The 114,865-nt window shown below is 34.6% G+C and overlaps 6 protein-coding genes and 2 long non-coding RNA genes across 26 annotated transcripts; 4 read left to right on the forward strand and 4 right to left on the reverse strand.

The window, feature by feature from the left end:
• The first annotated feature begins 24,401 nt into the window (after positions 1-24,401).
• LOC140805972 (uncharacterized) lies at positions 24,402-27,790 on the forward strand. Of its 4 annotated transcripts, none has more exons than XM_073162365.1 (8): positions 24,402-24,517; positions 24,605-24,973; positions 25,210-25,695; positions 25,857-26,006; positions 26,103-26,252; positions 26,339-26,398; positions 26,484-26,920; positions 26,992-27,790. In XM_073162365.1, exons 1-8 carry the CDS (start codon positions 24,502-24,504, stop codon positions 27,637-27,639), a joined length of 2,316 nt encoding a protein of 771 aa, XP_073018466.1. In that variant the 5' UTR covers positions 24,402-24,501; the 3' UTR covers positions 27,640-27,790. The 4 variants fall into 4 exon arrangements, with proteins under 4 accessions (XP_073018466.1, XP_073018468.1, XP_073018467.1 ...); XM_073162367.1 differs by having other exon boundaries at positions 26,351-26,398; XM_073162366.1 differs by having other exon boundaries at positions 24,605-24,970.
• Positions 27,791-31,035: 3,245 nt separating this feature from the next.
• LOC140805973 (probable Histone-lysine N-methyltransferase ATXR5) lies at positions 31,036-34,208 on the forward strand. The gene is made up of 6 exons (XM_073162369.1): positions 31,036-31,637; positions 31,866-31,946; positions 32,554-32,777; positions 32,850-32,950; positions 33,035-33,247; positions 33,768-34,208. Exons 1-6 carry the CDS (start codon positions 31,298-31,300, stop codon positions 33,925-33,927), a joined length of 1,119 nt encoding a protein of 372 aa, XP_073018470.1. The 5' UTR covers positions 31,036-31,297; the 3' UTR covers positions 33,928-34,208.
• Positions 34,209-46,847: 12,639 nt separating this feature from the next.
• On the reverse strand, positions 46,848-48,662 carry LOC140805622 (uncharacterized). Its single transcript, XM_073161880.1, has one exon. It carries the CDS (start codon positions 48,660-48,662, stop codon positions 46,848-46,850), a length of 1,815 nt encoding a protein of 604 aa, XP_073017981.1.
• A 3,804-nt stretch (positions 48,663-52,466) lies between these two features.
• On the forward strand, positions 52,467-57,581 carry LOC140805974 (endo-1,4-beta-xylanase 1-like). 2 transcript variants are annotated; one of them, XM_073162370.1, is made up of 8 exons: positions 52,467-52,887; positions 53,024-53,086; positions 53,655-54,025; positions 54,267-54,426; positions 54,609-54,961; positions 55,363-55,540; positions 55,627-56,163; positions 56,248-57,581. In XM_073162370.1, exons 1-8 carry the CDS (start codon positions 52,825-52,827, stop codon positions 57,367-57,369), a joined length of 2,847 nt encoding a protein of 948 aa, XP_073018471.1. In that variant the 5' UTR covers positions 52,467-52,824; the 3' UTR covers positions 57,370-57,581. The 2 variants fall into 2 exon arrangements, with proteins under 2 accessions (XP_073018471.1, XP_073018472.1); XM_073162371.1 differs by having other exon boundaries at positions 53,658-54,025.
• A 227-nt stretch (positions 57,582-57,808) lies between these two features.
• LOC140805975 (probable pectinesterase/pectinesterase inhibitor 51) lies at positions 57,809-60,494 on the reverse strand. Its single transcript, XM_073162372.1, has 2 exons — positions 59,261-60,494; positions 57,809-58,573 (listed from the first exon to the last, which is right to left on the reverse strand). Exons 1-2 carry the CDS (start codon positions 60,321-60,323, stop codon positions 57,885-57,887), a joined length of 1,752 nt encoding a protein of 583 aa, XP_073018473.1. The 5' UTR covers positions 60,324-60,494; the 3' UTR covers positions 57,809-57,884.
• A 4,539-nt stretch (positions 60,495-65,033) lies between these two features.
• Positions 65,034-105,801, forward strand: LOC140805977 (zinc finger CCCH domain-containing protein 55-like). Of its 15 annotated transcripts, none has more exons than XR_012112414.1 (9): positions 90,951-91,077; positions 94,039-94,131; positions 94,755-94,891; positions 96,844-97,225; positions 99,820-99,843; positions 102,644-102,710; positions 102,850-103,142; positions 105,071-105,145; positions 105,276-105,801. XR_012112414.1 is itself a non-coding variant. In XM_073162374.1 (7 exons), the coding sequence occupies exons 3-6, from the start codon at positions 94,767-94,769 to the stop codon at positions 102,704-102,706; spliced, it is 594 nt and encodes a 197-aa protein (XP_073018475.1). In that variant the 5' UTR covers positions 90,951-91,077; positions 94,039-94,131; positions 94,755-94,766; the 3' UTR covers positions 102,707-102,710; positions 102,850-105,267. The 15 variants fall into 15 exon arrangements, 1 of the variants encoding a protein (XP_073018475.1); XR_012112413.1 differs by having other exon boundaries at positions 105,081-105,145; XR_012112418.1 differs by having other exon boundaries at positions 105,084-105,145.
• Positions 65,501-68,859, reverse strand: LOC140805979 (uncharacterized). The gene is made up of 2 exons (XR_012112425.1): positions 67,524-68,859; positions 65,501-65,848 (listed from the first exon to the last, which is right to left on the reverse strand). It is a non-coding gene; the product is annotated as an uncharacterized lncRNA (long non-coding RNA).
• On the reverse strand, positions 80,501-82,196 carry LOC140805978 (uncharacterized). Its single transcript, XR_012112424.1, has 3 exons — positions 81,441-82,196; positions 80,847-81,005; positions 80,501-80,622 (listed from the first exon to the last, which is right to left on the reverse strand). It is a non-coding gene; the product is annotated as an uncharacterized lncRNA (long non-coding RNA).
• Positions 105,802-114,865: the final 9,064 nt, after the last annotated feature.

Below are 114,865 nucleotides of genomic sequence, written 5' to 3' on the forward strand. Positions count from 1 at the left end.
TTGCGTTAAATTTATATATTTAATGCTTCATGCTCACTTAAAATATTAAATAAACCATAAACGTTTTATATAATATTACACTTTTCAACTTTTTAGTTGAAAAATGTCTTTGTATATTTTTGATATATTAACTGTTCATACATTGATATTTTTGTTATTTTTTTATTAGTATTATTCTTATTAATATTATTATTATTTAATTAGAACTTTAGTATAAATATTTTAAAAATGTTCAAAAATAATAAAAATTTTAAATCAAAATTTTTATCTAATAGATGATATTTTTTGTTTTTTGAAAAATATTTATTTCTTCTTCAAAATTTTGATATACAAATACTATATGATTCTTTAATATTTGTTTATTTTTATTAATAACAATCTCATTCAATTAATATATTGAATGCAACAGTAAATAATTCAATTTGACTGCAAATTATTATCCTTATTTGAATATGATATCAAATAATATAATTTTTATATAATAATTAAATATATTCATTAGATCAAAAATTTTAAATAATTATTTAAACGATCATACTTACTAATTTTAATATTTCAAGCTTGAATTATATATATATATATATATATATATATATATATATATATATATATATATATATATATATTATATAAAATACGGGGTTTTATATTCTTTAATCATTATTCCCATAGTATATATCTATACTTTTATATATTATTTCTAAAAACGAATTATTTTGGTAAACGATGCTCTGATACACCAGAACATCAGATAATTAGGCGTGAACATAAAAAAAATTGGCGGAGCTTTGAACATCCTTTTGATCCATAATTTTGGGTGAGTTTATGCTATATTTGGAATCTATTTTCTCTTACGATGTTATTAATTATTAGTCTTTAGATCATCAACATATATATCAACTTTGTAAAAAATTTAAGAAACTCACATGATTTAATGATATTTGAATAGGGGGCGAAACACTCTCAATGTAGCATAAACTAATCCATGGAAGAGCACAAAAATGATGAGATTATTCTATGCTATATTTAGAGTATTTCTTTTACCATGGGGTGGTCAAATATTAGTCATTAAATCATCAATATATATGTCAATTTTCATAAAAATATGATAGATTCACATTATCTTATGATATTGGAATAAGAGAGAAACATTTTCGATGTAACATAGACTAACATGTATATGTTGATGATACAAAGCTAATATTTTACCGATGATGCAAGAATAAACTTTCCAATATTGTCGTAATAAACACATTTACTCAATTATCAAATTAATTTATTAATAATTAAAATTTCTTGTAAAACACTTTTATCATAAATATTTAGAATATAATTGTTAATTATTGATTTTATCAAAAATATATATAATTTTATCAAAAATTTATTCCAATGGTAAATACGATTATATTTTCATAAAATATCAGTTTAGCCCAAAATCATGAAAGATTCATAAAATCACCCGTAGCCCGAAAAAATTAGAGTCCATAGAGAGCAGTGCTTCCAGAGACATTCTCGAATGCCATGTCTGTATGCCAGAACGCTGCCCGAACAATTTGGACCGCCTCATTTCTACATAGGCAGTATGCTGCCCTGAGCAAAAATATTATATTTTTATTTTAAAAAGTTGTGCATGCATCGTACTACCTTTGCTCGGTATCGTTGCCCAAGATTGTTTCGGTCAGCGTAGAAAAGTAATTTTTTTAGAAAATCCAATTTTCAAGAGCTGCAATTTCTAAGAGATTTTCTTAAGCTGTTAGAAATAAATTACTCAACATAATTCAGACAATAAACAATAGAAAATCATATTGTAACATACCGTAATTTTTACCATTCAAAATTTACGGAAAAATTAAAAATTTTCTTAAACATAAAATTCATACAGTCGTTACTTATCATTCAACATAATAATATTTAAAATCAACATCCCATACTAAAATTTTCCAACAAAGTACTTATTCCAAATTATCTCACAACCAACATAAAAACATAATATTTTAAAGTTTTCATAAAACATAAACATAGTGGTCCTCGGATTTAGCCTTCCGCTCAGTCCAAGCCTGCCCCTTGGTCGCCACCTCCTGTCTCCTCATCAACATACTCACATGCATCGATCAAGTCTAGTGAGTCTAAAGACTCAACACGTATAAACTGGGAATAACGAGTATTACATAATAAAACCACATACAACTTCAAAATATAACATATATACTTGAAACTTAAACTTTGCGTAATAAACTTGAACTCTTAATAAACTTAAACTTTCATAATAACTTTGAACTCTCATAAACTTCTTTGAACTTGAACATACATACTTTGAAACTTGAACTTGCATAATAACTTGAACTTTCATAAACTTGAGCTTTGCATAAACTTTGAACATACATGCATACATAATATGACGTGCCATCACATAAACTTTTCTTTAAACATACTTTCATACTTCAACATACTTAACTTCATCATTTTGCGTAGAGGATGTTTCAAAGCAAGTGACCCTTAACATAACAAATATATGATCAGACAAACCACAGTACTGGGCTGACAGGGACGTATCCACTGCCACATACATGAGATCCCTGTTCATAATTTAACAGGCCAGTTGATCCACGTTCATAATTTAACGCTTCACAACCACGATCTAACCCGTTCATAATTTAACGGGCGGATTGGTCCCCGTTCATAATTTAACGCTTTCCAATCCTAACTTCAAACCTGTTCATAATTTAACGGGGTGGAGAGGTCCTCGGCCACGTTCACCGACTTCCAAACCCATTCACATTTGGTCACAAGACATTTAGCATACCTCAAAAACTTCAAATATTTTCTTTGTACGTCATACATACTTACTTGGCGTTGAGGGATTCGTTGGACTTCGATCGGGGCCGTTGCTGCACATACTAACATGAATTTAAAATACTTAACTTGCATGTCTTAGACGTAGGTACTTGAGCTTACCACCAAAGTTAAAAAAAAATAGCTTATGACCTTCTAGTTCGCTCCGGACTTGACCTCGTATAATTATCGTACTAAACCATGACATAAAACCATAAAAACAAATCCTATATTTTTACATAAATAAATTTTAACCATGGTGCTAAACCATGATATAGAACCCCGAAGCAAATCCTAAAAAAATTTAAAAAAAAAATTTTTTTTTTTAAATTTTTTTTTTTTTAAAGGGGTACACGGACCCCGTGTAGGGGTCCGTGTACGGGTCCGGGTAGGCTCGAAAATTTCGTATTTTTGAAGGAAAACGGACACGGACTCCATGTAGGGGTCCAGGTACATACTGGACATGGAAATTCACGAAAATTCAATTCATTCTTTCAACCCAAGCCTAAGGAACATAAACCAACACCTCAAGACTCATCTTAGGATATTATTACATTGATTGAAATCCATACAAACACCCCAAGCATCGACAAATAACTTCAATACAACAATAAGCCGTAATTCGACATCGTTTCGCTTCCTACGACTTCTATTACATTCCAAGCCAATCCCGACCCAAACGAACCACCAAATAACATCTAAACACATCCCATAACATACCTAAATACAGTAGCACAAGCCCGGCGATGCCCAACGAAGCCTGCAACAAAGATCTTCAAGAACATAATCAACATTCATAACTTTCTTGAAACACGATTTGAGCAGTCATACGAAAAACATCATAACTCACTCGTTTTTAATCCAAATAACTCGAATTTTATATCAAATCGAACGTATCGAAAAGATCTACGTTTTTGTAGTTAAAAGTTTTCTCAAAATATATACCGAAAAATTTCAGTTTTCGAAAGAACATCAAAACATGAGTTTTCGGATCTAAAATTTGTTCAAAACATATTCAATACATTTCTTGCTCAAACTTCTACATCATATATACATTTTTATGCTTAAAAACAACTAAACACATAATATGACATGATCGATGCAGCAAGAACAGATTATACGTGCCTTTTGATATTTAAAAAATACCGTAACGACGATACCGAAGCGGAGACGGAGCGAAAGTTGCTTCCGGATGATCGTGGTTTGATTTTCTTTGAAGAAAACTCACTAAAAATGTGCTGGAAAAATTGCAAGGCTTGGACGTGCTATTTGAAGGGGAAAAAAAGAAAAGAATTAATGGAGATTGATTGAGAGGGAAGAGTTTTAAAAACACTTCCTTCTCTTAGTCAAAAGATGGATAGAAAATTTTGTTTTGTGTTTTGTGTATGTTACGTGTATTTGTGTGTGTAAAGTGTGAGTCAATGCGCAAGTTTAATTATTTAAAGGAATATAATATGCTAAATTAATAATTAAAAATACTATTAAAATTTAATCTTTTCTATTTTACAAAATCCTCAAATTTAACAAAATAAAATACACAAATACTAAATTCATAAAAGTTTTAAAATTATAAAATCACCTAATAATTAAATTAGGCTTTTAAAATATTAAACCCTCATAAATCCATTAAAATACTCAAATTTTAACTTAAATAAAATATATCGATTAAATCACTAATAATCATGTCGGTCTCCTTTCCTCGATCCCGCCTCGAATAATCATCTGAACATAAAACTCAAGAAAACATTTCAACGTACATTAAATAAACATAAATAATTAAAATAGTAAAATTTCATAAATTAAATAAATGCATGAATTTTACGTATACTGATTTTGGGCTTTACACATATGATTTAAAAAATTTTGTTTTGGGGTTCAAAACAATTTTGGGAGTCATATGATTTAAAAAATCATTCATATATTGTTAGATTTGATTTGCACCCAAGACACAACATGTTAGAACTAAGTGCTGTTTTGACTTGTATAAATAGTGGACTAGTTAGCCATTTTAACTAATTGATTCATTTTTTCTATTGTATTCCTCAATACAGAGCTTTAGCTCTGATTTTTCTCATTAATGGAATTCATATTCAGTTCTTCTAATATGGTATCAGAGCAAAAACAGAAAATTCCGATCGATGCTCTCCTGCTCGATCTCAATTGATTTTCAGTTCGATTTCGCAACACCTGCTCCACTTCTCAATTTGTTTGATTCTCTTTGAAGATGGTGAAATGCGGTGGTCAAGCGATTAACAACAATGCAAATCATACTTTCGTCAATCGCACTTTTGCTGAAGACTCGAGCAATCCATATTACTTACAAAGTGGTGATCATCCAGGTCTCGTTCTCGTTTCTCATCCTCTTTCAAGCTCGAATTACAACACTTGGAGCAGAGCTATTGTCATGGCGTTAACTGCTAAAAATAAGCTAGGTTTTGTGGATGATTCCATACCTCGTCCTTCGCCTGATGATCTGCTCTACGGTGCTTGGAATCGATGCAATAGTATGGTAACTTCTTGGATTTTAAATGCTGTTGTTCGTGAAATTGTTGATAGCTTGATGTATATGTCGACTTGCCATGAAGTTTGGCTCGATATGCGTGATTGCTTTCAACAGAGCAACGCTCCAAGGATTTATCAGATTAAGAAATTACTCAGTGGTCTTAATCAAGGATCGTTAAGTGTCAATTCCTACTACACAAAGTTACGGACACTTTGGGATGAATTGAAAGATTATCAACCTGCTTCAGTATGTCAATGTGGATCAATGAAAGATTGGGTGAATTATCATAATCAGGAATGTGTTACTAATGGGGCTAAATGAGTCTTACGCACAGATACGAGCACAAATATTGTTAGTTGATCCTCTTCCTGTCATCGCTAAGGTGTTTTCTCTTGTAGTTCTGGAAGAAAGACAAAGGTCTATTACAACTGGAAACATTGATGCTTCATTTGTGCCAAGTGCTTCTGCAGTTACGAATACTACCAAGAAATTTTTGAATCCCAAAAGCAAAGGTGATAAAGTTTGCTCTTATTGCAATTATACCAATCATACAGTTGATAAGTGCTACAAATTGCATGGCTTTCCCCCGGGTCACCCTAAGTTTGGGACAAAATTAGTTTTTGGGACGGCACCTGCACAATCATGTCAGACTTATGCTTCTCCAGAGATCACTTCCAATGTTTCTGTTGATTCCCTTACACATGGACAGTGTAACCAGCTTATTGAACTATTAAGTTCGAAGATTCAAACAATGAATAACTCCTCTTTGGATCGACAACAACAAGAGCCATTAGTGTCCTGTTTCAACGGTATTTTTTCTCTATTTGATTCTGTTCCTGCCATACAACGACAGGATTGGGTAATAGATACGGGAGCCACACACCACATATGTTGCTCCATGTCTCTATTTACTACGTTTAAGCAGATCAATTCCAAAGTAACTCTTCCAAATAATTTCTCAATCAGAGTTACTCATGTTGGTTCTGTCCAGTTGACTAGTGAGCTAATCCTTCATGATGTCTTATATGTGCCACAATTTAAGTTCAATTTGCTTTCCATCACCTCTCTTACTAGTTCTCTTTCATGCTCATTTTTTTTTCTTTCTAACGTTTGTCAAATTCAGGATATCAATCAGTCGAAGATGATTGGGATGGGTAGACGTGTTGGAAATCTATATGTGCTGAGCAAGTTTTGGAAACACTCATCTCCGGTCGTCTGTAACACTAGTACTTCTGTTAACCTTTCGAACTTATGGCATTTTCTCATGGGACATCCTTCATTTGTTAAGCTTTCTGTTTTAAATAAACACTTGGGTTCAAATTTTGTGCAACAAGATCATGTGCCTTGTTCCATTTGCCATTTATCAAAACAGAAACGTTTGCTCTTTGTTTCTCAACATAATATGTGTAATGCCTCTTTTGAACTGTTGCATATTGACATTTGCGGTCCCTTTAGCTCCATTTCAGTTGAAGGATATAAATATTTCTTGACCATAGTGGACGATCACACCCGTTTTACTTGGGCATACATGTTGAAAACTAAGAATGATGTTCAACAAATTTTTCCAACCTTCTATCAAATGGTGTATACTCAATTTAACACCAAGATTAAAGGAGTTCGAAGTGATAATGCTCTAGAACTCAACTTCACAAATTTTTTTCTCCAAAAGGGGATTATTCATTTCCATTCATGTGTTGAGAGACCGCAACAAAACTCTGTTGTTGAGCGAAAACATCAGCATATTCTAAATGTGGCTCGAGCTCTTCTTTTCCAATCTAACATTCCCCTGGTCTATTGGCTAGACTGTATCATTACCTCCATATACTTGATAAACTGCACTCCATCAGTCTCTCTTGCCAATAAATCACCTTTTGAGTTGCTGCATCACAAGCTGCCCTCTTATTCACATTTAAGAGTCTTTGGTTGCCTGTGTTTTGCTTCAACAATTGTTTCTACTCATGACAAATTTTCATCTCGAGCCATCAAATCTGTTTTCATGGGATATCCAGCAGGTTACAAATTGTTGAATATCGACACTAATGAAGTCTTCATTTCACGGGATGTTGTTTTTCATGAACATTCTTTTCCTTTCAAAGATCTCCTTTCTTTACATTCTTCTTTGGACATCTTCTCTGATAATTTCATACCACCCAATGCTTCCTCCTTAATCATTCCCAACAACTTACAGAAGCATACTAGATCCAACCATCTCATTCATACTCCATCTCATCTTCGCGACTACCATTGTTTCACAACTGTTTCCACTCATCCTTGTACAACAATGCACCCTTTGTCCACGTATATTACTTCTCACAGACTTTCCCCTACCTTTTCTGCCTTAGTCAGCAATATCTCTTCCATCATTGAACCAGAACACTACTCTCAAGCTGTAGTTATTCCTGAGTGGAGACAGGCCATGACTGATGAACTCACTGCTTTGGAAGCCAATGACACTTGGACAATTGTTCCTTTGCCACCCGGCAAGTCTCTGGTTGGTTGCCGTTGGGTTTACAAGGCCAAATTTTCTGCTGATGGCTCTTTACAGCGTTATAAAGCACGCCTAGTTGCCAAAGGTTACACACAACAGGAAGGGATTGACTACATTGAAACCTTCTCTCCGGTGGCTAAACTTGTGACTGTCAAGGTTTTATTGGCTTTGGCTGCTGCTCAAGATTGGTTTTTAATTCAACTTGATGTCAATAATGCTTTTCTTCATGGTGACCTCCAGGAAGAGGTTTATATGTCTCTGCCCCAAGGGTATTGCAGAGAGGGGGAGATTCTACCTCCAAATGCTGCTTGTAAACTCCATAAATCTATATATTGGTTTAAAACAAGCCTCTCGCCAATTGTTTGCAAAATTCTCTGCTGCATTACTGGACATAGGCTTTTCTCAATCTCATGCTGACAATTCCTTATTTCTACGGACAAGAGGAAGTGTTTTTGTTGCCTTGTTGGTTTACGTTGATGACATTGTGATTGCCACCAACTGCGAGAAAGAGGCCAATGATTTAAAGATGTATCTTGATAGCAAGTTTCGATTAAAGGACTTGGGAGAGTTAAATTGTGGGGCCCTTAGCGCCTAATCGTTATTACAATGCAATCTGATTAGGGTTAATTAATCACAGCGGAAAACGAGTTTAAAATTTCTTTACGATGAGCCCAAAATATCTCTTCTGATATTTAAATACTAAAAATAGTATCTAAATTCAAATCATAACACGCCCACACATAACTAAAACCAATCACATACAACCAACTCATATCCTCGGGACATGCCTCGGTATATAGATACATATACATATATACTGGGAACAAGACATAAACATAAACCTCAGCCCAAGCTGTGGCTCCAACCAGAAGTACCCTCTCCGGTCTCCTGATATCCTGGAGTACCTGCCATTGTCCACACACAAAGACAACAACAGCCCCCCTTGGGGGTGAGCAAAGCTCCGTATGGAACAACCAATCATATATACCACAGATATCTAAACAATGATATATGGTATGCAATGCATGTATGTCGTGGAGGTATCAGGTCAAATGCCCATCCACTGAGCACATGTCAGAATCAATCGAATCGCTATCAAATCAAATCAATGCTCGAGCTGGCACACCGGCCGATATGGGAATACACGTATGATAGCGTCGACGAAGCGCCAACAATCCCACATCTCATATCCAATCATATGGGGCCACAATTGTCTATGCTTTACGGGTCATATAATACCGGCATAGCGATTGTGTTCACAAACCCCGGAATCCAATCAAATCATATCAGGGTATCCAAGGATCATAGCTCAACGTGCATGTCATGTATCGATGTATGCATAAAATGATGTGTGTTAACAAAACATTTATTTTGTACATCGATATTCAAATCTCAATGTCATGTATGCCACATCAAATCATCAAATAGGCACATAGACACGTATTCCAATCCAATCAATCCAATCAAACCGAAATATATCATATAATACAGATACCTGTCGTATGTTACCCGGTCGCAACATACCTCAATTCTTCGTTTCCAGTTGATGTAGCTTTAGATTGCAGTATAATAATCTATCTACATCAATAACGTATTCATTTCAATCAATAACATACTCCAAAATCATTAATATGAGTTTCAAATATCATTTGAAACTTCAAAAATTCATATCAAATCATAATCATATCATAATTCAATTCCGACTTTGAATACAAGTTTCTTGTCGGTTATTCTACTACATATCAGAAATTCAATTTCAAATACATGCTATTCCAGAACTTTGATATTTAAAGCTGCTGAAACCAGAAGAAAATTACCTCAGTCTGAAGCCCTTAACACAACGATCACAAATATATAATTTGTTTCACGTTTAGACAGCGTTTTAAAGTCGAATCGGATGAAAGAATCGAATTCTCTAACTTTCCCTCGAAGTTATCGTATAAGAAATGGCGAAGGAAAGAGAAACGAAAGGATTCTTATCCTCACCGCTCTCGCGCTCGGGCGGTAGAATTCTCGCGCCCGAGCGCGAGACATTCTGTCCCCGAGAGTTGCTTGTACCGCGCTCGAGCGGTCAAACATTACCGCTCGGGCGCGGCATGTTCTGTCCCATGCCACTCGCTTCGCGCTCGGGCGGTCACAAACTACCGCTCGGGCGCGAAGTGTTCTGCCCGAACACTCACCTTGCATACCTTGGCGCTCGGGCGGTCATTTTCTACCGCCCGGGCGCCACATGTTCTGTACAATTATACATATTGTACTAAATTGGCGTCCGACCAATCCACTCAACTCATATAACGTCAATTCATATTCAATATTCATTTCTCAATTCGTTGTCACGATATACATCAAATACATAATCACATGACAATTTCATTAATTATCGATAATCACGTAGGATTTACGATAATACGATACACGGTCCTTACATTTCTCCTCCCCTTAAAAGATTTCGTCCTCGAAATCTTAAACATCTCTATATACATAACATGGGTAAACATACATATGTCACCAGTTATAGTACATATCAAAACTAAAATCAAAATAGGGATCCGAATACATAGAGTACAATGGAACAGATGGATCAATATCAAATAAATGCGGATATGTATCTCGCATTTTGCTTTCTAACTCCCACGTTGATTCTTCAACACCATGCCGTGTCCATTGCACTTGAACTAGCGGAATCGATTTGTTTCTCAATATCCTTTCCTTTCGATCCATAATGCGAACAGGTTGTTCAACATAGGAAAGAGAAGGATCTAGTTCAACCTCATCAGGTGCAAGTATATGTGATGGATCCGGTTCATATTTCCTCAACATGGAAACATGAAACACATCGTGAATGGCAGATAAAGCTGGTGGCAATGCCAATCGATACGCAAGATCACCAACTCGATCCAGAATCTCGTATAGACCAACATAACGAGGAGATAACTTCCCTCGCATGCCGAATCGAACAGTGCCTCTAAAGGGAGATATCTTCAAAAACACTCTGTCACCTTTCTGGAATTCCAAGGGTCGTCTTCGTTTATTCGCATAAATCGTTTGACGATCCTGAGCAGCTTTCATCCGCTGGCGAATTAACTGAACCTTATCGTTCATTTCCTGTATCATTTCAGGTCCAGTCAATTGTTTCTCACCAATCTCATCCCAGAATAACGGTGATCTACATCGTCTCCCATATAGAGCTTCAAACGGTGCCATACCGATACTCGTCTGAAAGCTATTATTATAAGAAAATTCAACCAATGGTAAGGCATCTTGCCATCCCATTCTGAAGTCCATCACCACAGCACGCAACATATCTTCTAACGTTTGAATCGTACGCTCGGTTTGGCCATCAGTTTGAGGATGATAAGCAGTACTCATAGCCAAACGCGTACCCATAGCTTATTGGAAACTACTCCAGAATTTAGAAGCAAACCTGGGATCCCGATCAGATACAATCGAGACTGGAACACCATGCAGTCTCACAACATTCTCAATGTATAAACGGGCCATTCTCTTATAAGGATAAGTCCGTTCATACGGAACAAAATGTGCAGATTTCGAAAGCCGATCAATAATAGCCCAAATAGCATCACAGCCCTTGGGCGAACGAGGTAAATGAGTCACGAAATCCATAGCAATATGTTCCCAATTCCATTTCGGGATTTCAAGACTATGGAGCAATCCTCCCGGTTTCATTCTCTCGGCTTTCACTTGCTGGCAGACAAGACATTTAGAAATAAACTCAGCAATGTCCTTCTTCATACGTCTCCACCAGAATTGAGGTCTCAATGTCAAATACATCTTCCGACCTCCAGGGTGAATACTGTATTTGCTACAATGTGCTTCTCGAAGAAGGGCAGATCTCAAATCAGAATCATCAGGAACTACCAGCCGACCATTAAGTCGTAAAGAACCATCAGAAGAAATCTGAAATCCAGACTGATGTCCTACAGATACAAGTTCTTTCGACTTTTGAATCTGAGCATCGCTTCGTTGGGCCTTTCGAATCTTCGATATCAAATTTGGCTCAATTTGCAATGCTGAAACAGTGACAGAATTCCAATTCGAGTGAAAAGTCCAACCAGAAGTACATATATCATCATGTACCTTGGCGACACTAACAGAAGCTAGAACAGAATCATAAACTTTCCGGCTCAGGGCATCCGCAGTAACATTCACCGATCCAGGGTGATATTAAATCTCACAATCAAAATCCTTCAGGAGATCCATCCACCCGCGTTGCCTCATATTCAGATCAGATTGAGAAAAGAGATATTTCAGACTTTTGTGGTCCGAATAGATAACAAACTTTTCTCCATACAAGTAATGGCGCCAAATCTTCAAAGCAAACACAATGGCAGCCAATTCAAGATCATGAACAGGATAACGAGTTTCATGAGATTTCAATTGACGAGACGCATAAGCAACCACTTTGCCATGTTGCATCAGAACACAGCCCAAACCTTTACCAGACGCATCTGTACAAACCACAAATCCTCCGGTACCTGAGGGAATAGTAAGCACAGGTGCTGTGGTCAATCTCGTCTTCAATTCAAGAAAACTAGCTTCACATTCATCTGACCAAATGAATCGCTGATTCTTCTGTGTCAGTTGAGTAATCGGTTTAGCTATTTTCGAAAATCCTTCAATAAAACGACGATAATATCCAGCTAAACCCATGAAGCTACGGATCTCAGGAACATTCGTAGGTCTCGGCCAATTCAATACAGCTTCGACCTTCCTAGGATCAACAGATATGCCATGTCTCGAAATGACGTGGCCCAGAAATACCACTTTGTCCATCCAGAATTCACATTTGGACAACTTGTCATATAAATGACTAGTACGAAGAGTTTGAAGTACCAGTCTCAGATGTTCAGCATGCTCCTTTCTCGATTTCGAATAATATCATCAATGAAACCAAAAACGAATCGGTCTAGATAATCACGGAAGACACGATTCATTAAATCCATAAAGATAGCAGGAGCATTCGTAAGACCAAAAGGCATAACCAGGAATTCATAGTGGCCATACCTCGTACGAAAAGCAGTTTTGGGCACATCTTCGTCTCGAACTCGTACTTGATGATACCCAGAACGAAGATCAATCTTCGAGTAAACAGAAGTACCCTTAAGCTGACCAAACAAATCATCAATACACGGAAGTGGGTACTTGTTTTTCACAGTAGCCCGATTCAGTTGTCTATAGTCGATACACATTTGCATCGTACCATCTTTCTTTCGAACAAATAAAACTGGAGCTCCCCAAGGTGATACACTCGGTCGAATATATCCCTTATCGAGAAGATCCTGTAATTGTTCTTTCAATTCTTTCAGTTCCAATGGTGCCATGCGATAGGGAGCTTTAGATATAGGTGCAGTCCCCGGCACAAGATCAATACTAAACTCAACTTCTCGATGAGGAGGAAAACCAGGAATCTCATCGGGAAATACATCTGGGAACTCTTTCGCAACAGGAATCTCAGATAAAGAAGACTCCTTCTTCGAAATATCAATAGCGTAGATAAGATAACCTCATCTTCGCTGGTCAACAATCGAGACATTTCCAAGGAGGATACCAATGGAATTTTGGCTTGAGAACCCTTGCCATAAAAATTCCACTTGGGTCCATCAATCGGTCGAAATCGAACCACTCCATGACAACAATCAACAGTAGCTCGATTCGTCATCAAGATATCCATGCCAACAATACAATCAAAGTCGTGCATAGGGAGGACAATCAAATTCAGAAATACCACATTATCCTCATATATTAATACATAATTCTGCACAACTTGCTCAGACAAAATAATCTTTCCTGCTTCTGAGTCGCAGGGCAGGCTGCTGAGTTGACACTTAAGGTGGAAGAACATACTGAGGACCTCCTCGCCTTAATCCAGCTTCAGCTGCCTTGGCTCATTCAACTACCTCTGCGTAGCTCGTAGACAAACCCGGAATGACAAAAGTATAAATAGCAGGATGTAAACCATTTACAAACCTGTTTTATTTTGCTTTTGCATTCGCAGCTACGTGAGGTGCATATTCCAACAAAGTAGAAAATTTCGAAGCATACTCTGCAACAGACATCGTTCCCTGATGCAGATTATTGAATTCATTCTCCTGGGCAGTATAATAGGAAGGAGGGGAATACTGCTCCAAAAACTGGGCTTTGAAGACATCTCAAGTGACTTCAATCCCGGCTTCTTTCAATCCAATCTCAGCGGCTTCCCACCAAGATTTAGCTCGGTCTTTCAGCTGATACAAAGCAAGTTTCAGTCTCCGAGCCTTGGAATACTCAACAATATTAAACAAGTGCTCGATATCCTTCAGCCAGGCCTCAGCTCTTTCAGCACTCTCAGTGCCAAAGAACCTCGGTGGTTTCAGATCCTGGAATCGAGCCATCACAACATCCATGGACAATCCTTCAAATTGCCCAACAATCCTCTCAGTACTGCTACTCGCAGTTTCATTTGTGTGATCCATCTACAAATCAAAAGATGAATATCACAATTTCATATCAATTTCATAATCTCATCGTCTCATATCATCATCTCATATCATTAATCTCATCAGATACTTACTCAAATCAAATCACATAAGAGCAAGTAATACAAATAAGTCAAACACATACGCACAATTCATTTGTGCCTATTCCAGTGTACACAAGACTCAATAGAGCATTCCCAGCTATGCTCTGATACCATCTAGTGTGGGGCCCTTAGCGCCTAATCGTTATTACAATGCAATCTGATTAGGGTTAATTAATCACAGCGAAAAACGAGTTTAAAATTTCTTTACGATGAGCCCAAAATATCTCTTCTGATATTTAAATACTAAAAATAGTATCTAAATTCAAATCATAACACGCCCACACATAACTAAAACCAATCACATACAACCAACTCATATCCTCGGGACATGCCCCGGTATATAGATACATATACATATATACTGGGAACAAGACATAAACATAAACCTCAGCCCAAGCTGTGGCTCCCACCAGAAGTACCCTCTCCGGTCTCCTGATATCCTGGAGTACCTGCCATTGTCCACACACAAAGACAACAACAGCCCCCCTTGGGGGTGAGCAAAGCTCCGTATAGAACAACCAATCATATATACCACAGATATCTAAACAATGATATATGGTATGCAATGCATGTATGTCGTGGAGGTATCAGGTCAAATGCCCATCCACTGAGCACATGTCAGAATCAATCGAATCGCTATCAAATCAAATCAATGCTCGAGCTGGCACACCGGCCGATATGGGAATACACGTATGATAGCGTCGACGAAGCGCCATCAATCCCACATCTCATATCCAATCATATGGGGCCACAATTGTCTATGCTTTACGGGTCATATAATACCGGCATAGCGATTGTGTTCACAAACCCCGGAATCCAATCAAATCATATCAGGGTATCCAATGATCATAGCTCAACGTGCATGTCATGTATCGATGTATGCATAAAATGATGTGTGTTAACAAAACATTTATTTTGTACATCGATATTCAAATCTCAATGTCATGTATGCCACATCAAATCATCAAATAGGCACATAGACACGTATTCCAATCCAATCAATCCAATCAAACCGACATATATCATATAATACAGATACCTGTCGTATGTTACCCGGTCGCAACATACCTCAATTCTTCGTTTCCAGTTGATGTAGCTTTAGATTGCAGTATAATAATCTATCTATATCAATAACGTATTCATTTCAATCAATAACATACTCCAAAATCATTAATATGAGTTTCAAATATCATTTGAAACTTCAAAAATTCATATCAAATCATAATCATATCATAATTCAATTCCGACTTTGAATACAAGTTTCTTGTCGGTTATTCTACTACATATCAGAAATTCAATTTCAAATACATGCTATTCCAGCACTTTGATATTTAAAGCTGCTGAAACCAGAAGAAAATTACCTCAGTCTGAAGCCCTTAACGCAACGATCACAAATATATAATTTGTTTCACGTTTAGACAGCGTTTTAAAGTCGAATCGGATGAAAGAATCGAATTCTCTAACTTTCCCTCGAAGTTATCGTATAAGAAATGGCGAATGAAAGAGAAAAGAAATGATTCTTATCCTCACCGCTCTCGCGCTCGGGCGGTAGAATTCTCGCGCCCGAGCGCGAGACATTCTGTCCCCGAGAGTTGCTTGTACCGCGCTCGAGCGGTCAAACATTACCGCTCGGGCGCGGCATGTTCTGTCCCATGCCACTCGCTTCGCGCTCGGGCGGTCACAAACTACCGCTCGGGCGCGAAGTGTTCTGCCCGAACACTCACCTTGCATACCTTGGCGCTCGGTCGAATATATCCCTTATCGAGAAGATCCTGTAATTGTTCTTTCAATTCTTTCAGTTCCAATGGTACCAGGATTGTGCCAAGTATCTATATATCCATGTGATCTTGGGTTCGATCCTGGGGAGGCACAAACTTAAGTTCATGGGCTTAAGAGTTCTATGAGTAACCCATACGACGCCTATGGAAAGCCCGTGAGTGACACCACAGGGTGGGCAAGCCCACTGGGCCTACGGGCCAAGTCACAAGATCGGGATAGCCTTGGGTCGATTGGGGCAGTGGGCCGTATGGGCGGTCCACTGGGCCTGTAATGGGTCGTTACATTTCTTCTTGGTTTTTTATAAAATTCTTCTTTCGGATTAAAATTATCTTTTTGATTTCTTCTAAAGTTTTTCTTATAGGGTTTTTTATGTATTTTTTGACAATTTTCTGAGCATTTTGTTAAGAGTGGTTTATTAGTATTTATATCGAATTGATTACAAAAAGTTCCCAAGTCTTGTTTTGTTCTTTTCATTTCCCATTTTAGATGTTTTTGTAACTTTAAATCTTGGCATATTTTTAGCCCTTCTTGTTGGGTTAGACTAATTAATTGACCATAAGTATATTCATTATATGCTATAATTTGTTTGCCGCTGTTTTCTCTAATTTTATTTCTTACCTTATCTCCTAGAAGAGTTGGTAAGCCTGCAAGGAATTTTTCTTTCCAAAATGGTTGATTAGAATCTTCTCTAAGCATTATTCTAGTTAAAAAAGTATTTTTATACCATTGAAAATTACTTAATTTTTTACATTTCAGATTTGATAAGAGTTCTGCATTTTTATCTTTTAGATGTGAAGGATCTCCAATAAAATGTAAAGAAATTGTTAATATTAAAGTTGCAACAGCATCTTGTTGCGGATTACCATTTTCATCTAGAATTGGTATTCCTTCCTCATCTGTTTTTATAGAGTTTAAAATATCTTCTTGTTGTTGGTTTGTGAGATAGTAATCCCACCAACTTTTTATTTGACCAGAGAATCCAGCAATGAGGAGCTCAGCAATGAGGAGCTCAGCAATAGTTTTATCTTGAGTTCCGATTTGGGTTTTATAGGCATTTGCAGCCATAGTCATTTGTTGTAATAAATTCAGAATGTTGTATTCTGTCATACCATCTATATTCCAATTATAGACTGAAGATGCCTTAAAATTTGGTTGGGTCAATGGTTTAACTAATCCTAAATCAGGAGCAGGAATAATTTGTAGGGATTGATCCCAACTTATTTTATTGATTTTTGTAGAATTTTGGAATTGTTCGATAGTTTCACTAATATCAGAATCTTGACTTAAAGTATTTATTCTAGGGACCGATGAAGGTGAATCTGGAACAGTTTGATTCATTGTTTCATTAGAACCGCTGGTTGTTGCCATTATTCTACTCAATTGATCTTGAATGTTTTTTATAAATTCAGACTTATTATCTTGAAAATTTTTTACACTAGGTTTAGATATTTGGTAAAGTTTAAAAATGGGATTTTTAAGTTTAATGTCAATGTTTTCAGGGTTTATTATCGGTTGCTTTTGTAAATATTTTTCTAATTTGTCTAGTTGTTTTCCTATAATATTTAAATTAACATTTGTGAAATTATTTTGTGTTATAATATTTTTTATGTTAACCTTATCATTTTCTCCTGGATTTTTTATTGGAATAGCTTCTATTTGTTGATTTTGTATATTTATTTTAATTCCTTGTAAAGGAGGATGATTAGATTGGATTGTCCTAGTATCAGTTATTGTTTGCCATTCTTGTGTTTTATTTCTTATTGTAACGGGATTTATACTTTTAGAAAAGGGATATTTTAATGAATTTTGAGAAGCATATATTTCAAACCAGTCGAAAAATGAAATATGTATTTTATTTATTTTTATAAATTCATAAAATTCTTCTTGAATAACTTTTCTAGAATTTATAAAGTGTTGGAAAAACCATATTCTTTTTTCCATATTATGTTTGGCATAAAAATCATCATGTAATATTTTTTTTATTTATTTTAAATTCTTTTTCTATAACATTTAATTCATTTGTAATGTTTTCTGTAATTGCAGAAAATGTTGGACTAGTTGGTTCTTGATATGATTCTGAATTATGAAATTGTTTTTGAGAGCTTTCTTCTTTTATTTTCGTATAGATTGGTCTAGGAATTTCAGAGGCATAATCTACATTTCTTAAAACTGAATTATGTAAATCTGAAGTAGAATATCTAGGTTGTGTTTTATAGGGAGAAATATTTATGACCGAAGGGATTTGTGATATTCTTCCTAGATCTATGGTATCTGTAATAGAAGATTCATCATATCTATTGCTACTACCAGATTTTCGATTAAATGAGAGTTTAACTTTTCCATCTGCGTATTGAGTTATTTCTTTTAGTTGAGTATTTGTTTCTATGTGTCCTATAGGTTCTGGATTAATAGCACCTTCTAAGATCCATTCTTCAGGTAGTGTTATATCTTTCCATTGAATTGGTTTTGGAATTACAGTATTGGATTTTCCTAAATCTGTTTGTAATAATAGGGTTTCTCCTTTCTTACTATGATATTTTACTTTTGTAGCAAAGACAGAATTCATAGCCTTGTATTGGATTCTAAAAATGACAGCAACCGGAATTGATCCTTTAAGCATATTATAATTATGAGTTTTTATTTGTAAGACTAAGGATTTTAAAATTTTTTTATCGTTTAGAGATAGAGAGAAGTTAGGATAACAATCAAAAGAAATTGGTCCGGTACACAGACTAGATTCACAGAACTTAATAATGAATCTTCGAAATTTGTGAATCTGGCATCTCTTAAAATAGTAAGGATGGAAGTATTTAATCCTTCCTTAGTTAAGGGTTTTATTCCTACTTGAACTAAACCTATATGAATATATTTATAATTTTTATCTTTGTTTTTTTGTAAGGAATTTTGAGATAATAAATTGATTGTTTCAAAAGGTTTAGTAAGTTGTATATCTCTTTCTTCTGTTTTAATCGTGAAATCAAAATTTAAATATTTGGAATCTGGAGTATTTGTAAATCTGATCTTTATTTATTCTAGGAATTTCCCAGTTATCAATAGATTTATAAAAATCTTCTATAATTATTTTTTCGGCATTAATTATTTTATTATTATCATAAAAAGATGTACCAGCAGAGTTTAGAGAGGTAGATCTAGAGAAAATTGAATCCATAATTAAAAATTTTATCTTGAAATAAAATTTCTCTCTACAATCCTAAGCAATTCTTAGGGTTAACGGCCTTAAAGGACTTACTACCCAGACTTTCTTAGGCAAAACACTCAAGAGATCTTAAATTTCAAGACTTAATTTTTTATTACAGATTTTATTTTCTATAAACACACACCCCTCGTGGCTCTGATACCATAGGCAGAGAATGAATGATACACCAGGAATATAATTCAGAAAGTAACAAAGAAAGTATTTCAGAATATAACAACGATGGTTCCCTATTAAAAGAAATCCACGAATATATGCAGAAAGTAATTCTGCCTTATATATATATATATATATATATATATATATATATATATATATATATATATATATACATGCAACTTCGAATTTCCTCAGAGGAACGAGCAAAAATCGAGAAAAGGGTTTCTGGTAAAGAGATAAAAATCCTTACGCCTTTTGTACGAAATCCGTCCGTCTGATTTTAAATCCGACTTCGGTACTGTGTTCCTATCAACGTAGGCTACAACTGTTTCTTACGGTACTGTGTTACGATCAACGTAGGCTAACATATGTCGTTAGATTTGATTTGTCTTTGTGTATTTAACGCTAGCTCCAACTATCATAGTGTTTAGGAGGTGATAAATCTTTTTGTAAATTTCTATGAATTTTTTCAACTTTCTAATCAGATTCACAATCATAAAATTTGTTTTTATCCTAGATTTCACTAGAAAACTAGGAGAAATTTGTGTGGAGATGATCATTGGAATTTTCAAAAAAACGAAGACAGTGGGCGGTGTCACGATGGCAGTACACAGTGGAGCTGTGGAGTCGCGGCCTTGCCTTGTCAAAAAGAGGGGGCAGGAATTTCTTGTGAAGTGAGAGAAAATCTTGACTTGATTTTCTTGTTGTGTTTATTGTGTGTTATCGACTCTTTGATAACATTTATTTAATCAACTTAATATTTTCTCCCACGAAGATTCTAACATTATGAGGATTTTATATTTTAATTATTTAAAATTCTCATATGACATTTTCTATTCTTGAAAAGATCATGCATAGTCAATTCTTGATAGTGTATTATATATATTATATATACTCCTCTAGAATATTCCATGAGAATCTTATACTTCGTAGTTGTTACTACTAATTTATAATTTAATTAGTGTATTCTAAATTTATTAAATAAATAATTGTGAACTCATTATAATCTCGATCGACGATCAAACAACGCTCATGTATCGATAATAAAAATCTCGTTCATATAATGAAAAATGAAGTCGAAATTTTTCATTGATCCATTTTTATGAGTTGCCAGTTTTGTGAACCCATTCACTAAAGTAGACAGTTTCACTCTTTTCACTTAATTAACTCTTAAGTTAATCCAAACATTCCAATAGGAAATTTAATTACAAACTCCTTTAATCGTCAAATTCAACTCATTAGAATTCGACTGTCTCAACGAAAACATGAAATATAATGATTGTGTGACCCTCAATAGTTCAAGGATATAGTTAATCGTTGGTTTACGACTTCACAAGATTTGTAGCAAGGTTTGTTTCTATTCGGGTTTACCTCAATTAGACTCATTATTTTAATCAACATCTTGAACAAGAACTTCAGAATTTAAGTATGATTGTACCCATCAGATCATGTTAAGATTGTATAGTAGCATTGCCCAATTATGCTCCAAGTATCATTGATAGTACTTGCAAAAGGCAATAAGTTATGATTAATGTACAATACGGTTCCTTCAACTCATATATCCCGATCGAATTTGCAATCATTGATACATCGAGAGTTGAAAATGAATTTGATAGCGATGTGATGCATCATTGATTAATAATATCGACATCATATATGCAACTAGAAACACATTTTTCTAAAGCACATGTCTCGTAATTGCTAAAGACTCCGTGCATTATTAACTCATCAGATCACATAAAATATCTTCACCCATTGACAAACGGTGAATTCCCGACTACAATGCATTGAGTCCTACGTATTTCAAAACTAAATCCAACCTCTCCACCTGATGGCCTTCAATGGAGTCGGTAAACGGATCAAAGTATCCTAGTTAATATGCACAACCCCCATGTTGTTCCGGTTAAAATGATTAATGATATACAACCATAACAACATATTATTCTAGTCCATAATTGATAACTACTTGGACAGTCGGAGAGATAGTCGTTCAATGTATCATCAAATTATCATCCATCTGTATGAATGAACATCATCATGCCCTTACTAATGAAACATGTTGTTCACATCACAGATGCTAATCTCAAGATAGATAGAACTTTATCTTTGTTTTAGACGGCTGAATCGACTATGAACATATTTGAAATATACAGTACACTTCCCAATGAATTTCATAATCTACTAAACTCATGATACTTATAATATATTCAAGGATTTTATCTATGCAGCTTGCATGAGAGTAAATCAAATAAAGGAAATGACATAAATTGATAAAATCATAAAATATTATTAAAATAAATATTGTTTTAGATAAGAGTCAATAAAATCAAGACACAAATTGGCTCGTTGGATACCTACTCTAACAAATATAAGTAGTAAAAGAACGAACATGATGAATGAAGAAACAAGAACACGGGAAAACCGATTGAGTGGATAAAGAAGTTTATGCGGAGAAAAGCTCGTTTTTCTATTAACAATGCATGTAATCATTTGTCTGGAAGAGCTTTAAAGGTAAAGTTGCCACCATCCTTTGATCAAGAAGGAAATGATCTAATTGAAACAATTGTATATCTCGGTATCAACAAGCATCTAATTTATACAAGCTCCAATTGCTGCTACTTTGCGTGAAACAAAAGCATAACCATATTTCTGGCTCCGCCACTGAGTCCAGCAATTGTTGGGGATGGAGTCCGCTGGTCGCTGCTGTGATACCTCTTGTCCCACATCTTAAAAATGAAATATTTAAAATGAATTTATAATGACTTACAATGGACTTCTATAGAAACTTGGATTAATCATTTTCGTAAATGGAGGACGAATACGAAGTAATTGCTATAGGGGCCCATTGTGCAGTTACGTAGCCACGGGCCCAAGCTCGGGGCGTGACATAATGATATCAAAGCCGGTCACCGACATGAACACCGGGAAATAAGTGCTATGCGGGGAAAAGTTGCGGGACAAAGTGCTACATGACAGGAGCCACCTCTTGAACCTATAGGAGCCACCTCTAGATTCTCGGCACTGGTGGATCGAGTGGTCAGGCCGCCACGAGGACATCGCGTTCTGAAGGAGGAGTGATTGTGATACCTCTCGTACCACATCTTAAAAATGAAATGAAGGGAAATATATTTTCTTTATTTAATTGATATGATTTCTTATCTTAAATAATTTCCTTAATACCATCTTTCCTTGTTGATTTGATTGTGTATAATATTTAATGAAAATTTGTCTTTCTAGATAATGAGATAATTATGCAAATATTATCATGATATGATATCAATGTTTAAAAGAGGAGTTTACATTCTAATTAAAATTTTACCTTCCTTATCTTATAGATTTCTTTGTTAAATGAGAAATATGATTAGTAAGAGAAGCAACGATAGTGAGGCAGTTCTTCTTCATCTCGATCAAATATACAGACACTCTCGCACATCATGGATTTTCAGAGAAAAGCATTATCAACCTTGTTGCTGTTTTGAAGTGTGTTGTTGCTTGTGCTGCCGTGATTGTTGGAGATATTTCAGATAATACGCGTGCTAGTGTTGGCTGAAGATCGTTTTTGTTGCTCCAAGCTTTTGGCATCACGTTTTGCTTTCATATTTATGTTTTAGTGTTCTTGGTTGTTTTAGAAAGCTATTTATTTTATCAACGTGTTGAGAAAATTGATTTTAGTCATAATTTCTAGTGATTAGTTTTTGTAAACATTTTGGTTTTCTAGTGATTAATTTTTGCCTTGAAGCACTGCGCAAGTATTTATACTTTTGTAAATTTAATCTTGTCCATCTATTTATTTAAAGTCGATTTGTGTTACGATCTTTAATATTCCGTTGCATGTTACCTCAAATGTTGTAACATTTAACACAACACTTAATTATGATTAAACACAAATTCACAATCTTACATTACTGATATCATATTAACTTTCATCTGTCAAGCATTACACCTTACATGAAAGATTTAAAATGAGTTTGTAATAGCTTACAATGGACTTCTATAAAAACTTTGATTAATCATTTTCGTAAAGCGATGACGAATACGAAGCAATTGCTATAGAGGCCCATTGTACAGTCACGCAGGCGCGGGTCCGAACTCGGGGTGTGACAACTGCTTACTTTTCTTATTACACTTGAAATCTATGAGATCAAGTGAATACTCATTCATTCATGATTTGGTTGATTTCTAAATATAGGTGTGCTTTAATGCTACATACCCGAGCTCCGACATGTTCAATGAACAGAAAGTCTTGGCACCTTCGAGTCAAAGTTGCCTCCAGACATTTTTTATGGCATCAAATTTTACCACGAATCTTCTCCATTAATATTACTATCATTCACTCGGAATGCTGGCCGGTGTGGAGGAATCGAAGAAGTGTGTTTTGTCCGACCAAAGTGTGTTTCACAATTGAACTTACGTGTTATTTAAGTTTGATCATCACAGATATGATTAGCAGTGTTGTCGGATTTCTATTGGCACATGCATGTGGAAAGCCATTAGCATGCGTCTACACATTTTGTGCTGCATAACACGGTCTTGAAGAAATTTACGTCATGTCATGTCCCTCACTTTTTTGAATCCGTTCGACCACGTAAAGTCATGGTCTTAAAATGATATTATAATATAAACGAAGCACTTATTTATAAGTGAAATTCTCCCATATGAACGAATGAAAGCGATTTTCCTTTTCTACCGCCACCCAAAAAATTTGACACGGTTTTGACAAAAAGCATCGTTTTCCCATTAAATAAAGTGGTCCATAAGAAATAAATACATGCACGAGGACTTAAAAAGTAAAAAATGTGAAAGACGACGTGGGTTTCGGAAAGCAACTTTGCCACAGAAAAATATCTATATATATGTATGTAACTGTGTAAATGAGAGCTGTAGATGGTGGATAAGTTCTTATATGTTTCTTTCAGAGTTCAACTAGGAACAACAAATTTCCAAAAATGACAAGGAATTCGAGTAAGAAGCCTTAATTTACATCACAAATTTTTGGCATCTTTTATTATTGCCCATTTCTATAGAACATTGCCGATCATTTTTGTGCAGGCAATGGTAAGTCAAGCGGAGCAGGTTTGGGGATTGTGCCAGAGGAACTCACAGAGGACAACTATGATCACTGGAAACTGTGCCTTAAAAATTATCTAGTTGGCCACGATCTCTGGGGTGTTGTTTCAGGAAAAGAGGCTGAACCAGATAAGTCACAAAAACACGAACATGAGGAATGGAAGAAGAAAAATGCACTTGCCCTGCATGCTATCAAAATGTCGTCCGGACCGGGAGTGTACTCGAAGTTCAAAGAAGCACGTATTTCTGCACGTTATGCATGGAATCACTTGGCTGAAAAGACACGGAAGCCACATGCAGTACCTTTTTCTGATCATGAAGATCATGAGAGTTCTATGGAAGATCATGGTGGTAGGCTTAAATCATTTAACACCGAAAACTGTCAACAGTTTGAGCCTAATTGTTTCACGGTTCTCCTTTTCGTTGATATGATTCCAATATTTGGTGGAATCTCCTGTTACTTTAATTTGAAAATGAACTGCAACAGAGGATCTGAGAATGCCTAGCATGCTTCTATTTTGTTCATTTTTTCCTCTTCAAATTCACATTTCATGCAACTCACTTTAGTAATGTTTTCTTTCCTTCAGGAAGATGTGAATACCTTGAATACGAGTCCTTGTACAAGATAATTGAAGCAGGTGATTTGAATGCAACATTAGATTTCCTTCAACAAAGGCCACATGGTGTGAGGGCAAGAGTTTCATCGCATAATGATACAGCTCTTCACATTGCTATTTTATCTGGGCACATGAGAATCGCAGAAGAGTTGGTGAAGTTGATGGAACCGAAGGACTTGGAATTGATCAATGATTACGGTGCCACAGCACTGTCTCTAACTGCTATATCTGGTGCAGAGAAACTAGCAAAGGCAATGGTAAGCAAAAATCAGCACTTGCTTAGAATGTCGAATGAACATGAAGATGGGCACCTTCCGGTAATTGTTGCTGCACAGTATGGACAGAAACATATCGTCCATTATTTCTACGAAGTTACGCCAAAGGATGAACTAAGTCCTGAAAAGGGAGAGAATGGAGCCACGCTGCTTAATTGTCTTATTACTGCTGAAATTTATGGTAAGAAAACTCTTTCTTACATGTCTTGTTCAATTAATACACCCCAACTTAGAAAACTTCAGGCAAATAGTAAATGTAAAAATAATATATAAACTGCAGACGAAGGCTTTGCATTGCATCTTTGATTTGCCTTTTTAATTTTGAGCCTCTACTTACTTTAGATGTCGCTTCGATGCTATTAAAACGGTATCCACGATTGGGTGTAACCCCTGACCATAATGGAAACCAAACACTCAGAATATTGGCTCATAAGCCTTCTGCGTTCCCTAGTGGAACTAAGCTTCTGATATGGGAGAAATGGATCTACTCCTGTAAGTGTGACATATATGTATGTTATAATTTTATTACTAGCTTCTTGTCTTTCAAAAGGCTTAAGATTTCTGATGAATGATTTATTGTAAAACAAGGTTTAAGGATACATTCACCATGGGAAGATGAACGTGTGTCGCAAATTAGAAGGTGGAGCACTTCCAAAGATTGCCGTATTGAAATTCGTGAATCAAGTGATGAAGAAATCACTGAAATAGCGCACAGTGGCCTGAAAATGAAATCTCAAGGTGATCCCACTTTTTAACGATGATAAATGATTAAAAAATGTAAATATTTGATGCTTCTCTAACAACTACAAATCCCATTTCACCAGTAAAAAGTGCAGTAGTGAGACTGTTGCACGGACTGGGGTGGAGTATTTTACGATGCATTGGTATGTATCGTCAAGAATGCTTTTTTTCTGTGTGTTTCATATAAGAAAAGGAAAGTTTGATTCTATCGATATTTTCTTGATTCAGTTCCAGATATCAGGCATATACATCACAGGAAATTAGTGCATGATGAAGCTGTCAAGCTCCTAACTTGCGTTTTCAGGGAAATGAAAAAATTGGACGTGTCACAGCTTGAAAAGATGGACATCGACAAAATAATCTACGATGCTATCAACTACGGAATCGTAGAGTTCATTACGGAAATGATAAGATACCAACCTGAAATCATATGGAGAAAAGATAAAAAAGGAAGAACGATATTTTCACATGCAATCATTCTGCGACAGGAGAAGATTTTTAGCCTCATTTATGATTTAGGGACAAAGAAGAGCATAATGGCTCGTAGACATGATATTTTTGGCAATAACTATCTACATTTAGCAGCAAAACTATCACCTGCATCTCAACTTGAACGTGTATCAGGGGCAGCTCTTCAGATGCAAAGGGAACTTCAATGGTTTAAGGTAATTTTCTTGATCATTCACATATGCATGAGAAACTCCCACTTCACACAGTTTCTACTTTGTTCGTACAGGAAGTGGAAAAGATTGTACAGCCAAAGCTGAAAGAAGAAATGAACGAGAACAATCGAACACCAGAAATGCTATTCAGTGATGAACACAAGAATCTGTTCAAAGACGCGGAAAGATGGATGAAGAACACAGCCGGATCAAGTTTGATTGTGGGCACGCTCATTGCTGCGGTTATGTTCACCACAGTTTTCACAGTACCAGGTAGCACAAATCCTAAGGGAGTACCAAATTTATTAATATCCGAAAGACGTACCTTTCTGTTCTTTATGGTTTCAAATGCAATATCAATGTTCAGTTCCTCAACTTCAGTGCTGATGTTCTTGGGAATTCTTACGGCAAGATATGCAGAAAAAGATTTTCTCAAGTCATTGCCAACAAAGCTGATTGCTGGGCTTATATGCTTGTTCTTCTCTTTAGTTACCATGATGGCATCGTTTGGATCTGCATTATACTTGATTTTGCACAAAGAATTGGCTTGGGTTACAGTTCCGATCATCGTGGTCTCCACCGTTCCGATAGCCCTTTTCTCGAGTCTACAATTCCCTCTCTTGATCGAGATGATATATAGAACTTATGGATCAGGGATTTTCGATAGACCGAAGAAACACTTGCTTCGTTATTCAAGCCTAGACGAGGAATATACAAGCTAACAAAAGACCCTTTGTTTGGTTCACAAATGACTTTTTACAAGAAAAATAATAAATTTGTCTGATTTTATTTTTTTAAAGATAATAATGAAAATATTTCCTTAAAAATCAAATCAGAGGTGTGTGTATATATATATATATATATATATATATATATATATATATATATATATATATATATATATATATATATATATATATATATATATATATATATATATATACCTATCGTGTCCACCTATTAGTATCTCCACTTCCAAGACATGTTTTTTTTACCGACGACAAAGAAAACACTTTGTTGTGAATGGAATGGACAAGATATTAAGAAATTGTGACACCAACTTTTTTTCTAATTTTATCTTTATATGATACTAATATTACAGTTTTTTTTGTTTTTTTTTAAATTTCAACAAACACTTTTATTTTTATTTTTTTATTTCAACCATTCAAATATCAATTTAGTCTCTCCATAATTTGTCAAAATTCACTTTAATCAGTCGATAATGATAAAAAAGATTGTACATACACGCATCGCGTGTGCAAAGCAACCAGAATGTATTAAAAATGTTTCAAAATATGGTGAATTATTAAAATATTTCATTAATCTCCATTGGCCATACATTATCTACTTGAATTGTCGACGGACGACCATCACAAACACACTTGTTTCCTAGGTAGGCTCTTTACGACTTGAGTCAGAATTTTTTTTTTATGGCAAATGGAAGATCTTATTAATCCCTGTTTGTTTCCAAATCTTCTAATTTAGAAAAAGCGTTCGGCTCATTTTTTTCGAAAGATCTTGAATATTGGCACAAATACCGTTTATAGGTTGTTTAATAAATTTATTTAAAATAGTTTATAAGCTCTTACATTTTATAAGTTATTTTTTTAAAACTTAAAAATGTTAATGTTATAAGATATTTTTTTTATTATCAAAAAGACAAGAAAAAATATAATAATATGAGTTGATGTAATTAGTTATATATATATGAAAATAGTTTTATAATTTTAATATTTAAAAAACAAATCTATTTTAAATTTATATTTAGAAAAATTTATGTTCTTTGGTGAAAAAAATTTGATATTATTTTTAATGTGTGTAAATAATTGAAAAAACTGTAGTTAATAATTTACTCAATAAATATTAAATTTTTGTTTATTATATCATAATACAAAAATAGAACAAAACCGTATTTTAAATTTGATAAAAAAAAGTGATAAAGTGATGATTTAAGAAGTGAAGAATAACTGAGGATTTAAGAAGATATGTAAGGATGTTTTGGAGAAATGAAATATAAAAATAAGATTTTTTTTGAAAACATATGGGGTATCTCAACTTTTTTCAAAAAACTTATAAGTTGATATGGTCAAATGAAGGATAATCGTTGATCTACAATTACTCAGTTTTTCAAATATTGAATACCGATGAATTAAATCAAGTGTGCTTTTCAAACTAAGTGGAAGACACTCAAAATAGTCTTTCGTATAAATCAAATAAATATTTTGGTAAAACATTTAAAATATATGCAAGTTGAATATATACAAATATTTTTGGTTGAAACATTTTATTGGTATGCAATATTTTGGTATTTGAAATACACATAAAATGATTCAACAATGCATCTTTAAAACGATATCAATAATAAGTACATGCGATAAATAAATAAACAAGAATTTGTTTATGGATATTCGGATATTAACAACTCTTATGTCCCCCCTACGAAGAATCCTCAAGAAGATTTTGATTTATACAACTTTTTGTACAACTCATTTCAACTTAAGATTTATCTCTTGCCTAATTGAAACTCTAATCACACTCTGGATTGTAGGTCACAACCTCACAATCTGCATAATGTTTAACGTCTCTTATGTCAAGACTACAAACACAATTTTTAATGTCTTTGTGTCAAGACTCGCTCATCTAAACTTTGAAATTCAACTCTTATTCATATATGTGAGTGATTTGTGTGAGGATTTTTACAATGTGTGTATAGATCAAATGTATTCTCTCACTTTGACTTGCTTTCATTCTAACTAATTTCTTCATATAGGCTGCTCATGCTTTGAATCATCTTCGAAAGCTTGTATTTGATTTTTAAGATGTTATATGTATAGGTTCAAAGAATGATATATACATTAGACACAAGAATATTATCGTTTGTAAAGTTTCTATATTATTTCTGATTTGAAACTGTCATTTCCATCTTGCTGGCCACTTTTCCCCGAGCCTAACTGATTTTGAAGTCCGCTACCAGTTGGGCTCATCAGCTAGATTGATCATCCAATTGGGCTCGTTAGCTAGATTGAACTAAACAAACGAGATCTTGCTGACTTCAGACTGCACAAAGTTTATATTTTCATCGTTATTTATCAGCATCTTAAACTTCGATTCAGACAATGACTTGTGAAGTTTATTTGTAGATCATCGTCTTATTTTCATAATGCATAATGAAACATTCCATTTGGATACACTAGCTGATCAGGCTAACCAAAATACTGCAACTGCTCGTACTCAATTGATCCTTGCTAATCAACCAAATTGATGAGCTTTGCTGCCATCTGTTTACCTAGATAACATTCGATTTAGCTCAACTGATGAAATATACGACTTGTCCCAAACTGAGTTTTTTGTTCAGTCATTTTGGCGGCTGGTCATTTGAATCACCGAACTGTGAGATATCAACGAAATAATGCAGCTCGCCAGATTTTCATTTCGACTAAATTCAAGTTTTAACTTCTATCTTAAATTAACAAAGTCATACTTTAGTAACTATGTTAAAAACACAATAACAAATTTTGTTGTAATCAAAATTAAAATTGTTAAAATTTCTAACTCAATATAAATTGCTAAACAACTTATTTTGATTGCTTAGAAGCTCTAAAAAACAATTTATAAGCTCTGCTAAACTCCTCATGAGAAAAACCAAAAATTTGTAATTTCCTATATGAAATTAATGATATTCAAAATCTTATGTTTATAAAAAAAAAAGCGTAAAACTTCATGTAAATCAGGCAATTGTGTCCAAATTATAACATACATAATATGGACGATAAATGTAATTTTTCTTTATAAATTATAAAAAAAATCTTATTAACTTTTATCATATTTCAAACAAACTCTTCCAACATTTTTACGCTCGCTACTTTATTTATTCAAATATCTTAACAACTTGTTTTTAAATAAAATCTATTAAAGTTTTATATCAACTTTTAAATCTACAGTTATTATATTATTAAAGTTGAGAGACTTATTGCTAAATTTGATGCAATGATATCCTAATAAAATATTTGCTTAAATTCATTTTTAATTTAACAAAAAAATTTAAAATGTATGAGAATAGGTCAACAGTGAAATTACCTAAATACCACCAAAACATGAAAAATGTTGCGTCGCCTCATCCAACTAAATTCTCCGAAGAACAAACGGCTAAATTGCCCAAAATTCGAACAAAGCGAGGCCACCTGGTCTACGCACAGCCCGAGCCCCTCCACTTACGTATGGCCACGTCAGTCAAACGCCACCACCCGCGACCCCCCTCTTCTTCTTACAGCCTCACCACTGTGAAATTCACCACAAAAGTTGACGAAGCAACAATTTTGGGATTCCTATTCCGAATTCGTCCCTGGACAATCGGGTTAATTCCATCCCTGTCCCTGGAAAATGGCGCCGTCCTCAATCCCCTCGGCTCCCGGGAGCCAGCCGCAGCTCGGAGCTGCCGGGCTGGCGAGGGGGAGAAAGTTCAGGTCGATCAAGGAGATCATGAAGGTGGCCAAGCGTGTGGTGTTGGAGGAGAATGGCGAGGAATGTGGCGGCGGTAATTGCTACGGCCGAGTGGCTTGCGAGCAATGCGGCTCCGGCGAGCGAGATGATGAGCTGATGCTGTGCGACAGATGTGACAGAGGGTATCACATGCTCTGCCTCCGCCCGATCGTCGCCCGAATTCCTATCGGACCGTGGTTCTGCCCCGCCTGCTCCGATGATAACAATCGCCCGCTTAAAAGTAAAGAGAATAAGATAAAATAATTGATCTTTACATACATGCACATGCAAATGTATACACATGGCTGTGTGTTTTGCGAGCTCATTTATAATTATAATGTAGAAACAAGAAATGAGTAATGTGTACACACACACACTCTATGTGTGTTTGTGTGTGAAAATGCGTGAAACGGGGTTTCTGAGTTGATTTATTCGGGATATTTCGTTTTGATGAAGAGCTAAAATGCAGGTTTTACGCAGAAGAAGATTGTTGAATTTTTTAGAATTCAGAAATGTGGGGAATCGACAGGGAAATGTGCCTCTCCTCAAGGTAGAGTTTTGTTTCGATTTATATAATAGAATCACGATGAAACAAATGTTTTGCCTGGATTTTTTGTAATACAGTGAAAATGCTTTTGATATAATGTTGATGAAGAGAGGTATTGGATAGGCAACTAAAACGATGATCAAGACGTTTATTTGCTGTACAGACAACTTCAACCAGTTATGAAGCAATTTATGGTTCAGTAAAGAAAAGATTCAATTTTCACTAGAGTTCTGTGTGCTGGTTGAGAATTTAATCTGGATTTTCACTAGTGGAAAGCCACGGTGACAGATGAAATACTGCTTAATAAAGTGGAGTAGGAGAAAAAGAAATCTGTATTGGTATGGTTTGAGTTCGATCTGATAAGGCGTTCGCTTCCCAGCTACTCTTATTTAGGAAGTAAACATGCTTCATTAGTTCTTTATCCACCGGATGAGAACCTATATTAGCCTAAATCAATCTGTAAAATCTGTTCATGTTGAGATTATGCTGCAAATTAGGTTTTGAATATATTTGTTCATAAGATTGGTTGGAAGAATGTTTTATGATTCAAATGTACATTTTGACGTTATAAATGAATTTTGTTTCTTATTAATATAATAGCTAATTTCAGATGCTAAAAAGCGCCGAAGACGTTCTATAGTGTTTCACAAGAAGCGTAGGAGATTGTTGCCACATATTTCATCAGAAGATCCTGTAAGAAGGCTTGTTCAGATGAGATCTCTTGCCTCAGCTTTGACAGCATCGAGCATGGAATTCAGCAATGAACTTACTTACGCCCCTGGCATGGCAACTAAACTAGCTAATCAAGCTATATTTGAAGATGGTGGCATGCAGGTTTTGTTGAAACTTAAGAAGAAATAACCATTTCTTTTTAGCAATAACTCATTTCCATGTCTTTTTGGTTAGGTGCTTGCCAAAGAAGACATTGAAACATTAGAGTTGTGTAGGGCTATGTATAGTAGAGGCGAATGCCCCCCTCTTATTGTGACCTTTGATTCGTGTGAAGGGTATCGATTTACTCTTTCTTGGTTGTGCGAATTGTAACCCTTAGACTATGTATTAATAGAATGCTACCTTGTCTAATGTTGCAGTTATACGGTAGAAGCCGATGGTCCCATAAAAGATATGACATTTATTGCAGAGTATACAGGGGACGTGGATTACATCAAGAATCGGGAGCAAGATGATTGTGATAGCATGATGACTCTTCTTTTAGCAACTGATCCACCTAAAAGCCTTGTTGTCTGCCCAGATAAGCGTGGAAATATTGCTCGCTTTATCAATGGCATAAACAATTACACGCCGTAAGCTTTTAAGCCAGAGTGTACCTTTATTACTCTACCATCTATCTTCTCTTGATCTTGTTCTATTTCTTCAAAATCCTTCTACACTTTTTTCCCTCCATTTGCAGTGATAAACAATTTGACATCATCTTTGGAAAGCTAAACTCATGAGAATGACCCAATGATAGCTTTATACTGATACACGCCCTCTTATGTTCAGCAAGATATCAGAAAATATGCCCCCCACCCCACCCCCAAAAAAAAAAAACAGTATTCTAGATAAACACATCAATGTTCTTTTGATATTGCACAACAAATACCCGAAATTAAGCACCCCAAACCAATTTACCTAATATAAAAGGGATTGGGCTCCATGGGTCTTGAACTTGTGATCCTGCTAGCTTTTGCACTATGTTAAGATGAATTTTCCTAAAACTCAAACTCTTCAAGATGGCGTGACAAGAATTTCATAATTAAATTCAAAATTCTCTCATTCATGGCAAATTGCCTACTAGTCTTGAAATGAATCAATATGTTGCAGGGAGGGCAGGAAGAAGCAGAATGTTAAATGCGTGAGATACAGTGTCAATGGTGAATGCCGAGTGCTTCTGGTTGCAACTCGTGATATTTCAAAAGGGGAGAGGCTATATTACGATTATAACGGATATGAAGAGGAGTACCCAACCCATAATTTTGTCTAGTTCTAGTCAGGAAAATTTTCTCGGACTATATACAGAATAGTGATTTTCCTATTCCTTTACACCCTCACAGTCGATAGGATACCAATTGTTTTACTTCTATTTATTTCATCGTGTAGTATTCTTCTTCATTTAAATGGCATGGAGAAGTTATAGTTGGCAGATGAATTTTCCTCTAGACAATGCATCTGAAAGATAGAAACATTCAGTTTGCATGCAGCATCCTTTAATGTACATGAGTTACATTAAACCACATGAGTTAATGTATTTGCACCAGGGTTCAATTGGCGTAGTTTATCTTTAAATGTTTTTGTCTATCTGTAATGTCGCCCTTTCTGTTTTCTTCTTTTCTTTTTGAAAATGTGAACTTTAAGCTACTATCATTCCTTGAAAACGGTGAATGTGCCGTGCCCCCTTTGATTAACTTTCATCTGTTTGTAATAATTTTGTGATGTTCTTAATGTGAACTCGCATAAACTGGCTATTCTTTTACTTGTAAACTAGTACCGATTTTCAGGCTGACAATGAGATTTGTGATGACGATTGCACTGTGTTGCTGCTGAACTTTAAGGGAAAACTTGTGTTGATTAGTTCATATGCTGGTGTGATCTGGAATCTTGGTATCGTCGAGTTTTGTGTTTCGCATTCTCATGTGCTCATTTATTCAGTCCACACCTTCTTGAATCAATGAATTCTTTACTTACAATGTGGATGAAATCTTGTGCTGTAGATTTAGTCAGTATTCTCATGTAGATTTAATCAGTATTTTTGTGCTTGAATGGCCGTATTTTATCAGCTCCTGTAAAAGTTTCTCTGTTCTTTGTATAACCATCATCAGTTATGTGCTCTAAAATCAATTGCTTTTAATCATTCTTCATTCTGTTTGTTTAGGAGTATTTTGAGTGGAGATTAGTTCATATTAGTACATGTCATTTATCGCCCTGATAAAGTAGCAAATGTTCGATGTTATCATATAAAATGTCATATATTCACCAACTTTTCTATCATTTTATAAAAGTTCACGCCTATTCGATCGCGTAACGTAGATTCCACCTGATAAACTTTGCTAGCTACAAAATAATATTTTTGATTTTCATAATTACCTTAAATTCTACATTAAAAAAAAACACATTTTAATTATTCTTTAAAAACTATATTTGGAAAAAAAAAATTAAAATGGTTTACAAAAATATCAAAACACATGCTTTTGTTGTGAAAAAGTAAAAATTTATGGTAAAAAGTAAAAATCTCAAACTCTCAAAATTTACCAAATTACACACTTTATAATATTTTTCTCTCTACTCAATTGTTATTTTCTTCACAAATGAGAGATCTATTTATAGAGTTTCATTACACATAATCCAAAAATAAAATACATCATTACCTACATCATCACACACAAATTTCTAACTTTACAACTCTTATTTTCAACATTCAAATATTCAACTATTACTTTTCCATATTAAAATATATTATTTCAACACTCCCCCTTGTGATGATGATCATGATACGATGATGTCTTCATTACGTGTTTTGTACTGCCTCGTTAAAAACCTTACTAGGAAAAACCCATTGGGATAAAAACCATAGTAAGGGAAAAAGAGTGCAGTCACGTGAACTCCCCCTCATGTTGACACGAACAACTCTTCACAAATTTCGTAGATTGCGCATCCCAATATTATATATGTGCTTTCTGAATATTGACGTAGGTAGTGCCTTTGTGAAGAGATCTGATGAGTTTTCACTTGATTGAATGTGACGAACATCAATACATTTATTCTTCTCAAGCTCCTTGGTGAATGCGAAGAACTTAGGAGGAATATGTTTAGTTCTGTCGCTTTTTATGTATCCTTCTTTCATTTGAGCAACACATGCAGCATTATCTTCATATAGTATCACAGGCTTCTCATCAAATGATAATCCGCATGAAATTTGGATATGTTGGGTCATTGATTTTAACCACACACATTCACGACTTGCTTCATGTAGTGCAATAATCTCGGCATGATTTGATGAAGTTGTTACGAGCGTTTGTTTCTGTGAACGCCAAGATATTGCATTGCCTCCACGAGTAAATACATATCCAGTTTGGGAACGTGCCTTGTGTGGATCAGATAAGTATCCAGCATCGGCATAACCAATTATACTTGGATTAGCATCTTTTGAATACAAAAGTCCCAAGTCTGTCGTTCCTCGTAGATAACGGAATATATGTTTAATTCCGTTCCAGTGTCTCTTTGTTGGATATGAGCTAAATCTTGCCAACAGATTCACGGCAAAAGATATATCAGGCCTTGTACAATTTATAAGGTACATAAGGGCACCGATGGCACTTAGATATGGTACTTCTGGACCAAGAATATCTTCATCATCTTCACATGGACGGAATGGATCCTTTTCTATGTTTAATGATCTAACAACCATTGGAGTACTTAAAGGATTTGCTTTATCCATATTAAAACGTTTAAGGATCTTTTCTGTATAATTTGTCTGGTGAACAAACATTCCACATTCTTTTTGTTCAATTTGTAAACCCAGACAATACTTGGTTTTTCCAAGATCCTTCATTTCAAATTCTTCCTTCAAGTATGACCCAACTTCTTGAATTTCCTTATTCGTTCCAATAATGTTTAAATCATCAACATATACAGCAATAATTACGCATCCGGATGTTGTTTTCTTAATGAAAACACAAGGGCATATTGAATTATTTACATATCCCTTTTTCATCAAGTGATCACTTAGTCGATTATACCACATTCGACCTGATTGCTTTAACCCATATAATGATCTTTGTAATTTCACATAATAACATTCCCTGGGTTTTGAACTTTGTGCTTCAGGCATCTTAAATCCTTCAGGGATTTTCATATATATATATTACTATCAAGTGATCCATATAAGTAAGCTGTAACAACATCCATAAGACGCATTATCACCAGCATTATCAAGTCTAATTTTCTTGATTGTATAATCGGGAAATTGATTCCTCAATTTTATTATTTGAGCAAGTAATCTTGCAAATGCAACATTTCGAGTTGACAATAAACATACATGTGACCATCTGCTGGAGGCATCAATCAATACCATAAAGTATCTGAATGGTCCACATGGTGGATGGATTGGTCCACAAATATCACCCTGAATACGTTCAAGAAACATTGGTGATTCAGTTTGGATTTTGACTGGTGATGGTCTTATAATAAGTTTTCCAAGAGAACATGCTTTACATTGAAACTTATTATTCTGAAAGATCTTCTGGTCTTTCAGTGGATGACCATGTGTAATTTCTATAATTCTTCGCATCATTGTTGAATCAGGATGTCCCAATCGATCATGCCAATTGGTTAATATCGAGGAATTATCAACTACCATGTTTGATTCAATGGGACTTATATGTGTATAATGCAATCCAGTAGGGAGCATTGATAGTTTTTCAATCACATATTTCTTTCCTGATTTATATGTGATAAGACACATATATTTCTCATTCTCTTCATTCATTGTTTGAGTATCATACCCATGGGAATATATATCATTAAAACTCAACAAATTTCTTTTCGATTGTGGTGAATATAAAGCATCATTGATCAAAAATTTGTACCATTAGGTAACAAAAATTGTGCTTTACCACATCCTTTAATCAAGTCTACAGGACCTGATATTGTGTTCACTGTTGTTTTTGTTGGTTTTAGTTCCAAGAAATATCTTTTATCTCGGAGGATAGTGTGCGTTGTACCACTATCGGGTATGCAAACTTCAGCTTTGCTCGTAGCATTTTCCATATTTGAACTTCAAAAAAATATGCAATGAAATAAAATTACTGACAATACATATATAAATATAACACATATCATAATTGTAAAATAAAACATTATTATATGAATACATGAAAAATAAATTATTGTACATTTATATTCTACCACTATATTGTTCATTTTCAGAAAAATCATTGAGAAAATCTGCAGCATCAAAATTGTTCATTTCTATCCCACCAACATGTTGATCATTTCCAGAGAAATCATTCATAAAATCACCAGCATCAAGATGAGTTGAATCACTCAAACGGTCACTGCGTTCAGTGAAGTTGGTCTCCTTTTCTTTCCCCTTTAATGATTCTTTATAAAGTTTACAAAGGTGCTCAGGGGCTCGACAAACTTTGGACCAATGTCCTGGAGTACCACATCTGTAACAAGAACTTTCATATCTTTTTGAGTGATTCTCATTAACACTTGTATTCTCATGATGTCTTTTCTGTGGATGGTTTGGGACGCTCTTTTGAGATGAGTTATAACTATCTCTATTATTTTCAAAACCACGGCCGCGTCCACGACCACGACCAATTCCACGTCCACGTTCACGTCCACGACCTCGACCTCGACTTCGACCAAAACCTTGTCTTTGAAATTGATTTTGGTTTCCAGGTATAAATTCATTTTTACTTACAGCATTTACTTCTGGAAATGCTGTTGATCCAGTGGGTCGGGACTGATGATTTCTCATTAATAGCTCGTTGTTCTTTTCCGCCACAAGAAGACAGGCGATGAGCTCAGAATATCTCGCAAATCCACGTACTCTATATTGTTGCTGTAGAGTAATATTTGATGCATGAAATGTGGAAAATGTTTTTTCAAGCATCTCAGATTCTGTGACCTCATGTCCACAAAATTTTAATTGCGAGATTATTCTATACATCGCCGAATTGTAATCACTGACTTTTTTAAAATCTTGGAATCTCAGTGTGTTCCATTCATCCCGGGCGGTCGGAAGTATAACTTCCCTTATATATTCAAATCTTTCTTTTAATCCCTTCCACAAAGCCATGAGATTTTTTTCAGTCAGATATTCACATTTCAATCCATCGTCGAGATGTCGACGCAAAAATATCATGGCTCTTGCCTTTTCTTGTGACGTGCATATGCCATTTTCTTTAATGGTCTCGCTTAAACCCAATGACTCAAGATGCATTTCTACATCTAGAGTCCATGGCATATAATTCTTTCCCGTGATGTCGAGCGCAATAAATTCGAGCTTTGTTAAATTTGACATGGTGGTACTAAAAAAAAATTACGATGCATTTTATTAGTTAATAAATATTGCAATACAAAGTAACGGATAAACAACAAGTACAAGTATTTGTAAAAATAAAGAAAACGCACGAGGAGGATATTCTCCGATAAATACAAGACTCGTGAGTATGATAACCAAAATAATTAAAAATATCCTTGAGAAAGCCATCTTCTTTTTTCTTCGAAAAATTTGATGATGAATAATTTTTAGAGAAGAAGAGAAAGTTGGAGTGATTGAATGTGTTTGTGAGATGATATTTATAGGGCAAAAACTAGCCGTTTGTTACCGTTTATGACCGTTGGTGTACAAAAAATAAATGTATGTATTTGTATAATTTTATGGTAATAATATGATGTATATAATATTAGACATGTTTAAATAATTATGTATATCATATCATAATATTATAATGAGTGTCATAATTTATTTTGTTTAAAAACCTTATAGGCTTTTATACTTGTCGTATCCCTTACCGGGAGTGTGGGATGTCGTCTTAACATCCTCCCAGGATTTATAACAAGTTTATGAAAAATTTATTGTTATTATTTCTAATAATAATATTATATTGTATATTAAATAAATACACAATAAATAAATAACAGTAAAATAAATATTATTACTTTTGTTACTTTTTTCTTCTGTTTGGAGCTTGGAATAGTATGTAGGACTTTTAGAGCTTCGTGCTGATAACGTGTTGTGAAAAAGTAAAAATTTATGGTAAAAAGTAAAAATCTCAAACTCTCAAAATTTACCAAACTACACACTTTATAATATTTTTCTCTCTACTCAATTGTTATTTTCTTCACAAATGAGAGATCTATTTATAGAGTTTCATTACACATAATCCAAAAATAAAATACATCATTACCTACATCATCACACACAAATTTCTAACTTTACAACTCTTATTTTCAATATTCAAATATTCAACTATTACTTTTCCATATTAAAATATATTATTTCAACAGCTTTAAGTTTTTTTTTTTTTTTTGAAAAAGAAGTTTTTTTTTTAAAAAAAAAGTACTCGTCCAACTAGAGTCAATATTTGTAGCATTAGTGTCGTAGAAAGCTCTAGTTGTTGGAAGAAAATAAAAGGAATAATATTCATTCCATCGTTATTTTGTGTTAATTTCATCTGAATATCGAGTGTTTATGATTTTTTTTTCCATTTGGAAATCCAATTTACAGTGGAATTATGCCAAAAATTTTGGAATACATATCTCATCACTGTATAATTAATTGTGATACCCATGACAGAATCTTTGATAAAACAAATTTTTTGTTGAAAACAAAATGATATTAATTTATTTGTGTCTAAATACCGTTTCATAACTTTTTATATTTTCGGGAAAATAAATTATCTTGGGAAGGTATATTTTTTTACGAGAAAATGCAATTTTATTACTTGAGATCATCTATTACAAGCCTAATCAACCAAAGAGGAAACTCGTCATTCTCCCAAACAAAAGATGAAGGGGATGAAAAGGCAAAATTAGCAATATTATGAGCTACTTTATTGACCTCTTTACGAACATGCACAATCTCTGAAACCACATGCTCTTTAACATGCACAATCTCTGAAACCACATGCTCTTTCAGCATAGGTATAATCTCTACCGCACAAGCTCCAATGTAGCCATGGTTCTCTCGGTCGATATTGACGGCTTGCAATATCAGAAGAGAGTATGTTGCCACCTGAACATCTGTAAAATTCATTTCATAAAGAAGACCGACACCCTCCCTAATTGCCAATAGTTCATCGTGTACCACAGAGCTTGGTTGATTAATTTGCTTGCCAAAAGCCATCAACAACCGAACTTTGCTTGTCTCAGACAACTCCCCCTATGTTGAATTGATTTAGTTCGGCATTGACCGCTGCATCTATTTTAAGTTTTAAAGTGCTAGCACTCGACGGTGTCCAAGACGTCTCCAGCCTGCCCATCTCATTCTTCATGCATAGCTTTCCTAATTCTCTTGCTTTACGGAAGTCGGCAAGGAAGTTTGAGCTCCATCCCACATCCATAATAATCGAGCCCCTTTTGTCACCATGCAGAAAGTTTTGTTCAACTTTCCAGACAGCCCAAGCATGCGTCACAAAGTTCTCAAATTCCTCTTTAGATAGTTGTTCTTTCATCCACAAACAGAGGTTCATAGTATAAGCCCACTGCCTCTCTTTCAACAGATACGCCAATGCAGTGTTCTTCCAGAGATGTTTAATATAAGCACAGTAAAATAAAGAGTGGCATGTTGAATCATAAGAGAATATGCATAAATCACATGCTTCATTTACCGGGACATGGTGTCTAGCCAAATTCAGATTGGTAGCGATGCAATCTTGGGAGATATTCCACCAGAATAGTCGAATCTTGGGCGGCGGCAAGAGACTCGGGAGAAATGACCACCATTTTTTGTTAGAAGGCACCAATTGGTGCTCTGGCACTGAGTATATACCACGTTGCAAACGACATTCATCTCGCACTGAGTACTTACCTTTAATATCAAAACGCTAGAAAAACGAATCTCGTATATCAGATCGAGGAAGTGGAACTTTGAGAATTTCACCAACTATATAAGGATTAAAACTGGCATAGAAGACTTAATTGGACCGGATTTCTACACATATGGTGGACCATATCAATTTATTTAATACTTTGAAAACTCGTAATTAATTATATCACTTTATTGAGTCCTTTATTAGATAGCGTGTCCATGTACAATTAAATAAATTATGTGAGCCCACAAAATAATTCCAACATTAATACCTCAATTTTATACCACCTATATATCACAAAACTCCTATGAGACGGTCTCACATGTCAATTTGTGAGATAAATATTTTATTTGAGTCATGCATGCAAAATTATTATTTTTTTGTCATAAATATTACTTTTAATTGTAAATATGAGCATGATTGACTGTCTCATGAATAAATATCCATGAGAATGTCTAACAAAATGTTTGTGCATTTTCAATTTTTTTTTGATGAATTATTTATTTTCTGAAATCTTTGCGTTGTGGATGTGTCTTAACTTTAGAAAATTCTTGGAAATGACGTGTTAATGAAAAATGAAATCGTTATGTACTTAGAACATCAGTAAATCTTGTATCGTAAAGATTCATTCCTTTATGATATAAAATGTTATTGTGATAAAAAATATATATAATCACACTATATTATTAGAAAATTATTAATTACTTTTATGTTTGAAAGATAGTGAAAAATAGTATAATCGACAATTGAAAGGAATAAGTAATACAATTAATGATTAGGTGTTTAGTGAGTGAGCAATATATATAAATATATTTTTCTATCTTATTAATATTATATAATGTGCACAAATGCGTGTGTAAATGAGTCATGACTATGAAATAGGTGCATAGTAGCTTCTAGGAAATCCCAACTATTAATCAATTCATGTATTTAATCAAGAATTTAATACTCTTAAAAATTGACATGAAAATATATTTTTGATGATAGAATAAAAATTCAATCATAATATATATTTGGAATTTGATAATCGAAGATGGAATTATCTTCATAATACATATTTGGAATATAGTTTTCGGGATTGAATTGTCTTATGTTTAAAACCAAATATGAAAACAAGTTTTTGAGTAGGTCTTTTATGAGACGGTCTCACGAATTTTAATCTATGAGACGGGTCAACTCGACTGATATTCACAATAAAAAATAATACTCTTAGCATAAAAAGTAATATTTTTCCATGGATGACCCAAATAAGAGATTCGTCTCACAAATATGACTCGTGAGACTGACTCACACAATTTTTTGCCCAAATTTTTTTTTATATCTCTAGAATTTTCAATGTGATGATTATTTAATTTAAAATCATTGCTCATATAAAAGTTTTTAATATGTATAAAGATTTTGCACAAATATCAAAGCAAAATATTGTTAAAAGAAACTTATGTAGTTTTTGACGGTAAAAGAAAACTTATGTATAGACATGTCAAAACGGGTTGGCGGGACGAGCCAGCCCACAACCCGCCGCAGCCTGCCATTAGGCGGGGTGGATCGGGCCAACCCGTCATTTTGGCGGACCTCTAAATGGTCAACCCAGCCCAACCCACATTGGGCCGCGAGTTAGGCAGGTCGACCTGCTTATTTTTTTTAATAAACAAATTCTAAAGATTATCGTAGTAAACATAGAAGAAAAATATATTCCAGTCAAATAGTTTCATAAAATACTTAAAAACGTTTAAATAAGAAATTAAGAAAGTATACAACATAATATATAAAAAGTAAAGTGTTTAAACCAAACATGAAGATTGAGACATGGAAGAGAACATAAAGCCGAGGAAAGAGACAGTTGTAAATTTAAAAATATTATGTCTTCAAATATACACATAATTAACAAACCTCCGACGGGTCCACAAAATTTCACGGCAACTCGTCGGACTTCAAACGAAACCGCTCTTGAGTTCACAAACAACTGCTAAGCTTAATAATATTTTAAGATTCATGAATAAAATTTACAGAAATTTCTTCTCTTTTGTTTTTTTTATATATATCTATAAATTTTTCAATATATTTGTTCTAAGACATTTGGGCGCATGAAACTTATTCCAATTTTTATATAAAACTTAAAACTTAAAAATATAAAATTTTATCCTAATTTGGCGGGCCAGCCCACCCCGTTTGGGCTCGACCCCCCACAACCCAAACGAGCTCAACTCATTTGACCCGTCTCTAAACGGGCTGCTATTTTATCAATCCAACCCGTTCAATTTTTATGGCGAGACGGGCCGACCCGACGAACCTAACTCATTTTGACAAGTCTACTTATCTAATTAAGTATCGTACTAATATTTAATTTCTCACGAGTATCACTAATTCATTTTGATTATAACTAAAAGAATTATTATTTTATTGTCAATAAATTCTTGACGTGGCATCATTTTGAATTAAAAATAATAATAGCTGTTGTATCATTTACACCTGTAAATTAATGTTTTTATTCCATTATCATATCATAAAAGTGATCTCATATTCAATCTATATATACATACATCTATTCAAGGCATTAAAACGGTAAAATCGTATATATATATATATATATATATATATATATATATATATATATATATATATATATATATAAATATATATATATATATATCTATTGATACTCACGGGAAATCTAGGGTCCGATCCCAACGAGCGTCACTAGTTCAGACGTGGGCTTTAAGATGACCCTGAGCCTGAAATCAAGAAAAAGACCGTTAAGAGGGGGCCAGGAGGGTGTCCTGGCGTAGCCCCTCCGACGCTCAAGTCAGTGACTGAGGATATATGAGGGGAGCAGCTAAGGGTGCTGCTGAAAACAATATAATGAATTGAATGCCTGAGTTATACACCCGAACCTAATATTTATAGGAGAATACCTGGGCCCTTGATGGGCTTGTCTTTCATTTGGGCTTGGGGCCCATCCACGGGGTATCACCAGTCTCCCCCTCCCGAGTCGAACTGAATCGCAGGTTCGAAGTTCGATTAGTTGTGCTGTCCTCGGATTACCGGGTGCGAGTTTTGCATTATCTTCCAGCCGTTCGTCAGTCCCCAAAAATTTGGAAACAAATCAAATCGTAATCCTAGCACCGCTTCATCATCACCTCACCATCACCTCGCTCAAGCACAGGCCTCGCCGCCTGCACGCCAGCCCCAACAGCGTGCGTCCGCCCTTGCGCGCCTCGCCCTCGCCCGCCGAGCGTCTGCTCGCCGCACGCCCGAGCGCCACACGCTCGCCCAGCTTGCCCCATCGCCTTCGCCACGCCAGCTCGCCCGCGCCCCACAGCTCGCCCGCCACCCCCGCTCGCCCCTCGCCTGCCGCTCTCGCCCTCGCCCGACGCTCTCGCTCGCCCGAGCGCCGGCTAGCCCGAGCACCCGCTCGCCCCTCGTCTGCCGTTCTCGCCCTCGCCCCTCGCCTGCCGCTCTTGCCCTCGCCCGACGCTCTCGCTCGCTCGAGCGCCGGCTCGCCCGAGCACCAGCTCGCCCCTCGCCTGCCGCTCTCGCCCTCGCCCGACGCTCCAGCTCGCCCGAGCGCCGGCTCGCCCGAGCACCAGCTCGCCCTCGCCCGCCGCTCTCGCCCTCGCCCGAGCACCAGCTCGCCCCTCGCCTGCCGCTCTCGCCCTCGCCCGCCGCTCCAGCTCGCCCCTCGCCTGCCGCTCTCGCCCGCCGCTCCAGCTCGCCCTCGCCCGCCTAGCGTCTGCTCGCCGCGCGCCCGAGCACCACACGCTCGCTCAACAACTTTTGTTATCAACTAACCAAAAAAATATTTTTCCTCCCAAACTCTGCTACTCTGCTAGGCGATGCCTTAGCAGGAAAATTTAATTCTTCACCTCCACCCTCTAACTCCTCTGCTAAGCCGGGTCTTAGCAGGAAAATAAAAACTCAACATCTCCACCCTCTAACACCTCTACTAGGTGACGCCATAGCATGAAGATAAAACTCAACATCTCCACCCTCTAACACCTCTGCTAGGTGACGCCATAGCAGGAAGATAAAATTCAACGCGCCCACCCTCTAACTCCTCTGCCAAGCCGGGCCTTAGCAGGAAAATAAAATTCAACGCGCCCACCCTCTAACTCCTCTGCTAGGCGATGCCTTAGCAGGAAAATAAAATTCAACGCGCCCACCCTCTAACTCCTCTGCTAGGCGATGCCTTAGCAGGTAAATAAAATTCAACGCGCCCACCCTCTAACCCTTCTGTTAGGCGATGCTTTAGCAAGAAGATAAAATCAACACCTTCATCCTCTAACTCCTCTGCTAAGCCGGGCCTTAGCAGGAAAATAAGAAATCAACATCTCCACCCTCTAACTCCTCTGCTAGGTGACGCCATAGCATGAAAAGAGGAATTCAATACCTCCACCCTCTAACTCCTCTGCTAAGCCGGGCCTTAGCAGGAAAATAGAAATTCAACACCTCCACTCGCTAACTCCTCTGCTAGGTGATACCTTAGCAGGAAAATAGAAATTCAACACCTCCACCCTCTAACTCCTCTGCTAAGCCGGGCCTTAGCAGGAAAATAGCAATTCAACACCTCGACCCTCTAACTCCTCTGCTAGGTGATACCTTAGCAGGACAATAAAATTTCAACACCTCCACCCTCTAACTCCTCTGCTAGGTGATACCTTAGCAGGAAAATAGAAATTCAACACCTCCACCCTCTAACTCCTCTGCTAAGCCGGGCCTTAGCAGGAAAATAAATTTTTATCCTTCACTCTTCTCCTCTACCAGGCGATGCCTTAGTAGGAAAATAGAAATTCAACACCTCCACCCTCTAACTCCTCTGCTAAGCCGGGCCTTAGCAGGAAAATAGCAATTCAACACCTCGACCCTCTAACTCCTCTGCTAGGTGATACCTTAGCAGGACAATAAAATTTCAACACCTCCACCCTCTAACTCCTCTGCTAGGTGATACCTTAGCAAGAAAATAGAAATTCAACACCTCCACCCTCTAACTCCTCTGCTAAGCCGGGCCTTAGCAGGAAAATAAATTTTTATCCTTCACTCTTCTCCTCTACCAGGCGATGCCTTAGTAGGAAAATAAAATTTCTCTCCTGCCCTCTGCTCCTCTACCAGGCGATGCCTTAGTAGGAAAATAAATTTTTTCTCCTTCCCTCTCGTAATACAACAACATTCATGAACTGAAAAGAGGAACCTGATTTTATTGAATTCCAACGGATAAATAAGACAAATTCATAAACGAAATACATCAAAATTCAAGTCAAGATTAATATTCTCTAAGGTGGCAAGCGTTCCTGAGCCTCTTTAGACCCTGGCCCAGCGCATTCTCCAACTTTCATATCTGCTCCTCTTGTACCTCACCAGGACAAAGTTACTCATTTCTTCCTTTCCTAATCATGTTAAGCTCCACACTCGCTTTCTTCCCATCTTCTTTCACTATCCCCTCATAACACCGACGCGCGACCATCTGGTCCCCGCATAAGGCTCCAACCTCCTTCCCTACAGGAAACTTCAACTTTTGATGATATGTGGACGCTACAGCTTTGAAATCCTTTAGAGCTGGTCGCCCCAGAATTCCATTATACTCTGAAAGGGTATCCACCACGGTGAACGCTATCATTTTTGTTGCCCGCCGATGATCAGTTCCCAAGGATAGGGGAAGCACAATCTGACCCAAAGGTGGGATGGCGTGTCCTGCAATCCCATACAACGGGGTGGAGACCGGCTCAAACTCAAATCCTTCCACCTTCATTTGATCCAACGTGCTCTTGAACAAGACGTTCACGGATCTTCCATTATCAACAAATATCTTTGCCACATCACAATTGGCAATTGTGGCCGTCACCACCAAGGCATCGTTATGAGGAGCCACGATGCCTCGAAGGTCTTCCGGCCCAAAACTGATGACGGTGTCTTGTGGTAAGTATGCGCCCCTATATATCTCAAAGTTCTCCAACCTTCTGCCACGTGCTTTCCCAGCTCGCCCAGAGTCTCCATCAGTAGCACCCCCCGAGATCATATGAATCATTCCTCTCGTAGGGTGGTTATCCTCGTTCATTCTTCTCCTCGGTTCTGCGTGCTCTCGAGGGACATCCTGGCCTCGACTTTCTCTCCTTGACTCCTCGATCCTCTGATGTACCCATGGAGGACCTTGACCACGTCTAGGGGACAGGCGAGACCTCGGTCGACTCCCGGATGCGGATCCTTCTCGTCTGTCCCGCGAAGGCAATCTAGCCCTGCTCTCAATCCTTTGCGACTTCTCCCCCCTCCCCTCGGACTCTCCCACCTCCATCACCTTGTCATGACTTCTATCCAGATGAACATGAGATGAGAACAGTCCTCTACCTCTAGTTATATCCTCCTCCCTTTCACCTGCACCCCTCTTCCTTCCTCCTCTCTCTACTCCCTCAACTCTTCCTCCCCCAGGCCGCTGCTCCATCCTCTTGTGCCGCTGGGCATCCTCTAGATTTACATATTTTTCCGCCCGAACTAACAAATCATCATAGCTCGACGGAGGTTTCTTGACAAGCGATTTGAAAAATTCTCCTCCTCTAAGTCCCTGGGTAAAGGCACTTATCATGATGTCAGGAGTGGCCGCTGGTATCTCCATTGCTACGTTGTTGAAACGCTGAACAAACTCTCGCAAAGTTTCAGCTTCTTGTTGTTTCACCACAAACAGGCTCAAATAGTTTTTTTGGTATTTCTTGCTGCTAGCAAATCGGTGCAAGAAGGCAGCTGAGAAGTCCTCAAAAGAATGTATAGAGCTGGGCAGCAAAGTGTTAAACCATTGCTGGGCTGACCTCACCAACGTGCCCAGAAAAACCCTGCACTTGACCTCATCTGAATATTGGTGCAACAGAGCCGCATTCTCAAATCTCCCCAAGTGTTCTTCGGGGTCTGTATGTCCATCATATTCTCCAACGTTTGACTGTCGGAAATTTGGAAGAAGTCCCTCTTTCAAAATGGCGAGGGAAAAAGGACTTCCTTTCTTGGGGGCTGCAGCTCTGTTTCCCAATTGCTGCCTCAGCGTCCGTATCTCCCTCCACATCTCTTCCATCTCCAGATTCTCCTCACTTGGGCGGGATCGCGTCTCCTCCACCCTACTCTGACTTCCCTCCATATTCTCCTCTCGCTCCTGGCGAGCGGCCTGATCTTCTGCAAACATAGACTCTTGATTCCTCTTCATGGCCTCATCCACTGTCCGGGTGATAAATTGACCCAACTGTTCTAGGGTCAAGTTCCCCACATTCTCATTGGGACGGGGTTGCTCGACCCTTGTCTCGTGAAGGGGCTGCTCGGTTCTTGTCTCTTGACGAGGTTGCTCCTGTCTCGTCTCAAGATGCAGTTGTTCCTATATTGTCTCAGCACGAGATGGTTCAGGTCCCCTCCGAGGACGTGATGATGCTGAGGTAGCTCTTCTACTCCCTCTCTTACCTACCATATCTACGTCTCAACTCAAAGTTCCCACAGACGGCGCCAAGTGATACTCACGGGAAATCTAGGGTCCGATCCCAACGAGCGTCACTAGTTCAGACGTGGGCTTTAAGATGACCCTGAGCCTGAAATCAAGAAAAAGACCGTTAAGAGGGGGCCAGGAGGGTGTCCTGGCGTAGCCCCTCCGACGCTCAAGTCAGTGACTGAGGATATATGAGGGGAGCAGCTAAGGGTGCTGCTGAAAACAATATAATGAATTGAATGCCTGAGTTATACACCCGAACCTAATATTTATAGGAGAATACCTGGGCCCTTGATGGGCTTGTCTTTCATTTGGGCTTGGGGCCCATCCACGGGGTATCATCTATGTATGTGTGTGTGTGTGTATGCATTTTTATTCAAGATGATGCTTCATACAAATAATTGGCAGCAATATTATAATTATTTTAGTTAACGTCAACGAACAGTTGCATTGTTTGTTAGATTTAAAATATTATAAGTTTTGGTGACAATAAAGAGGTTTGAATTGTTTCAGGGTCTAACTATTATTTATACTAGTTACTCTGCACACGCGTTGCGTGTGTACAATTTTTTTTATCATTATCGACGGACTAAAGTGAAAATTGACAAATTATGGAGGGACTAAATTGATATTTGAATGATTGAAATAAAAAAAATAAAAATAAAAGTGTGTGTCGAAATTAAAAAAAAAAACAAAAAACAAAAGTGTAATATTAATAGCATATAAGGGTAAAACTGGAAGAAAAAGATGGTGTCCTCCTTGGTAGTTTTCATAAGGTGCTCAGCCTTAATATAATAGTATAGATATATTCACAGGTTTCTAGTTGAACGCCGTGATGTCAAGCCGGACTGCAGTTTTTTTGAAATGATTATATCAAGCCGTTCATATTCAAGCTGCAATCCAACTTAACCACATCACTAAGATCAAGCCACATGCTAATCAGAGTTGGATATATCTATCAGCTAAAATATATTGATAGATCATGCATAATATCCTACTAATTCCCGATTGACATGAATTATCTCTAATATGTCAATAGTAAATCAAATTTTCAGAAGCCAAAGTCGTAAAAAGCAAAGAAATATTAAATTAGTATTAAATATAGTGAGAAGAGAAATTGATAATGTCATCTTGTCGAATGTTAGTAAATGTGATCGTTGAAAAATTTCTGACCGTTGGAGATTTTCGATTATAAATAACAGATGACATATTCAAGAAACAACAAGATTGGAGCTTTTACAATCTGATGTATAAAATAATTTGATAATTTTTTCTTTCAAAGATCGAACTGCTCACCAGAACACACTTACCTTTCACATCAGATCCTCAATAATCAAATTGTGTTACTTCACCAATTCTAGTCATTCAAAAATATTTGTTGAAGAGATGTGTTTATCTGTCTGAATTAAAGGATATAAACGAATCGAATCGAGTCGAATATGATGAAAACTTGAATGCTCAAGTTTGTCTCGAATTAGTTCTATTGTAGTTCGAGATCGATTCGAAGAAAATTTTGGCTCAAATTTGGTTATAATTAAAACTCAGGTTTGGGTGGAAAGATTCAACCATATTCGCGAACAATTCGAACTATTACTTCAAAATAAACACTCGAAAAGCTCGAAATATATTTATTTAATATATTATTATATTGTATTAATAAATATTAAGATTCGCGACCGGCTCACGAACGATCAAAAAAATAATTTTGACTCGAGTTCGGCTGGAAAAAAGTTTGAACATGTTCGAGTTCGACTCAAATTTGATAAGCTTGAACACAAATAAAATATTTCGAGCCAACTCGAAAAGCTCATGAACCGACTCATTTCGTTTGCATCCCTAGTCTGAATAAAGGGTTTAAAAGATAGCCATATTTTAAGTATTGTTTAAATATCACTAAGAGTTTCGATTTACGCAGTTATAACTTATAAGTCTTATTCGAAGTGTATTCGTACAATGGTTATATAAATCAAAGTTTTTTTGTGAATTCTTTCCTAAGTGAGAAAGAGTAACATAAAAGTTATTAATCTCCGAACATCCATAAAAATCATGCCTCATTTAATTTATATTTCTGTATGCTTTATTGCTTTTATCTAGCCGCATTATTAACTGTTTGCTTACACTGATTTTATTGTATCACTAGTAATGTCAGACCGTTTTTTTCACTCAAAATCTTTCAAGTGGTCCAATTAATTGTAATCGTTCAAGAAATGCCTTTATTGCTAACAACTGTTGAGGTCAACTCGAGTTTTCCTGAAATTTTAAAGATTTCATTCATCCTTATAAACTCTTTTTCGATCCCGATATTCGTGGTAATTTAAATATCAAAAAAAAAATTATGAGACTATCTCATGTGTTAAATTTGTGAGACGATTTTCTAACTCGATCCGATTCAAGAAAAAATTATTATTTTTTAAATAACGTGGTTCATAAAATAAGTTTTTCTTCATTTATTGAGCATTTTTCTAAACACTCACCTACGTTCCAGATAATAAGAGTGAGAATGAAGTTTTGGACCATGAACAAACAAAATTTTGTCAAGATTTCTTGAGGGTTTTCACTATCATTTATTTTAACTTAATTTTATAACATAGGTTTTTTTTAATGTTCCGTTGTTATTTCAAGTTATGAGTACATGTTTTGGATTTGTAATAAAATAGACCAATTTTCTAGAATTTTAGTACCTTTTAGGCTTAAACATTTTTTAAAAGTTTACTCATAAATTAAATTTTGAGGATGTTGTTGATGTCGCGTCTCGGGCTTAGAGCATGCATCATGGGTACTTCTAATCATTAGCCACTATGTAAAGAATTAGGAACAACGTTTGTTGATTTTATCAAAATTTATAATTTTTTATAAAACATGTATCATTTGATTTCATAATAGACATCAAATTAATGTGACTCTGATTCCTTGATCACAAGAAGTTGAATTTACCTGGAGGGAAATGTCGGGATCAATATCGGCCATGCTATAAAAACGATCAAAATGTGACAATTTAGATGGATCATAAAAAAGGTTGGAGCAAAAACTTATATGAGACGGTCTCATGGGTTGAATTTGTGAGACAGATCTCTTATTTGGGTCATCAATGAAAAAGTATAATTTTTTATGCTAATAGTATTACTTTTTGTTGTGAATATGAGTAGTGTTGACCCGTCTCACAGATTAATATCCGTAAGATGGATCTCACATGATACTCAATCAAAAGGTTGATGTTTTATCATTATGGACAATTATTGATTTTGATAAAGTGAGAAAGTTCAATGATTTAGTTATTATTTTATTATAAATCAATTAGAAAATCATTATCTTCAATAAAAAAAATAACATTCATTATATGAACGACAGATGAAAATTTATTATAAATTTCATTATAATATCATAAAAAGTGATGAAATATTCATTTTATAATGGAAAAACGTACAATAAATTTTTATGAGTGTCCATAAAACTTATTCCAAAATTATTCCATTTTTATTTTTTAGAGTGGAGTTAGTAAACACCTTTTTTTTTATGAATTTTTTAATGACATTTGATCGAATGGACACGCTTCAAACTGAAGCTTTGAAGCTAGTAGTAAAAACCAAGAAAGGTATAATCCATTGATTAAAGCAAGCTAAAACCTGTCAAGATCTCTTATTTCCATTCAAAAGTACAATCAACCCTCAATCTGCAATCCAAAGCAATCTGTAACCATCCCATGAACTTACTTTTGTTGGGCAAATTTAAATCTTGGGATTAGATTAATCGCTGAAAGGGACGAGATTATGGCAATATTTTGTTGGGATTGCAAAGCCAGTCAAGGGAATCAAGAAGGCATCATTTTGATTGGCTGGTTTCCGCGGTCCCGTGCGTGCCTTAAACTTCACTTGAAATTTCACATAGGCATATAATGGGTAAGTTTTGGAATTGCTGCCTGAAGAATCGAGCTTTGAAGCGTAGCCCACGATCACAGGTACCTCTGTTGTCTCGATGGTTTCTTAAAAATGTGTTTTTGCTCGAATTTTGTGGGAAATACATGAAACTTTGAAATCCGTTTTAGATTTCCTTGATGAGACTCTTTCATTTGTTCATTTGTTTTGTCACTTCAGGGGTCAAGAGACAATATGGAGATGCCATCCACTAGCAATGCCAATAATAACTCTAAATGCGAGGTAATAATAAAGGCGTTTTTTTTGCAACTTCTGATCTTTTTATTTATTTGATTATTGCGTCGTCCTTGGACGTATTTAGTTCATCTTTCGTTGATTTTAGAAGATGCAATCCTGTGCCATTTATACTTGACTTAGTTGACCTTCAGTTTAAGTATTTTATCATCTCTTTTATTTTTCGATCCTTCATATTTTCTTGCTTGTTTGCTTTTGTGAGATCAGTTCTTGATGGCAACTGAAAAGTTCTGGGATTTGTGTAAATGATTAGTAGGAAAATCCAACTTATGGAGAATTACAAGTTCTACATTTTGTGAATATGGTGTTTGATAAGCGTCATGAGCCAGTCGATGCATTTTGAAGCCTAAAAAATGTCCTATAGTTAAGCGTTCTTGTTTGAAATGGTGTATGTGATAGTTTTGAAGTTTTATTTTTTTCATTGTATTACAGCTTCATCATAATTTTTTTATCAAACAGGGCAAATTTATCCAAACATTTTGTTTTGTTCTCTTAACAAATTAATGTTATTGTAAACGAGCTTGTCTCACTTTCATGAATCAAATTTGAATTCCAGCAGAACTTGAACGAGAAATTGAAGGATTCAATCATCATACCTGCAACCAATATCATACATAACCATGATTTCTCTGGAGGGCTTCATTTATGGCATCCTAATTGCTGCAATGCCTTTGTTGTTTCGTCAGAATCCGGTTACCCTGAAGGATTATCAACTAAGTTAAGCGGCAGTTTTGCCGTTGTCACAAACCGGAAAGAATCCTGGCAAGGCCTGGAGCAAGACATCACCAGCAGAGTTTCTGCAGGATCTAACTACACAGTCTGTGCTTGGGTTGGAGTATCAGGGGCTGTTCAAGGTGTTGCCAATGTTTCGGCCACTCTGAAACTAGAAAATCAGGATTCATCAGTTAGCTATATGTTTGTTGGAAGGTATATTTTTCTCTTTTTGGATGGTGTTCTAGCTTGGGGAAGCTATTCCCAATTTGCATCTAGGTAGGGAACCTGGAAGTAGTGGGGTGGGGTGCCATCCATGACAGCCATTCAAATGAAAAACATGTGCAATCTCATTTTTATATTTTTTAATTTTTCAAAATATAATGTTTTCTCCCCAATTTTGTTTAGAGCATTACTTGTGAACTTTATGTACTGGTTCCAACCCTGACCTTTGCAGAACCTCTGCTTCAACCGAACGTTGGGAGAAGGTAGAAGGTACATTTTGTCTGTCAACAATGCCTAAGAGGGTCACGTTTTATCTGGAAGGGCCTTCATCTGGCATTGACCTACTCATAAGATCTGTACAGGTCTCCTGCCCCAGTTCCAATGAATGTGAGGTATTTTCTTGCCTAAAGTAACATATTCTCATTCAGTTTTGTGACTATTTATTTGTGAAAAGGTGTCAATGAGAATAAACTTCATTCTTGCAATTGGAAATTGAGAAGGATGATAAAGAATTTGTATGTACCTTTCATTGCTTTTAAATTTTGATGTATTGTTGTTTTCTCACATCTGATAGAGTCAAAGCACTGGATCTTTGTCAGACGGTGATGAGAACATTGTACAGAACCCGACATTTGATGACGGACTAAATAATTGGTCTGGAAGAGGTTGTAAGATTGTTGTGCGTGATTCTATGGCTGATGGGAAAGTTCTTCCCATGTCTGGAAAGTTCTTTGCATCCACGGCAGATCGAACTCAGAACTGGAATGGGATTCAACAAGAGATTACTGGGAGAGTGCAGAGGAAGCTTGCATATGAGGTTGTGGCTACAGTTCGAGTATTAGGTAATAACATCACTGGTGCAAATGTTAGAGCTACATTGTGGGTTCAGGCAGCAAATCTCCCCGAGCAGTATATAGGGATTGGCAGGTTAGTTTTATCTTATTGTCAGCATTCAAATGCTGATACTTTCAGTTCTTTTGGTCTTGAGCTAACTTATTTTAAAGTTGAGATGGCTCTCTTTAAACAAGGTGCTGTGATTGTTAATACTAAATATGTGCACTCTTTATCCTTTTTAAGGTTCTGGTGAACCTTGTCTCTTATTTATTTGATAGATCCTGATATATAAATCAAAACGGCGTGGCGTGACTAATGCACTTGTCTTTTTATGTTCTTGCGTTTTTTCTTCTTTTGAAATGGAAATGGTTATGCAGGTGTATTTCATTTTTCCTGGTGAATTTAATATCATTTAACATGATACTGAACTATCAGTCGTTGCTTGTGATGCATTCGAGTATACTATATGATTTTATGAATCTATTTTTCTGTAGTGTGCAGGCAACAGACAAAGATTGGGTGCAGCTGCAAGGAAAATTTCTTCTAAACGGCATCCCCTCACGAATAATTATTTTTTTAGAAGGACCACCTCCTGGAACTGATATCCTCCTCAATAATCTAATAGTAAAGCACGCTGCCAAAGCTCCACCTGCATCTCCACCAGTCATTGAGGTTGTTAAATTAGTAACTGGAAGTGCCTGAAATATTTACCAGAGCTGCTTAATTTTCTTACACTCAAGTTGGTTTCTTTTTCTCAGAATGCTGCTTTTGGGGTCAATATTATTGTGAATAGCAACCTTAGTGACAGCACCAACGGATGGTTTCCCCTTGGAAATTGCACACTTAGTATCGGAAATGGTTCGCCACATATTCTTCCTCCCATGGCTAGAGATTCCCTTGGAGCCCACGAGCCTTTAAGTGGTCGCTACATTCTTGTAACCAATCGTACTCAAACATGGATGGGCCCAGCCCAGATGATAACAGATAATCTGAAACTATATTTGACATATCAAGTGTCAGCTTGGGTTCGAATTAGATCTAGGGTAACTGGACCGCAAAATGTTAACGTTGCTCTTGGTGTGGACAGTCAATGGGTAAATGGTGGCCAAGTAGAGATTGGTGATGATAAATGGCATGAAATTGGTGGATCTTTTAGAATCGAGAAGCAACCAGCAAAAGTAATGGTTTATGTCCAAGGTCCTGATGCTGGTGTCGATTTGATGGTGGCCGGACTTCAAATCTTTCCTGTCGATAGACACATGAGATTTAAACACTTGAAAACTCTAACTGACAAGGTAAGTGGTGAAGGCGGTTCTTGATGTTCAATTATTGTATGCAAAGTAAGATTTTCTTTACTAAATGCATGTTATATCATGCAGATACGCAAGCGTGATATTACCTTAAAGTTTATTGCATCTGAGTCGAGCTCTCTCGATGGTGTCTTTGTGAAAATCAGACAGACACAAAACAGTTTCCCAATTGGATCGTGCATGGAGAGATCAAATATTGAAAATGAAGATTTTGTCGATTTCTTCTCCAAAAACTTTAACTGGGCCGTCTTTGGAAACGAGTTGAAGTGGTACTGGACCGAGCCACAGAGAGGAAACTTAAACTACAAAGATGCTGATGATATGTTAAACTTTTGTACAAGCCGGAACATTCAACTTCGTGGGCACTGCATCTTTTGGGAAGTCGAGGATGCAGTTCAATCATGGATACGTTCTTTGAGCAAAGACGACATGATGTCAGCTGTTCAGAACCGTCTAACCAGTCTTCTGAACCGGTATAAGGGTAAATTCAAGCACTACGATGTGAACAATGAAATGCTGCACGGTTCCTTTTTCCAAGATCATTTAGGAAAAGATATCAGAGCCAACATGTTCAAGATTGCAAATCAACTTGACCCCTCTGCCACCCTTTTTGTTAACGACTACCACATAGAAGATGGCTGTGATACACGGTCATCACCAGAGAAATACATTCAACACATTCTGGACCTCCAAGAACAAGGAGCACCAGTTGGAGGAATAGGCTTACAGGGGCACATAGAGAACCCAATTGGTCCCATTGTTTGTTCCGCACTCGATAAGTTGGGTATTCTTGGCCTTCCAATCTGGTTCACAGAAGTCGACATCTCTTCAGACAACGAGTATGTTAGAGCTGATGATTTGGAAGTCATGCTTCGAGAGGCATTTGCTCACCCTGCGGTCGAGGGCGTAATGTTTTGGGGATTCTGGGAGCTGTTTATGAGTCGTAACAATGCTCACTTAGTGAACGCAGAAGGTGATGTTAATGAAGCTGGTAAAAGGTACCTTGCACTTAAGAAAGAATGGCTGACTCGTGCTCATGGACATGTAAATGAACAAGGTGAATTCGAGTTCAGAGGATTTCATGGTTCGTATGAACTCGAGCTCGTTTCAGTTTCTCGGAAGAAATTGGCATATAAAACATTTGAGGTTGATCAAGGTCTGGATCCAGTTGTAGTATCCATAAATTTATAGTTGTCGATGACTTGTGCTTCACACTGACTGAATTAAGGGATTATTAAACTTGTCTGTCCAAACCGATGATGATGATCATGTAAATGAAATAATGTGTTGGTGACTTGTGGAAATGTGACGGTGATTATACAATGGCCGTGCCTTAGTTTTCTGCTATTATTACAGGGTTCAAGACATTAATAGATGGACGGCTGCGATCATATCATTTGATAGATTTGAGGTTAAGCTTGAATTTATGAATTAATGCTTGAATTATCTTCTAAGCTTGGGTTCTGTCCAAGTTTAGAATGGTTCGAGACCCAATTATAATTTGTAAAATACATATCGTTCAACTCAGAAAAAAGGAGAACAACAGGATAATGAATCTAACTTCGTTCAATAACCGATAATGAATCTTGTTTTTGTCTTCTCATAGTTTCAACAAATTTCTATGTCCAAATTTCAGAATAAGAATATTTCAATCTCTGTATTACTTCATCACTACTATATCGTCTACATTCTACAAGTTTTGTTAATCAAGAAGACAAAACAGGAATCCACTTATCCCCTTGAATGAAACTCTGGATCGAGTACGAATCTACATGCTCGGCCGGAATCATACTACTCCAATTAACACGTTTCGATGTATCAGATCCAGTCCCAGTATTCTCAAACTCCCCATAATATAACGTATTCAATGCGAAATCGCCACTCCAAGGCATCCATCCATCTGCCGCGATGAGAGCCTCCAACGTACATCGAATGAAAACCGTCCTCGAGTACTCCTTCCATGGCCTGCCGAGGTAATTCTTGTGGACACTCGGTTTACTATGGTACAAAGCCATGTATGCATCAGTGCCATTGATGACGCAGTTCTGAAAAACAAAGCCTGTGGATTGGCCGGGGTCGATCCTACCATGTGCCGTTACAGCATTGTTCTCGCCTTTTTCGGGATTGAGTTGCCGGGGGGCAACCAGGATGAGGCAGTCTTGGAAGAATGCAGCTGATTGTCCGAATATGAAGTCGACGTTGCCTTGGATTCGGCATGATTTGAAGTACTGGCGGAGTGAGTGGGCGTAGAGGGTGTCTTGATTACCGATGAATTCGCAGTTTTCGAAGATGGAGAGGTCGCTGTCGGATCGGAAAGCTACTGCTTGATGAGCATCAGGGCCTGCTGTGTTTCGGATTGTGAGATTAGTTGCCATGAATCCATCGCCCAGAACTCCTGCATGTACAGAGGTTCAAAAGTTAAAAATAACATTATGAAACCAAAGTAGGTAAAAGGTGTTAAAAAGTAATATTTATTTACAAGTGATCTAAATACTAAATCTATCTCATAAAATTGACGCTATGACAAAAGTTTTTGTCATAAACCAAGTGTTAGACTTTGTTTAACAGATGATTTAATGGTTAGCAAGCAAAAGTTATTCCAATTTTTCAGTTCAAGGTCAAATATAAATTTGATGCAACATAATTTTGAGGCCCAATGAAAATATTTCACCCCAATCAAAAGCATTTTGTTCTATAACCCATAAATTGATTGGAAAAATGATAGTGTATTATATATTTTCATTTAAACAATTAAATTTATTGTGATTTTATTTTTAAGTTCTTTGTGTGGGGAGTAGCTATAGGGATGCATCACATAAAAATGTTCGAGTGAGTTTCATTTGAGATCGTCTCACGGATACTAATCTGTGAGACGAGTCAGTCGTAACCATATTCACAATAAAAGGTAATACTTTTAGAATAAAAAATTATACTTTTTCATAGATGACCCAAATAAGAGATCCGTCTCACAAATTCGACCGATGAGAGCATCTCACACAAAGTTTTTACCAAAATATTGGAATTTTCATTTCCAGTTAAAAGAAAAAAATTTACTTAGATCATATGACCTCCTCAGTCTTACCAACGGTGGCGGATTCATAGGTGGTCATCCCTGGCTGGCCTACATTCATGGAACCTGAAATGACCGTTTTGCCCATCCCGTCCCCGATGAACACCACGTTCTTCTTCTCCAGTGGCACTCGAACCGTCTCCTCGTAAACCCCTTCCTTGATCCATATCACGAACCGTTTGCCCGGCCCGGGGTTATCCGGTCCCGCATTCACCGCTTCTTGCACTGCATTGTAATCGCACGCGCCGCCCTTGCATACCGTCACATCAGCCTTGAGAGCAGGCGGCACCCCGCCTACCAAACCGGAGCCCGAGCCGGTTTCCCAGAATCCGTCGCGCTCCGTCTTTGGCGGGGCCCAAGACTCCGTTTGGTCCGCGAAAAAGTCGTAATTCGCGAGCATTGCTAGCGCATTGCTGGTGGATACGAGCAATGAGGAATTAAAGAACGCCATTGTGGGCTGGACGAGAGCCGTGTCGGAGTCGTTGGCGTATAGCTTCAGCCCAGACCAGCAGCCGTACTGGTACGCCAACGCCGCGCTAACCCATGCACGCGCGTCCTTAATACTGCCACCTACCAACGCGCCACCAGTCAGATTCAAACGGTAATCGGAGTAACGCAGAATATTGAGGCAAGTAGTTGCGGCGTAGGACCTGTTCTGGTTCCCCACGGACGCGTCCAGGATATTCTGAACCATGCCCCTACCCGTTTCAAGATTTCGGGAGGAAACCTTCACGGCGGATTGAATAACATCCAGAACCGCGGCGTTTGCGGGGACTGTATTGGAATGGGACAGCCATGCTTCGCAAGTTTGAGGGTCAAGCGAGGCCTTGCAGGTCTCGCGAATGACGTATATGTTGTCAGAAGACGAGCCGTCGGCGGTGGACAATGGCTGGTGGTTACGCTGGTGGGAGACGGCGGAGAGGGTGAAGAACAGAAGAGGTAATAGAATCACGGAAGACAGGAGAACCGCCATTGAAATGATGCAGAATTTCAATCTCGGGGATTTCTTGGGATTGTTTGCAGCAAAGGTGGGTGAAGTTTGGGGGGAGTTCACATGTTTTTGGTACTGCATCATTGTCGAATTTAATGAAAGATTCTGAAAACAACGTGACAAATCAAGAGATTAACAGATAATGATGTAAGCGGGAAGAATAGTTTAAGCAACGCTGTTAACTTTCGTCTGATACAATATAGGAGGATGGCGATTGGAAGTGGAGTCACGGGTTTGGAAACCGAAGGAAATGGGAGGGGAGGGGAGTGGGTATTTGATTTTGGCAGTTGCCAGTTTGTGAGGCTATATTTATGAATTGTGTGGGGGTAGTTGGCTTGCTATAATCAAATGGGCTAAATTATTTCATCTATTATTGTAAAAATAAAAAATAAAAAAAATCCCCCGAATTAAATTCATAATAACATCTTAAAAGGCTATATATTTTTATTTCTTCGATCACAAAGTATACTGAACAATACCAGACAAAGAAAATTACAAGTTGAAATGTGTCGAAGCTCGATGTCAAAAACTCGTGTGAGACGGTCTCACGGGGTCGTGTTTGTGAGACATATATCTTATTTGGATTATTCATGAAAAAATATTACTTTTTATGGTAAGAGTATTACTTTTTATTGTGAATATCGGTAAGATTGACCCGTCTCATAGATTAAGATCCGTAAAACGTTCTCACATAAGACTCACTCAAGCTCGAAAGAAAGATCTCTTAGGGATGCAAATTCGATTCAGAGCGGTAATATCAAAAAACCTAAAGTTCTGTGTCTCCAAGCTCAAGTTTGGAGGGAAGAAAACATAAGTCGTAGTGGGGCCAATTTCATAGGAAAAAGAAAGAAATAAATTGATAAAGGCCGAACACTCTTGGTTTTTACATGTCATGTGCATTTAGGGACATACAACTATATATATATATATATATATATATATATATATATATATATATATATATATAGGAAAACAAGTTGTAAGATCGCACATGGCAGAAACTTATTGTGCATGTGGATTGGGCATATGCAATGTTAGACAAGTTCAAAAACTTTAGACAGGTGTATGCTTCGGTTGAATAAATTGTGCACCAGAATCCAGATTCTTCATGGACGCCTCTGTTACCAACTCAATGCAGATTAGATGTCGACGCAAGCTATGATATTAACAGAAACATGTATAGTGTTGGGGTAGTAGTGCGAGATGCGTATGGAATGGTGTGCGGGGCAAACGCTTGTCCTATTCGATTTCAGGGTTCATTGGTAGGTGCGGAGCTATTGGCTTTACATTTCGGTATGGATTTTGCCTTGCATCTTGAGCTGGACAATGTGTGCATTTACTCGGATCCTCTTGATGCTGTTTGGGCAGTAGGGAATTTTAATCTCGAACTTGGTCCAGCTGGAGGAGTGGGACGGACTCACGAATCTTTATTTGTGAGACGGGTTAACCTTACATTCACAATAAAAAAAATAATACTCTTAGCATAAAAATTAATACTTTTTCATAGATGACCCAAATAAAATATTCGTCTTACAACATACGATCCGTGAGTCTGTTTTACACAAGTTTTTGCCTAGAAATTGTATACAATTTTTACACTACTTTATATTTGGTAAAAAACGGGAAAAAAAATTAGTACATGAATTTCGGCAAAGAGTTGATTAATTCTAGAATGAGTCTCATGTGTGTAAGGACCGTGTATCGTATTATCGTAAATCTTATATGATTATCGATAATTCAGGAATTTGATATGTGATTATACATTTGATGTATATCGTGACAATGGAATTGAGAAAATGAATATTGAATATGAATTGACGTTGTAAGAGCTCGAGTGGAAAAGCCGGACACCAATATAGCACAAGAGTTAATAATTGTACAGAAGATGTGGCGCCCGGGCGGTAGAAAATGACCGCCCGAGCGCCAGGACTTATGAAATGTATGTTCGGGCAGAATATGCCGCGCCCGAGCGGTAATTTGCGACCGCCCGAGCGCGGTGCAATTGTTGGCCGGGGGCAGAATGTCTCGCGCTCGGGCGCGAGAATTCTACCGCCCGAGCGCGAGAGTGGTGAAGATAATAATGAGTTTCTTTCCTTTCTTTCTTCATTTGAATTTAATAGATTTACGAGAGACACGAGAGAAACTTCAATTCTTTCGTTCGAATCGACCTCGAAACGCTGTCTAAACGCGAAACAAATTATATATTTGTGATCATCGCGTCGAGGGCTTCTGACTGAGGTAATTTTCTTCTAGTTCCAGCAGCTCGAAATATCAAAGTGCTGGAATAGCATGTATTTGAAGTTGAATTTCCTATATGTAGTAGAATAACCGACAAGAAACTAAGTTTTGAAGTCGGAATTGAATTATGATATGATTTTGATTTGATATGAATTTTTTAAGTTTCAAATGATATTTGAAACTCATATGAATGATTTTGGAGTATGTTATTGATTGGAATGAGTATGTTCTTGATGTAGATAAATGTAATATCAATATCTTCAGGCTGCATCAACTGAAAACGAAGAATTGATGTATGTTGCGACCGGATAACATACGACAGGTATCTGTATTATATGGTATATGTTGGATTGGTTTGATTGATTGGAACGAAAATATGTGTCTATATATGCCTTATTTGTTGATTGATGTGGCATACATGACATTGTGATTGAGATATCGATGTATAAAAGAAATGTTTTGTTAACACACATCATTTGATGCATACATCGATACATGACATGCACGTTGAGCTATGATCCTTGGATACCCTGATATGATTTGATTGGATTTTGGGGTTTGTGAACACAATTGCTATGTTGGTATTATATGACCCGTAAAGCACAGACAATTGTGGCCCCGATGATTGGATATGAAATTTGGGATTTGATGGCGCCTTGTCGACGCTATCATACGAGTATCCCTTATTGAGGTCGGTGTGCCAGCTCGAGCATTGATTTGATACCGATTCGATTGATTCTGACATGTGCTCAGTGGATGAGCATTTGACCTAATACCTCCACGAGATACATGCATTACATACTATATATCATTGTTTAGATATCTGTGGTATATATGATTGATTGTTCCATACGGAGCTTTGCTCACCCCAAGGAGGGCTGTTGTTTTTTTTGTGTGTGGACAATGGCAGGTACTCCAGGATATCAGGAGACTGGAGAGGGTACTTCTGGAGGGAGCCACAGCTGGGGCTGAGGTTTTATGTTTATGTCTTGTTCCCAGTATATATGTATATGTATCTATATACCGGGGCATGTCCCGAGGATATGAGTTGTTTATATATGATTGGTTTTGATTACGTGTGGGCATGTTTATGACGTGAGATTAAATACTATTTTTAGTATTCAAATAAAATGATTTGGGCTCATTGTAAAGAAAATTTAAACTCGTTTTCCGCTGTAATTATTTAACCCTAATCAGATGGCATTGTAATAACGATTAGGAGCTAAGGGCCCCACAATGTGAGACCGTCTCACGGATACTAATATGTGAGACAAGTCAACTCTACCCATATTCACAATAAAAAGTAATACTTTTAGCATAAAAAATTATACTTTTGCATGGATAACCCAAATAAGAGATCCGTCACAAATTTGACCCGTGAGACCGTCTCACATAAGTTTTTGTCAAAATTCTACGACAAAGATTTAATCAAAATTATTTTGGTTTATTTAATCCGTCGTAATTGGTTCTTTTGTTTGTTTGTTCATTTTTTTTGGCAATTTTGATACTATTTCCCATATAATACTGACATATATGTTTCATATGAACTTCTCTAATAAAAATACTACATAATAAATAAATAAATTAAAATACATATATACACATATAAACTAAGAATTTAAATTAACATTAAAAAGATCAAAATTTTAAATTATTTAATTATAAATTTCTGATTATAAAATTATAAATGGTCCATAAATTCTAGATTTTTTTGTAATTGTAAATTATAAATATTGCAAGTATATTATAGATTACAAATATATTATAAATTATGAGTGACCTTATATAAATACTCCGTCAATAAACTATCCACATTTAAAAATTGAGTCCAAAATATGAAATTCACGATTATAAATTTACTAACCCACTTGTTATAAAGTAAAATGTATAGATTATATATATTTTCTAAGATATGAAATTTTAATTTTATTCAAAAACTCAATAACAAACAATGTTTTCCCACACACACATATATACATGTTATTAAAATAAATTATATGTTTTTGGGATGAGAGGCACAAAATAATTTTTTAGAAAAAACATATGAGACTGTCTCACATATAATTTTGTGAGACAGATCTTCAACTCGATCCATCCATGAAAATATATTATTTTTATATTAAATTTATAACTTATCATTGTAATTATGAACCGAGTCAACTCGTCTCACGAATATAAATCCGTAAGACCGCAAATATTATAGATTACGAGTGACCATAAATACTCAGAATCAATAAAATATCTAACCTAAAGCATTTGTTCTGAATATGAAATCCATTATTTTAAATTTTCATTCCAAACTTTATAACACAGATTTGATATGGTTTTTATCCATTGTGTTAATCTCATATCCACCATCAATGAGGTTTCACTCATATATTTGATTTATTATTTTGATATATTTTATCGAATCTAATAGTTGAATGTCACTTCACGTATGAACACAATTAATTAGCAAAATAACAAAACTTTTTTAAAAGAACGAATTCTCTTGTAAAGTAAAATGCATTGATTACAAATCTTGGTGGGAGATACGACCACATTGATTTTTAGAACAAAAACTAAGAATTTGAATCAACAAAAACTTTTTGTACTCCAAATTTAATTATAAATTTCCGATTTATAAAATGGTCAAATGATGTCAACAGAATCTAATTGCGATTTCTCAAATTTCATTTTTCTGTTCCGAGTATAAATTTTGACAGGGAATTCCTATCTGTCCACATCTCTCTCTCTCACACAAAATTTACAGTCGGATTGGAGTCAGCTTTCTCTGAGTTTTGTGTGTGGCGGCTCAGTAATCCATTTTTGATACTTTTCGTCTCTGTAAGTTAATCTGTGTATAAATTAGCGAGGAATCCCTCTCTTATCCATTTCTTTTCAGTATTTTTTTTTTGTTGTGGTAAAATTTTCAATTTTCAGTTTTGTTACGGCTTATTTCTCATATATTTTTCATCCTTTTATCTCTTTTGCAGAGATTTTGGGAAGATTCAACGAGGTATTAGCATAAAAAGCTTTTTCATTTTTCTTACCCGGATGCTGTCAACTTTATTTTTGTCATCAATTTCTTTGTTTTTTAATATTTGTAATGGGTAGTGATGAGATCTGGTGATTCCTTGGTTATTATTTTCAAAATCCCGTGAAATGATTTGATCTGTCTTATATTCGCAAGTGAATCTCGATTTTTGATATAGGGAAGATTGGAATGAGTGCTTAACCAAATTGGGAAAATACCAAATTTTGGTGAAGTTTTCCTTCCAATAAAACAGTGTAAATGGTAGAATACAAATGTTAAATAGCATATGTTAATGACTGGTTGGATATTAATTCGGAATAATATTGCTACTTTAAGCGTTTCAAACATTCAGTGTCTTTTGTGGGGACCCGGACGCTAATCATCTTCTTAATCATTATTGGGACTAATTTAATCAATTATAACAAACAAGGTCTAATTTTTTTTTTAAATGCGGAAGGTAATGGAATCAAACTCCTATACATATCAGTATAAAAGTATAAATCTGATACAATATACAATCATACACATCTCAGGTTCAACAACTAACTATCAAGTGTTTAAACCCTATCTCTAGTCTAAGTCCGTAGTCTCTACTCTACTCGATCTTTCTTCACCTCTGTGAACCTGAACCTGTCCCACCTGTTGCCATGCATACATACAAACAAGACAACAGCCGGATAACTCCGGTGAGATATAAATATCTCAGTATAAACAATGGAAGCATGCAATCATATAAAACATATATAAGAGCATAAACAAACATTAAAACATGTATCCAGTCTGACTACATGAATTAATACCAATCTGTATTTAATCAATGGCTCGTTATTTTATCTCAACTTATTTCTAATCTAGGGATCCCGATCTAATTTAGACTTTGGTATGCTGTATCGAATGTCTACAATAGACGTCGATCTACATCTAAGCTCATCGATACACCGTAAGTCTAGAGTCTCAGCGGTTCTGACAAAGACTCGGCCGTTCTGCCCTAGCTAGGCTGATCTGCCCTAGACTCAAACTCTGGCTCTGCTATAATTCAATAGACTAAACATATCCATCTGATAATCTGCAAATATCAATGCAATAAAAAAAAGTATGTGATTTTGGGAAACTCAAGTCAAACCTGACTCGAGTTGTGCAATCCCGAATCAATATTTATTTATACCTTTCGTTCTGTCGCTCTGATACAATCGAAGTCTCGACTCAAAGTCTGTCAATGTTCAATCTGGCAATGACAATATCAATATACTGTATCAATATTCTATTCAAATCAAGACATCTTTGTCTTATCAAATTCTGACGGTACAACCGTATAATTCTGCGATACCGGTGATACCACACCAGTATATACTAATTCCAATAACTTATAATCAACCACCGTACAAATCTGACATCACATCTCAGTCAATTTAACTCTGAAATTCATAACAATTCCATAATCAATCTGTTTCTTAATCTGACTTCGATTCTATGATGTCTACTATGTTAAGAACACTATATGAATCGTATCTGATTTTGGACATAGCATAATTTCAAATCTTAACAAAACGTAACAAAACTTACGTCCTGTAGTAGCTGTCGTTGCTAGGAACACGGTGTCGTACTCGGATTCAAATTTGGACGGACGGATCGAAATATAAAGGCGTAACTGGAGGATTTCTCGTTCCCTTTTCTTTGTTCTTCCCTATTTCTGAAGGAAGCGTTATATATATATTTAAACTTGCATGTAAAAGCAACGTGTCACGTTTCTTGTATATCGGTTGGCGCTCGGGCGGTGCTAAACTACCGCTCGAGCGCGGCATTCTCTGTCCCAATACTCGGCGTGTTACACCTTGGCGCTCGGGCGGTCAAAAACTAACGCCCGGGCGCCACATCCTCTGCCCGAACATGTTCTTGTTGAACATTGGCGCTCGGGCGGTCAACAATTACCGCTCGGGCGCCAAATTTGGTCTCGTAATGGCCCGGCTATAATCACATTAGTTCAAATTCAATAATCTTCGTTTAACATAATATGAAATCTAGGGCATTACACTTTTATTTTTGTAATGTCAGGAAACATAAAAGAATCCTCTGTTGTAAGGACATCATTATTTTAATGAATGGACAACGAAATAGAACATATAAAACATCAGGCTAGTATGATAATTGTTTGCTAAGCATGGATTTGGGTATTTCGAGCGGCTTTAACTAAATTACAGTCGATGGTTTCACATTAGTGTAATCAAAGTGATTTGAATGGTCCATTAAAGATGGTAAAGCAGATTGGAGAAAGGTACATCACTGCGATGATGTGATAATTGGGGATGATTTTAAACATAGCCAGAGAAACAAGATAGCTTTATGACTGATTTCAATGCTTTGGTTTAAAAATTTCCATGTCAAGTTCTTTAGTACGGTACCCCATACATAATTGTCAAAAAGTTCTAAAGTTTTCTTACGTATAATTTTAAGAGCAGAACTATGGTTACCAAATCTTTTGTTGAAGGAGTGTAACATATCTAATAGCCATATAAATTAGCTTAAATTCCATTACTAGTAAACTTCTTATTATGAAGAATGGCATTATGATGAAATGTTTTTATCTGGTTGGAGATACCAGAATCAAAAGATGTGGCCAGATTTGGCTGATGCTCGTGTTTGTTATGATGCTTGTTTGTCATTATAGTGTCAGCGGAAAGTATTGGTCGAATACGGTGGTATTCCTACTTAGATTCTCTAGGCGCTGAATTGATCTGTGCAAGTGATAATGGTGGCCTGGGATGAAGTTTTTTTGACAATTTGTTATCTTTCATGGGTGGTTTTACCTTTTGATAGTTTACTTTAATGCTTTGTTTATCTTTCCTAGCTATTTTTGTTTGGTCTAAATTGTACGACTTTGATATAGTTCAAGTGCATGTGTTTTGACCTTAGCAAGTGATAAAGTACCATTCCTACTAGGAGTGTGCTTAAGTGATCGTTAATTGATAAAATCGTATCCTCTTTTACCTTATTTAAACCTACAAATTCGAGCAAATTTTGTTAAATTAAAGGAAATAAAATAAATAAACAATTAACTACAACAAGAATCAAGAAATCAATGAGACTGAGATCTCTGATTACTGTATTTCCTCAACACTTCACTCGAATCTAGGCTATCCTCCCTTAGTTGATTTTATGCTTGAATTGTTAACCGAAAGTCCTCACGCTTTAATTCAATTAACAAGGCAGATAAGGCTTAGGTTTTCAATCAAATGTCACACAGGCCGTGCAAGTCTATCTCTAGCTATGTTGCATGGATACGGGTACGAATATCGTATCGAATACGATACTTATACGACGACACGTCAAATTTTGAAAATATAAGACACGATACGGTTAGGATACGACAATCATTAATATATATATATATATATATATATATATATATATATATATATATATATATATATATAATATTATATAGTTATATTTATATAAATTTAGTATTGAAAAGTAAAAATTATAGAGATAGATGTAATATTTCATTAATCATAATATCTTAAGTACAAAATATTAAATGCAAAATCCATTTTAAGCAAGTAAAAAGAAATCAAACATCCATATCTGTTGATTTGAGAGCCGCTTGAGCAGAAATGGAATGAAAGAGATGGACAAATGTATTTAGGGATTTAAAAGCCTAGCCCAATTTATTTTAAATTATTTTCCTTTTAGTCCCTAGAAATTTTAATTTTTTAATTAATCCCTAAAACTTTTAAATATTTGCAATTTTGCCCAAACGTATCCGAAAAACGTATACGGCGTATCCATGGCGTGCCCTCGCTGTGTCCAAAACGTATCCGGCTGGTCAACCCTAAACAAAGTCAACGATACGGATTTTGAGGTATCCGACACGCGTATCCGCGTGTCATATCCGTATCCGATACTTCAAAAAAAAAATTAAGGTATCCGTGCTACATAGATCTCTAGCCTATATGAAACTAACATATAATTATTCGGTTCTATAGCTTAATCAACGGATTTTCTCTTGAGCTCGTCACGATTTCCAAATATTAAATTAACTATTGATCGAGATATTAATTGACATCACATAACAAATAGAATAAACAATTTATATGCGTAAACCAAATTTACAAATTAATAGTTTTCATTCAAGCTACATGTTGACTTCCAAAAGCATTCCTAGAAACTATCATGTTTTTACCCAAAAATGCATAAACTATTTTTGGAAACATCATGGAATAATAAAAAAAAAAAGAAAAGGAAAAAAAAGGTAGAAGGTTTTCAATCTATTGAATTTGCTTCATCCTTTCTCTCCTTGCCTCTCTTCACTTGTTCTCCCTTTCTCCTTGTGTTTTTATAGGTTTTCTTTTTCTTTTGGTCAATCTCATGAATAGATCCTTTCCATATTTTACAAACACGTCCAAGTTGAGTTCTAGCCACCTTAGGACTCTTCAATGACGTTGTCCTAGCCCTATGGCCCCTCAGCGGTAAACCAACGGATTTCCAACCCGACCCATGGAAAAGAATATTTTTTATTTCTAAAGTATTACTTTTCATTCCAATTGTGAACCGGGTCGACCTTTCTCATAGATATAGATCAGTCACACCGTCTAATAGAAGACTTACTCACTTTACAAACATCTCGAAGTTGAGTTCTAGTCACATTAGGACCCTTCCATAACGTTGTCCTAGCACTATGGCCCCTCGGGATGGCTCCGCTGCGGTAAACCAACTGCTCAAATTATTTCAATTATGGAGGCGTGCCTCCTCCCACTTCTCATGATGGCAGCCATACTTTCTGCCTTAAAGTGTTGTGTTTCGTTTTCATGGTTCGTGTTTCTGCGCTTCATTCACCTATAAAATCAATATTATTAATTGTTGTACCATATTACTGCATAAAACTAATAAATAAAATCATAAAACTCTACTTTTAGGCTTTCACGTTTTAAACCAAAAAATCATAAATTATTTTTGAAAACATCATGGAGTAATTGAAAGAAAAAGGAATAAGAAATAAAATGTTAGAAGGCCTTCAATTTCATGAATTCGCTTCACTTTTTCTCTCCTTGCCTCTTTTCTTTTGTTCTCCCTTTTCTCCTTTTGTTCGTATGGTTTTTTTTTTCCATAATTTACAAACAGTCCTACTTGAGTTCTAGCCCCCCTAGGAATAGTCCCGCGACACAAAAGCGACTTCCAAATTATTTTCATTGTGGAGGGCACCTCCAACTTTTCGTGATGGGCCAGGACTCCGTACTTTCTTCCCCAAAGTGGTGTTTTTTTGGGCTTTCATGATCAGTTTCATGTTTCTTTGTTTCATTCACCTGCAATAACAATATAATTAATTATTATACCATATTTATTCATAAAACGAATAAAATCAAAAAAACTCGACATGCATCATAATGTGGAATTGCACTTAAATTATGACAAATTAGGTACTCATCTATTTTTAAAATTCCAATTACTTATCACAAATCTTATGATAAATGTTTAATGCTTTAATATTACGATTTAGCTGGGAATGTGATCATTCGACGGATAGGCCTCTGCCTCTCTGTAGCAGATATCAGGTCCTAGCTGTAATATGGGATATCTTCCAGAGCTAAAATGGGTTTAGGCAGTATTCTGAACAGCAACAAAGCTTCATCATCTATGTTACTAGTTTCTAGGAATGTTGAAAGTGCATGATGCAATCTTGTGATAATCTATTATGCTTGGATGTTATATAATAACTATTCCGACATCGTATTCATTATCAGATTTGAAGAACAAGTCTCACAATGTGTCGTAGGTTGGAAGCTACCTAATGCGTATATTTCCTTTCATTTTATGAATCAAAACTGACATATCAGGTCTTATTGGAGATGTAAATCCTTGGATCGTTATCCACAGTTAGAATAAGCTTGGAGCGCCCACACTCACACTCACACCCACACCCACACCCACACCCACAAAAATTCAGCTTGTAACTTGAAGAGCGAACCTGAAAGATACTGAAACTATGATAGCTTATGGTCCGAGTACAAACCAAAAAAGGTCTTATTTTGTTTTGTACGATTGGAGTTAGGAATCAACCTACTATAAAATACATTCTCTGATTTATAACAAAGATCATATTTTCGATTGTGGCTTCACTTAATTTGATTTAATATGCATTCATGTGGCAAGTGACAATTACATATCCACAAAATATCTTATGTCACGCTTATGTATGAGCGAGAAGTTATTGTCGTTATGATTGTAAAACTTATTACTTTAGTGTTTGTTGAATATGCACAGATGTAATTTAAATATGCACATGATTTATTTATTGTAATGTTCTCGTTATTTTTACTCGTGTCCAAATTACTAGCATACTGTTTTGTCTTCAGCTAGGGCAATCTCTTACTTCTGTAGTCAAAATTGTATAGCTCGTAAATATTGATTTGTGTCATGAAGGCTGAACTATCATTTCTTCTTTAATCACGAACTTGTAAAGAATTGCTCCTGAGATCTTGAATGTACGTTATAAACATGGCAATAAAATCTTCTATTTTCAGCACCGAGTTAATTTTTTTTTTAGATTTAGAGATAAAAATTAGGTACTTGAAGCTGTATCTATATATTTTCACATTGCTACACCTTAAGGCGAGCATGGTTCTATCAATAACCAAATGCGAGAGGAATTTTACATAGCTGTCTCTTGTGCTTTATATATGACTCCTGACAAGACCTATTTGTACCAATACATGGGGCACATATAGGTTTAAAAAAAGTTTCATTCTTGTTGTGAGCGCATTAAAAAGATATCAAGGAAGTTTAGATACTCTATATTACCAAGATTACTAGATTCTATGTTTTTTTTTTCCAGAAAGCAGTATTTCAACTAGGAAACATTGCATTTTGGTCCTATATGTTTGACTATTTTCAATTTTGGTCATTTATTTTGTAAAATTTCAATCTTAGTCCTGTATTTTTATTTTCGACAATTTAGTTTTTTTGTCTGCTAGAGTACTGATGTGACACTGCGCTGGTGAACATCTTGTCAACGCCACGTCAGCTACATATGGCACCACGTCGGAAAAAAAATAAAATTGCACAAAAAAATAGCGGATTAGGTTGAAATTATGCAACAGATTGAGACCGAAATTGCAAAAAAACAAATATACAAGACCAAAATTAGAATTTTCGCTTTCAACTGTTGTCTAAGACTACAAGTCTTTTATGCTGGCATTCTTATTCACATTTCCATTTTTTTTCTCGTTGAAACCTTTGCCCGTAAAGTTTCAAGTTTCTTGTTATTTAGGACCTGAATAGTATCAATACAACGATTTGTTAAAAGTTCATTGACCTTATTTAATCACTTTAGTTGGAATATGGATGGAACCAGTTCTTAAAGTTTGTCCTGTACCAAAATGTCTCCCAGTCTCGATGATTGGTGGCTAGAGATGCATTATAGTTCTATCCTGAGGAAATCAATGTGGCCATACAGGTTAGTTTCATTTTTTGGTGTGGTGAATCGTGTTGATTTTTATTTGTCATGGATAATTTTTATGACCATGTGCAAAGGTGTTAAGAAATGTATGGCAGCAATAAATCGAGTTTAGATTCTTTATTTCTCTTGAAATGTGTCCATTAATTATTCATGAGATTAAATGAGTTAACTTCTAATATCATAGCAATGTGAAGTAATTCAATATTTGCTTGCTACAATGAGATAAAAAATAAATGGTATAACTCAATAGAGTTGGTGATATAATGGACATCTGCTCATATCATGGTTTATTTTCTCAATTAATCATACTCATTGCACAATAGTTCATTTTCTATGGCATAACCGATTGCTTAACTTTGTGATGAAATTTAAGGAATTGAATAATATCTTAACAATGCTATGGTTTTTGTTTCCTATTCTTCGATGACTAACCACTTAATTTATCCCAAGTAGAAGTCAAAGTCCATACCATAAATTTGAGATGGACGTGAGACCAAATACTTCTAGTTATCGTGTTGGAGACACAACACAAGTGGATTTGCCTCACCAGAATGTATATCGTGGTGATAGCTGCAATGCTGAAGGATATTTAAATAAAGCTTTGACCCCTAGAAAAAGTTATATGAACATAAAAGTGGTCTGTGATTCCAAATTTGTCCTCATCGAACATATCAGGGGCCTTTTGAAACCATATTGGAAACAAGGGAACCTGAGCAGAGATGTGTACAAAATCATTATGAAGAAATCCGTGGATAAGATTATTGAAGGTATCGAGTCATCCAAATTTCCCAAGACTAAATGCGACCACCAGGAATACCTCTCAGCATAAAAAAGGAAGATCATTGACCACGACAGGTTCGTATCAATTATCTTTTACCCTACGATAACCATTGTTCCAATAATGCTATATTTAGTTGGAGATAATAACGATATTTGTTTGGAATTATGCTACCAAGCAATATTTATGAGGCTCAATGGTATTCTTTTCTATTTCCTTTTCTAGCAGTGGATCAGTTTTACAGGTTTTGATTTGTTTATGACAAGAATGATTCTGGGTAAACATATCCCAACTCCTGCAGTTCTTTTAAAAAATATATCTCGTTTTTACTTTGATAGAAGTCCAATGAGAGTGGATATTTTTTCGCCATAGATCTTTTTGAGTATAATGTTATACAAATTACAAAGTAGTCAAGGGCATTATGCTACGACAGTGATACGAACCATTTTTTCAGACAACACAAATATCTGAATTAACTATAGATAAAGAATAAAATAGACCGATTTACTAAGAAACTAATATGAGCAATAAAACTCAGAGAAGGAACAAGTCCTCTACTAGAAGAAAGACCAAAAATCCTCTCGCCCCTAGTTCGATCTAGCCTAACAACCAAATAAGCATTAATAATCTCTTCCTAAGAAACCCCTCTATACTTATTCCCAACCTTCTCTAGATTCTTCCAATTATATGAGATATAAGAGTCTCGTGCCCTTGAGAATATTCTGGTCTAGGCTCAATATATCTGGGTCCATAACATTGAGCTTTGTGGCCCTCCTTTTCCCTACACCCTCAAACCTCCATTTTAAAGTTTTTTTTTAGGATTTTGGTTTGCATCATAAGTGCGAAGTAAAAAACCAATCAATAAATTGAAACATAATAAGATCAAATCAAACTCAAAACACAAAAAAAAATCACTTGTTTCAACCATATCCTAAATTTAACATATAAAAATCTACCCCATAAAATTCAAACAAAAGAAAAACCTAATGTTTAAATCCATGAAAGTGATGCAAAAGTTGCCAAAGTTCACAAATATCTTGCAAAAGAAGCTTTCCAAGATTTGTATTTATATTTTCCATCCAAAATGTTCTTGGAATTAATAAACTTTTGTGCAAAATAATTCAAATATTGAGTCTAGCACAAATTTTCTTTTTTTTTTAAGATTTATTTCAATTTTGCGGGATCTTCCGCGTCACGATCCAGTCTGGGTCACTTGCGTGTGCGGAGATTACACCAGCAAGCAACTAACAATTATCAAAGAACATGAAAAAAATACCACGAACATAAAAGATCAAGATTGTAGTAGCATTACTGAAGATCGTTCAGTTCCTTAAGTAATTGGTCATGCAGGAGAAATGAACTGTGTTGTGAATGTGATTTAATTGAGCAAATAAACCACGATATGACCGGAGGCTCATATTATCACCAATTTTTTTTTTTTTTTTTGACAATTATCACCAAATCTATTGAGTTATGCATTTATCTTTTATCTAATGGTAACAAGTAAATATGGTATTGCTAGTAACTCACTTAAGGTCATCAGTAACTCACACAGAAACATTTAAAGAAAAAGATAATCATAACTTGATTCATAAGCATTCATTTTTTGAAACCTTTACACATCCTCGCAAAAATTATCCATGACAAATAAATATCAACACAAGTACCATACCAAAAAAATGAAACTAACCTGTGTGGCCGCATTCATTTACTTTGGATAGAGCTATAATGCATTTCTAGCTGATGCAGGAAAAACTTTATAAACTTTTAACAAATTATTGTATTGATTCTATTCAGGACCAAGGACTAAAAGAAAGTTTTAGCATCCAAAGAACTTAAAATTTATGTGCAAAGGGTTCAACAAGAAATCAAAGGGCAATGTGAATAAGGTGGTCTGGAAAATAAATGTCAACATCAATAAGACTCGTACAATAGTCTAATCTTGCGTTTTATATACGAAGTTTCTATCTTTGTTATTCTTTTAATGTGGTAACAACAAGAATGCAACTTTTCATGAACTACTATTCTACAGATAAGTGTTACATACAAGTCTTGTTGGAAATAGTAGAAATAGAAACTAGTACACTCGAATGAAGGAAAAAAGAATGTGGGTTTCAAATGGGTTTTCACTGTAGAATTTAACTCGGATGGGTCAATAGAAAGCTACAAAGCAAGATTGGTTTTAAAGTTCACACAAACATATAGTATTGGTAATCCATTGTTTAAAACTATTTCTTCCAAGTTGAGAATGAACAATATTTCTTTTCTGACTTGAGAGGGAATCTTGAAGACAATTATGTTGAAAGGTATTTTGTTTCATCAGGAAAGATTTTTTTTAGCATGGTTATAGGAGAAATTATCTTAATCATCATGTATTAATTAGTTGATTCTATTGTATATAACCCCTTTGAGATGAATAAAATCACATTAGTTTACCATCTAAAATATTCCACAATAATGTTTCCGGATTAACAACTCTTCTATTGATCCCATACTAAAATGTTACAGAAATGCTAGATATGGTTCCACACACAACATTAATTCTTATTTTTTCAATAAAATTTTGCAAATTTATGTTAGGATCTTACAATCAATATAACATAAACCAAATGCTTAATCATTTCTAAAAATTTTAAAAACTTTTATTCCATTGCATGTACAAAAATGAAATGTCAAAACAATCTTACAAGACCATAGAGCCAATTATTGAAAACAAGTTGAGAGCTCATTTTGTGAAAAAGATCTAACATCTTATAAACAGCAACTCTTAAAATCTCTAATAGCTTATTAAATATTCAAAATAAGCCAATAATCCTCTAGTAAAAGAAACCACGCTCTCATTGGACTTTTATCAAAGTAAAAACAGGATATATCCTAGAAAAGACTGCGGAGTAGAACAAATTAACCCAGGATTGTTCTTATCATAAATCATAAACAAATCAAAACCTACAAAATTGATCCACGGGTAAAAAGCGAAATAGAAAAGAATAGCATTGGACCTCATAAATATTGCACTGTAGCATAATTGCAAACAAATATCATCAGTGTTTCCGACTAATGGATATGGTAGCGTAAAACATGATCAACACGAACCTGTATGAGCTCAAAGATCTTTGATTTTGAAGCTGATAGGTGTTTTTGGTGGTCGCTTTTAGTCTTAGGAAATTTTGATGCCTCGATACTTTCAATAGTCTTGTCCACAGATTTCTTCAGGATGATCTTGTATGCATCTCTGCTCCAATTTCCTTGCTTCCAATATGGTTTCAAAACGTCCCTAATATGTTCATTATGGTAGCGTAAAACATGATCAACACGAACCTATATGAGCTCAAAGATCTTTGATTTTGAAGCTGAGAGGTGTTTTTGGTGGTCGCTTTTAGTATTAGGAAATTTTGACGCCTCGATACTTTCAATAATCTTGTCCACAGATTTCTTCAGGATGATCTTGTATGCATCTCTGCTCAAATTTCCTTGCTTCCAATATGGTTTCAAAACCTCCCTAATATGTTCAATGAGGACGAATTTGAAAGCATTGACCGCCTTAATCTTATTACTCGAGCTTTCATCAACCTCGACGACCACCATGTTTCCCTTCTCAGTTTCCTTTTGCAGTCTCTCCACTCTTTTCCCTCCAACAAATAAAATTGTTTTCTTTCCAGAGTTTTTTTCTGGTACGGTCAGAGGGTCAATAGCACTCTTGTTCAAAGTAGGTTGAAAATGGACTTATGAGTGTGCAATGATCAACACGAACATGTATGAGCTCAAAGATCTTTGATTTTGAAGCTGAGAGGTGTTTTTGGTGGTCGCTTTTAGTCTTAGGAAATTTTGATGCTTCGATACTTTCCATAATCTTGTCCACAGATTTCTTCAGGATGATCTTGTATGCATCTCTGCTCAAATTTCTTTGCTTCTAATATGGTTTCAAAACGTCCCTAATATGTTCATTATGGTAGCGTAAAACATGATCAACACGAACCTGTATGGGCTCAAAGATCTTTGATTTTGAAGCTGAGAGGTGTTTTTGGTGGTCGCTTTTGGTCTTAGGAAATTTTGACGCCTCGATACTTTCAATAATCTTGTCCACATATTTCTTCAGGATGATCTTGTATGCATCTCTGCTCAAATTTCCTTGCTTCCAATATGGTTTCAAAATGTCCCAAATATGTTCAATGAGGACGAATTTGAAAGCATTGACCGCTTTAATCTTATTACTCGAGCTTTCATCAACCTCAGCGACCACCATGTTTCCCTTCTCAGTTTCTTTTTGCAGTCCCTCCACTCTTTTCCCTCCAACAAATAAAGTTGTTGTCTTTCCAGAGTTTTTCTCTAGTACGCTCAGAGGGTCAATAGCACTCATGTTCAAAGTAGGTTGAAAATTGACTTATGAGTGTGCAATGATCAACACGAACCTGTATGAGCTGAAAAATCTTTGATTTTGAAGCTGAGAGGTGTTTTTGGTGGTCGCTTTTATTCTTAGGAAATTTTGATGCTTCGATACTTTCAATAATCTTGTCCACAGATTTTTTCAGGATGATCTTGTATGCATCTCTGCTCAAATTTCTTTGCTTCCAATATGGTTTCAAAACGTCCCTAATATGTTCATTATGGTAGTGTAAAACATGATCAACACGAACCTGTATGAGCTCAAAGATCTTTGATTTTGAAGCTGAGAGGTGTTTTTGGTGGTCGCTTTTAGTCTTAGGAAATTTTGATGCCTCGATACTTTCAATAATCTTGTCCACAGATTTCTTCAGGATGATCTTGTATGCATCTCTGCTCAAATTTCCTTGCTTCCAATATGGTTTCAAAACCTCCCTAATATGTTCATTATGGTTGCGTAAAACATGATAAACACGAACCTGTATGAGCTCAAAGATCTTTGATTTTGAAGCTGAGAGGTGTTTTTGGTGGTCGCTTTTAGTCGTAGGAAATTTTGACGCCTCGATACATTCAATAATCTTGTCCACAGATTTTTTCAGGATGATCTTGTATGCATCTCTGCTCAAATTTCCTTGCTTCCAATATGGTTTCAAAACGTCCCTAATATGTTCAATGAGGACGAATTTGAAAGCATTGACCGCCTTAATCTTATTACTCGAGCTTTCATCAACCTCAGCGACCCCCATGTTTCCCTTCTCAGTTTCCTTTTGCAGTCCCTCCACTCTTTTCCCTCCAACAAATAAAGTTGTTGTCTTTCCAGAGTTTTCCTCTGGTACGGTCAGAGGGTCAATAGCACTCCTGTTCAAAGTTAGTTGAAAATGGACTTATGAGTGTCTAATGATCAACGCGAACCTGTATGAGTTGAATGATATTTGATTTTGAAGCTGAGAGGTGTTTTTGGTGGTCGCTTTTAGTCTTAGGAAATTTTGATGCCTTGATACTTTCTATAATCTTGTCCACAGATTTTTTCAGGATGATCTTGTATGCATCTCTGCTCAAATTTCCTTGCTTCCAATATGGTTTCAAAACGTCCCTAATATGGTCATTATGGTAGCGTAAAACATGATCAACACGAACCTGTATGAGCTCAAAGATCTTTGATTTGATTTATTCAGGTTCGTGTTGATCATGTTTTACGCTACCATAATGAACATATTAGGGACGTTTTGAAACCATATTTTAAGCAAGGAAATTTGAGCAGAGATGCATACTAGATCATCCTGAAAAAATCTGTGGACAAGATTATTTAATCTATCGAGGCATCAAAATTTCCAAAGACTAAAAGCGACCACCAAAAACACCTCTCAGCTTCAAAATCAAAGATCTTTCAGCTCATACATGTTCGTGTTGATCATTGCACACTCATAAGTCAATTTTCAACCTACTTTGAACATGAGTGCTATTGACCCTCTGAGCGTACTAGAGAAAAACTCTGGAAAGACAACAACTTTATTTGTTGGAGGGAAAAGAGTGGAGGGACTGCAAAAGGAAACTGAGAAGGGAAACATGGTGGTCCCTGAGGTTGATGAAAGCTCGAGTAATAAGATTAAGGCGGTCAATGTTTTCAAATTCGTCCTCATTGAACATATTAGGGACGTGTTGAAACCATATTGGAAGCAAGGAAATTTGAGCAGAGATGTATACAAGATCATCCTGAAGAAATCTGTGGACAAGATTATTGAAAGTATCGAGGCGTCAAAATTTTCTAAGACGAAAAGCGACCACCAAAAACACCTCCCAGCTTCAAAATCAAAGATCTTTGAGCTCATACAGGTTCGTGTTGATCATGTTTTACGCTACCATAATGAACATATTAGGGACGTTTTGAAACAATATTGGAAGCAAGGAAATTTGAGCAGAGATGCATACAAGATCATCATGAAGAAATCTGTGGACAAGATTATTGAAAGTATCGAGGCATCAAAATTTCCTAAGACTAAAAGCGACCACCAAAAACACCTCTCAGCTTCAAAATCAAAGATCTTTGAGCTCATACAGGTTCGTGTTGATCATGTTTTACGCTACCATAATGAACATATTAGAGACGTTTTGAAACCATATTGGAAGCAAGGAAATTTGAGCAGAGATGCATACAAGATCATCCTGAATAAATCTGTGGACAAGATTATGGAAAGTATTGAAGCATTAAAATTTCCTCAGAATAAAAGCGACCACCAAAAACACCTCTCAGCTTCAAAATCAAAGATCTTTCAGCTCATACAGGTTCGTGTTGATCATTGCACACTCATAAGTCGATTTTCAACCAACTTTGAACAGGAGTGCTACTGACCCTCTGATCGTACCAGAGGAAAACTCTGGAAAGACAACAACTTTATTTGTTGGAGGGAAAAGAGTCGAGGGACTGCATAAAGAAACTGAGAAGGGAAACATGGTGGTCGCTGAGGTTGATGAAAGCTCGAGTAATAAGATTAAGGCGGTCAATGCTTTCAAATTCGTCCTCATTGAACATATTATGGACTTTTGAAACCATATTGGAAGCAAAGAAATTTGAGCAGAGATGCGTACAAGATCATCCTGAAGAAATCTGAGGACAAGACTATTGTAAGTATCGAGACGTCAAAATTTCCTAAGACCAAAAGCGACCACCAAAAACACCTCTCAGCTTCAAAATCAAAGATCTTTGAGCTCATACAGGTTCTTGTTGATCATGTTTTACGCTACCATAATGAACATATTAGGGACGTTTTGAAACCATATTAGAAGCAAGGAAACTGGAGCAGAGATGCATACAAGATCATCCTGAAGAAATCTGTGGACAAGATTATTGAAAGTATCGAAGCATCAAAATTTCCTAAGACTAAAAGCGACCACCAAAAACACCTCTCATATTCAAAATCAAAGATCTTTGAGCTCATATAGGTTCGTGTTGATCATTGAACTCTCATAAGTCCAATTTCAACCTACTTTGAACAAGAGTGCTATTGACCCTCTGACCGTACCAGAAGAAAACTCTGGAAAGACAACAATTTTATTTGTTGGAGGGAAAAGAGTGGAGGGACTGCAAAAGGAAACTGAGAAGGGAAACATGGTGGTCGTCGAGGTTGATGAAAGCTCGAGTAATAAGATTAAGGCGGTCAATGCTTTAAAATTCGTCCTCATTGAACATATTAGGGAGGTTTTGAAACCATATTGGAAGCAAGGAAATTTGAGCAGAGATGCATACAAGATCATCATGAAGAAATCTGTGGACAAGATTATTGAAAGTATCGAGGCGTCAAAATTTTTGCTAATACTAAAAGCGACCACCAAAAACACCTCTCAGCTTCAAAATCAAAGATCTTTGAGCTCATATAAGTTCGTGTTGATCATGTTTTACGCTACCATAATGAACATATTAGGGACGTTTTGAAACCATATTGGAAGCAAGGAAATTGGAGCAGAGATGAATACAAGATCATCCTGAAGAAATCTGTGGACAAGACTATTGAAAGTATCGAGGCATCAAAATTTCCTAAGACTAAAAGCGACCACCAAAAACACCTCTCAGCTTCAAAATCAAAGATCTTTGAGGTCATACAGGTTCGTGTTGATCATGTTTTACGCTACCATATCCATTAGTCGGAAACACTGATGATATTTGTTTGCAATTATGCTACAGTGCAATATTTATGAGGTCCAATGCTATTCTTTTCTATTTCGCTTTTTACCCGTGGATCAGTTTTGATTTGTTTATGATTTATGATAAGAACAATCCTGGGTTAATTTGTTCTACTCCGCAGTCTTTTCTAGGATATATCTTGTTTTTACTTTGATAAAAGTCCAATGAGAGCGTGGTTTCTTTTACTAGAGGATTATTGGCTTATTTTGAATATTTAATAAGCTATTAGAGATTTTAAGAGTTGCTGTTTATAAGATGTTAGATATTTTTCACAAAATGAGCTCTCAACTTGTTTTCAATAATTGGCTCTATGGTCTTGTAAGATTGTTTTGACATTTCATTTTTGTACATGCAATGGAATAAAAGTTTTTAAACTTTTTAGAAATGATTAAGCATTTGGTTTATGTTATATTGATTGTAGGATCCTAACATAAATTTTCTTATTTTATTGAAAAAATAAGAATTAATATTGTGTGTGGAACCATATCTAGCATTTCTGTAACATTTTAGTATGGGATCAATAGAAGAGTTGTTAATCCGGAAACCTTATTGTGGAATATTTTAGATGGTAAACTAATGTGATTTTATTCATCTCAAAGGGGTTATATACAATAGAATCAACTAATTAATACATGATGACTAAGATAATTTCTCCTATAACCATGCTAAAAAAAATCTTTCCTGATGAAACAAAATATCTTTCAACATAATTGTCTTCAAGATTCCCTCTCAAGTCAGAAAAGAAATATTGTTCATTCTCAACTTGGAAGAAATAGTTTTAAACAACGGATTACCAATACTATATGTATGTGTGAACTTTAAAACCAATCTTGCTTTGTAGCTTTCTATTGACCCATCCGAGTTAAATTTTACAGTGAAAACCCATTTGAAACCCACATTCTTTTTTCCTTCATTCGAGTGTACTAGTTTCTATTTCTACTATTTCCAACAAGACTTGTATGTACCACTTATCTGTAATATAGTAGTTCATGAAAAGTTGCATTCTTGTTGTTACCACATTAAAAGAATAACAAAGTTAGAAACTTCGTATATAAAACGCAAGATTAGACTATTGTACGAGTCTTATTGATGTTGACATTTATTTTCCAGACCACCTTATTCACATTGCCCTTTGATTTCTTGTTGAACCCTTTGCACATAAATTTTAAGTTCGTTGGATGCTAAAACTTTCTTTTAGTCCTTAGTCCTGAATAGAATCAATACAATAATTTGTTAAAAGTTTATAAAGTTTTTCCTGCATCAGCTAGAAATGCATTATAGCTCTATCCAAAGTAAATGAATGCGGCCACACAGGTTAGTTTCATTTGGCATGATACTTGTGTTGATATTTATTTGTCATGGATAATTTTTGCGAGGATGTGTAAAGGTTTCAAAAAATGAATGCTTATGAATCAAGTTATGATTATCTTTTTCTTTAAATGTTTCTGTGTGAGTTATTGATGACCTTAACTGAGTTACTAGCAATACCATCAGTATATTAGGACATCCATATTTACTTGTTACCATTAGATAAAAGATAAATGCATAACTCAATAGATTTGGTGATAATTGTCAAAAAAAAAAAGATTTGGTGATAATATGAGCCTCCGGTCATATCGTGGTTTATTTGCTCAATTAAATTAAATTCACAACACAGTTCATTTCTCCTGCATGACCAATTACTTAAGGAACTGAACGATTTTCAATAATGCTACTACAATCTTGATCTTTTATGTTCGTGGTATTTTTTTTCATGTTCTTTGATAATTGTTAGTTGCTTGCTGGTGTAATCTCCGCACACGCAAGTGACCCAGGCTGGATCGTGACGCGGAAGATCCCGCAAAATTGAAATAAATCTTAAAAAAAATTGAAAATTTGTGCTAGACTCAATATTTGAATTATTTTGTACAAAAATTTATTATTTCCAAGAACATTTAGGATGGAAAATATAAATATAAATCTTGGAAAGCTATTCTTTTGCAAGATATTTGTGAACTTTGGCAACTTTTGCATCACTTTCATGGATTTAAACATTAAGTTTTTCTTTTGTTTGAATTTTATGGGGTAGATTTTTATATGTTAAATTTAGGATAGGGTTGGAACAAGTGATTTTTTTTTTTGTGTTTTGAGTTTGATTTGATCTTATTATGTTTCAATTTATTGATTTGTTTTTTACTTCGCACTTATGATGCAAGCCAAAATCCTAAAAAAAAATTTAAAATGGAGGTTTGAGGGTGTAGGGAAAAGAAGGAAATCGAACAAGAAGATAAAGTTCTCTCATATAAAATATAAGTTTTCTATGTGTATCAATAAAGTGACATTCACTTACTGAATATATAATTTTGATATGATTCATCATATCTAATAGGTGAGTGTCATCACATTGATGAGTATAACGGTGAGTACGGTTAGTGGACGTCATAATAAAATTGTATATATATGTGTGTGTGAACTTCCAACATTTTTTTAATAAAAAAGCCATTATAATTTAGAGAAGATACATGAGACTCAAAAGCCGAGATAAGACGACAAAATAACCCGATAGGTCATCTCATCCATTTAAAATGGCTCATAGGAGCTCATCACTCAGCTCAATAAGTCAAATATCAAGTGTCGTCATGCTCATCTACAATGCATGAATTGCGTGAGGTAACACTCATTAAATAAAAATCATGCAATCTCTGAAAATTATATCTTTCTTGATGCATTATATACATCAAATAATATATTATACACTTTATTATACACTTGATAACACATTACAATAACAAATCACAAGAAATACTATTTTCATGCATTGTGGTTGCAAATTGATTTTTCCTTACCTTTCACTGCTACTGTTTTACTCTATGTTTCTCATATATTACTTCCCAATTTTAGAAGTGGAACAATCTTATATTAGCTCTACAACAATTGAATGACTTTGTTTGATGATGCAGTGTATTCCACAATTTTAATAGCATTTCAACTCTAGCGTATTAACGAATAGAATATTTGATTTTCTGAACTGAGATGAATTTCAGTCTCTCTTAAGATTCTAACATTTATCGTTACCTTAAAAGAAGGGTTGAGAAACTAAAATCTTATAAAGAGTGGGAAGAGACTATGATTCAGAGAATATTTGGAATTCCTTTTAAAAAATCATAAAAATTACCATTTTAAGTCAAAAGTTTAAAGAATGATTTTAACAAGTTTCCAGTATACTTTTTTAAGTCGAAAGTTTAAAGAATGATTCCAAAGTTATTAGCTGAGAAACTATGTAAATTTACTTCAAAATTTGCTTTAAAAGTGCAACTTGGAACATTAATTAAGAGTTAAAATAAGAAATGCTTTCGGCTATGCCCTACAATTAGTTTTGTTCTTTGATGGACTCACACCATTTGTAACCCCCTGAGACTGAAGACGTGGAGGGTAATCGCCGGTTCCATGAGATTGCATAGATAAGGAACGGCTCCTGACTGACTTTTAGGTAAAGGAAAACATGAATGAATCAATCTCACACCATAATAAGAGATATTCTAAGACTGTTCAATTATGAAACTAATCAGTTGAGAAATTGTTAAATAATTTGATATATATTACTTATATCGGATTTAAAGGAGCCAAGGGCATTATGCTTCAAGGGTTTTCTAGGTCCTCTATGAACTCACATGTCCATCCCGCGAACTAAATTTGAATGAGACTGCTATTGGTGGGTTTTGTCGATCCTAGCCCTGCAGGTAGTACGTACCACCTGCACAAGCCAGGATCATAACATGTGTCATTTTTTTACGTCATTACACCTGAGCAGAATCATGATATGTTTCATAAAGACAGTGTATGTATGGGTAGGATCGAACAAATCGCTATTGGGTTGCAGATCGTACGACCACTCAGTTAAGTACTTTAGACTTAGGACGCAAGTCAAGACCTAAAAAAAATTAAAATATGATTTTTCCACTTGATACAAGGAGCCTTGTGTAGGTCCATGTACAGTTCATGTAACTCATTAGTTGAAGCATCGATTGATGCATGGATGTTGCACGGTCAAAGCACGGACTTGTCATTTTATGTGGCTTCGCCGATTACTTAACCTTGGAAAGAAATTTAAGGAACTGAACATCTTCAATAATGCCACTACAACCTTGAGTTTGTCTATGTTCGTGGTTATTTTTTCCTTCTTGTTTTTTTTAATGGTTAATGTGAATTCATACAATGTAGAAGCCCAAGCACATACCATAAGTTTGAGATGTATGGAAAACCAAATTCTTCTAGTCTTCATGTTGGGAGAACGACACATGTGCGAATGTATCACAAAAATGCATATCATTGTGATAGCTGCAAGAACATCATGTCATGGGGCAATCCAGACCAAAGACCTCATGATTTTGAGTATAATGACATTGGCATTATGGTGCTAGAGTTTCCTAGTTCCTACTATATGCAAACTCACGTTTCCATTTTCAACCCAATTTTTTTCAATGAGAATGCTACTATCTAGGCCATAGATCATACCATCAATTGGTTGAGTACTTTACTTTAGACATAGGACACAAGCCAAAAATTCCAAAAACGTAAATTGCTTAAGTACTGCACGATCAAAACACATACTCATCGTATTATGTCTCATGGCTAATTGCTTAACCATGGGATGAAATTTATGTAACTGAACAATATCTCCAGTGATGCTAATGCAATCTTATTTTTATTTATGTGTCTCGAAAGTATTTTATCTTGTAGTTATAGTTGCAAAGACGAAGGATATTTAAATCAAAGCACGAACTTGATATGTACAAGTTCCCTTATGCGGTTTCATGAAAGTCTATGTAACTAGCTAATTGAAGCATCGATGCATGAACAAAGCACTGGCTTGATGCACCAGTTTGTGTATCTGAATTTCGAATTTGCAAAAACGATCTAAAGAAAAATTGTAGATATTCTCTTATATTGTGTTATTTTTGTTTTAAAACCAAACTGATTATTAATATTATATATATATTTTTAAATATTTTACCTCTTAATTACATTCTTAATAAATTGGATTAATATTTTCTTTTACAAATTATGTAATTTTTTTAAATGTTCATTTGATAATAAGAAATAATAAAAATATATTGTTAAACTGATAATGTTATATGTTTGATGATCATAATAAAATTAATAATTTAATGATTTTCATCAGTTATTTAAATCTTTTAATTGTTTTAATCTATTAACTCTTTCAATGTTTAATAATGTGTTTATACAATATTGAAGCCAAATTACATACCATAAAGTTAAGAGGGATGGAAGACCATATATATACTTCCAGTTTATTGTTGAAAGAACTGCACATGTGAGAATGTCTCACTAATATTTTATCTTGTGGTTATAGCTGTAATGTTGAATGATATTTAAATCAAAGCAAAAACTTGACATGTAGAAGTTCCTCGTGCAGGTCCATGTAGGTCTGTGTAACTCGCTAATTGAAGCATCAATGCATATATGACACACAAACAAAGCACAAACTTGATGCATTAATTTGTCTATCTGAATTTCGAAATTGCAAAAATTATCTAAATAAAAATTGTAGATCTTCTATTGGCGTTACTTTGACTTTGAATCAAACTAAATATTAATATTATATATATAATATTAAAATATTTTAATTCTTATTAAATTGGATGAAATTTTCTTTTACGAATTATGTTTAATTAAACTGTTCATTTGATAATGTGAAATAATAATAAAATACTGTAAAGTGATAATGTATATGTTTATAATCATATTAATTAAAAATTAATAATTTAATGATTTCCGTCAGTTACTTAAATCCTTTTAGTCTATTATCTCTTTGAATGTTTGATTATTAATTTATACAATGTAGAAGCAAAATTACACATCATATATTTGAGAGGGATGTAAGATAAATAATTCCAATTTCTTGTCCAAAGCACTACACAGTTGGTATGTCTCACTAGTATTTTATATTGTGATTCTAGTTGCAATGCTGAAGAATATTTAAATGAAAGAACAAAACTTGACATATACAAGTTCTCTTGTGTAGGTCCATCTAGGGTCCGTTTAACTCGCTAATCGAAGCATCAATACATAGATGACGCGTGAACAAAGCACAAACTTGGCATTGGTTTGTGTATCTGAATTTCGAAATTACAAATAATCTAAATAAAAGTGTAGATCTTCTATATATATATATATATATATATATATATATATATATATATATATATATATATATATATATATATATATATATATATATATAAATATATATATGTATGTATGTATGTATATGCAATTTTAAAATATTTTACCTTATAATTACATAATTATTAAATTGGATGAAATTTTCTTTTACAAGTTATCTATTTTAAAAAAAAAGTTCATTTGATCATAGAAAATAATAAAAAAATACTGTAAAGTGATAATGTTATATGTTTATAATCATATTAATTAAAAATTAATAATTTAATGATTTCCACCAGTTACTTAAAAATCTTTTTAACCTTTTAATCATTTATCTCTTTGAATGTTTGATTATGAATTTATACATTGTAGAAACCAAATTACACACCATAAATTTGAGGGCAAAAACTTGTGTGAGACGGTTTTACGGGTCGTATTTGTGATACAGATCTTTTATTTGGGTCATCCATGAAAAAGTCTTACTCTTTATACTAAGAGTATTACTTTTTATTGTGAATATGAGTAGAGTTGATTCGTCTCACAGATTAAGATCCATGAGACGGTCTTACATGAGACCCACTCATATTTGAGAGGGATGAAAGATAAATACTTCCAATTTCTTGTGGAAAGCACTACACAGCTAGTATGCCTCACTCGTATTTTATCTTATGATTATAGCTGCAATGGTGAAAGATATTTAAATAAAAGTACAAACTTGACATATACAAGTTCTCTTGTGTAGGTCCATCTAGCGTCCGTCCGTGTAACTCACTTATTGAAGCATCAATCCATAGATGACACACGAACAAAGCATGAACTTGGCATTAGTTTGTGTATCTGAATTTCGAAATTGCAAAAATTATCTAAATAAAAATTGTAGATCTTCTATTGATGTTTCTTTGACTTTGAACCAAACTAAATATTAATAATATATATATATATATATATATATATATATATATATATATATATATATATAATTTTAAAATATTTTACCTTATAATTACAATAATTACATAATTATTAAATTGGATGAAATTTTCTTTTACAAGATATGTATTTTTTTTAAAATAAATTCATTTGATCATAGGAAATAAAAAAAAACTATAAAGTGATAATGTTGCATGTTTATAATCATATTAATTAAAAACTAATAATTTCATTATTTTCACCAATTACTTAAATTTTTTTAATTCTTTAATCTGTTATCTCTTTGAATGTTTGATTATAAATGTATACATTGTAGAAGCCAAATTACACACCATAAATTTGAGAGGGATGGAAAATAAATACTTCTAATTTCTTGTGGAAAGCACTACACAGTTGATATATGTCTCACTAGTATTTTATCTTGTGATTATAGCTGGCTGCAATGCTGAAGGATATTTAAATAAAAGAACAAACTTGATATATACAAGTTCTCTTGAGTAGGTCTATCTGGGTCCGTGTAACTCGTTAATTGAAGAATCAATGCATAGATGACACACGAACAAAGCACAAACTTGATGCATTAGTTTGTGTATCTTAATTTCGAAATTGCAAAAATTATATAAATAAAAATTGTAGATCTTCTATTGGTGTTACTTTGACTTTGAACCAAACTAAATTTATATACAATATATAATTTTAAAATATTTTATCTTATTATTACATACTTATTAAATTGGATGAAATTTTCTTTTACAAATTATTTAATTTTAAAAAAATGTTCGTCTGATCATAGTAAATAATTAAAAATAATTTAAAGTGAGAATATTATATGATTATAATCATATTAATTAAAAATAAAAATTTAATGATTTTCATCAGTTACTTAAATCTATTTAATCCTTTAATCTATTATCTCTTTGAATGTTTGATTATTAATTTATACGGTGTAGAAGCCAAATTACACACCATAAATTTGATAGTGATGGAAGATAAATACTTCCAATTTCTTGTCGAAAGTACTACACAATTGGTATGTTTCACTAGTATTTTATCTTGTGATTATAGTCGCAATGCTGAAGAATATTTAAATGAAAGAACAAACTTGACATATACAAGTTTTCTTGTTAGGTCCATCTAGGGCCCGTGTAACTCGCTAATTGAAGCACCAATGCATAGATGACGCACAAACTTGGCATTAGTTTGTGAATCTGAATTTCGGAATTGCAAAAATTATCTAAATAAAAATTGTAGATCTTCTTCTATTGGTGTTACTTTGACTTTGAACAAAACTAAATATTGATAATATATATATATATATATATATATATATATATATATATATATATATATATTTTATCAATATATGGAAAATTTCATGTGTCAATTTAAGGTGTTATTTTTTAAATATTCGTATGCCAAAATTTTATATTATTTTTCGAAATTTAAAAAAAAAACATATTAGTTTGATAAAGTTTCAGAAAAGTACAACAAATGGTTAAAAAACCCAGAAAAATAGTGTTTCAAGATAGTTTATGGATAGGAAAAAATATAAATAGATTAAAAATTGCACATAGATTATAGATTGTGAGTGATCATCAATACTCAATCAATTAACCTTTAATCTATAGATTTTGTTCTAAATATGAAATTAACGATTTCAAAATTTGAACATATTCATAACAACATATTTAATTATAAGGTAAACTGTATTGATTATAAATCTTTTTTCCGAGATACGTCACTTTAATTCGATACAGATTTTTTTTTATTATTTTACTTGTAATTTAATCGAAAAATAAATTAGATGGTTTTGTGATCAATATAAAAAAATTATTTTTTCATATATATTTTTAAATATTACAGAAAATAAATTATACCTTATTGAGATGACATAGAGGCATAAAATATTTATTTTTCCTCAAACCTAATTATAAATTCTTGATTCATAAAATCATAAATGGGTAATAGATGAGATTATAGCCACAAAATCGTGACAACGATTTCTATATTTCACCTTTTTTTTTTGTTTTTTCCTGAACAATAAATTTTGGCGGAGAATTCTTACCTGTCAATTCATCTTCTCTCTTTTGTCTCTCTCACACACACCGGAAATTTACAGTGCGACTGGAGTAAGCTTCCTGTGAGTTATTTGCATGGCGGCTCAGTGATCCTCCCTGACCCTTTTTACTTCTCGATTCTGTAAGTTAATCTGCGCATACCTTCGCTGGTGTTACAGAAGCAGCAACTGAGCATGGTTTTTTTTTTTTTTTGAAAAAAAATAAATGTTCCTGGTTTTATTTTTGTGATTGTGGTATGATTTTTTCTATTTCTTGTTTTGTTATGGCATTGTTTAGCATTGATTTTTTTTATAAATTTTGTTTCTTTTGATGAGATTTTGTGAAGTTTGAACGAGTTGTAAGCGTAAAAATCATTTTATTTTGATTTCTCTGATGCTATCAACTTTAATTTTTTGTTGTTATCTGTTTTTGAATGAATGCTTCTGGGGATTTGTTGGGTATCAATTTTTAAGTCGCATGAAATGATGGATCTATTTTACCTTTGGACAAATATCGAAAGGGTTAATTGCATACACCGTGTGGAATCTCGAGATTGCTAAACACCCTATGAAAAAAATCCATTAACTCTCGTGTTTTCAAATCTTGATCTCACTAGTTCGTACGTGTTTTCACTAGTTCGTACGTGTTTTCAGAGGTATGTGTGCTCAAGAGTTGAAAACACCCAGAGTTAATATAGGAGTTTTCAACAATTACATATCCATTTGATCGAGTTCTTGGATTTTCAAAGTAGTGTAAAAAGAAGTGCTTCGAATTATTTTGAAATTTTACATGGGCAGTGTATTTAATTAACCTTAATTGAAATTCAATTTTTGATATAGGAATGGTTAGTATGAGTGTGTGACCAAATTGAGAAAAGGCTGAATTTTGGTAAAGTTTTCTTTCTAATAAAATAAAACTAAAATGGTCAAATATTGCTAAATAGCATCTGTTTGTAATTGGTGGAATATTATTAAAGAATTTTAGAAAGGAGCAATGTTTCAATGTTAAGCCTCCTATCTAGCATGCAATGTGTTTCATTATTGTAATGCTAGGTAACATGAAAGAATCCTCTGTTGTATGGATATATTTATTTTAATATATGTTATTTTTTGTTAGGAAATATGAAATAGAACAAATAAAGCTTCGTTCAAAGACGATATAAATGTCGTAAAAAGAAAATATTGTTAATTAATTTTCCATTAAAACGACTTGGATTTCTGTAAAAGATAATGGACCAGATTGGTGAAAGCTTGAAAGATACATCACTAGATGGCATGATATTTGGGGATCATTCTAAATATCGAGTCGGAGAAACAAGATGAGTTTAATGATTGACTTCGATGCTATAGTTTCAAATATTTCCATGTCAAGCTCTTAGTATGGCACCATTTAAATAATTGTAAAAAGTTCTAAATTTCTCTTGCATTTCCATGTAAATCCAGTTTAAAGGAGTGTAAAATTTAACAGCCATAGTCGTCATGAGTTAAAATTCTATATTCTGGTAAACCTCTTATTGAGAAGATGATTAAATGTTTCACCAAAATCAAAAGTTCTTTCCAGAATTGGGTGATGCGGATGATTGTCATGATAGTTGTTGGTTACTACAATTGCGATCGAAAGAGAACTTAGATGCTCTAGAGTCTAGGCGATGAAATGATTTCTGCATGTGATATTTGTGTGAAAAATTTATCATCAGAAAAATACTATAGTATTGAGAGCGAAGTGGGTGTGTATGGAGACGTTAAAGGAGTCATTTACATTTAAAAAAACTCGAGTACATTTAGTTTAGATTTCTTTTTTAAAAAAAAAACTAAACTCGAGGATTTTATGATCAGGCTTATTGAGATTTTGCTATCAATAATTGGTGAATGCATTACATAAAGTTCAATTTAATTCTTGAATATTTGTTTGCTGTCCATATTTTTTCGAATATAACAAGTTTGAAGAGCTATATATTATAGGAACATCAATTTAATTTGGGAATATTCAGTCACTCATCTAATATATTTATGATGTCCTAAACATATTTTGTCAGCTATCAGGATTTAGACTAAACTTGGAATGCATCTAGATAAAACTATCTTCACAGGAGTTGAGTCCCTTTGTAAATCACTTATTGTCACAATGTTGAGAATATATGATCTGAGGACGAAGTTGTAACTCTGAAATTTGTTACTTTTCGTGGGGTTAACCTTCTGATTTTTCACTTTATTTTATCACTGCTCGTGACTTTTGAAATGTCAATTACTTTATCACTAATCTTATTATAAATGCTTACTCATCTTATATCACGATTAAGAATTTCATAATTGTCAACATGATCAATTCGTGAATAGGCCTTTGCCTCTCTCTAGGAGGTAATGTGTACTGGCTGTAATTTGGGTATCTTACACAGAGCTCAAGTGGTTTTGGTGGTCTTCTAGTTGCAACGAAGCTTCATCATCTGTTTTTCTATATTATGGGAATTGAGAGTGCATGATGGAGGTTATGATGATTTTAGAATTTGCTAATGACACATCAAGAATAATGGAGCGAAGTGTTGGGAATGAGAGCTATGCATGTCAGCTGCAATAATTTAATTTTAAGATTTTAAATTCTTGATCTTCCAAAAGAAATCGAACTCCTTTATATATAAACATGTCTTTTATTACTTATTTTACTCTCTTTTAATATGCTTACATGTTATGTAATATCAATTTCAACACCGTTCTAAATCCATTAGTGCATATCGGTTTCTTGTCATGTATGAAAGAACTAGTCATAAAGTTTTGTTAGACCGACAACTATGAGGGTCTTTTTGGAATGTAGATCATCCTATCATTATCCTCAATTAAATTAAGCAATTTAAAAGATACTGAATAAATAATAGCTACAGACTTGTGAGTTGTGATAGTGTTTGGTTCGTGAACCAAAAAAGGTTTTATTTTTGTTTCGATATGATCAACATTAACAATAGGCAACCAACTGTAAAGTTGGGGAAACATATTACTTTTAAGTTTGTTTGCGAAATATGCTAAGATGTAATTTAAATATGCACAAGATTTATTTACTTTAATGTTCTCGTTATTTTACTTCTGTCTGACTACTTGTGTACTCCCTTCAGCTGGGGAAATCCCGTGCTCTCTGGTCAAAATTTATAGCTCATTGAGACTGACCTGTGTCACCGAGGCTGAACTATCATTTCTTCTTCAAACTGGTACTTGCAGTATACGATATCACTGTGTTTTTAACAGTCATGTAATGTTACAAGTTACATTACTCTGGATAAAATCTGCCAACTTTCTTTCAATGTGGAATTTATTTTTATTCTTACCTTTTAGTTTTAGAGATAAGATTTTGTATTTAAAACTGTATCTGTATATTTTTACACTGCTGCACCTTAACGTGGATGTGTTGTTATCAATCACCTAATGTAAGAGGGATGTTGCATAGTTGTCTCTTGCGCTTTTTATATGAACTTTTTTATCCTTACAAAGCCCAAACATATATGTTCCATAAGTTTATAAGAAGTTCTCGTGCTTCTTGTTATCGCATTAAAAGAATAACAAGGGATTTTAGAATATCTATATTAACAAGTAACTAGATTCTATGTATCTGTTGCCAAAATGAGGAGTTAGACTATTGTATGATTGTTATTTACCTTGAAAAAGTATCTTCTAGACCTTGTTCACATTGCGTTTTCTTTTCTTGTTGAACCATTTGCTCATAAAATTAAAAGTTCCTTCACATGCTATAAGTTTCTAGTTAATCTTGGGTCCTGAATATTTCCAATACAATTATCTGTTAAAAATTCATTGACATGTCACCTTATCTAATCAGTTTTGGAGGAATATGGATGGGAATGGTGGCAAAAGTTTGTTCTTCACCAAAATGTCTCCTGGTCTCGACAATTGGCGACTAGAAGCACAGTGTAGCTCTACCCATAGTAAATCAATGCAGCCATACAGGCCATACAGGTCAGTTTCATTTTCTGGTATGGTAAATTGTGTTGACATTTATTTTTCATGAATAATTTATATGAGCATGTGCAAAGGTGTCAAGAAATAAACGCGCTATAAAATCAAGTTCAAGATTCTTTATTTTTGAAATATGTATGTGATTTATTCATTAGTTAAATGAGTTACTAATGTTATAGAGGGAATGTCAAGCAATTCAATAGTTGCTTGCTAGATAAATGGTAGATTGGGATGGCAACTTTTCCCAAAGGTTTGGGGAAAACCCGAAACGGGGATGAGGATCCCCGATTTTTTAGGTTTTGGGTTCGGGGCGGGTATGTGATTACTATCCCCATCCCTGAACCCGTCCCGAAAATAATATCAATAATAAAATAATAGTATTATCAGTATTAATAATATAATAATAATATTATTTTTAAAAATATTAATAATAATATTATTATTAATATTGATATTAATATTATCACTAATAATAATAGATAATAATAAGTTTTGGTTCGAGAAAATCTCCGAATCCGTCATCTTCTTGCGATATTAATATTTTTGAAACGGGGACGGGGACGATGATGGAAAGTTGATCCCCGAAGTTTCGGGTTTGGGGATTCCTCGAACCCGAAAAAGCGGGGATCGGGACGGGTATGGGGTGAGGATGGAATTCGGGGACGAGGATGGGGATGGCAAACCCGCTTTCGCCTCGCCCCATTGCCATCCCTAATGGTAGAAATTAGTCGTGTCTCACCCAAATCAACTGATGTGAGCTTCTTCACGAACTATGAAGAAAGAAAACCCAGCTTCTTTCAATTTGCTCTAAAATGGATCTTCTTTAATCTCAAATATATTCAATTGTTGATAATTGATATCTTGAGTTTTCTTTCTTCATGGTTCATGGAGAGGCTCAAATGATCAATTCAACTCAACTCAAATCAATAAATATGCAGTAGCGTGTGTAGGGATTGTTCCCTCGAGGAGATATGAATTTATTGTGCTAAAAATTTAAAAACAATAAAAATAAAATAAAAGGGTTTACTTTAAATTAAATCCTAAAAACTTAAAAATTTGAAATCTAACAAATAAACTAATTAAAACGCAATGAAATTAAATTAATTAAATAAACTCATAGAAAACTAACCTTAGTTTTGGTTGACACCACCATTGGAATTATAATTTGATCATCGATACAATAATATCAATTTATATTTGAATATTTATAATTGGAAATTTAATTTCTATCTTGTTTTATTATTAGTTTGATAGAAACATATGTTCTAATTAACCGGTGTCAATTAAACAATCTCATGCAAGTAATAAACATTTAATTTGATGACAACGTTAAAAACGGTTTATTTCATCCTACTCATGTGGACATTGCCTCATGATAGGATGGATGACCAAGATTTGTCCATGAATATATAGGACCCATTTTTTTTTTTGAAATTGTATGTGTGGACCGTTTAAATGAAGTGAGGGTAGTACCCACATAGGTAGGATCTCATCTACCGTTAAAAACTAGCAAGAATGATGAATTTAAACAAGACAAACACAAGCGGTTGCATTTAATCTAACAAATTGTTTAAGAATTAATAAATCGAAAAACAGAAAATTCTTAATCTTATTTGTTTCGCAAATTACAGGATCAAACAATTACAGATTTGATAAATAATTTAGCAGCAGATTAAATGAATCAAAACTAGTTAGCCAGCTAGCAATAAAACAAATAATCAATAATTTGAAAAACAATTGATATTCAAATAATATCAGTCAAAATTATGCGCAAACCTCAATCTCACGAGTTCAAAAATTCCAGATTTTGTCTTCCAGTAATATGAGATATAAGACGCTTGGGCCCTCGAGAATATTCTGGTCTAGGCCCAATATATATGGGCCCGTAACATAATTTTGTGGCCCATATCAATTGTAAACCCATAAGTCCATTTTCAACCTACTTTGAACAGGAGTGCTATGGACCCTCGGACCATACCAAAGGAAAACTTTGGAAGGACGACAAGTTTATTTGTTGGAGCGAAAAGAGTGGAGGGACGGGAAAAGGAAACTGAGAAGGAAAACGTGGTGGTAGCTGAGGTTGATGAAAGCTCAACGAGTAATAAGATGAAGGTGGTCAATGCTTTCAAATTCGTCCTCATTGAACATATTAGGGGCGTTTTGAAACCATTTTGGAAGCAAGGAAATCTGAGCAGAGATGCATACAAGATCATCTTGAAGAAATCCGTGGACAAGATTCTTGAAAGTATCGAGGCGTCGAAATTTCCTAAGAATAAAAGTGATCACCAGAAATACCTATCGGCTTCAAAATCAAAGATCTTTGAGCTCGTACAGGTTCGTGTTAATTATGTTTTGCACTACCATATTTGTTAGTTGGAAAGACTGATGATATTTGTTTGCATTTATGGTATATGGCAATATTTATGAGGTCCAACGCTCTTCTTTTCTATTTCCCTTTTTTATCAATGGGCAGTTTTGCAGATTTTGATTTGTTTATGTTAAGAACGATTGTGGGTTAATTTGTTCCAACACCTGCAGTCCTTTTAAAAAAACATATCTTGTTTTTACTTTGATAGAAGTCAACGAGAGTAGACATTCTTCTACTAAGGATTTTTGGCTAATTTAATTTTTACATCTAATATTGTCTTGGAGATTTAAGAGGATTAAACTGTTTATAAGATGCTACATTGTATTTGAAAAATGAGATCTCAACTTGTACATTATACTTGAAAAATGAGCTCTCAACTTGTTTTTAGCAATTGGGTCTAAGAACTTACTTGTAAGATTGTTTGAAGTTTCATTTTTATATATGCTATGGAATAAGTGGGTGTTTACATTTTTAGAAACTAACCAATCTTTTATTTTCCTGACGCCTTATTTTTGAAAACCTCGTAAGTTTGAGTTACTACTAAAAATACTTGTTATGCAGTCTCATTGTTTTATCCTCAGAATCTGAATAAATGCGCATGCGGAACCATATCTCCCTACAATCACCAAATACCACTGGGACAAAACCATTGCTATAACCTTTTAGTATGGGGTCAATTGAAAAGTTAGTAATTAAGAATTCATGTGGAATATATTAGATGATAAACTAATGTGATTGCATTCATCTCAATGGGGTGTTTATACTAGAAAATCAACCGATTAATGTAGGATTATTACAATAATCTATAATCTAAATAAACAAATATTTCCTGAACAAAACAAAAACAATCTCCCATACAAAAGAAATTTCTTAATAATTCTCTACAGAATTTCCACTCAAGATAGCGTAGAGAATAAGTTTTATCCATTGTCAACTTGGAAACAATAGTTTGGGACAATGGATTCTAATATTATTGAGTCCTTTGATAAGAACTTTTTTTGTTGGAACACATTGAGTGCCAATCAAACCATGGTCAATCCTTTCTTTATGAAGCGTCTATTTGCCTCATAGACATCTTTTGTTCATAGCTCTTGATTCTGATTCTCACTTGATCTAGCAGCCACATTTTGTTTCTTGTTTCTCCATGTGATAAGATTTCCTCCACTATAGGTACAATATCCTATCGTGGACCTTTTGATTAACTACTTAGTTGCATGATCCGCTCTGTGAGCTTTCTGTTGGAAAACATCATTTTTCTTCAACAAGATACTTCTCCCTAGAGTTCCCTTTAGGTTGTGAGTATTCTGTGAAAAGCTAGGTGAATGCAACAAGTAAATCAATGTCAGGAATTGAGCTATCATCTGTCGAAAGAAAACTAGAAGGAAAATCGGATGTTGTTACCTCGTCACCTGTGATGGATTCTAATGGTTGAGACTTTCTGTGGACATGCGAATGATTTTTTCTTCTAGAGTATACCTGAGCGTACAGATTGTTACCAACTAGCAGGAAAGTAGGCTCATTGGCAAGTTTATATTTAATTGCTAAAAGAAATTTAAATAATTGGTTCATAGTTGGAACCTTATGCAAGTTAGTTGAGACTTGGTAATGGGTAGGCCAAGTAGGAAGAAATCTATATCCTTTATCTTCCAAAAAGATACTCTGACTCGGATGATAATTGGGAAAAAATCGGAATCATATTCATCCAAAATGACATCAACAAAGACAAAAATCTTTTTCGCGGGTGGACGATAGCATTTGAGTCCTTTTTGTCTAGAAGAGAATCCCTCAAGAATTACATTTGACAACCCTTGGACCTAATTCCCCAGGTCGTGACTATATTGATATGAAAAAATGACCAACAACCAAATATTCCAAGAGGAAGAAGGTCACGGCAGTTGGGATAGAATTTAAACAGGAACCTAGGCTCTTGATGCCCTGTCAAAAATTTTAGTTGATGGTCTAATTTGATTTGATTCATCTCAAAGGGGGTTTATATACAAGAGAATCAACTAAGTAGTAACAAATGACTACAATAATTCCTACTGTGACCCTGCTAAACAAATTAATCCTAGCTAAATAAATCGTCTATTTACTATGAAATATCTTTCAAGAGAATTCCCTTGAACACATTTTGTTGCAAAGCTAGATGACATTCTGAAATTAGATACAGTCATTCTGCTTTTGACGTGGCTGCCTTCAAGGAAAAAATCATAATTGCTTCTGTATTGGAGTTTTATCATTTGAATATTTTGTGTTGTAATTGGATTGGGATGTAAGAAAATTCCAATTAGACAAGGCGTGGACGTGCTTATGCTTGAAGTCAATTGACTGTTTTTTCTTAAAGCAATTGCATAAAATGCTTTGATGGAGATTTTATGGGGTGATTATTCTGTGTGACAAAACCTTTTAATCCAAAAGCTATTTTCTGCAGCACTAATAACAGTAATTCCTAAATCACAAAATTCTATGCTATAGATTTATACAACTCTTATCAATATTTATGGATTTTTATTCAGTTTAGCAATAAATAAATTCATGCAAATATTTTCATTTTTTGCAGGCTTATGTGAAGAAGTACCAGAAGGCTAGCATTTCAAAACCTTCTTCTACTTAAACTCTGGTTTATCTGTCATTCATAGTGAAAAACATGAAGTATTTTACAATGTTCATTAATCCTGAATAGTTTAGCTAGAACCCACAGGTGAGCTTCTTCTATGCATATATGTTGGTGTCGTAATCATAATTATTGTCTAATGACTAGAGTTTAGCTAGTTTGTTGTAGGCAAACTAAAATTTGTTATGCATTTTATTTCCTAAACATAACTTTGTTTACCCGTATATCGGGATAAACATTGGAAATAATTAGCCTGAAGATACATATGTTGTTTGATTTTCTGCCTAAGTTATAGTTGGTGAGCTGCTAATATGACTTCTTTATATCGCTGACGATGATCTTAAATTTTCTTTTTTACCTTTCTAGCAGATTTTCTTCTTGAATGGTTTCTTGATGTCAATGTTTGGTCTTAATGTAGCCTGTTTATACTCATTACACGTGTAATTGTTTTGTGGATGTATAATTAAAATTTTTGCACGGCCTTCAAACTGCTCGGTTTCTGCTTTTCTTGTGATTGGATTTGATTTGCCTGTATTTTAGGATATATTGGAGAAAAAGAGAAAGAAATCAGCAGCGAATGGATATACTTGAATTGGAATCTAGGAAATGGAATGTTTACAAATAATGCATTGTTTTCACTCTAGCTGTTCTAACTATTTCCTAACCCAGTGAATCGAACACGACCACAGGAAATCATAATTTACCATTAGAGAACATTGATCTACGAGCTTTGAATATTTTTATCAAATGACATATTTTCCATGACCAGTGATTTCCGAATAATGACTACCGCTACCCCCTAGACATACCTCATTTCTGACAAAACATCGAATTGAATTGTACCCTACCTGCTAAAAGATGTATTGATGGCCCCGTCATTTATAATTCATCCAGGCATTTCATTGATATTTATTTTGTTTGTTTTAATTATGTGGCGAGGCAAGATGAAAAGGGTATTGAGAAGGGTGGTAATCAAACATCGTAGTTTCTAGCTTTTGTCAAATTTTGTTGAAGATTTCTTCCGCTCATTCCATTTCTTTAAGGCCTGCTTTCACCATACTTAGACCATTCATTTTTCAAGGTTCGTGAGATCGACTGCCATGGTTTTGTAATCTTCTCCTTTGTCCTCACTCAGTATATTTCGGATTATATTAGTGTAGCATATGTATAGGGTAATTTGACTAGTGATAGTTCTAGGCGTGACACTGATGATATATTATAATATTTTTCCAGCATATAAAATGCTTCATTTGAGTCCTGCCTATGCCTGAATTCATCCACCCAATAGTTCTAGGCACGACACTAATGAGTGATTAATTGATTTGATGGTAAGTTTTCTTTGATACACGGAACATGTCATGATAACCTTGTGAGAATATCCAAATAACTACCTTGTGAATATTCGGAAAAAGTTGGCTCGAATTAGTTTGTTCCTCTCACTTCTTGTGTTAGAGACACCAAGATCTTTAGGATGATCTTGTTTTATTTGTACAATCTTCATTGTGTCATAGGCCTGATAAGGAATCCAAATCTTAGTGGTGACGTGAGGGACCCGCTCAATCTTGTAAAATACTGCATATCTTTTTGTAGAGCTGACGTCGAGTCGTATGTAACTAACTTCTTGATAAACAGGCAAATGGCATTTATCACCCCTATGAAAGTCCAAAAAAGCACATAACCCCTTGTATGAAATTCATGATCTTCTAAAATCCCGTGTTTTAAAAAATAGGCATAAAAACCGTGCAAATAGGGTAAATGTGCCTTATTTTGAAAAATGCATGGTTGTGATAGACCTTTAATTTAACATAGGGATTTTTATTCTTTATTATTATTATTATTATTATTATTATTATTATTATTGTTATATCACGGGGGTGATAATTGTAATTTTTGCCGCTTGAGTAATCGATGTGCATGACATCGCTCTCAATGATTTTTTTCACTGATCACTATTCTGGCACATGTACCTTAAACTTTCAAGCTAGATTATGGGCACAAACTGGATGGTAATCTTATATAGTATTGCTCCTGATGTTGGGATCCGACAATAGCACTACTTTTACGATGTTAGTCCAAGAGTAGGGTTAAACCCAAAACACTACTCTGTTGAAACCTAGAGCTCCCCAATTTATAAACCACTATAATTTCTTGTCGAGTTGTTAAAGGATCTCGACAACCTACATTTTTTTTGTCTCAATTGTTAGAGCAATGCGTTGTTCTGCGTAAAGTCGTAACAATCTTTTTACCAAACTTGTATGGATAACATATTCAAATAATAACACATTCCCTTCACAAACTTTAGTCCTACCTATTTCTGAATTCATCCACCCAATAGTCGTGATTGTTACCATTTCACATACCATTTACTCGGTGTGTTAAACTTGCTCCTTAGGATCGAGGCTGATCAGCCCCAAAAAACCCATCCTCCAGCGACAGCAATGTCCAGGATTGATAATCCCAGGAGTTTTATTTTGTACAATTTAGGTCTTTTAAGTTGATTATTACTTTTTTTCTTTTATATATTTCATATTTTTGTTAAATATTTAGAACTACATCTCTAACCATTCCATTGACTAGTCGGATCTTATTGCTAAAATTTTTATTTTAGGGCAGTTAATCGCTAAAAAATCTTAATTGGTTACTTAAATTCTTATTTTGGGATTTATTCATAGTTTACAACAAATAATTATTTTACTAGTCAATTTTATTGTTTACGTCTGACATTTGAATTTGATTCAAATTATATGATGAATGTTATTTATTTCCCTAGATCGCCTCAATTTTGAAAAGTGCATGTCTCGCCTTGCGTCTCGGGCTTCAAGACCCTCGGTGACTTGGTACACCTTCAACCCTCATGTTTCATGTTTTTACACACACACACACACACGTATATATATAGGGGCTATTGTGATAATTAGAAATATAAAATTACTTCTGTAATATAATTTTATCACAAGTAACTTTAATCATTTTTAGACGCTATGCATGCCAGACAAATGGTCAACTGTGTCTAATCTAGATTCCAGACAAATGGTCAGCTGTGTCTAATCCAGATTCTTACATCGCTCTCTCATCTGTTTGAGTCCCTTGCTCGTCTTCCTTTGGGCATCAGACCCTTTTTTCTAGTCCTCCTGTTTTTCTTTTCTGATATTTTTTATTAGGCTTTTCTCATGCAGGAAACCAGAACTTCTCATGTTGCAAGATTTCATCAGCAAACCTTTCTCTTGGGTCGCTGTTGAATCATAAAATTTTCGGTTTATATGTTGAAGGTAAATTGCGCTTCAAATGGAAATGCTGTTGCATTTCAGAAGAGGCATTATTTAAGTTATATAATTCGGCATGACTTGGATTTCGTCACATTATTTTCTAATTAAATGGAATTTACTTAGTTTAGGGTTTTATAATGTTATGGATACTATTGTTATAATTGTTCCAAAAATGCTGCGAAAAATTGCTTGTATGGTTTCCAAAATTGTCACATTGAGAATTCTGACACAAGATACAAATAGATGCTTTCTTTCCATCTAATCCTGTTTCCATAAAATTTTACCTTTAAAATTCTCGATAAGAAAGGGTGATTTTTGCTTCTGCGTTTATGGAGATGTTATAGATTGAGTTAATGATTTAAGAATACTTCACGAGTTGAAAGTTAAATTTAGTAGTTTATGCTGCTAGTGAATCAAGCACACATTTTACTGTGAATGGGATAGCTTTCATGACATTTAGCTTAGTTTGGGTTGTACATCTTTGAGGATTTCTGTTTAAGTTTGAGAAGCCTGAATAATCCAACTATGAATATCGTCTGTTGTGAATGACAGTAAGAAATGACAGTTGGTCCAAAAGGACAAGAAGTCACACTCGAACCAAGCCAAACACTAATAATTTTACTCATTTTGAATAGTGAGCTAGAGTGGCGCTAACGCCCAATTGCACAGACTTTGTTTTTCAGTATTTTTAATATCTTATGTGCTCTTAGTAAATTGGAAATTTGCATCTGTATATATGTAATAACTGTTCAATCATTTTCTCTGGCATACTTGTAGCCAACCCTTAGTAGTCTTCCAATAGAAGGTGTTTAATCTCAAAATCATCAACTGATTTGGAAGATAAAAAATTTAAGCTTTGATTTTGGTTATAGGAAAGATTGCTACCATTTTTTGTCGAGTACATGTTCTGCTTTTCTCTTTTTTCTTTCTTTTTCTTTAACTGGTGATATCCCAGATTTAAATAATTAATAACGAGTGATACGCCATTAATACTAATAATTGTTGCAATAGAATATGATTTGAGATCTTAACATAATGAATATAAATGGATACCTATGTTTATTCTCAAATGTGAAAAGGAGGGGAGGCTAGACAACTCATGAGTCTGTTATGTAAGGGCATTGTTAAGGTAAAACTTTCTAGAAGTCCTTGTTTATTTTGGCTTTTCGATCTTATTTACTAGTTTTTTGATTTGGCATGAAGAAAAGAAAATTCGGTGATGGTGGTTGGAATAGTTATAGAGCAGAGAACTTCTAAACTTGAAATGAAGTTTTGGAAACCAACGTGAAAAAAATGGTTTTTTTGTCTGGAGCGGTGAGGCTGTGTATGGAGTTCCCTCTGTGTGTGGAAACTAAATTTTTTGGTGTCAACTTTGTGTAATATGCAGACTGTTTAGTGGAGGTCTATACTGATTGGATTTGGAACTATATGCTGTTCACTTATCAATGTTTTACCCTTTTATTTGACTCCCAGATTATTTTTGGATCTCGTAGGTTTCTTTTTAGAGATTCTGTTGGTGAATTTAGAACATGTTCCAAAGATTCCATCGTTGTTGCAGTGGGAAAACAAAGTTGAATTCTTGTTGTGGATAAATATTTATAATGATGGCATATTGTGCCATGGGGCGAGCGGGAGTAGGACTCCAGGCATTTTATTGTTGAGATGGCTGAAAATTCAATTACTTGTCCTCTTAGAAATTGCTTGCACCCCGACATTCTGAGTTATGTAAATGTGCTGATGTATTAGTTCTTAAAGATACGCTTGTTCCAGTAATGGTACAACGAAAATAACTTATGGAATATGGCCCCTCATCCAAAGTCTGACTTTTTCAGACATTTAGTCAATCTTTGGAGTGAATTGAGTTTAATTACTGCTCTTTTGTTAATGCAATAATGCATTGGTTTTGATTTTAAGCTATCGTTTCTTTCGAGTTTTCAATAGCAGGGTCGTGTCTCATCCAATATGTAACTCTTTGAACTTCAGATATAGCCCAAGCAGCGAATCTGGTATGTTTTTGTGGAACCTGATGAAAGGTTATGTATGTATTTATTTGTCTACAAATCAAACACTTCAATCTATCCGATTTCTTATTTATTTTTTTCATTTTGCTCGACTTTCTCATGCTTGGTGATGCAGGCCTGAAGCCTCAGACATGGAAATAAGTCATTGTGAGGATATATGGATGATAAGCGATCAATCTCATTGCAATCGACATGAAGATAAAGATACTATTTATTTAACTATTGTACAGTATTAGTTCTTGATTCTAACTTATGCTGTTGCTATATCTGATTTTGGTTTCTGCAGTGGCTCTGGGATTAAAATGCATTGTTGGAAGATTTATACATCAAGATTCAAGAAATGAAGGTAGGCGGGCCGTAGGTGTGCAACGGATGAAACCGTAAATTTAGGATCCCAGTACTCCTTTTGGAATACACTCCGGGGTGAGATTCAGATTTATAAATCTCGTCGAAGTTTTATTTTGAAAAATAGGTCCCCCGGTGTTATTTTGGCACAAGTATGGTTACTAGAGGTCAAATCAAGAAAAACTGTTTCTTGATGAAATTTTGTTTTTGGAGCTCGAATTTTCTTGTCACCTTTTTTTTATTGGTCTTTTGTATGTATATATGTATGTTTTATTGTTTTATGAATACCATGTCTTGTGGATTCGATTAAGAGAGTCTTTATGGGAGTTTTTGCTTATTTAAGTGATTTTGAAGTGAGTGAGAAACAAAAGTAGCAAGTGTTTGGAAAATATATGCTTCAATTTGAATGTGTGAAAAAAAATTACTTTCAAACTTAATTTTTTGTAAATGATAATAATATCTTTAATTTATACATCATTTATTTTTAAAATTATCTAAATATTGATATCTAAATCATTGACATTTTGAAGAGTTACAGACGAAACCCCAAAATAGATAAAATTTGTATTACGAATTTGACTATCTATCAAATTTATTTTTAAACTTTTGAGGTAATAAACAATATGCTATGCTTCAAATTCGGGACACAACATTACTTATACACCATGGGATCTCATAAAAAATTATATCTCATTAGCGACGGTTTTAAAAAATATATCTCGTTACTCAAAACCGTTGTTACTTAGCGACGATTTTTAAAAACTGTCGCAATATGTATGCGACGGTAACTTTAGCGACGGTTTTAATTTCCGTCTCTAAAATCGTCGCTAATTTGTTTAGCGACTGTTTTAGCAACGGAAAAGACAGTTGCTAATAAGAATTTTTTTTTGTAATGGGAATGGTTGATCACCGAGCGTTAACCATGCAACGACATTTACCGTCGCTAAATCCTATTTTTTTCCTGTAGATCATCTCAGAATCATGATCACGCAGGCATCCACGGATTGTTTTTCATCTGATAAACAGAAAGCTTGAAATTCCAAAAGCCTCACTCGATCCACAAATTGCACCAAAGTTTAGAATAATAGCCTTTTGGCCTTTGCATTGCACATTCCAATGACACATAAATGAACAACTCCTCACTCTGCATGACCTAACGCTAAAGTGACCATTGCCTAATTCCCATTTTCAGCCCCAACAAATGTTAAATTCACTTTTTAAACCCTTTTTCTATTTACAGAAAGTTGAAAATTTTAACTCGCAAAGCTATACTAGTCACTGTTAAATGCAGACTCTGAGGAGCAATGGGGGAGTGGCATTGAATTTTAAGGCCTCCCTTTAATTTTCTTCTCTTTTGTATGGTGGAATTGAATGAGAGTGCTCAGGCCTATTAATGTCCTTTCAGCTAAAAGTGGCTTTCCTTTTTTGAAAAGTTTTGATAAAGTAAGTGTCTTGCGACGAGGGCATAACTATACTCTATTTTGTTAAATGTGTGGACCATTTTTTCATTACTTTCTTGATCCGCACCAGATCCAAGTAAGCCTAAATTTATTTCGATTTTTCTTTAGTATTGTTAATTTGATCTCGTAAGTAAATTTTATGAAGTGTCAATAATTGAACCATGAAACCTATTTTTGATGACATTACTTGGGGTGGATTCGATAGTGTGAACATGAACGAACAATTCATGGTATATCTCTAAGACCGAGCATTTGACGCTCTACAAAAATCTATTGTCGTATAACAGTTCAACTCTACCTAGTAGAGACAATTATACACCCAATAATAAGCCTCCAATAATTGCACTATTGCAATCAATGAGAATGAGATCCGTGCGTGATATTGACTCTGATACCAATTGTAAGAGCGATCACTTATCGCTTTACCAAAAGCTCGATAACGATGCAACTCAAATATTTTAAACGTATGCAGCTCAAACACCACGTTCCGATTGTTTTACTTTAACACGAACAATTATTGAACCAAACAATAGCTCCCTTTCAAGGAAATCCTTTTCTTCATGATCTAGAAGGAATTAACTTAGGGTGTTTTATGTTTTTTCGATATTTGGCGGGAGCGATAATTGTAATGTAATTGACATTTAGTTATACAATGCTGAAAGTTTAATTTTATTAATTTAAGCTCTCGATCAGTATATATAGCAATTCATGACTTGGTGCTCTAAAAGCCATCTTAATTACTAATTTATTTGCAAATATAGTGGTAAATTTATGACTTGTACAGTTCAAGAAAAGATCAATTATTTCCTCTTCTCTGCTATTTTATCATAAATTTCTTTGTTCAAAAGAGGACCTGCTGTTTTTTAACCGTGAGTAATTAATTGCATCGTATGATTGGCAAATTGTCCAGATCCTTTAATTTGATTTGTATGTAAAAATAAATAAATAAATGGTATATGTTTATGTCATTTCAATTTTTTCAAACTTCACAAATATAAAATAATAGATGAAATATTTTCGGAACAGAGATTTGATAGAAAGCATGCCATATATAATTAACCCGAGAAAAAATCCCATTAGAGATTATTTATAGGAAAAATTATAACTTTGGTCTAAATTCGATTTTGGTCTTCTAATTAGTCCAAAATAGGTTTTAGTGTGATAACTTGACTTCTTTTACGCAGAGTATTAAATTTATTGTATTCCTAGTTTTTTCAACAGAGATTCAGCTTTTTACGCTAGATAAAACCAGATGTGCATGCAATGTCTGAAAAACTCGAGGGTCGATTTAATTAATTATTTTCATTTTTATTTTCGCTTCGCAGAGAACAGAATGAGCAAATTACTCAAAAGTTTGGTACATATATTATCCCAGAGAAAATTCTTTTTAATTTTAAATTCATACTACTAGCAGTAACAACAATATTGACTTTGTGAAATTAATCTGTGATTTGTAATTTTAAGTTTACTTTGATTCGCTAAGTACTGTATTATGTGGATGTATATATATATATATATATATATATATATATATATATATATATATATATATATATATATGAGTTATGAGAGCGTGCATGTGTGTGTGTATAATGGGGTTAATGTATACGTTTGTTTTCCGCAGTGATGGTGGTTCAGATGTTTGCTTTTTAATTCACTGGTGAGGATCGGACGTCATCGATCAGTTCCAAATTTGAGAGCAAGACTTGATTTCATCATATGCATACTTTATTTTTCGCAGTTTCCATTATCTTTAAACCCTCTGTCAGTCGTTTCTCTCTTTTTATTTTGCCTTCTCTGGGAAACTATACATTCTGTCTTTCGTGTGAGGGTTTGCATACAAGTACGTACGTACCCTTTGGCTTCATCCAAGCTCCAACACAAACAAACGCTAATTTCGATATTCTATCATTTCTTTTATATGTATGGTCTAAAATCGTTTATAATCGGACGACGACGTCTGGGCTAGCTCTCGATCGCTTTGATGATGCGCTACTCAATACAAAGAACAAAGACAGATATACATGCATACATGGATGCATGTATTCAATGATTTCATCATCAGCGAGGTTCTAAAAAGCATAAAGCGTCCCGAAGCGCGGATGTCGAGCTCCAAGCTTAAGCGAGATTAGCACAAGCTTAAGCGTGAAAAGCGTTTTTTTATCTTTAGCGTAATTGTAATTATCTCAAACCAATAAATAGATAAATTAATACATAAATATGATAAATTTAAGTCTTATGCAATAATTCTCATATTTATAAAAGCATAAAATCTCAAAATTACAATCTTTATTTGTTTTTGCAACAAGATCGCATTAAAATATGCTAAATATTTGTCAAATAATTATCAGACATGCTAATCATGATTAAAATTAAAAATAAACATCTAAATTATAAATTTAATATATTATTTTAAAATAAAAGACATACCTTCAAATAAAAATAAAAATAGATGCGATTAATTATACTTAAGCACACTTAATTAAACATCTTAATTACGCTTAATTCGATCAAACTACAGTTTAACTGCTTTTTTCCACTTTTCTCTGAAGCGGTGCGTTTTTGTCGAGCTTCAAGCTTAAGTGTGCTTAAGCGAGCTTTTTAGAACACTGATAATCAGTGAGATTCAAAATTTTAGTTGCGAATTAATTTATCTATTGGGTTTTAGTTAGATACCATTTTAGAGAAATATTACGCAAAAAGTTGAAATTGCATTCATGTTATATCGATAAAATATTAAAGCTCCCAAATAATTCGTGAACTGTAGAACAAAATAATTTAGTATCGAGTTCGGATCGAATTCGATATGTTCATTTATGAATCAAATATTTTTAGATTTGACTCGAAAGGCTCGCGAACCAAATCGATTCGTTTGACGTCTAACTATTTATGTGTATGTGTACTTGGAAAAAATCATTAGCTAACTATTAAAAAGCAAGAATATATTTCTTGTTGTATATTTCTATTAAAATGAATCAAATCTATGGTATTAAAAAAGTTGGATTTGTGGTAAATTTCCTATCCAATGTTTCGATCATTAATCTAAATTATCCTTGTTTTAGTAATTTTATTATTGGGTTCTAAAACATCTTAATTGACTTGTGTAATTGAAATGTCGCAAAAATATATTTTCATTGTCAACTATATATGAATAAAACACAATTTTTATAACATGCAGATAAAGTTGTAGAATATATAATGAATATATATTTTACATATGATCTACATCAAATGATTTTGTTTTTCCCGATGTAGTAAGAAGTGCTTGCTTCCAAAATCCATAAACCACACAATCCATCATGTTAAATCATTAAGAATTTGATTGAAAATTTAAGCGGAAACATACTTGAAGCCATAATTCTGAATTCTTTAGAATATTTCTTGATCTTCCAAATCTACGCACTCTTTTATTTGAAAGATCCTTTAGTTTTCTCTTCTGAACTATTTTATCAATGAAAGAAAGAATAGGGAACATGATTGTGCGCAATCTGGGAGCATAACCAATATATAGATAATGTCTATCATTATCTTTTGATATTTATGTTTTAGCTCATTATAAAAACAGAAATTACAATTTGTCTCTACACATTAAATGCTCACAACATGTTAGATATATTAATTAAGCTCAATAACCAAAATTTAACCGATCACTTTAATTTTGGGCTTAATTTAATAGACAACTCACAATGCATAATTACTCACATATAAGCTCATATAAATAAAATTAATCTAATTGTTGCTTCCATGTGCAATAAATAAATGACATAATTGTGTCTAATTTCAATTATCCCACATTAATTTTTTCCAACAAATGAACATCTCCTTGTACAATTAAAAAGAGCAAAGCTTTGAGTGTGTACTCAAGATACATATTGTAAAATCCAAGAATTTTAAGTTTTATCATTTAAGTTTTATCACGATAGTATATTTTGGATACCAGGATTTATCTCATTTTAGGATGTGAGATTTGTAAGATTTTACCAAGATTAAGTGAATAATAATATCGTGTATATATTATTTGAAATTGAGCAGATAAAAATCCAAGAATTGAGTTGATATTGAAATACCGGGATAAAAATCAAGCAAGAGATAATAAAATCCCTAGAATTCGAAATTAAACAGTGTATATATATTATGCAAATTTCGAAAATTAGGGGATGGAAGGTTTAAGATTTCGAACAATATCACAATTATATCATGATTCTGGATTAAGATTTGATTCAGAGTTCAAACGCACTATAACTCTCGATCATGATAGCAGCCAACCCCTATAAATAGAAGGGCCCTGTAGACTCGAAAATCATACCTCATATCACACAAAATTTCGAAATTTGTGCCCTAGTCTCCCTAGGATTTTCGAGCACAGCGAAGCGCTACCGCCGTCTAGCCGCCGAAGAGGAATTTTCGAAAATTCCGGTGCAAGCAATCCTAGCTATTCACGTATTTTTCATCAAGAATTCAAGGTAAGTGGGAAAATTTTAAAATTTTGGTTATGTGTTTTCTTTTTAAAGAAAAAAAATTCGGTCGAGCACCGTCTACGTTTTTTTTTAATCTTGGTACGTTTATACGTTGGCACTGTGAGAATTCCCTGAAAATGGGCGGAATTCCAACATATGGCCCTTAACAGTGAGATAGAACTGTTTTATGGCCTCGCCCCCTTAGAGGATCAAAACTTAGGGACTGATATCAGTAAACCATGAAAGGTGAAAAATCACAGTATTACAATGATATGAATACGATGTTACGATTATGAAAAGCATGTTGTAAATATGTGTTATTTTCGAAAATATTGAAAAAAATTTATGTTGTGTTCGATATCTTCCACTTGCTAAGTAATTCCCAAAATACTCACCCCTTACAACCTCCCAAGATAAATCCGAGGAACAGGTGGAAGAAGAGGAATCTGAACAATTTTGGGATGGTGAACATGGGTTATTTTTGAGATTTATATAATGAATGATTTCTTTTGAATGTTAGCAATTTAAATTTCATGTAAGACGTTTCCGCAATTATTTATGTGAATTTAATTTATTCAATTGTTAAGACTTGAGTTTTTGAGATTTATGATTAATAAACTGGTTTTCGGTGTATACTATGCTACGAGGCTGGTTGTTTTCAATTGTGTGATTGTTAAACGACGCCGGTGTCAAGTCCCGAGTTTTGGGGCGTGACACATATTTTCCTAAGGTTTTCTTTATTTATTACAATGTTCTGAACCAGATAATATCACATCAAAAACTCAAGAAATAATCATATATAGAGTTAGTACTTTTTTCTTTTTATATATTCAAACAGAACAAAATCTTTTGGTCCAGATAGATCAGAGGATAGCATCAGAGCACCGCTTCAATGATAGATCAAATTATCGAGGTTCAAGAATTATCATTGTACAATAACTTATTGTTGCACCTTTACTCAACCTTCGTACCAGTTCGACTCAAAAGATGAAGAAAAATGGTTGTTGAATTAAAATTTGCTTTACAAGCTTGTCGTCTGGTTGATCAGCTTAAGTTAGTTAGGGCTTGTCATCTTGACTGACTAAGGATGCTATAAGTTTTAATTTGAGATGAGTTTTTATGACATAATTGCAATATCTTATAGTAGAATTATGAAGCCCCAAAATTCTAAGAAAAATCATTAATGTTTTTGAAGTTGAACCATGTAAAAGAGTGAGCAAGACCATAAAAATCAAATGCCAAAAAATTTGAAATATTTTGAACCATAAAAAAACGCATTGAATAGCCAATTTAATGGCCTATGAAATAGCCACTAAACATACAAATCATGGATGATTATAGTCATTTACAGCCATAAATTTGAGGATAATGGCAGCTCCTCTTCCGTTTCCACTTCATTGCCTTATAAATAGAATAGAAAATCATGTAAGAAGCCACACTACTAAACCACTAAAGCCACACTTCATACCTTACTGTCATAGTTACATAGCTTTAAATCTGATCTCCACTATTCAAAATATAAAATCTTATGTTTTGAATATTATATTGAAAATTCAGAAAATCTATCAGTTTAATTTTTGTATATAGTCTTCACAAGTAAACTACTCAGATTTTATGCGAGAATATCATATCTACTGTTTCTCGTCAATAAAATGATTCAAACAACATAAAAACCTGATCTACTCTATTCACAATTTAGTTCCTTTACTTGTGAAAGTTATGTCGGAATTTAAGCTCGATCCAATAGTTCAATAAGACGCAAACGTCTCTAAAAAGAGACTGAATTTCTTGTGACAAAATTCCAACTTGTTCCTCTGAATTTTTGGAGCATAATTTTGTGAGTAGACTTTCTATTTTAACTTGATATATGTGTTTTAAAACCGACCAACATATATGTATTATATGTGTTTAAAGTTTGATGTCTGAAATATATATGTTTGAAGCACTTGAACTTTGTGAACTAGTAGTAGAAATACATATTCTGAACATGCCTTATTGCTGATTTTTTACCTCACTCCTTAGAGGAGATAACATATAATGGATCTGATGTCAGTTACTCATGAAATTCATAATTTGTTCAGGACAAAAACTTGTGTGAGACGGTCTCACGGGTCGTATTTTATGAGACGAGCCTCTTATTTGGGTCATCCAATAAAAAATATTAATTTTTATGCTATGAGTATTACTTTTTATTATGATTAGCGGTAGGGTTGACCCGTCTCACAGGTAAAGATTCGTGAGACCGTCTCACATAAGACTTACTCTTTGTTCAGTGCATAATTCTGATTCTTTTTTATTCTGGAAAATTAAAAATATATATGTATATATCTATATTTATTACTGTTTTTGTTGGAAAAATGCTTATAAAGGCTGGGAGGCTGCTTACTAAGTGAGGACCATATCTATCACCGTTAAAAACGGGGTGTGGATAGCAATACAAGCACTACATACCGCCAAAACAAAGAAAAAATGAAGATCAGTTAGAGGATGAAGAACAAACCTAGTTCTGGGGCTGATAAAGAAATATAAAACCGATGTCAATGTTTAAATTTCTTTTTCGTTATCAATTTTTTTTCAAGTTGTATACTTCCACGTGTTTTACATTTCGCTGATGTAAAATACTCTGTGATTATTTCGGAGTTGTAAAGACAACATTTTCTATTCATGAATGATTTGGAAATTATGTACTTCTGAGTCTTGTTGTTTTACAATTATATGATTGTGAGACAAGGTCAAATGTCTCGATTCGTATAGTTCAATTTATTTCATATTTCGTTATTTACCCCGTATGTTTAATGACACATTTTGATTTTATGTAGAGGACTTTACGATTTGGAGAATTGGTAAAAAGGTATGTTTATCACATTTGATTTCCAGACAGAGTTGAAAGAGAAGACCAAATCAAAGAGCAAAAAAGACGTGGCCACGTCTTGTGATGATAATTCAGCTGCCAAAAATTACAAGGAGAAAATCTAGATAAAATATTATCTATTATTTTATATTTTAGGAATTAATTAGGGTTAATTAAGAGTTAGTGGGCTTTTAGCTTAAGATTTTAGACCCAACCAATTTCTCTCCATCAAACTCACGTACAAAAGAGGCGGCAACAAGAAAAGAATTCATTCCACAACCATTCCATCCTCCACAAAAACGTGAAAGAAAAAGAGGCGCACAAGAAATAAAGAAGATTGGAAAAGAATTTCTCACCTTCTCTCCAGAATTTTAGGCTAAGTTTTACTTTTGATTCAAGGGATATTTTTACTATTTCGATTTATCGCTGTGAGGCTTTTTGCACTCTAATTTAATATTCGTGTTTTGTTCAAGTATTTGTTGATTTATGATTTATTTATATGAAAGTTGTATGTTGATTAATCTGACAATTTAATTCGATATATAATTTTCTACTGCTATCCATGAATTCAGTGATCCGTAATTGTCATGAA

This window comes from Primulina eburnea, chromosome 11 (genome assembly GCF_022965805.1).
Source record: "Primulina eburnea isolate SZY01 chromosome 11, ASM2296580v1, whole genome shotgun sequence".
In the NCBI taxonomy this organism is placed as follows: Eukaryota; Viridiplantae; Streptophyta; class Magnoliopsida; order Lamiales; family Gesneriaceae; genus Primulina; species Primulina eburnea.

Excerpts from the sequence above, each read along its gene's own strand:
- LOC140805974 (XM_073162370.1), top strand. The coding sequence starts at position 52,825 with ATGGGTAAGTTTTGGAATTGCTGCCTGAAGAATCGAGCTTTGAAGCGT. Across the intron at positions 53,087-53,654 it reads ATAATAACTCTAAATGCGAG|CAGAACTTGAACGAGAAATT; the intron begins GTAATAATAAAG and ends TTTGAATTCCAG. Across the intron at positions 54,962-55,362 it reads CAGTATATAGGGATTGGCAG|TGTGCAGGCAACAGACAAAG; the intron begins GTTAGTTTTATC and ends ATTTTTCTGTAG.
- LOC140805975 (XM_073162372.1), bottom strand. The coding sequence starts at position 60,323 with ATGATGCAGTACCAAAAACATGTGAACTCCCCCCAAACTTCACCCACC. Across the intron at positions 58,574-59,260 it reads CTATGAATCCGCCACCGTTG|GAGTTCTGGGCGATGGATTC; the intron begins GTAAGACTGAGG and ends CTGTACATGCAG.
- LOC140805622 (XM_073161880.1), bottom strand. The coding sequence starts at position 48,662 with ATGAAGAGGAATCAAGAGTCTATGTTTGCAGAAGATCAGGCCGCTCGC.
- LOC140805972 (XM_073162365.1), top strand. Across the intron at positions 24,974-25,209 it reads TTCTATGGAAGATCATGGTG|GAAGATGTGAATACCTTGAA; the intron begins GTAGGCTTAAAT and ends TCTTTCCTTCAG. Across the intron at positions 26,007-26,102 it reads GGAGAAATGGATCTACTCCT|GTTTAAGGATACATTCACCA; the intron begins GTAAGTGTGACA and ends TTGTAAAACAAG.
- LOC140805977 (XM_073162374.1), top strand. The coding sequence starts at position 94,767 with ATGGATGGGAATGGTGGCAAAAGTTTGTTCTTCACCAAAATGTCTCCT. Across the intron at positions 94,892-96,843 it reads CAGCCATACAGGCCATACAG|GAGTGCTATGGACCCTCGGA; the intron begins GTCAGTTTCATT and ends TACTTTGAACAG. Across the intron at positions 97,226-99,819 it reads AGATCTTTGAGCTCGTACAG|GCTTATGTGAAGAAGTACCA; the intron begins GTTCGTGTTAAT and ends CATTTTTTGCAG.
- LOC140805973 (XM_073162369.1), top strand. The coding sequence starts at position 31,298 with ATGGCGCCGTCCTCAATCCCCTCGGCTCCCGGGAGCCAGCCGCAGCTC. Across the intron at positions 31,947-32,553 it reads GAAATGTGCCTCTCCTCAAG|ATGCTAAAAAGCGCCGAAGA; the intron begins GTAGAGTTTTGT and ends AGCTAATTTCAG. Across the intron at positions 33,248-33,767 it reads GGCATAAACAATTACACGCC|GGAGGGCAGGAAGAAGCAGA; the intron begins GTAAGCTTTTAA and ends AATATGTTGCAG.